At 38.9% G+C, this 124531-nt stretch overlaps 9 protein-coding genes and 1 long non-coding RNA gene across 14 annotated transcripts; 6 read left to right on the top strand and 4 right to left on the bottom strand.

Annotated features, from left to right (window-relative positions):
- Nucleotides 1-15416: 15416 nt before the first annotated feature.
- On the bottom strand, nucleotides 15417-17392 carry LOC103507516. The gene is made up of 2 exons (XM_008471989.3): nucleotides 15970-17392; nucleotides 15417-15830 (listed from the first exon to the last, which is right to left on the bottom strand). The coding sequence occupies exons 1-2, from the start codon at nucleotides 16885-16887 to the stop codon at nucleotides 15417-15419; spliced, it is 1332 nt and encodes a 443-aa protein (XP_008470211.1). The 5' UTR covers nucleotides 16888-17392.
- Nucleotides 17393-18102: 710 nt separating this feature from the next.
- LOC103507515 (ATP-binding cassette sub-family F member 3-like) lies at nucleotides 18103-20022 on the top strand. The gene is made up of 4 exons (XM_026822346.1): nucleotides 18103-18401; nucleotides 18765-18873; nucleotides 19002-19179; nucleotides 19798-20022. The coding sequence occupies exons 1-4, from the start codon at nucleotides 18329-18331 to the stop codon at nucleotides 20020-20022; spliced, it is 585 nt and encodes a 194-aa protein (XP_026678147.1). The 5' UTR covers nucleotides 18103-18328.
- A 2734-nt stretch (nucleotides 20023-22756) lies between these two features.
- LOC103507514 (transient receptor potential cation channel subfamily V member 5) lies at nucleotides 22757-25816 on the top strand. The gene is made up of 2 exons (XM_017443357.2): nucleotides 22757-24062; nucleotides 24546-25816. The coding sequence occupies exons 1-2, from the start codon at nucleotides 22757-22759 to the stop codon at nucleotides 25679-25681; spliced, it is 2442 nt and encodes an 813-aa protein (XP_017298846.1). The 3' UTR covers nucleotides 25682-25816.
- A 20750-nt stretch (nucleotides 25817-46566) lies between these two features.
- On the top strand, nucleotides 46567-77837 carry LOC103507512 (thyrotropin-releasing hormone receptor-like). 2 transcript variants are annotated; one of them, XM_026822352.1, is made up of 7 exons: nucleotides 46567-47200; nucleotides 47438-47583; nucleotides 52681-52959; nucleotides 54886-55068; nucleotides 72354-72501; nucleotides 75034-75139; nucleotides 77121-77837. In XM_026822352.1, the coding sequence occupies exons 1-7, from the start codon at nucleotides 46921-46923 to the stop codon at nucleotides 77329-77331; spliced, it is 1353 nt and encodes a 450-aa protein (XP_026678153.1). In that variant the 5' UTR covers nucleotides 46567-46920; the 3' UTR covers nucleotides 77332-77837. The 2 variants fall into 2 exon arrangements, with proteins under 2 accessions (XP_026678153.1, XP_008470206.1); XM_008471984.3 differs by having other exon boundaries at nucleotides 72354-72534.
- Nucleotides 47210-57037, bottom strand: LOC113466717. The gene is made up of 3 exons (XR_003391035.1): nucleotides 56847-57037; nucleotides 47476-47577; nucleotides 47210-47331 (listed from the first exon to the last, which is right to left on the bottom strand). It is a non-coding gene; the product is annotated as an uncharacterized LOC113466717 (long non-coding RNA).
- A 3886-nt stretch (nucleotides 77838-81723) lies between the features above and the next one.
- On the top strand, nucleotides 81724-95146 carry LOC103507513 (threonine aspartase 1). 4 transcript variants are annotated; one of them, XM_026822350.1, is made up of 10 exons: nucleotides 81724-81858; nucleotides 87315-87390; nucleotides 87706-87773; nucleotides 87999-88176; nucleotides 88631-88823; nucleotides 89052-89248; nucleotides 89620-90107; nucleotides 90569-90779; nucleotides 91057-91214; nucleotides 94549-95146. In XM_026822350.1, the coding sequence occupies exons 2-10, from the start codon at nucleotides 87336-87338 to the stop codon at nucleotides 94618-94620; spliced, it is 1620 nt and encodes a 539-aa protein (XP_026678151.1). In that variant the 5' UTR covers nucleotides 81724-81858; nucleotides 87315-87335; the 3' UTR covers nucleotides 94621-95146. The 4 variants fall into 4 exon arrangements, with proteins under 4 accessions (XP_026678151.1, XP_026678149.1, XP_026678152.1 ...); XM_026822348.1 differs by having other exon boundaries at nucleotides 90569-90800; XM_026822349.1 differs by lacking the exon at nucleotides 81724-81858 and adding an exon at nucleotides 86478-86631 and having other exon boundaries at nucleotides 90569-90800.
- On the top strand, nucleotides 81958-85587 carry LOC103507511 (V-type proton ATPase catalytic subunit A). The gene has a single exon (XM_008471983.3). It carries the CDS (start codon nucleotides 82167-82169, stop codon nucleotides 84012-84014), a length of 1848 nt encoding a protein of 615 aa, XP_008470205.1. The 5' UTR covers nucleotides 81958-82166; the 3' UTR covers nucleotides 84015-85587.
- A 142-nt stretch (nucleotides 95147-95288) lies between the features above and the next one.
- LOC103507510 (putative protein FAM10A4) lies at nucleotides 95289-111395 on the top strand. The gene is made up of 6 exons (XM_008471981.3): nucleotides 95289-95441; nucleotides 96091-96356; nucleotides 96626-96793; nucleotides 97080-97324; nucleotides 110099-110326; nucleotides 111051-111395. The coding sequence occupies exons 2-6, from the start codon at nucleotides 96092-96094 to the stop codon at nucleotides 111294-111296; spliced, it is 1152 nt and encodes a 383-aa protein (XP_008470203.1). The 5' UTR covers nucleotides 95289-95441; nucleotide 96091; the 3' UTR covers nucleotides 111297-111395.
- On the bottom strand, nucleotides 97558-108399 carry LOC103507509 (sarcalumenin). Its single transcript, XM_008471980.3, has 10 exons — nucleotides 108210-108399; nucleotides 104846-104962; nucleotides 104169-104218; nucleotides 102937-103695; nucleotides 101677-101881; nucleotides 101351-101467; nucleotides 100467-100639; nucleotides 99912-100103; nucleotides 99287-99550; nucleotides 97558-98885 (listed from the first exon to the last, which is right to left on the bottom strand). The coding sequence occupies exons 1-10, from the start codon at nucleotides 108271-108273 to the stop codon at nucleotides 98490-98492; spliced, it is 2337 nt and encodes a 778-aa protein (XP_008470202.1). The 5' UTR covers nucleotides 108274-108399; the 3' UTR covers nucleotides 97558-98489.
- A 114-nt stretch (nucleotides 111396-111509) lies between the features above and the next one.
- On the bottom strand, nucleotides 111510-113014 carry LOC103507508 (cyclin-dependent kinase 2-interacting protein-like). Its single transcript, XM_008471979.3, has 2 exons — nucleotides 112796-113014; nucleotides 111510-112587 (listed from the first exon to the last, which is right to left on the bottom strand). Exon 2 carries the CDS (start codon nucleotides 112540-112542, stop codon nucleotides 111919-111921), a length of 624 nt encoding a protein of 207 aa, XP_008470201.1. The 5' UTR covers nucleotides 112543-112587; nucleotides 112796-113014; the 3' UTR covers nucleotides 111510-111918.
- Between the last annotated feature and the right edge of the window lie 11517 nt (nucleotides 113015-124531).

Raw genomic sequence — 124531 nt, 5'->3', positions numbered from 1 at the left:
TAGATCCCGAGATAAATCGATTAAAAAAATGCCGGTAAATCGTGAACTTTGACGTCACGGCATACGCTCCCGTAGGCGATGACGTCACATCAAATGTCCCGAACAAAGCTCCCTTGCAGGCAACGCATTAATGTGTTTGTGCGCATACGTTTCTGCGCGGTTCTTTCTGCTCCTCCGCTAGCGCGCTTGCATAGTGGCGCTACCATATAGAGAGGACTAGAGGTAAGGCTGGAGGAGACTGGAGAAAACTTGATGTAAACCTATATCCGAGGAAATAAATAGTCTGACGCGTGGGTTTATGGTAGTTCCGTATAGTTTCTCTCTATTTTATGACGGGGGAGCAAAATCATATTACGAGATGGAAAATTATTAATGACCCCAGGCGTTTGGACACCATCTGGCCTTTCCATACAAATATATAATAAGTGAAAATTATTTGTCAAAGCGAGAGAGAGGGAGAAATAGAAAGAGAAGGAGAAGGGAGAAAACCCTGTGAGTGAAATGGATGGCATTGACTACAGGGACTTTGCTTTCTCAGACAAATAAAAAGTCAAGGAAGCTACGGCAAAAAAAAAAAAAAAAAATGCCATATAGGTAGGTCACCTTACTCGAATGCTTTCTCCTTTATACGTTTTTTCTTGGAGGTCTGACGGCTCGGCTAAGTCTTGAACTGTCAAGTTAGTCAACACACTGCCGCGCCGAAGGGAAAACCAAACTTTATTGGACCAAGGACAATCAAAAAGGGACCTATTTATCGGCCGTAACTCTAAAGGTGTGTCCACATATATAGTCGACGCCGGCCGTCGATCGACGAGGCGAAGAAGTGAATCTATATAATATATATTGTCAAGACAGTGCACGGTTTCAGTACTTTCAGTCGACTATGTGTGGACACAGCTTCAGACTACTAGAGAGCTTTTGTAGCTTCCTAAAACGATAAACAAAAATACCTACCTACAAAATATTCAATAATGAAACGGGAACTGCAAAATCCCTCCATAATCTCATTGCAATATTGTAGCTCAGACCACTTGGTAAGTTATTCAAGATAATCATATACCCACATGATATAAAACTCCCATAATAATTAACACTGACCCCTAGAATCAATTCAAAACCAATCAACCCAATGTGTTTATGCAGATTAGATTGGTTTCTGGTTAAACAGATAGATTGCATTTAAAATAGATTGTTACATAAAAGCTACCGATAACATGCATTGAATTCGAAGAGGTGATTCTCCTTTATACGTTTTTTCTTGGAGGTCTGACGGCTCGGCTAAGTCTTGAACTGTCAAGTTAGTCAACACACTGCCGCGCCGAAGGAGAAACCAAACTTGATAGGACCAAGGACAATCAAAAAGGGACCTATTTATCGGCCGTAACTCTAAAGGTGTGTCCACATATAGTCGACGCCGACCGTCGATCGACGAGGCGAAGAAGTGAATCTATATATATATTGTCAAGACAGAGCACGGTTTCAGTACTTTCAGTCGACTATGTGTGGACACAGCTTCAGACTACTAGAGAGCTTTTGTTACTTTTGTAGCTTCCTAAAACGATAAACAGAAATACCTACCTACATAATATTCAATAATGAAACGGGAACTGCAAAATCCCTCCATAATCTAATTGCAATATTGTAGCTCAGACCACTTGGTAAGTTATCCAAGATAATCATGTACCCACATGATATAAAACTCCCATAATAATTAACACTGACCCCTAGAATCAATTCAAAACCAATCAACCCAATGTGTTTATGCAGATTAGATTGGTTTCTGGTTAAACAGATAGATTGCATTTAAAATAGATTGTTACATAAAAGCTACCGATAACATGCATTGAATTCGAAGAGGTGAAAATATGACCTCTGTAATGTTTTATTGCTTAACCGTTACATAAACGGGTAAGTAAAATAAATAAATTTATTGTGGATGGTGCCAATATGATGTGACTTTGTGACAAGCCATAGGCGCAAATTCACAGGACTTGCTAAAACAAAAGGGGTGAGTGTTATAGCCACTGGCGTATTTTCTACCCTGCAGGTACATATTTCGGGGTCAATCTTGTGGGGCCCCAAAAAAGTATAGCTACGCCAATAGTGTTAGTAGCAAGTAGCATCATTCACCAAATGATGGAACACCTGTTATCCCTAAGTAAGTACTTAGCTATTTAGCTAATATGTCTGGGTGTTTGGAGACATTGAAAACTAAAGAAGATATAGGTGGACACCCTATAGATAAATAGATATAACTAACAAATCAGCAAATACTATGTATCTGTCATCCAGCCATTAGCCATTGGTATTTGCTCCATTTTATTGACAACTCTTCTGTATGAAATGGTCATAAATCATTTAAAAAATAAATAAAACATAATATGAAAAAAAGTAATGTCGAAGGACATAATATTGCCAATAGTGTTAGTAGCAAGTAGCATCATTCACCAAATGATGGAACACCTGTTATCCCTAAGTAAGTACTTAGCTATTTAGCTAATACGTCTGGGTGTTTGGAGACATTGAAAACTAAAGAAGATATAGGTAGAGGTTGAAAGACCATCAAAATCGATCTGTATTATCGAGCTAGAAAGCTTCATAATCTATGTAAATACATCTTAGATCTTAGAACAGATGGTTGAAAGACCATCAAAATCGATCTGTATTATCGAGCTAGAAAGCTTCATAATCTATGTAAATACATCTTAGATCTTAGAACAGATAGAGATAGGTGATTATCTGATAATGCTAATGAAAGATCTTCAAAAGCACCAAGTCTATACTAAACAACAGTCGATAACAGATCCAGATTCCAAAGACTGATCTCTATCTGAGATCACCTGTATCATCTCTGGCCTTAAGAATACAAGTAGATAAGTTAATTAATTATTTCATACTTAGAGCTAAAATTACTAATGTAGTAGGTACTGGTAACTATAACATTATGGAAAACTTGTTTGCGGTGCCAAATAAAACTTTTGGGACGAGTTTCAGTCGTAGTTCTGCTCAACATTATAACTATTATCCTGTGACGGGTTATTATAAACAAACATCTCAGTCACGAGAATGCTTTTTAATTTACCACTTCTAATTTCATTAGCAGAGCTACTGTGTGAGCTATTCAGTCTTTGGCGGCATGGAGATAACGTTTAGCCGTCACTTGTCTGCAACATATTTATTTTCAAAAGCCAGGTACGTGTCAAATGGAAGCACTTTTCAAGTCATAAAGACATTCTAATTTAAAGAGTGCGCGAGTTCCAATAATTATCCACCGTAAGGGCATGGAGATAACGTTTAGCCGTCACTTGTCTGCAACATATTTATTTTCAAAAGCCAGGTACGTGTCAAATGGAAGCACTTTTCAAGCCATAAAGACATTCTAATTTAAAGAGTGCGCGAGTTCCAATAATTATCTACCGTAAGTAATTAATGATGCCGTTTATTTCATTCCTTAATTCCCAGCCGTTTCTGAGATATAAGCGTGGTTCGCAAATCACGAACCACCCTGTATAAGTACATAGATGGGTAATTGGGTACACATAAAGTATCTACTTTTCTACAAACTGACTATTAGTAGTTATTTATAGTTCTGAGGAGTGCCAAAGTTTTGAAGATCTTTCTGAAGAGCTCATCTTTCCTGGATTTGATAACGACTTTTTTTTCGGTAGTCATGAAACATCTTCTACTATAACTTTCGTTGGCTCTTGTAGGACTCCATCTTTCAGGGGAACATTGATTTGTAGGATTCAATCACCATATCTTTTTAGTGGAATATCTTTAGAGAACACGATCGCGAAGCAGGGGCTTTTGGAAATATTTGTTTATGAAGTTATAGTTTCTTTTAACTTGTATTTATATAGCCTATACTATTATCAATCAGATGCATTTGGTGAATGACCTTCAGCCCAATCGATACGAAAGGTTACGGAAAAAGAGATCGAGTTATTGGCCTGATTAAAAGCCTTCCAACCTTCAATCACCCACGATCATCTATTATATATTACAAGAAATACAGTTCCAAATGGATATATCTCTGACTTCTTGATAAACTGACCTGTGTCAGTGAAGTCTATGTCCTGTAGCATATGAGTATTAAACCAGTTGCGAAAAAATTGGCAAGATAAGCAGATATGCAAATTGCACTTATCTTGTCGCCTGAGTGATAGGATATACATTTCTATTTTATGCACCTAAAATATTTTGTAGTCGAATTTAATGCGAATAGAACGGCATAAAAAGTACAGGAATTAAAAGTTAGCAGGTAAATTGAAAAAATAAAATAATAATGATGCCGTTTTTACTCGTATAGTACCTACCATCACCTTAATTAATAATCATAATCAGCCTTGTTATTTATGTTGTAAAGAAACGAATTTATATGTTTTGGCCTGAGATAGATTTATTACGGGTACAAGCTTTTGACCTGGCAATTTACCTGGGTACAGTTTGGAGTAAGTCATCTAATACTACTTGTCATTACCTACTTAGCACACGCACATAATGTTCCTCCTAAAGCACTGCCTTCCTACATTCACCAGGTGCCAAAGAAGAAGACTAAGAAGATTATAAGAGAAAGAACCTGTTGTCTTTTGTTCCAATTCAAAATCGCAAGTAAGCTTTGTGCAGTTAGTTGACCTCATTTTCTATTTATTTTCAACCCGGATTTCTCCACTCCGTACTTCCTCTCGTGTTTTGTAAAAAGAAGAAGAAACTCACCCAAACAAAAACACACTGCATAGACTGCAACTTACTAGTAAATATACAGGAATATCCATAATCCATATACTGTACAGGGTTCTTGTAAGTCACATTCTACGAGTATGTTTGTATAGGTATCACATTCTAGTGACCCTTATTTCAAGGTCAATTTTCAGGTTCTCATCCTGAGATTTCCTGCCTCGTTTGAGTCCTTTGATGAGTAAACTACAGGATACAAGATGTACATAGATATCGAGATCCCAGCACAATTGGCGCCCCGAAGTGCATGATTGGTGTCCAGAAATTGAATTTGGCAGAAGTGATGGCAAGAGACCTGACGGAGCTACGGCATCGACATCCCATGGAGCATAGGACAAAGTTTAGGTTGGGGTTTTACCTACACAGACACCATGGCAAAGCAGCTGAAGATTTCTTTCCCACCTATTTTTAGTCGACCAAATAACGGTACCTTTCCTCTCAACGTTATATCTATAAATCCCTGAAGATATTATTAGAGAGGTAAAGGTAAGGCTATGGCAAGGCGGAGCGATGGAGCTTATAATAGGTGAAGTTATGATCCCGAAAGAAAAAAAACGTGAGATCAGCGGATTTGCAGGGCCGGATACTCAAGCTACTCCGGTCCAAAGTAGCCTACAAACTTACAATATTATACAGTGAAACCTTCCTGAAAAACCTCTGGGACCGGGAGTGTCCGCTATATTCAGAGGTTTCACTGTATACGTAAAGATTAAAAGTAACAATTTCAACAACAATCAACAACAACAAACAAATTTATAAAAGCTGTTCAAAATGAGATCCATTTGTTTGCACACAGTAAGGCATCCTTCGCTCTAACTCAGGACCAACTGCGTTGTTTATCATGTCTGGGGTCACTGACGCACACAAAATCGCGATTTGTGCAAATTTTCTTAGAGCAAATTTTTTCGAGTGAATACATTTTTTCAATTAAAATTTTATGCTGATTTGTTGGATTCTGCTCTCTATTTCCCTTTTGCATCTGCCATCTTGAGTAATCTTTCCACCCAAGTAAGTGAACTCTTTTATTTACCTAACGGACGAAAAAAACAACTGCGTAAAGTCTGACGTCACACATATTTGAACTCTTTCATTAGAACGGAAAATAACAATTGAATTTTAGTTGTTGTTGTTGTTGTTGTTGTTGTTGTTGTTGTTGTTGTTGCTAACGTTGTCGTTCCCAATGGACAACGATGTTAAGCAACGTTGCGAGTGGTTGATCACTGTAGGTACTGCTAAGATTTTTAGTGACGGGGGATTTACCCTTCATTTGACGAAAAGCTACCCTCCCCCCTCCCCCTTACATTGACTTCATCCGGCCTGAGTGGGTACGGGAAAACCCAGCAATACGGTGTTTAGCCAAACAGCCACCTATCCGAATAGAAACCCAACCCAACGTTTCTTAACTTCAGTGATCCGTAGGGAAATGGGCATTCAACAAGCTTTCACCTCGCCGATGGCTGATTTACTTTGAAAGCATCATGGAAGCATGAATCTAGCAGGTTTTTGAAAATCACAGCCCTAATGATTCCTCTTTGTCTGCTAAAATCATTTCGTGGTACCAAAGATGATACGCAGGATTTCAAGTCAGGTGGATTTGTGTTGGAAATTAGAGGGTTGTTAAGGTACGATCAAGATGGTCTCTTTTTTTCTCCCAACCTTTTTTTTTATCCGACATAATATTATAGAAATAAAATATGTAATAATTATACGTACAGGAGTAGGACAAAAGTTTTAAGTTGTTGTTGTTGTTGTTGTTGTTTTTGTTGTTGTTAATCTGATTCACAAAAGCTTCTCGAGTCTTGATTGGATGGCTAGATCTGGTTTACAGTGTTATGCCTACCTGACCGTCAACCTCAACCATAATTATATCGGAATTATCTTGGAGGCCTTCAGATTTTTTTATTTATTATTTTTACTTTATTTTTATTATTTATTGAAACATAGCTGGTGGATATCTAGATGGATTTTTTTTTGGTCACGATTTTGTCTAAATTTCTCGAGATCATTGCCAAGGGATCTAAATATTTCAAAGATAACCTGAAAGCCATTCCAAGCTGTTGCGCCATTTATAATTTATACACTTTGACCTTTGCACCAATTTTCGCGTATAAATTGATCTAATGCCAAAATTCGAAATAAGATCGTGTGCCAAAGTGCAATATTTAGTAGAATCCTGGATCAAGACAAGATATTTTCCTGGATCAAAATCCTTATCTGAGCACATTACAAAAATTACTCATTGCTTTTGGAGTTTTGGCACATCCGCTAAAATTATCATTGAATCATCCATGACTGTTTTTAGGACCTAGGACAAACATCTACCAAAACACTGAAATACAGCTGAAACTCTTATTTATACAGCTGGAACTTTCTATTTATTTTTTTATTATTTTTTCTATATTTATTAGGTATCATTTAGGTATTAGATATTATTAGAAGAAAAGAAGGCATGCGTAATTGGATCAAGATTACAACCATCAGTTCCTGACTTGAGCTATTTCTCGAGATTAGATCACACAAGCTGTACTTGAATAGTGTTGAAATTGCCTCATAAAGTGCGATCTCAATTACATCTTGAATTCCTGGATCATAGCTCGAATTCCCAGAATACAGTCATAATACCTACGTACCTCATTATCCAGAGGAATTTTTTTAGTGGCTTCGACCAGGTACGGGCTTCCTAGAAAATAGACCATTACCTATCACTCCTATCAGACATACCGACTACTAGTAACATAACAGGAACAAACTACTAGTAACATAACTACTAGTAACAAGTGGCTTCGACCAGGTACGGGCTTCCTAGAAAATAGACCATTACCTATCACTCCTATCAGACATACCGACTACTAGTAACATAACAGACCTTGTCACGTGTGACTGTCATAGGACGCTACAATTAAAAATATCATAGGTATGCTTACTCTTCATTCGGTTTTGTACGCGTAGTCATGTTTGGTACACTTTTTTTTTTCTCATTCTTTATTAGGTATAGGTAGGAAGGACGAGTAAACCCGAGTGTAAGAAAGTAATGCTATCGGTCGAAACGTTTGTTCGAGGACAAGTAGCCAAAAGAGCTCAAAGTAATTATGTACCTACTCATTTTCTGCCTTGTTCGAGTATAATTAGGGCTTTTCAGGAGCATATCCATTATACAATAAAATCGCCCTACATACTAATGCTAAGGAATCTCGGGATCTTCTTCTTCCTCTTCATTTCTTATTTGTCATATGCAGCAATTCAACAGGCAATTTCGTATTTTTTGCAACAATAAATATTGGCTTAATGCTGATGCTGTTTACTATTGGCGATTGCCGTAATGACTTATTTCAGAGGATCCTGTAGTGACAGAGATTTGTTCCCGTCTTAAAGCTGTATTTCCTTACTCGTATGACAGAGGTCTTCGTTTATTTACGCATAACCAGTAACCAAGTCCTTGTTTAGAGGTGTGGATGTCATCCTTTACTTATTCAAAGGACAAGCAAGTACATTAATAACTACATTAATTGCTGACAAAACTGTCCAAGTAGCAACTAATAAAATCCAGGTAAACAGGTAAAAGGATTTATGAGGAGCGAGTAATCGAGTATTGTTCATTCAATAGGTGTTTGTCTCCGTAAGGTTTGACGTTCTTCAGGAAAGAGCAAGAATTTGGATGTCTATTCTGGAGACCTAGGAGGTTGATGGACGTTTAACGTCACTGTTTAAGAAGTATAGGTACCTTAGGTATAACAAGCTGGGTCCGTCCCTCCGGGAATTTTTAGTCCGTAGTTTATTCGATCGTGCTTAAATCAGTACCTATGTACCTACCTAATTTGTTTAATATTCAGTTTATTATTGATTTGATTTTTAATTTTACTTTCATGTAATGATTTAAAATCAAGACTAGAGCCAGTTCTCCCTTTATTCCTTTTAATGTTTCCTAATAACTGCCAATATAATATTTAAGTTTGGATAAGTCCTTCTATGGGGACAGACAGAGTGACAGACAGACGACACCGAAGCGAATACAATAGCCCGTCCACTATAGGTACCTTTTCTTATTACTATCGTAATAATGAAGGAAGGACGGGCTAAAAAAGTAATAGGAAGTAAGGTATGTGCACTACATAGGTAATGTAGGTAGAAGAAAGGTACCTTCTTTAAGAAACTTTTTAATTGTATAGGTACCTAGTACCAGTTTGGATAAGTCCTTCTATGGGGACAGACAGAGTGACAGACAGACGACACCGAAGCGAATACAATAGCCCGTCCACTATACCTTTTCTTATTACTATCGTAATAATAAAGGAAGGACGGGCTAAAAAAGTAATAGGAAGTAGGTGTACTACATAGGTAATGTAGATAGTAGAAAGGTACCTTCTTTAAGAAACTTTTTAATTGTATAGTTACATAGGTAGTTATCTTAAATCAGAGCAAAATCTCCCACGCGACCAAGTCTGCAACAGAATCCAGTGTTCCTTCCTGAGGACGGAAAGGGAAGAGAAGTCCGGGGGTTAAAAACTTTATTTTATCCCATGGCATAAGTTTTTAAACCCCCGTATGGATTTTCCCGTGTCTCTTTCTCTTTTTCTATGAGCAAACTAGGTCCTGAGGACGGAAAGGGAAGAGAAGTCCGGGGGTTAAAAACTTTATTTTATCCCATGGCATAAGTTTTTAAACCCCCGTATGGATTTGCCCGTGTCTCGTTCTCTTTTTCTATGAGCAAACTACAGGATGAGAGAGAGACAGGAAGACACACCGATTTCCTTATAATCGAAGAAGATTCAAAGTTTCAACTCGACTTGCATTTCAACTTTACTCAACTTGCATTATTCAGTTTGTCTATCTACTAATTTATTTTTCAATTTTCCCTCTGTTTGTCTCACCGTAACTCTTGAGCGGTTTGTCAGATTTTAATGAAATTTGGCAGAAATGTTCAATACATAAAGTAAATTTTCTCATCAGGTTTTGGGCCCGATTGGACCTTAGGATTCCCCCTAACGTCCATTTTTCTGAGTGAGTCCTACAATTCACTGAACCACTATTTTGCTAAAAGTTCTGCAGAAACATAGGTAATTATAGAGAGGACTAGAGGTAAGGCTGGAGGAGACTGGAGAAAACTTGATGTAAACCTATATCCGAGGAAATAAATAGTCTGACGCGTGAGTTTATGGTAGTTCCGTATAGTTTCTCCGAAGAGGTGAAAATATGACCTCTGTAATGTTTTATTGCTTAACCGTTACATAAACGGGTAAGTAAAATAAATAAATTTATTGTGGATGATGCCAATATGTTGTGACAAGTCATAGGCGCAAATTCACAGGACTTGCTAAAACAAAAGGGGTGAGTGTTACAGCCACTGGCGTATTTTCTACCCTGCAGGTACATATTTCGGGGTCAATCTTGTGGGGCTGTGAAAGTAAAATCAAAAAATCAAATCAAGAATGATAATAAACTGAATATTAAACAAATTAGGTAGGTACATAGGTATTTTTTAACCACGATCGAATAAACTACGGCCTAAAAAATTCCCGGAGGGACGGACCCAGCTTGTTCTTATAGGTTTCATCTTCAAGGTATCTGAACTCAGGACACCCTATAGATACCACCTCAGATTTGGATTATTCCCAACTTTTTACATAGGAATCGACCATTTATTTATAATTTTTACCCATTTGCAACTGCTCCATTATAGTACATACGTATTTCATACGGGTAGGGATATCTAAGAATAGCTTTTTCTTACAGGTTTCATCTTCAAGGTATCTGAACTCAGGACACCCTACGTCTTGCACTGATGTTATTTATTACTTGCCTTCTTTCTTTTATTCGTTCTAGTACTTCTTCATTTGTTACACGGTCAGACCATACTACGTGAAACCTTCCTGAAAAACCTCTGGGACCGGGAGTGTCCGCTATATTCAGAGGTTTCACTGTATACGTAAAGATTAAAAGAGAAGAAGAACAAGAAGAAGACTTCTGCGGCACCCCCGAAGGTAGTTACGAAGTACTTTGCTTCATTGTAAGCGCCCTCCTTCGCTCTTCTTTTCGGGACAGTAAAACCTTCGTTCGTTGTTACGTTGCCGATGCCGATAAAATTAATAGGGTACTCTTACTTTTACGTGGGAAAAATTCTTCTGGTCCTCAAGCATAGATTCGGCCCTGTAGCTCGTATAATACCTCAGAATACATAACACCCCCTGAAATGAAACTTTTCACGAAGTTGAATAGATTCGGCCCTGTAGCTCGTATAATACCTCAGAATACATAACACCCCCTGAAATGAAACTTTTCACGAAGTTGAAAAAAAAAAAACTAAGATAAGTGGAAAGGAGATTGGATTGGGAGTGACTAAAAAAACTAGAGAATATCAAACAGGAAAGGAAGGAAAGGGCGAAGTAAGTATAAAGTAATTCATATTATTGAAAAGAAAGAAAGGGAGGTAAGATAGCAAGAGAAAAGAAGTGGGAATGAAAATGGGGAAAATCCAACAAGAATGTGAAAATGTTGGAAATTACTAAAAAACGAGCAAAAGAAAGGAAAGCTCAGAGATAGATACGTAACTACGTATACCTATCCACCATGGTTTTTATCTTTTTTTTATCATTAATTATTATTGTAAGAAAATTGTTCCTTTGTGTTACCTGCCGGAGAGTTGGAGTTGGAGAGGTCTGGTAGAGAACTTTTACTTTCTCGAAAATTTAGAAAGTTTTAGGAAATTTTGTCGCACTGGTACTTCACCCCACTCCCTCACATGTCATGTTCTCAAAGGGCTTTTTTAAAATTTCCAACGACGCGATAGCGACGGGCGAAGCGACGTAGCATAGATAGCTATGTATATATGTAAATAACTAAAATTTTATGAGAGGGTGTAGAAACATACTTTCTTTTATTGCAGGAACTTACAATTTACGAGTCCCTGTTTTTTTTTTTTTTATTGTCACTATTCACGGATGAGGGTTCAATTGCCCCAACAATACTTACCATTTCTCCGTTGCTTTCGGAATTTGAGTGTGGTCTATTACCAATCATGCCTATATTGGATACTGGGTGTCTCATAATATGAGGAACTTGAAAGAACGAGGGAAAAGTTCCTTACAAGTTATAAGATTAATTTTGCAGAAATATGAAAGCAATCAGCACATCACCTACAATCTAGAATCTTTATAAATTCTTTCTTTCAAAGGGGGTGTATCATAATAGGTACGACGCGACGAGAAGAAAGTGGTCTCTACCTATCTATCACAGAAGAACTTTCCAAAATGTCTGTATATCTACAATTTTGAATTTTCTGGTAGAGAAAGATTTGGGTAACGTCGAAAATGAAAATCTGAATAGATCCGCCTGTATTGAAAATTGGACCTCCTGAAAATTGGACGCACGACTAATGTTCATTGTTCAGGTAGCCCTTAAAGTCCTCCCTCAACCCTGAATCAATGCGATGTACACTAGTTTGCTGAACACCCTGTATACGTGGGGAAAAAACTCCAATTCATTAGAAAACTAATCATCCTAATGGGTTCCCAGATGCCCCTTGATAAGTGTAGGCAGTACACGCGTGCATGTTGCATACCCAAAATAATGGAGATCAGGAAGAATGTTCGCTTTCCGTGACAAAAAGGAACACACCCACACCTCACACCCAACAGCCGGAGAGCTTACAATGTGTTGCTTTTTTTTTCTTTTTTTTTTTCAAATAAATATGTCTGGAAGAGCAAATTTCAGGACATCGACCTACGGGAAAGAAGTTAATGTTGCGCCATTAGAGCCGAGAATAAATTGGGATTTATGTGTTTTCGATGTTCTCGTAAAATTGAGATGAGATTGGGTGTGAGGGAGAGGAAAAAAATGGAAAATGAAAGGGACTTTTGGCAGATCGATTTTGTCTGAAGAAGTTCCTTCAGCTAAAGCCGCGGTTATATTTGATCAGATGTCTGGATTTTCTGGTAATCTTACGACTTCACATGACGGGACGACGAGTCACTATCAAATTCAAACGAAGTAGTCTCTATGTATGTGTGACTATTGATTCAAAATGTACCCTCTCAAGGCTTTTGTTTGGTAGTTTGGCCAGTGAATATGAAGAATAAAGATTTCAGTTGCTATCATGTAGCCGCACAGTTTCCTTAGTTCCCAAAATGGCGCAGTCGGTTAGGTCCATAGCCATCCGTACGTATACAAAGAGCTCTGAAGCCTAAAGATAGGGAATTAGGGTTGAGGTTCTAAGGGTAGGAATACCTGTGTCAGGGTGAGAGTCTAAGGGAGGTACACAAGAAGGTACAAGGGTTATACTCCCCCCCATTACTCCCTATTTTGATTTTACTCGTATAGTTAGGGATAGGGTGTCGGATTGTTAGGACGAGGGGATGATGACATATTAAAGCAGCATCATATATCACGGGTCTTGGCAATCCCGGGGATATGCAGGGATCAGGCATCAGGCTAAACTATTAATAACTTTGACCTGTCAATAGAATATGATGGAAATATCACACAGCCATCCCCTTTCCGACCAACCCCTCTTCTTCTTCTTCTTCTTCTTCTTCTTCTTCTTCTTCTTCTTCTTCTTCTTCTTCTTCTTCTTCTTCTTCTTCATTTCCTCCTCCTCCCACCTTCCCACTCTCTTCGTCCTTCAATCCTGTTTTCATCATTCAAACATCTTCCCTCCCTATATGTCCCCATCATCCTGAAGTAATAGGATTTTCATTACGACACATAAACACCCTCGGCCTTTCTTTCCTCCTCCTCTTATTCTTCTCCCCCTTCTTGTTGTTCTTCCTTTACTTCCTCCTTCCTAATTATTCCTTCTCCTCATTGTCTTCTTCTCCCATTCTTCTATGGTACAGTGATCTGCCAGACTATCACAATGCCTGATGTAATCAAAGTCGTATTGATGTTATGTCACTATAGTTATGGTAGTAATACACTGGTAAGTCTCGTGCTCTCTTGGCGATTCGTGGGTGACTGATTGTACTCTATGGACATTGGAATTCATAAAACCCATATGTAAATGTGATCTTGACCTTGTACGATGGCGTCACTGCAACTGTCTACCGTGCGTCAAGATGACATTTAGAACTTCTGTTATAATTTGTCTCGTGTGGATTCGAATGTTACCAGTTGGAGTGAGTCTTGAGCAAACACATATAGTTGCATGAGTCTAGGAACACACCTTACTTAAATATTCTTAAGAGTCTCTATATCTATTATAGTAATCTCGAATTCTATTGTAAGCTCTCAGTTTAGCCAGCAGTAGATCATGACTAATTGTCCCAAAAGCTCGCGAAATGTCACAAAGGTGAGCGCAGGCAAAAAGACCATCTTCAAAGACAAAATTAACAAAGTCTACAAGTTTTACAATAGCAACAGTAGTGGACAGTTTCGTTCTAAACCCGAACCTTCTTGACCCTTATCTTTTCGCATTCTTTATTTCGTTATCACCCCGAGACCTATGATGCGTCGGCCTTTCTAAGGCCGCCGGCCGTGGAGGGGAAAAAAGGCCATGAATTAGAAATGAGAATGAACTCTTCCCCTATTGTCCCTGTTGCAATCAGAATGGCCTGTTCCCCATACTGCCTCTCTTCCACTGTTATCTTATCAGGCCAAGACTTTTGGTAGCATTGAACTTGGAAGTCCCAATCACCAGGCGGGTTTTTCCATAACCCAAGTAAAACTCTCACTATTCTTACTAAGTAAAAGTTCCATGTATTACCAGAGACATGAAGTTCATCTCTCATTTGTGACGCTAGTGTAGGAGTTCCACATGTAATACTCGTACAGGTAAACTTTCAGGAGGCAGCAGCGTATAAAGAACGGCGAACGAAACTTTCAAATTGTGATGATTCGAAATAGGAGTAAAAATAGAACTTTTTCCAGTCTTGTTAAAATTCTCCTCCGAATCAGAAAGACTCGTGTATCTAAAATTATCTTTATTTTGAACCTTCTCGTCACTTCTCTATGGTAAAAACATCAAGGATAATTGGTGAATTAAAGGGTACCTTTCAAATCTGTAGGGGCAAAGAGCCCCAGAAGATGGGTTAAGCCTCTACTTACCTATGTATGTACCTTCCTAACCATTAATAATATTATATTTCACTAAATTTCAAATCAATCTACCTGGATTAGAACAACTTCCATGTGTAGGTCCGAGCTTATGAATTAAAATCAAAGGTCAAAACTCAAAAGCGATGATTCCAATAATGTCTGTTTTGATAAACAGAAAACTGTTATTCACATCGACACAACACGTAATTCCTACGTCTAGAACTTCAATTGAGTAAGCAAAGCAATAACCACTGAAATTGTCAGTGTTGGACATTGTTTCAATTGTATCAGATAATAAGTTTCAGTGGTTATAATTAAATCAAATTGTGAAACAGTTAGTTGTGAATACAATAAAATTTTTAGTACGAGTATCCTATCCGGACATCCTAAAGAAGTAAGTGTGAATGTTGTAATGATAATTAGCACGCATTATGAACAATTATTTCTTAGTCCTTAGAGTGAATATTATTTCCACCGGTATGGGTCGCAGAAAAGTAACTATTAGAATTCTATCAATAGTACCTAATTACTCCATACTCCATAGATACTTTCAACAACAGATATCTAATAGGTGACTGTAAACTTTTTGATCCAACTACTCACACATTACCGACTTCGTTTTGAGAACCTTTCATTTGTGATTTACTCGACATTCACGTGTTCTTTCTAGACAGGGTTACAAAGTTGACAAAGTTCACCGCATACTTCAGCACGTTGATGAAGTAGGTGTGTCCGATACAAAACGTCTTGTAGAACTTCACGTGGTTTCTTTTCTGCGCTCGGAGAATCATGAGCGTGAGGTCACGGCGTGTGGACAGGTCTCGGTTCTTGTACCAGAAGCTGTGAATGATGGCGGTCCGCAGATTGATGTTACAATTGTCTAGGAGCTCGGAGCAGTGACACAGGTAGAAGTATTGCATGGAGAATGCGAGAAACTCGAAGAATAACTTGTAGAGCCGCTCCTTGGAGATGGCTTCCGGTGATGTGAGTTGATATAAGCAGAGGGCGACCAGCATGTTGTTGGCAATCACCTTGACGACCATCATGCCTTTGAAGAATTGGAATACCTGTCAAAGATGTGAGAATCTAATTAGACAAGTAGAATATTTTGAACGCAACAAAATATACCTACGACATAATTTCATATTTCGGTGTTTCCCCTCCTAACACAACCAAGTACCCAACATAGAGAAAGTAAACTCTCACCCTTTCTTCAAAGTGAATGATTCTCTGATGGAATCTGATGATCTGTCGAACGTACAACTTTTCATATAATACTTGTCTTTTCAACTTCACAACATTACTTTTGATCGTCTCCTGGGGTGAATTGTTGTGAGGGATATTCTTGGATTTTTTGCTGACGTCAGCGTATATGAACTCTCCTCGTTCAATATTGGTGAAATACTTCCGCAGTCCATTATCATCGAGATCAGCTCCAATGTTCCTAATATACAAGTTGAGGATTTTGTACTGCCCTGTGATCTGTGTGATCAACACTGGCAGGAAAGCCACACACAGGCTCATCACTAGTATACGCAGGATGAGAAATATAATAAAGTAGAACAAAATATGGTAATATTTCGGATCACTGTCATCAAAAGGGACCCAGAAGTTGGTTTCCAGTCGATTCTCCGGGTATTTCCGCCGATAAACACGTTCAAGAATAGCCAACTCTTCGTTTGAAATGGGAAGATAGGTTTCAATGATGGAACCTAATAGTGCAAGTCCTAGTAGAGAGCTGAAAGACAGGTAGATGTTTATTTCTGTCCGGTGACAGTTCTTAACAATTGTTTTGTCTACAGAGGAGAACGTATTTTCCATCCTAGTAACGATTTCTAGGAACTCATCCATTCTGTACTTACAATTCAAGTATTCGAATGAGTATGAAATGAAGCAAGTGTCTTCTAACATTCTCTGTAAGAACTCTGGTAGAAATCGTCTTGAGCGGGTGGTAGTGCTGAGAATATGAGATATCAGAGACAGAATACCAATCACCTGACAGATAACACAGAACACCCGATGTAACACTTGTTTCCAACGTGCCTCGTAAAGAACCAAATGATTCATAATGCCAGTGTAGTTCAGAATTCGGAGAACTTTTCTCATGGAGTGAGGATATGCCATTGTTCCAACAGGATTCGTTCTCAGAATAACTCGAAGAAATAGTACGAATATTTGCACCTGATTTCTCTCCCTCTGTATAGGACGGATTTTTTTCTCAACAAAGAGAGAAAGTTCAGCATCAGAGTCTTATTTGAATAGAAGAAGTCTGAAATAGAAGAGCAAAAGAAGGTAAGAAAGACAAAAACATCGTCGGAAAATTATTCGAAAGAATAGGTAATATCAAGTCAAATTTGTCTATGGTTGACTTAAAGTCTGACCTGGATTACGAAGAAAAAACTAAGTTTTGTGTTCAACTGTTCAAGAATACCCAAAATCTAATACCTACTCCCTTTTCTATAGAGAAAGAAAGAGGGAAGGAAAAAACTCGAATTATTTGACTGCTATGAAAATCTTCTCGGTAGATTCAACAACAAAAAATCCAATGTTGTTTGGATGAAAGAACAAATGGGATCAAGAGAGAGAGAAGGAAGTGGAGTACTTCTGGAATGAAGGAAAAAAGAAGGGAAGAAATAATTATGAATATTTTCATAAATGTAAATAGTACCCACATAAGAGAGTGAAAAATATCCAAGAACTTTGTGTGAATAAATTTTAAATACCTACCCTTTTTTAAAAAAAAAAAAAAAAAAAAAAAAAAAAAAAAAAAACAGACGAACTAATCGCAACATCGCATCGTCAAGTGAAAAAACTCAGTTCGTTCAATAATTAGAGTCTTGAGTGGAAGATAACCAATTAGCGAGGTCCAAGTCTCATTATCTATCATCTTGACAATCGTTTTATTATTAATATTATTATATTAGTTGCGTAGTACATATACTAGTATTACAGGTAGGTACTTTGCTATTTACATACCTACTGGTATAATCCTTTATAGTATTTATACGTGAGAGTGTCACTTGTGAATAAAAATAGTACTGAGACTTACTTACTTGTTGGAAAAAATCATACAAACCACAAGCATCATATTATGAAAAACTACCTAATGCCTGGTTTCACAGTAAAACGAACGTTTATCCGTGCCATTTGACACTGCCCAAGGCATTCGCTATGCGAGATTAATGCCTGAGGTATTTTCCATCACCTAGCGGTCAAAGGTCTTTTACTGGTGGTTCAGTGAAGGTCTGATTGGGCCCGAATGAGTTGAACATGTCCACCAAATGTTTTTTTTTTTATGTGGCAAGAAGCTCTTCCACCTAAGCATAAAAAAACTACCTCATTTAATTCAATTCAAATTAAATTATTAATTAGGTTCTTACCATTTTGTCCAATAAAACATTAATTAGGGACTTCTGCAGTTCTTTATTGGACACTCTGAAGTTTTTCATACTATACTAGTGTTCCAATTCTTAGAGCAAGATCACTCATTCCAGTCTGTACCTTGAGGGCATGAATAGTGAGTGACCAATATTGATAGATTTGACAAAAGAAGGAAAGATTTGTCATGGCAGATTGTGGAGAGCTGATCAAGGAGGAGTTTCCACACATAGATGATGAGCTCTACCAATATATTGATGGTAAGTTGAGAGAAAGGGAGAAAATACAGACTTCTCAGTCTGAATTTAACTTTTGCTTAAGCAAAAATCTGGACAGAAAATGTATCTAAATAAGTGGGAGATTCCAAGCTCTGTTGTGGACATTCCAAGCTCCGTTGCAAAGGTCTTGGCAGGGGTTGATATATGATGGTCTTTAAAGGGTCTGTGGTCACTGCTGCGTACACATACATCAGTAGTCAAGATTAAATTCGAAAAATGAAATTTCCACTCAAATACAAATTGAACTTTATTCAAATTTGTGATACTTGTAAGAAATTTTAGATAGGTAGGTAAATATTATGATCAGAAATAGTTAATGATGTCAATTTTATTAATTTTTCTCAGGGGTATTAACAAATGGATGTGACGACTTTGAAAACATAGATGATCTATACGAAGCTGTTGGAGAAGTTCTACAGGAAGTTGCTGAAAATAAGACTGATGATGATATCAGGTATGTAATCTGTAATAAGAATAATAGAATACCTAGTTTAATACAAATAATTTCATTTTTCACAAATATCCTGCCCTTTACCCCCACAGTCTAAACATTATCCTATATGTACATATTTTTGTCTACAGGGACATATGCTCAAAACTATTTAGGTTACTCAAGTCTGATGAAGATGCTTCTACTATCAAGAATGGTCCTACCAAAGTTCTGAATGCACCAATTCACCTGGGATCTATTGCTGCTAATCTGGATAACAATGTGGATGAAATCAAAAGTATATGGGTCAATCACAGGGAGGATGGCTTTGTAAGTTCATAGGGTACCAGACACTTGCCTAGATATCCAGTTTTGAAATAATAATTAAATCATAAATTACTTATTTGTAGTACCTGCCTCGGTGGTGTAGTGGTCAAGGCACTCGCCTGGTAAACAGGAGGGCATGGGTTCAATCCCAGCCGAGGAATGGAATTTCATCCTCAATATAATTTGAGAATTTGACCACAATAATAGTAGTAGCCTACTGCTGGAGTACTTAAAGGGACTTTTCAGTCCTATGCGAGCAGTATAAATAAGCACTATTATTGTTATTATTATTAAAGCAGAGCCTTTTCAGAACTTTTGTCACAGCATTACATACCTCTTTTGCAATCAATATTCATAATGCAATTTGCAATATTCATAATCTTTTTACACTTTTAATGCAACCTCTAGTCACTATTCAATCAGTTGTCCTCATGAGGCTGAGTGCATCCTGAACTCCAATCATAGGGCCAAAAAAACTTGGACCCAGCCAGGAATCAAACCCGGGACTTGTTGCATGCAAGCCTAGTGTGATACCCACTAGGTCACCAAAATGAAGCTATTTTGGAATACCAAATCCTCCATACTTTTACATTATAATCTTATCAAAAATTTGCTCCGCAGAAAGTAGACCAAAGGAAATTGGAGAAAGCAGAAGCCAAGCTACAGCAAAAGCAAGGGAAAAGGAATGACCAATCTTCAAAACCCGTCACAAACACGTTTAAACCAGAAACTGCCACTGCATCTCAAGTGACGAGCAAAAAGGATGCTAAGCTTGAAGCCAAAGGATCCAACAGGACAGCAGATATTAGGATAGAAAACTTTGACATTGCCTATGGGGAAAGGTAAGTTAGGAAATCACGTTAGTGGGAGTGTGTTGATGGTCCCTTCATTTAGATAAAATGATTTCAGGGCTTGCAAGATGTCCATGATGATTTCATACCCTGTATCATGATCCGAAGGCCAGCCACTCACCATCAGGTAGACCTGAAGACAGGTACACCCAAGCAGATCTACCTGATGGTGTGTGCTCATCAGGTATCAGGTGGACCTGATAGTGAGTGGCTGGCCTAACAGGGTTTTTTTTTTTTTTTTTTTTTTTTTTTTTCTTCAATTTTGTGGAGGAAGGTGGCGCGGCGGATTGAAACTTTTTCCTAGAGGTTTTCACCATTATGAACAACAGAAGCTCTTCTGGCCCGTCTTTTAGGAAGGCCATCCTGAGTGAGGGAGATAGATTTCCACTATAGGGGTTTGTTTTTATCTGTATTCGAGTATACTCATTTTATCCAAACAAGTTTGCTAAAGAGTACGTACTTAAGTAGTTAGGAACCAGAGTAGGTAATGAGATCAAAAATTTCAAAGTAAAAATAGGTACCTATGTATGTATGTAGGTATGCCTGAACTAAAGCTCAAATGTGCTAATAACTAAGTACCAATAAATAATAATATGTTTGAAAGTATAACATAATGTTGTAACAAGTCTTCATGAGATTTAAAATTCACCAAGTCACCGAAATCGACCTTGATTTTCCTTTGTCTGAGAGCAGTCTTCAGAGTGAAATCTACTCCTCTAAAGTCCTCAAGGGTTCTTCCCACAATTAAGTTATTTCTAAGTTCATACTAAGATTTTTTCGATCTAATTCAGCAAAACAAGTTGATGAAAAGTCGATCCTGCCTTGTAAGCGCTAGGCCGCGGGTTCGATTCCCGCCCGGGGCGGATTTTATCCTGATGGGATAATGTTCGTTCTCGGAACGGCTGCTGGCCTATCCTGTCTTCCCCGCCCGGGGCGGATTTTATTCTGATGGGATAATATTCGTTCTCGGAACGGCTGGCTTTCTCCTATCCTGTCTTCCTCCTCTCTTCGATTTCGAGACGATAAGATCATAGCAGTTACAGTTCCCTCTGTCAAACCTCTTAAAAAAAAAAAAAAATATTTTTTTAAATTTTTTGCTTCATAGGAATGGATTTTCAAATGGCATCACACGACTAATACTCTTCCACTGTGCGGCCTCAAGAAGTGCTCAAAAGAATTGGGTTTCATATTAATGGTCCACCACTTCGCAAACGTTAGGAACCTCTGCTCCACAGGTTCGGTTCTGAGCCATCCAGATCCGAGATCGGTTTGAAGCCACCTCTTGACCTAGATCTGGTATCAGGTTCTCTCTTCGGACCGATTTCAAATCGATTAACCTCTCAGTGATCAGCTTTGGAAGTGTTTTCTAAAGCGATCTGGTTTCGCCAGACTGGGATTTCGTTCCGGAGTTTAGTTCTGTGATAGGAGCTTGTACAGCGGCCACAAGTGCCTTTTTGTGTCCTTTTTTGTGGGGTTTTCGGTTTGCTTTTGGATCTCTTTTTGTTTGTTTATTTACTCCTTTTTTGTGTTTTTTATTATTCTTGGGGTCTGAATAATTTTGTTTTGGTGTTTTAGGACATCTTGGAATTTAGATATATGTACTTACATCAGTAACCATGATTCTGTGTTGAAGTATGTTGTCCCAGTTAGTACAGTGTTGGATATTTTAACTTGTTGTTTCATTTCAAATTGTTATTGCTGTTATTAGTAAATGGTTTCTTCAAATTAAATTGATCCCAAGGGCTCGATTCCCGGGGCGGATTTTATCCTGATGGGATAATGTTCGTTCTCGGAACGGCTGGCTTTCCTCCTATCCTGTCTTCCTTCTCTCTCTTCGATTTCGGGACGATAAGACCCTAGCAGTTACAGTTCCCTCTGTCAAACCTCTTAAAAAAAAACCTCTACTATTGAAAGAAGAGCCCTGTAAGATTATAGCAGGGCGAGAGAAAGAGAGACGTAATAGGGAACTTCAGTTTGAAAGATTGTAGCAGAGAGAGAGAGAACGAGAGGAACTTCAATTGAAAGGAGAAATACAAAATGGCCGCCCGTTAGAAATAGAAAGATAAAAACTGAAAGGCAAGCAGCAAGCAATACACAAAGCCAGGCTCTTCTCTCTCCTCTCTATTCTTCTAAGCTTGGGAACACTGAAACATTATCATCGGTTAGCTCTACCGACAGCTGTTCTCAACCTTTCTTAGCCAACCTCAGTGGTATACTCGTAATAGTAGTAGTGCTTATTTATACTGCTCGCATAGGACTGAAAAGTCCCTTTACTCCAGCAGTAGGCTACTACTAGCCTACTAATATATATCCTGTCTTCCTTCTCTCTTCGATTTCGGGACGATAAGACCATAGCAGTTACAGTTCCCTCTGTCAAACCTCTTTAAAAAAAAGTACCTAGGTACTTAACTACTTAATAAAGTAGATGCCTACCTCAAGTAAAATAAAAATTATTGCAAGAAACATTTTGAATGGTAAAATGCTCATTTGAACTTGGATGGAAAAAAAAACACCTTTTCATTTACTACTTTTCATGCTCATTTTCAGAGTCATCTTTTTCAGCACTGTAACAAATTTTCCCCTTTATAAAAAATTGAACTTTTTTCTTTGGAACATTTTCTAAAAGAATTTATCTCTAGAGATGCTTTAGTAACTTAATAAAAGAAAGACGTTTAAAAGTTAATAATAATTAGAACTTTTGTTCAGTGGACTAATTTCATCTATTCATCATGGGAAACACAGAGAGCAATGTTACAAGTGGAGTCAAAAAGCAAGCTGATACATCTTCTATTCAGATGTACAATTTAGTGGATTTGAAAGGTGGGGGACTCCTAGTGGAATTAATGAAAAAAGCAGCCCAAACGAAGAACTATGCTGAACTAGATGAGGCTATCAAAACCAAAGTAGAACCATTCTTATACAATAAAGGAGAAGGAAAATTGATACCTGTGTCCCAATTAGTTCTGATGAGAAATAAAGAAAGACCGAGACATAAATTACTGGGGCCTTTGAGAAATATGGATAATCCAGATGATTTTGACATAGAAAAAGATATTCCTCCACAAGAAGAAGTCATGAAGTGGGACCCTAGCAAATATAGAGATGTGTGCTGGAATTTGACTGATAGAGGAGCTGTAGGAGAGACGGTATTGCACTTGTGTTTGCTCAATGCAACTTCAATCCATGCTGACTTGGCTAAACGTTTACTTAGATTCTACCCTAAATTAGTCAATGACATCTACATGTGTGATGAGTATTATGGGGAAAGTGTTTTGCATCTAGCTATTGTCAATGAAGATCCTGCCATGGTAAAGTTTTTCCTTGACAATGGGGCTAATTATCATGAGAGATGCTTTGGTAACTTCATGTGTCCTGAAGATCAAAAAGCATCAAGAACAGACTCACTAGATCATGAATGGGTTAATTTAAGTGTTGAAACAAATTACGAAGGTTATGTATATTGGGGAGAATATCCTTTGACTTTTGCAGCTTGTCTGAATCAAGAAGAATGTTATAGACTAATGTTAGCCAGAGGTGCAAATCCAGACAGTCAAGATACTAATGGGAATACTGTACTCCATTTGCTAACTATCTATGAAAAGATTCAAACCTTTGACATGGCATATGAGCTTGGAGCTGATTTAAGTGTGCGAAATATACAGAACTTAACACCCCTAACATTAGCTGCTAAGTTAGCAAGGATTGAAATGTTTTTCCATATTTTGAATATTGAGCGGGAAATTTATTGGCAAATTGGAAGCATTACTTGTGCCGCATACCCGTTATCTCAAATCGATACAATTGATATTGAAACTGGTAACATAAGTAAAACTTCTGCTTTGAATTTGGTGGTGTTTGGTGACAAGGATGAGCATCTAGAACTGATGGATGGAGTTCTAGTAGACTTACTCAATGCCAAGTGGAATGCATTCGTAAAATTTAGGTTCTATCGACAGTTTTTTCAATTTTTCATATATTTCCTCATATCTCTTGTATGTTTCACTCTAAGGCCTGGACCGATTGCCACACACAAAGGTCCTATGCCAGTTGCCACAACACCTTTTTACTATACACAGACAGCAGATTATGATTTCAGCACCGCACTTCCTGAAAAAAGTGACATGGGAAAAGTTGTGGACTTATTTACTACTGTTACACATCGAAGTGCAACCACAAAACATACAACAAAAGGAAAGAGGGTTGAGAACCTCATAGAGTTGACAACGAAACCAAACTCAAATATTAGAGAGCACACTAAGAAAAATGAAAGCTCAGAGGTTAAAGTTTCAAATCTTTCAGAAATTCACATAATAAAGAAAAGGAATATTTTTTTCATACCTTATGTTGAAGACTTGAGAGCGTTCCGCGGGAAAAGTAAAAAGAAAAAGTTACCTAAAACAGGAGTTGAAAAATCGACGGAAGCCACTGTGAATTTGAACAACCTTGGCAACAATAATGACCCCGGGACACCTGATGTATCGGTCAGTAGCAATGAGGAAACAGAGATGGAGGAGGAAGAGGAAGAAGCTTCTAACAACACAAGCAATGCCAATTCCAATGAAGAAAGTTTTGAAAATACCTCATCTGTTATGCAAACAACTTTCACAACACCAGTATCTGTGATTGAGAAAACAAAAACGTCTTGGTGGCAAGAACAGTCGGGCAAATGTCGGTTACTAAAGATGAATGACTACAAAGATATAGTTCGATTATTGATTGAATTTATACTGGAAATAGGAGCTTTTTTGTATTTGTTTGCTGCCATGAGAGAGGCAGGATTTCTCGGCTACAATATGTTCGTAGAGAATTTGATGACGGCACCTTCTCGAGTTATGTTTCTGTTTTCTTGTTGTTTAATGATGGTGATGCCTGTATTGAGATTTACTTGTCAAGATGAAGTAGAGGACATAGCTGCTGTTATCATCATGTTGACCACTTCACCCTACTTCTTATTCTTCTGCAGAGGCTTCAAAACAGTAGGACCATTCGTAGTCATGATCTACAGAATGATCATGGGAGATCTACTCCGGTTTGTTTCTATTTATCTCGTGTTTGTCATGGGGTTCTCTCAATCTTATTATATTATTCACCTCTCCTTTGATAATCCTCTTACCCCAGGAGGTGTCGATGATACCGTAAGTAATCCAATGCCAAATCCTACAGAAAGTATAATGGCAATGTTTCTAATGTCACTGACAACATTCGGTGATTATTATACAGCATTTGAAACTACGGAACATGCCTGGGAAGCAAAGTTATGTTTTGTAATATTTATGGCAATTGTAGCTATTCTCCTAGTGAACATGTTGATTGCTATGATGGGTAATACTTATCAAAAAATTGCCGAGACTAGAAATGAGTGGCAAAGACAGTGGGCCAGAATTGTATTGGTTGTTGAGAGAGGAGTTCCACCCAAAGAAAGACTAACGAAACTTATGTGGTATTCACAACCAATGTCTGATGGCAGGAGAGCTCTTGTCCTTCGACTCAACCAAACTGAAGAAGACAAAGAGGAAATGAAGGAGATGTTAGAAATGAAGAGAATTCATAATAAAATGGTAGAAAAAAGAGCCAGAGGAAAGAGAATGCTCTCAGCATCCCCTAGCCCGAAGAAACTCGTCAACTTAGCAAAAGCTTCACCCCTTCTCAAATGATGATAATACTTGAACTATAGTTTACATGAGAGGATTTGATTTTCAAGTTGAAAAGAGAATTTCAACAAAAGAAAAGACTTTATCCTCCGTGCGACGACATTCAAGATAAAGTGGAATTTCAAGTTTCTGTTTGTTTCGAAAATGAGGAAAGAGGAAACATTCTTTCTTGTCAGAAGAAATCCCTGTCACTTGTAACTTTCGATGGACATTGTTCTAAAGAAAATGAAGGAACAAGGTAAGCGTATAGCTACAAATGGATATAATTATGTAAATATTGTAAAACACTTTATAAACGTGCTTACTATTTGCACTTCTGGGTAATTGTCATATTGGCAACACTGTTAATGTTGACAACAACATTGTGAGGTTAGGTTTTGAAAAGTCATAAATTTGTACACGCTAGCAGAAGCTGCTGAAAGTTGAAAATAAATGTCTTAAATGTTTCAAAGTTAAGTGTTACTAATTTTATCCGTGTTTTCGTTTGCAATGAATAGGACCTCGAATACGACAGTAATTACCTTTAATTTCCAAAAATAAAGTAATTCCCTAACTTGTTCTTTTTATGAAATCTCAGATGGAAATACTAGGCAACTACATGTGCGACTTGTGTAGTCAGCAATTAGAAAAATATGTTGTGTAAACGTTCCCTACATACTCAGCCTCAATAAAATTCCAGGATCCAATTAAATGGAATTTCATTCGTTGCAGATGTTCGCAAGTACAAGGTTCTACGTTAGACACAGACTTGATAAGGAAGCAAATGGAATCCAGATTAGAACCTCCAGTTGATGATGTACCTACCTACATATAATATGAAAAACATTACTTTCAATTGGATAAATGAGATTGTAATTTATCAGGCCAAACAAGTAAGTATACCCTCTCTCCCTCCCTCCCTCCCTCCCTCCCTCCCTCTCTCTCTCTCTCTCTCTCTCTCTCCCTCCCTCCCTCCCTTTCTCTGTCTCTCTCTTTTGCGTCTATACTAGCGTCTAGCGTGAGTTTCAAGTCGCTCGGGGAACCTAAAATTCCTGACGAAATACTTATAAGAAATATGTACATTGTGCACACACCTGCGCACGTAAGGTACATGGGTTCGAGAATGTGCTTAAAAAACTGGTGTGAACATCACACGACTTTCCTTATCCTATTGAATGAAGCTTATTTGGGTGTTCTTCTTCCGTGACTTTTGCAATATCTCTAACCGTTTAATCAGTATGTACAGCTGAAAACCGCAGAAAGAATCGTCAGACACAAAATACGGGAAGAAATGGCAAAGGATTAAGAGAGGAGGGGAACAAATAAAAAACACAAAGGTGAAAAAAAAACACCGATGGAAAGCAGCACGGAAAATAAAAGACGAGAACAAATATTTGAGAAATTTTCGAGAGGAAAATGTGATAAGAACGAAGGAAGGAAAACGTGAGAATAAAACGGAAAGGAAGCTATTTTTCAAGTCTGAAATAGTCGTCTGGATAGAGGAACAAGAGATAGGTGGAAGGGAAAAGGAGGAAGGAGCTGCTAAGTAAGAGATTTTGGGAAGCGACTTTCGGATATAAAGGTGTTAGGGAAGAAAAGATAAAGGAGGTGGAGGTGACGAAGGGACGAGGGTAGGAGTAGACGAGGAGAAAGAGAAGGTAAAACAGAAGGGACAAAAAATCGTGAAGAAAGGTTTTTGAAATAAGTGCTTGTAGATAGGTTATCTACCAGAGATCAGCCCGCTGTAGGTACTGGAAGCGAAGCATATTAATTTTGTATTACACATTGCATACCTAATCAAGTTATCAGGCGTTCATACAAATGGGTTCACCGTTTGTTTTCTATTCCCCGAAAATGGAAATTGTAAATACGTAGGAAATGTAGGAATCTATGGGGTTCACGGACTGAAATTCGATTCCCCCCTGGGCGGATTTTATCCTAAGCAGATAATGTTCGTTCTCGGAACGGCTGGCTTTCTCCTCTCTGGTCTTTCTTCGCTTTCGGGGCGATATGAAGGGGTTTTTTTTTTTTTTTTTTTTTTTTTCTTCTTCTAATACTCCCACAGAAGGTGGTGCATAAGACCAAGAAGTTGACAAGCACCACTTAAATGTAATAGATGATAGATAGACTCCCACAGAAAAAAATAAATAGATAGGAACCTATTCAACAAGACTCGAGATACCTACTCATTATGTTTTTTTTTCCCTACTGTTAATATGCAGTAATTTCCAACGCACTTAAATGAAAAAGTAAGTTGGTATCTTTCATTAAGAGACAGAGACCTTACGGAAGAGAGGGAGATGGAGGAAAGAAGGAGATAGGGAGAGTTGAGGGAGACAGAGGAAATACGAGATACACAAGATATTTTTAGCCCGTCCTTCCTTTATTATTACGATAGTAATAAAAAAAAAAGGTATAGTGGACGGGCTATTGTATTCGCTTCGGTGTCGTCAGTCTGTCTGTCTGACCCCATAGAAGGACTTATCCAAACCTGGTCGACCTATATATCAAATTAAAGGTCTTTTTGCCAGGAACACGAAAATGGTGGTGCAAATTTTGTCCAGAAAACCATAAAGCAAAAAAAAAAAACTGGTTTTTAGGGGATTTTTTCACTATAAATGGATGGGTGATTTAAACATTATATTGGGAATAAAGGGAGAATGGGCTCTAGTCTTGATTTTAAATCATTACATGAAAGTAAAATCAAAAAATCAAATTAAGAATAATAATAAACTGAATATTAAACAAATTAGGTAGGTAGGTACTGATTTTCTCTAATCACTACGGGCTAAAAAAATTCCCGGAGGGACGGGCCCTGCTTGTTATTATTAAAATTTCAAATAACCCTGTCAGAATGTCTGATCCTTTGACCTACACTGAATTGGTATTACAATTTATTACTTTCTATTTGTTATTATGATTAGTTTATTTTTGTTTTTTTTTTTTTTCAAATTAATTAAAAATAAAATAACGCAATAACCTCATTCTAACTTCTCAAAGGAAGAGAAAGAAAGAAATGACGGGAAAATATAGATTAAAAAAAAAAGATGAAGAAGGATTCCTGACGAAATACTTATAAGAAATATGTACATTGTGCACACACCTGCGCACGTAAGGTACATGGGTTCGAGAATGTGCTTAAAAAACTGGTGTGAACATCACACGACTTTCCTTATCCTATTGAATGAAGCTTATTTGGGTGTTCTTCTTCCGTGACTTTTGCAATATCTCTAACCGTTTAATCAGTATGTACAGCTGAAAACCGCAGAAAGAATCGTCAGACACAAAATACGGGAAGAAATGGCAAAGGATTAAGAGAGGAGGGGAACAAATAAAAAACACAAAGGTGAAAAAAAAACACCGATGGAAAGCAGCACGGAAAATAAAAGACGAGAACAAATATTTGAGAAATTTTCGAGAGGAAAATGTGATAAGAACGAAGGAAGGAAAACGTGAGAATAAAACGGAAAGGAAGCTATTTTTCAAGTCTGAAATAGTCGTCTGGATAGAGGAACAAGAGATAGGTGGAAGGGAAAAGGAGGAAGGAGCTGCTAAGTAAGAGATTTTGGGAAGCGACTTTCGGATATAAAGGTGTTAGGGAAGAAAAGATAAAGGAGGTGGAGGTGACGAAGGGACGAGGGTAGGAGTAGACGAGGAGAAAGAGAAGGTAAAACAGAAGGGACAAAAAATCGTGAAGAAAGGTTTTTGAAATAAGTGCTTGTAGATAGGTTATCTACCAGAGATCAGCCCGCTGTAGGTACTGGAAGCGAAGCATATTAATTTTGTATTACACATTGCATACCTAATCAAGTTATCAGGCGTTCATACAAATGGGTTCACCGTTTGTTTTCTATTCCCCGAAAATGGAAATTGTAAATACGTAGGAAATGTAGGAATCTATGGGGTTCACGGACTGAAATTCGATTCCCCCCTGGGCGGATTTTATCCTAAGCAGATAATGTTCGTTCTCGGAACGGCTGGCTTTCTCCTCTCTGGTCTTTCTTCGCTTTCGGGGCGATAGGACCTTAGCAGTTACAGTTCCCTCCATCAAACCTCTCGAGAAAAAAAAAAAAAAAAAAAAAAAAAAAAAAAAAAAGAAGAAGAAGAAGGAACCTATTCACAAGATCTAAAATTCTAAACGCTCCATTATTATAGGTAGGTAGTCAGGCTAGGTAGGTACCTATTGTTATTTTCTTAGCAAATTTTCTCCAGTCATGCGATCTCGTGTGCGTTCAAACATTTCCTTCTAAAATCCCGTTCTTTCAACATTTTCTCGAGTATTATTTTTCTCCAATTTAGTTTCTTTTCTCTTCTCTTTCTCTTCACCTGCCTCTATCTACCTCGTTCTTCATTAAGTCTTTATGTGCTCGATTTTCGCACGGCTCAGAAAATTTGAAATACTGCAGAATAAAAAATATAAGTATCTACTACCTATATAGAGGTATTCTAATGAGTACCTATAGGAAGAATAGACATTTCTCTCTCTCTCTCTCTCTTTTGTTTTGTTCGTTTGTTTGTTTTTTTTTTTTGTTTTTGAGCAAGACTGCCTGGAAAAATAAACACACGGTGGCAAAACTTTCTGAATAGGTAGGTGGTAGGTACCTACTCTGAAATTTAGACTTGGAATTTGGAAATCTTGAAATTACTTTCTCCAATGAATGGGTGTTTTTTTTTTTTTTTTTTTTTTTTTTTTTTGCTAAAATCCCCTTTAGTGATGAGTGATGAGCTATTTTAAAATATAAATTGTCTATCATTTAAGCAGATCTACCTATGTTGACACTTTTTAGCATAGTTAGCTTGGAGTGCATCTGCCTTGTAAGAGCTAGGCGCTAGGTCGCGGGATTGTTTTCCGCCCGGGACGGCTAAATAGGTAAGGTTCGTTCTCGGAACGGCTGACTTTCTCCTATCCTGTCTTTCTTCTCTCTACAGTTTTGGTACGATAAGACCTTAGCAGTTGCAGTTCCCTCTATCAAACATCTTTAGGGGAGATGTTTAGAGGGGGGAGGTATGCACTACAAACGCAATTTCAATTAATTTTTGCATCTAACTATAGACAAGGTGACAAATTTAATACTGTTTTCAAATTCAATAAAAATCAGATGGAGCGGGAAACCCCGGTCCTCTTTTACAATGACTCTTCAATCCTCAACAGTTTCATCTCTCTTTCCCTCCCTCCCTCTTTATTCCCAATAAATAATTAATGTAGATAGATAAATGCAGTAGCTAGGTACATATTTTTCCATTTTCTAATTTGTATCTTTTGTTTTCGTTCGTTTGTTTGTTTTCCTCCTCCAATAAAATAGTCAAGAGAAGAGAAATTAAAGCTCGTGGAAATTAAAGCACGAAATTTAATACTACATCGAAACGAAAGTCACAAACAATACCCTACTCTTCTACCTTCTTACCTGCCCATCTACCCACTTACTTATCTACCTCTACCTATCGCAACTTTGCCACCCATCTACCTATGTACTTACCTACCTACCTACCTACCTATAACCATCTTAACACATTGATTAACGTAACTACACAAGTGGGGTCGAGTGGATTGGAACTCATCACATGCATTCAGGCACACTCCATTTGTCAAGGGTCTAGGTTTACCTTGTCCTTGAGAACAATAATTGTTGTAACTTATTTACATAATTTGAATAAACCATTTACTGATGAAAATTTGTAATGAAACAATAAGTTGTAGTTGCCAAGGTTTTTAGTGACGGTGGTTTTTTCCACCATTCGGTGACAAAGTACCCACCTACTCACAGCCTAACCAGGCCTGAGTGTGATACCGACGGACCGACCGCGAGTAACGTTTCTGTCTGTACTGACTCATCCTAACACATTGAACATAATAGACATTTCAGCGATATTTCCCCGTGGTCACAGGTGTCCGGACATGGCTGCTGAGTAGAAAAGTATCGGGCATAAATGCAAAACTCGGCACTCAATGTGTTAAGAAAAATACCTTGAGAAATGAGCATCAACTTGAGTAATGTACATAGCTTTTAAGGAACATAAATTAAAATCAACCATTGACAACAAACCTTCCAAGTTTTCAACTTTTGACATTTGTCACCACAAATGAGACGTTCAAACAGTTTCCCTGTTTTCCTAGCCCTGTTGAAATGTCTGCCTCAATATACAGTATACACCCATTGTGCACTGAAAAAAGTCCGAAATTAAGAAGGAAAAATTTGACCCGATTGCATTACTTTCCTTCCTATAGGAAAAGGAAAGTAAAAAGGAATGATCATTGTGTTTACTTGTTTAGCATTAATGATTGTATGTCAAATACAATTAGGTATGCCAAATTTCATTAAACCATCACGAAGTTTAGTTCGTTTTGAGGGGGGAAATAAAAAACTACCTAATCCGGGATTATTTTTGTACTGGGTTGAATCTTATCCACATCCCAGTACAATTTTCAATTTCAAATCACTACAGCTGTTCCTCCTTTGTGTCAGCAACAGAATCATAGCACCAAATCTCATTATATTACGAGGAACCTACTTCTCTACCCTTCTAGTTTCCTCATGGATAGAGATTAAAGATCATTCCATCCTTCCGCTTTTCAGTCTTCTATCTTTTCAGTAAATTGAAAAATTCAGATTTGACCTTTCCGTATAATTTGCTTGGCAAACTTTAATTAAAACCGCATGGGCAGAGGAAATTATCTTTAGAACGAGACTTCAGCTCTTGTTTACATTCCTCCACCATATTTTCCCCTAGTATGTATCTTGACGTTTACTGCGGCCGTAGATTAAGTTTTACGGCCTGAAACAATAAACTAATTTGAATTTGAACTATTCAATAAAAAGAGAAGACCCTATAGAACCAGCTGATAGTCATGAGTTCATCACCCTCAACCAGCTGATAGTCATGAGTTCATCACCCTCAACCAGCTGATAGTCATGAGTTCAGAACCCTCAACCAGCTGATAGTTATGAGTTCATTACCCTCAACCAGCTGATAGTTATGAGTTCATTACCCTCAACCAGCTGATAGTAATGAGCTACCTTTTTTTCCCCCCTCAATTTTTTCCTTCTAACCCCCTATAGGGGCATCAAGTATAAGGTCCATATCCCACCTGAAAGAGAAACCCCCGCCCAATCCTGTAAATAGGTAGTGTACTTTAGCGTTATGAGAACTCCCCTCATACGAGCAACATTAGGTATATTTACCCTACCATACCGAAAATAGTGTCACTAATGTTGACCATGTGAGGGGACTTATAACATTAAGCACTTATTCTACCTATTCCCCACCCAATGCTCACAGTGTTTGAGCCTCACACTATCTGATCTCTTTTCTCACCATTTTAATCATATTGGGTTTACTCGCATGTAGAACACAAAACACATAATTTACCAGTATTCCAAATGCTGTCAGTTTGAAAGCAAAAGGAATACCAAAAAAAAAACCTGAAAAAGAAAATGGATTAGTAACATCCTACAAAATCCTACAAAGCCCGAACGAGTCCCTACAAGCCCTACAGAACCTGAAAGAGAAAACGGATTAGTTCAACACACAAAAGAGAAGATCTATGAAATAAGACAAATGCCGTCAATTTGAAAAATTGAAAGCAAAAGGAATACCAAAAAAACCTGAAAAAGAAAACGGATTAGTGACATCCTAACAAAGCCCTAACAAGTCCCTACAGGCCCTAACGTGTCCCTACAAGCCCTAACGTGTCCCTACAAGCCCTACCGAACCTGAAAGAGAAAATGGATTAGTTCAACACACAAAAGAAGCTCTATGAAAGAAAGGCCATTTAGCAAAACAGCCATTTTCTCATAGATCTCCTCACACACATACGAGTAAACCCAACAGCTTAAAAAAAGTCCCACCACCAACCATTTATCCTACCGTGATTCCTGATGCGGTGATCCTGAAGGACTGGGGCAGAGTCCAGTGTATAGAAGTGCCTGTACTGAATATGCTGCAGATGGTTTGGTAGTCTGAAGATGGTTTGGAAGTCTGCAGACAGCTTGGCATTCCGGAATTGTCATCCTGGGGGTAAAGATGGATTCAGACAGGCACCTCAGACTTATCCACCTTTAAAGAAGGAGAGAAGGGAACAATTAGTGTTTATGGACGATTACACTCCCCCACCCATTAAAAAAAGTTCTGACACCACTGTCTTTTTACAGTTTTTGCAAAAGACAGAGTATTGTGTCCCTTCCCACTCATGCTTTAGCATAACACATAGTAGTATTATGTCCCCTCCCTACCCATGCTTTAGCATAACACAGTGTTGTGTCCCCTCCTCACCCATGCTTTAGCATAACACACTGAAAAGAAGAATAACTGAATATTAGGCATAAAATTAACCCTGAGGTTTGGCAAAACAATAGTGTGTCCCCTCCCAACGGTACTTACCATAATACGCATTTATAACGCCAGAGTTTGCCAAGATTATGAGGTGAAATTCAGGGTCAGGATTATGAGGTGAACAGCTTGCCAACGCAACTTTGTCACAAATGGACCAAGCTATAGCTTTCTTTGCCTTTAGAATTAGACTACTCCGCCCTGGTTATCCAGAGTTCCTCAGGAGTATCACTCGTTACTACTGCTGTAATAACTGAGCTCTTGAGGCAAAGATCTGGAAAAAAATAACACTTATAACACTATTATTAGTTACATAGGTACGTCTGCTTTCGCCCTCCCAGTTGGCACAATGTATTATTCCTATGCCCCATTTTTTTTTTTTTTTATTCCATCACTCTCAACCAGCTGATAGTCATGAGTTCATAACCCTCAACCAGCTGATAGTCATTAGTTCATTACCCTCAACCAGCTGATAGTCATGAATTCATTACCCTCAACCAGCTGATAGTCATGAGTTCATTACCTTCAACCAGCTGATAGTCGTGAGCTCATTACCTTCAACCAGCTGATAGTCATAAGTTCATCACCCTCAACCAGCTGATAGTCATGAGTTCATCACCCTCAACCAGCTGATAGTAACGAGTCCATTACCCTCAACCAGCTGATAGTCATGAGTTCATTACCCTCAACCAGCTGATAGTCATGAGTTCATCACCCTCAACCAGCTGATAGTCATGAGTTCATCACCCTCAACCAGCTGATAGTAACGAGTTCATTACCCTCAACCAGCTGATGTACCTGCTTACATGCCATTATGGGGTATGAGCCCAAGATTTCCCTCAACCTACTACCATCATAGAATGCTCTACCTGTATTTTTTTACTTGCCACATTGGGATTTGAACCCACCCTACCCTAAAATATTAAACCTATTAGGAAACTCAGGGCAAAATTGAAACTGTTTGGAAAAAAACCATCACCCACGACCAACGTAATTCTTACTAAACCAACTTTCACCATTTCTCTACACAATTCCTGGGGTTTGAACCCAGTAGGTATATTCCTAATAAAAAACCAACTTTCACTATGTCTCTACACGATGCCTGGGAACACCGAGCAAGGCCAATAAATGGATGGATGACTTAAACCTTATATTGGGAATAAAGGGAAAACGGGATCTAGTCTTGATTTTAAATCATTACATGAAAGTAAAATCAAAAAATCAAATCAAGAATAATAATAAACTGAATATTAAACAAATCAGGTAGGTACCTACATAGGTACTGATTTTCTTTAATCGCGATCGAATAAATTACGGGCTGAAAAATTCCCGGAGGGACGGACCCAGCTTGTTCCTCGTTCCTTTTATCTGTTTGTTTTGATGAAAAATCTATAGAAATAGGATGGACTGACCATTGCGGAACTGAAAAATGTCTTTGCAAATTATTGGTTGAATTTCTGGCCATGTGAATCAGAATAGTGATGAATTGAAAGTTATTCCCCCACCCCAAGAGAAGCGAGGAAGATAATTTCTATTCTCGTTCCTAAACATGAGAGTAAGTGTAGATAAGTTGATAAGTAAGTTGTTGTATTCGTATCTAGCAAAGTACCTATTCCTCCTCTTTCCTCGACCTAAACAGGTATTGTACGAGAGGGCAATTTACGTCTCAAATTACTGGGGAAGAAAGATTTGATGAGAAAGAAGAGGACACGGAAAGTAAGTAAGTAAGTAAGTGTATAGAATTGTAGATAGGTACTAACAATTTTATTATGTTTGTAAATAGAGGATTCAAATGAACATAAATATGAACAATAGGTAGTTCCCTTCATTTTTTTCTAGTCTCTCTCCCTCGCTTACAAGTAGTCACACGTGGATTTCATTTCTCAACGTTTAACGTTCGTCTCGATTTTTCTTTTTTTTTTTTCAATTAAAAGAAACCTCACGTTGATTTTGAACATTGTACTAAGAAGAAAAAAGAAGGAGGAGAAGAAGAGGAAGGGGAAGAAGAAGGAGGAGGAAGAAGAAGGAGAAGAAGATTAAGAAGAGGAAGAAAAAAGATTAAGAAGGAGGAAAAGAAGAAGGAGGAGGAGGAAGGAAAAGAAAAAGGAGAAAAAGAAGGAGAGGAGGAAGTGGAAAAATGGGAGATAATGAAGTGGAAAACACAATGAAGAAAATTGATGAAACCCTGAAACAGGATCCTTGTCTCCCATGAGAGATAGAGAGAGAGAGAGAGAGAGAGAGAGAGAGAGAGAGAGAGAGAGAACTCTAAAGGAAGAAGAAAAAAAGTTATTGTTCTATAGCTAAAACTATTGAATCTTCTATGTACCTAAACCTATATCTAGGTACCATCAAGTAGGTAGGTACATACTTAGTAAAGACCACTGTATACTCTCTCCCTGTCTCTCTCTCTCTCTCTCTCTCTCTCTCTCTCTCTCTCTCTCTCTCTCTCTCTCTCTCTCTCTCTGACTCACTCACTCTCTCTATTCCCCTCTCTTCCTTTCTTGAATTCGACTTGAAATCAACGAAATATTCTATTTGTGAACAGGTGTGTCCAAACATAGTCGGCTGTGTGAATCAGTATGTTGTCGAGGCAGTGTGGACGGTTCAGTCGACATCCCATCTTGTGTGTTTTTTTTTTTCCTAATAAAAAAAAAAAAAAAAAAAAAAAAAAAAAGCAGGTTTAATATCGTCAAAATGTGCTAAAGGTACTTCATATTACATTTTGAACTTATATTAAAGCCCGTTTTATTAAATTTTATTTATTTATATGAAAATACATGCCACATTGTTGGGGTGTGAGCCCATGTTGTAAAGACCACGTGTTACTTAGGTACTAGGTATCTAATATTACATGCCACACTGATGGGGTACTAGCCCATCTAGTAAAAACCACTTACTATTTAATTACTGAAATAATTAAGGAAATCTACTTAAAATTACTTAATTTGATCAATAATTACCTACTTAACTCAATTTTACATGCCACGTGGCGGACCACGCCCATTTTATTAAGACCACGTGCCAATTTTCTATTTTCCCCATAACTAATTTCCTAATTTCCCATTTTCCCCATTACTATTGTTACCCTTTAGATCTCTACTCCTACAAGCCATCCCTGGACGAAGGCATTTCATGCCTCCAATCCGTTTGAGGTACGTACCATCCACCCCTGGTACTGTACCCCGGGTGTGTCCCCTACGGGTAACCCACCCTTTGTCAGTAGACACCTTGATTTACTTACGTTATGAAAGCACCACACTAACGAAAACGAACGAACCGAAAAAATGTTAAAAGAAATTGATTTTAAGTTGATTTATCATTATTGCGTTTTAAAAATTAAAAGTTGAAAAAAAAAATTCTAAATATCACAACTTTGACTGACTCGATCAACCGCTGCCCGAGAACTGATCTTGCTAGCCGATTCCAAATGCGTAGAAAGCTAAAGTTTGTCACGTAGACATTTTCCTCGATTCTGATTGGTCCACGTGAATCACGTGATTCCCTTCGAGTATCGTATGATTCAAGCCGACTCCAGACTTTTTCCGAAATTTGGTCAAATGAAATTTCACTTTCTATTTTCTAAAGATTGATTTATTATTATGGGTTTATTTTTAGTCCGTCCTTCCTTTATTATTACAATAGTAATAAAAAGGTATAAGGGAGGGACTATTGTATTCGCTTCGGTGTCGTCTGTCTGTCTGTTGGTCGGTCTGTGCCCATAGAAAGACTTATCCAAACCTGGTCGACCTATATATCAAATTAAAGGTCTTTTTACCAGGAACAGAAAAGTGGTGGTGCCATAAAGCCAAAAAACCGAAAAAAAAACAGGTTTTTGGGGGATTTATTTCACATTTTCTCACACAAATGAGCTCTGATCTTGAAATTTGTCGCGACGACCTATGAACTCAAAGAGAGAAAGTTTTAGATAACACTTCAGTCGTTATTTTAAGACCGGTTTAGCGTCACCTATGTTAAGCTACACCGAGCAAGGCCAATAAATGGATGGATGACTTAAACCTTATATTGGGAATAAAGGGAAAACGGGATCTAGTCTTGATTTTAAATCATTACATGAAAGTAAAATCAAAAAATCAAATCAAGAATGATAATAAACTGAATATTAAACAAATTAGGTAGGTACATAGGTACTGATTTTCTCTAATCACGATCGAATAAACTACGGGCTAAAAAATTCCCGGAGGGACGGGCCCAGCTTGTTATTTATTTGGTCGAGTAGGATTTTCACGAGTAATGTAGGATTTCCACCTATAACGGATTTCTACCAATAATGTTTTTTTTTTTTGTATTTCGCAGAGCACTGAACCCAACATGGAAGTTGCATCAAGATCATCATCATCATCAAATAAAATAAATGGACAAAATGAAAAATTACCTTTAAAAAAATGTATACATACATAAGTAACAGAAAGTAAAAAAAGGTTGATATTGTGTCACGCTCCACATTGCACAATTAAGCACCCTAATGTTCCAACCTCATCCCTTGCTAGGAAATTGGAATGGGGGCATCAAGTATAAGGTCCATATCCCACCTGAAAGAGAAACCCCCGCCCAATCCTGTAAATAGGTAGTGTACTTTAGCGTTATGGGTACTCCCCTCATACGAGCAACATTAGGTATTTACCCTACCATACCGAAATTAGTGTCACTAATATTGACCATGTGAGGGGACTTATAACATTAAGCACTTATTCTACCTGTTCCCCACCCAATGCTCACAGTGTTTGAGCCTCACACTATCTGATCTCTTTTCTCACCATTTTAATCATATTGGGTTTACTCGCATGTAGAACACAAAACACATAATTTACCAGTATTCCAAATGCTGTCAGTTTGAAAGCAAAAGGAATACCAAAAAACCTGAAAAAGAAAATGGATTAGTAACATCCTACAAAATCCTACAAAGCCCTAACGAGTCCCTACAAGCCCTACAGAACCTGAAAGAGAAAACGGATTAGTTCAACACACAAAAGAGAAGATCTATGAAATAAGAACCAGTTTCTGTGGAGTTTTCCCCAAAATTGGCCCTTTGTTCATAGACCTTCTCAAATAGACATACGAGTAAACCCAACTACAAACTCGCTTTCACACACAAATTCTCCTCGAAAAAAAAAAAAGCATTTAACTTGGCTGAAGATCCAAGTTAAATGAAGGCCATACACACACCCGCCACCAAACATTTATCCTACTGTTAATCCAGTCCGATGATTCCATGGTAATCCAATCCTCAATCCAGGATCCAATCCTTAATCCAGGATACTTGGTTGTCATCACTATCACTGCACTTTTAGCGAAAAAAAAGATCACTGCACTTTTAGCGAAAAAAAAAGAAAAAAAAATAAAAAAAAAATCAAAATTTAGGACGAAAAAGATAAAATTAAAAATGAACAAGATTTAGGTATTTAAAATTGAAAATGGAAAAGATTAAACTGGCAAAAATAGATGATTAATGTGTCAAAATGTGCTAAAGGGATTTTATATTACATTACGACAATATTAAAAACGTAGAATATTCCTCAACTCAGAGTGACTACCAAAGTAAATTCTAGTGGTTCAGTGAACTGTTTTGAGAAAAAGGGCCCCTGTGGCTCCCCATAGGTCTCACCCTATTAGGGAGCAAACAGGTTGGTAAGTAGCCAGTATCTATGTTATATGCATGTATTTTAGTCTAGGGGTTGCCTCCCATGTTTATTCTTTGCTCCTCAGACTACTATTATGTTGTTCTTACCATGGGGGATGGTCTAGATTTCCAGAAATCATTGTCCTTTCAGCAATAAACCCAACGCAATACAATAGACTCTGATGTCTTCTTTGTAATACTTGGTAACGGTCCTCTTTGTCTTAAATCGTCCTTTTCAAAAGTTCAATTATTTCCCTTTGTGTACGAAATGGCTAAATTGTCCTTTGCCCTCACAACATTAAGTACAATGGATATTTGACGGTTTATTATTCTTGGCCTTAGGGATTTCAATTGTGTGAGAGATTTTACGAGGGAATGTGAAACCCATCATGGAAATCCATGAGGAAAATGAAGGGTTTCCAGATTTTAAGATTTGCATTCCTGATTAATTTTCTCATCTTGGTCTAATCATTTTCAGGAAAGGATAATGTTCACTAGATTGCCTACAAGTAGGTACCTTGGTCCCCATAATATGTCAAAATTTCCAAGATCTAACCAAGACTGTGGGGGTAAAGGGACTTTTCAATCCTATCCTATCCCAGCAGGACAAACAAGGTATATTCTATTCTACCTACCTATACTTAGATATTTAATGATTTTTCTACAATCCCCCAAGTAGGTAGGTATGTTGTGCTTATTCGTCGTGTAAAGTAAAACACCATTCTACTGAGAAGTGATCTCCTAGAAGAGGCCTAAGCCTTTCCGGAAAACGCTTCGAGAACGTCCACATAGCTTACAGGTAGGTACAATATCAGACTAAACAAAAATCCTCATAATGATGTAGGTAGAAGAATAAATTACTATAAAAATTACTATTTTGACTCTCTTGTCAAATGCATGTCGCACATCAATCAACAGAGTCATTTTGTTTGCTTCCGACTGTAGGATCTGTTTGGAAGGAAACGAAAAGAATGAAGAGTAGGAGAAGGAGGAAGAAGAAGAGGAAGAAGGAGATGAATAAGAAAAAGGGAGGAAGAAGAATAAGGAGAAGGAGGAAAAGGAGGAGGAGAAGAAATCTATTGAGTTTTCCTGGAACAGTCGAGTTTCTTCTTCCCCGTTCTTCTACACATTGTCACTAACTGCCTTTTTTTTGACAGCCTTCATAAATCATAAAACAAATACTTCATAATTCCATTCTTTTTATTCTTCTTTCTCCCTATACCTACGTATTAGCTACAGACTTACAAAGGAAGGAAGGTAGGAAGTTTGCGAAACGCCATTTTTGAGAAGGAACTGGAAACTTTTTTCTTACGTTCTTCTTGAACTAAAGCTAATCTTCATTTTAAGGTAGGTTTTTTTTTTGCTACTTGGCAAAGATATTGATACAGACCACGTTTTTTAGGTGCGATTCGAAAAGTTTTAACTGTCAAATTCGTCATTCGCAGTAATTTCATTACTTTGTTTTAGCCGGAAGAAAGTTGACATTGATATGTCGTCTTTTTTTTATGTAGGTAGGTAGATTTTTTATTTGTTGGCGTCTTTGTTACCTATACCTATTTATGAGGGAGGAAGGGAAGGGGAAAGAGAAAGAAAGATGGAAAAATAATAGAGAAAAATAACTACCTGGGTACCTCTACCTACAACAGTAAAAGTATAGAGAGTACAGACACTGAGAGGAAAATTATGAATTGTGTCCTGCACATTGCATATCTAAAGGAGTTACCCGGCGACCATAAGAAAAGCTAACAATTTTGTGCAACCATTAGGTCTTTTGCTATTACAAGAGCCATTTTACCCAAAAAGGGCAGCCTAGTTAGCTTGGTTTTTAGCGCGTCTGCCTCGTAAGCCCTAGGCCGCGGGTTCGATTCCCACTCGGGGCGGATTTTATTCTGAAGGGGTATGGTTCGTTCTCGGAATAGCTGGCTTTCTCCTATCCTGTCTTTCTTCTCTCTTCGATTTCGGGACGATAAGACCCTGGTAGTTACAGTTCCCTCTATTAAACCTCTTGAAAAAAAAAAAGCTCAAACAGGGCTTTTTGCATAAAATCGTTCAATTGTTCCCAATGTGGTGTTCCCCTCTCAAATGCAGCTCAATTTGATTGCATTCAAAACACTATATTAGTTGTTTCAGTGCACGTTAGTTGTTGTAGGCAGATGCCCTTTTATCAATCGACAAAGGTAAAATTAAGCAAAGTAAAAAGGTTGGGTCACGGTAACGCTCTTGCTTGTCATGGAAAAGGTCTCGGGTTCGAATCCCACCATCGCATCTACAAAAAAAGAAAAAAAAAATGCACTCGTATTTCGATTGCAAATATTTCAATGGGTTACTTTCTGGTGTGTGTGTTTTTTCCTCTTCTTCTTCATTTCTTTCAAGTTCTTTTCCCATGCCTGGTTATCATCTGCCTCTTTCTTTCCATGTCGCTAGGGGGGGGGGTTGGATTTCAGTTTTCCTTGTATGTTCCTACTACCTACTGATTTGTAACAATACGAGGATTTCATGTCTGTTTTGTTAACAATACAGAAAGTTTTACAGGAGCACGTAGGTACCTCAATAGATCAGTTGCGCTTACTTGGGTGATGTTTCAAAATCATAGAGCAGGAAAAATGAGGACAAAACTTTTTCTTTTTCTTCTACGACTTCTAGATACCGGTAAATCGTGAAGTTTGACGTCACGGCATACGCTCCCGTAGGCGATGACGTCATAATTCATGACTCCCGCATCGTTTGTTTGTGCGCAAGCGCTTCTGCGCATTTTTACAAATTTTTGTCGATGGTGGGATTCGAACCCGGGACCTTCTGCATGGCAAGCAAGCGCGTTACCACTGGACCAACCGTGCCCCCCGGGAAATATACCTACTTGTAGGTAGGTGCATAATTATGTAGGTGGAAATATCCATCCATGTTCCTATTTCTTACAAATTTGACAAAATGTGTGTTTCGTTTTCTAGGTATGGTAGGTAGGTACCTACCTACAAAGAAAGTTTAGTTTTCTAAGAAATTTGACGACTGTGCAGCTGATTTTCCTAGATCAGAAATGCAATATCATTAGCCATAAATGTTACTGGAAACTTATTATCTAATATTGACATTTTGACAGACTTCGGGGGAGGATGCTCTCCCACCTAAGTACATTACTTATGCTTATGAATAAGTAGGAGGAGTATGGTGGTTGGTATACACATGTCTAATAATACCATTAATAAAGACGTCAGAATATAAGATGCTAGTCCTGAGAGTATGGGAAATTTTTCATACAGAGAAAACGTCTAAAGCTCTGAAAAAGCTCATCAAATATTGGCGTATCTATGAAGTATTGTGTTACATCTCGAAAACTCACCCCAATCCGTTTATCATTTTAGATATGGACATAAAGCTTCGCCATATTTTCTTTTCAGTCCCCAAAAATACCCCCGGGCTACGTTATTGAATTTGGACAGGACTGCCATGGACCCCTTTGTAAATCATGTAATCCTCCGATTTAAAAACAAAATGTTTTAAGATTTGTGTCTAACAAATGTACCTGCCTACCTAGTACCTAGGTATGTTTTGGTGTAGGATAAACATACATGTTAGGTACGATGTACGTAGGTTGTAACTTGGATGGATTTACTTGGAACTCACAAGTTTATAAATGTTTAATGAGACTACTGCATGAATAAATAAATAAACAAACTCCGACCCCATCTGAACATGGGAAAAGGCGAAGAAGAAGAAGAAGAAGAAGAAGAAGAAGAAGAAGAAGAAGAAGAAGAAGAAGAAGAAATTCTGGTTACTAGGTCGAGGGAAAAATTCCCTGAGGGAGATACAGAGAGAAATAGGAGGTAAAGTGGAAACAAAGGGATAGTCCGAGTTTCAAAATATGTTAGGTTCATAAGTGCTTGTATAAGGGATAAAAATAATAAATGAAACACATAGATGGATCAGAGGAGAGACAGAGAAAAAAAGGGAATTGATAAAATGAAAAAGGTAGAAGGAAGAGAAGGAGATAGATAGAGATCAGCAGTCTTTTATTTGACAATAACGTTGACAGATAGTATCTATTTGTCAGAACAAGGAAATTCTTTGCTGACACCACATTCAAGATGGGTAGGTACCTAAGTTATATTTGGAACATGAATTTATTAATAAGGAAATAAGGAACAAGAAGAAGCAAGAAAGGGTAAAAGGAGTGTTTGCACATGTTACCTAGCCTATTGTTTGTCTTGAGAGACATTCATCAGTGCTTGTCAAATATTAATCCACGAGCTTTCCTTCGTGAAGAATTTACTCGAGGATACAATGATGAGCTGCTCTTTCTAACAATGAATCTTTGGGAAAGAGCAGTGAAGATGGAGAAGGAATTGATAAGGAGCAAAATTAAGTGTTAAGTGAAGCTTTTGCTTGCTGAGATGGATAGCAGAATTACTCCCGAGTTCCGTTATAGGTAATGTAGGTAGCACCCAACAAAATCCAAACTCTGATGATCGCCAATATTCCAAACGTATAGGCACTTGAAGATTATTATTATTTTTTTTTTTCCTTTGGGCGCTTTAACTATGTGTTAAAACATGTCCGTTCCGGTTGAAGAATTGAAAAGTGAATTACTCGTATTTTACAAACTGGTTTGAAGTTGTTTGAGACAATAAAGATTTGTTAGAAAGAATGCTGGTAGGGCGTTTGAAAATTGGTCAAAAAGTTCACAAGACGGAATGCACTCTTCGGCACTTAAGAGGTAGAAGAGTAAAGATTGCAGATTTACAGCAAGTGACATAAGTAGTAGTAGGTATAAACCAAAAGTACCTTGGGAAACTAATATGGCATGTATTGCAAGATTGGAAATGAAAGAAAAGTAAAAGTTTAAAGTTCAAAATTAGTGATGTTCAAGTTTCATAATAATAGGTTTATGAGGTGTTAGGTTTCACAATTCACATCTTATTATTTGGAACGAGACTACGAAGCTTATATGTGGGAAAGTCATGGAACTTTTCGCAGACCTAAAACTGCTGAAAGTTCTTTATAGGGCGGAACGAGGATGAGAAGAAAAGTTTTTTTAAAGCTCTTTTGTTGAACAGTGGAAAATACGGGCTTTCTATTGCATTGTGTGTGTATAATAATTATTAGGTACCCTACTTAATACCTAACTTTTTCAATAAAGGTGTAGATATACTCTTGTCCGGAAGACTGCCGGAAGCCAGATTTGAAGTCTTAGGGATTTATTGGGGGGATTGGAGGGAAACAAAAGCAATTTCCTTTGCTTTTTTTAAAAATATCTAGTTATCTAGGTACTTTTTTTCGTCCATAGTGCAGAGATAATAATGGAAAATGTGGAGGGTTTGGAATCAGTCCAAATTTTCCGAATTGATTTTGATATTTTCCGTTCTAATGAAAGAGTTCAAATATGTGTGACGTCAGACTTTACGCAGTTGTTTTTTTCGTCCGTTAGGTAGCGCCACTTTTCAAGCGCGCTAGTGGAGGAGCAGAAAGAACTGCGCAGAAACGTATACGCCCAAACACATTAATGCGTTGCCTGCAAGGGTGCTTTGCTCGAGACATTTGATGTGACGTCATCGCCTACGAGAGCGTATGCCGTGACGTCAAAGTTCACGATTTACCGGTATTTTTTAAATCGATTTATCTCGGGATCTAGAAGTCATAGAAGAAAAAAAATCCGTTGGTCCTCATTTTTATTCAGCAGTTCAGCCCGAGGTTTTTCCTAAAAGCTCTGGCAAATGCTGAATATAAAAGGCAAACATAGGTATACCTTTAAACCTACTGTAACTAAGTAATAAATATAGGGAACACAATCACCTCCTTGGGGAAATTAAATTTTGACCCGAATTTTATCTTCACACACAAAAAACATGTACTCATCTAGCTTGGTGCTAGCCAAAGGATAAAATTTATCGGTGGATTATTCCTGAACTCTTTTCTTTATAAATAAGGGAAGTGGGGGTTACATGATCCACATTAAATTTCAAAAATTAATTTATTTATTTATTTATTCAAAATCCCAGATGGGATAGGTAGTTTACAATACAATTAAGTAAATTTGAAAGATTTAAATTTATAAAAAAATTCACCCGATTACATTACTTTCCTTCCTACAGAATAAGGAAAGTAACAAGGAAAAGCATCAGGTCTCACAATGGGGTGTCTAGAAAAAGCTCCATTAAAACACCGAAGGTTTATAATCTCCGAGTTCCTCTTTATAAATGGTGTACATTTAGGTCTGATAATAAATTCTGGTTACTTACAGTCTGGCTGACTCTCTCTCTCTCTCTCTCTCTCTCTCTCTCTCTCTCTCTCTCTCTCTCTCTCTCTCTCTCTCTCTCTCTCTCATACCGTTGCCAACTGTTTTATTTCTCAAAACACTTTCTCAGATGGAAAAATTGTTTATATTTACGAGGAAAGAAGGAGAGAAAGCAAAATTCCGAGAGTTGTTCAAAAGCTATTGACCTGGCTGAACTTTCGAGTCAGGCTGTTTATTAGGTAGGTGGGTACCTACTCTCTACCCACTCAACAACTCGACATACTCATAAGTAGGTAAACATTAGCTGCTCATAGCTTGTAGGAAGTTGTTAGCCGTAGGTGCTTCAGACGTAATCAAAAGACTCAAAAGAGGTAGGTAACTATGAATGCGAGAGTTGAAAAGGGCCAGGAGAAGGAAAGAGCTTGGGAGAGATTATTATAGATAGGTAGGTATTTGTTAGGCTGTACCTACATATGTACCTACACATTGAACACCCATTACCTAGGTATACATATAAGTAGGTATTTTATCAATTATCATCAATCAATTAACAGGTAGGTATGTCTGGGTCAACAGATTCCAATGTTGATAGGTATATCTACCCATACTTGTTTAATTCATTCTCTGTGATGAATATAGGTCATTAACACAAATTCTAAATTGTTCAATGATCATGTTACCTTACAATTTGTTTATCTTATTTTCACAGACGAAATTTAACCCTTTTGATCACTCTGTACATAATGTTAACAAGAACACTGAATAATAAAATATCAGCAAAAATGTGTGATATCAGGAGTAAAATGACTCAATAAAGTAATAAAAAGTCCAAACACATCAGTAAAACGGTACATTGTAAAATTAAGTTTAGACTCTGAACAACCATGGATTACCCGGCAAAAATGTGTGATATTAGGAGTGAAATGACTTAATAAAATAATAGAAATTGAAAAGACTAAAAAGCTATCGTTCTAATTCTCTGAACAAACCATGGATTGCCCAGGTATGACTCAATAAAATAATAGAAAGTCCAAACACTTCAGTAAAACGCTACTAAAACTCTGAATCATGGATTACCCGGGCTTCGACGATGAAATGTACCATCGGAAAATCGAGCGACTGATGCACATGAGATCCAACCTATCCCAAGGTTCCAACTTCAGCAACATCATTCTGATCGAACTCCGCAAGATAGTGAGTCAGCAGCTGCAGGATTACTACGAGCGAACCAAGGACTCGAATGAATCGATCAGCGATGAGTTTTTCGATCAGTGTGATCCCCTGCTGTCCATTATCGATTTGTTCTCCGTCTACTACATACCGGTCATCGTTCTCGTGGGACTTGTGGGTAAGTGTTTTGTGATTTACCAATTTTCAAAGGGCCCCGGGTCTACAAAGTGAGAACTCTCCTGTCTAGCTTCTCTCTTCGATTTCGGGACGATAAAGACCATAGCAGTCAGAGTTCCCTCTGTCAAAACTCTGAAAAAAAAAAAAAGGAAAACACTTACAGAATTTCTGAGACATTTGTAGGTAGGTATTGTATTAGGTGATATTGAGTGTTTCCCCGTGTTGTTTCGACTTGCAGGCAACGCTCTCAGCTGCATCGTATTCCTCAACACTCACCTCAAGATGCGGAGCTCAAGTTACTATTTGGCGGCCCTGGCGATGGCGGACTTCAGCTATTTGTCGGTCCTCATGTTCGGCTGGTCCGACAACAATATGAACCTGGAGGTACGTATTAGGTAGTCAGATAGAACCTCCTACATAAGTAGGCTTGCCAAACGTCCCGAATTGGCCGGGACAGTCCCGAATTTCAGGTGGTGTCCCGGCGTCCCGTTCAGTGCGATTATGTTCGCGGATTTTGCGATTATGTTCGCGGATTTCGCGATTATGTTCGCGGATTTCGCAATTATGTTCGCGTGATTTTATGTTCGCGGATTTCGCGATTATGTTCGCGGATTTCGCGATTATGTTCGCGGATTTGGCGATTTTGTACGCGGATTTCGTGATATGTTCGCGGGTTTTATGTTCGCGGATTTCGCGATTATGTTCGCGGATTTCGCGATTATGTTCGCGGATTTGGCGATTTTGTACGCGGATTTCGTGACTATGTTCGCGTATTTTGTTTATCTGTTTTTAATAATAGGTATTTACCTATCACCTATCGTACCTATGTACATATCGTACCTATGTGATTTTGCGATTATGTTCGCGGATTTGGCGATTATGTTCGCGGATTTGCGATTATGTTCGCGGATTTGGCGATTATGTTCGCGGATTTCGCGATTTTGTTCGCGGATTTGGCGATTATGTTCGCGGATTTCTCGATTATGTTCGCGGATTTGGCGATTATGTTCGCGGATTTCGCGATTTTGTTCGCGGATTTGGCGATTATGTTCGCGGATTTCTATGTTTCGCGATTTTGTTCGCGGATTTCGCGATTATGTTCGCGGATTTCGCGATTATGTTCGCGGATTTCGCGATTATGTTCACGGATTTTATGTTCGCGGATTTCGCGATTATGTTCGCGGATTTCGCGATTATGTTCGCGGATTTGGCGATTTTGTACGCGGATTTCGTGACTACGGTCGCGGATTTGGCGATTATGTTCGCGGATTTGGCGATTATGTTCGCGGATTTGGATTATGTTCGCGGATTTGGCAATTATGTTCGCGGATTCGCGTCCCGAATCGACATTTTGGATATTTGGCAAGCCTATACATAAGGAACTTAGTATTAGGTAGAACCTAAAGAACTTAGTATTAGGTAGTTAGGTAGAACCCCCTAAAGAATTTAGTATTTATTAGGTAGAACCCTCTATAAAGAACCTTAGTATTAGGAAGCTAGGTAGACCCTTTAAAAAGGAGATTGTTACAGTTCCCTCTATAGAACCCTCTAAAAAGGAGGTTCGATAGAGGGAACTGTAACAACGGAGGTCTTATCGTCCCTAAATCGAAGCGAGATGGACAGGATAGGAGAAAGGCAGCCGCTCCGAGAACGAACCTTATCTGTTTAGGGTAAAGTTTGCCTCGGGCAATGATCAAACCCGCGACCTAGTGCGTACAAGGCAGGAGTGCCCTTCGAAGCTAACTATTCTCGGAGAATTCCGAATTTTACATTGTTTAATTTCCTCTCTCTCTCTCCCTCTCCCTCTCTCTCTCTCTCCCTCTCTCTCCGTCTCTCACATTCTCTCCCTCCCTCTTTTCTCTCTATATCACAGATACACACATACTCTCTCTATAACATTATGAAATTCAGCCTTTAGGGTCCATCGATCTCAGCTTCAATTTCGTACAAAGTAGCACAGACCCTGTGGCACTAATTACGAGTAGTTACATATGTGTATGTATATTATCATGTATATTGTTTAATATTTTTTATGAAATTCCATACATCCAATTAATTACTTTACGCGCACTATATGGAAATAGCAGGGCCGTATTTAAGGGGGGGGGGCTCAGGCTTCATTTTTCTTCTCTATTATACGTTAGACTCCGAAAAATTGGTTTCGAAGGGGCTCAGCCACCCCACTCCTTCCCTTCGAACCTAATTTTAAAACCCCCAAAAAAAAAAAAAAAAAAAAAAAAAAAAAAAAAATCCTCCGTCCTCCCTGCTTTCTATTTTTACATTTTTTTTTGCTTTCTATTTTTACCATCTTTTTGTGAAGGTTACAGCAGATCTCTGTGGCAATAAGTAGAGTTGTTGAACGTAAATGAAAGGACGTTTTAGGGCCAAAGCCGCAAGAAAAGACCCTTGCTTGATAAAAGCGTTCAATTTTGTCATCTGGAAAATTTGCCTGGTCAGGAAAATCCCACATTGAATTTCTATCCTTCTATCCTTGGGCTTGATTGAAAAATAACTCAACTTGACTTAATACCTAATACATATACACATACTTAGATAGTCATACAATATGTAGGTACATATGTATTTCATATACCTATATATATGTAGGTGGGTATATGGGTAGATATTTATCCCGTGGTTAAGTATGTTTAAGGCCTAACTAGATAAGGTTTAAGCCTCAGTAATCCCAATCATCCCTTCATATGAAATTTTAATCAATTTTAATCTCAGTAGGTCTTAGTAGGTAGGTACATTATCTCACCCTCACACTATAAGGGGTTGAGAGAGAGACAGAGGGAGAGAGAGAAAGGTAAAGGGGGAGGGAAAGGGATAGAGAGAGGAAAAGGGAGAGGGAAGGAGGGATAGAGAGAGTTAAGGGAAGAGAAAGAGGTAAATGGAAAGAGAGAGAAGAAAAGGGAGAAGGAGATCGAGAAAGTAAGAGAATAGAGTGGGGAGAGGAGCATCCACCCCCCCCCCCCCCGGTACATCACTGTTTGGACCCTCGGCCTCCCCTCCCTCGACAAAATCCTGGATACGACCCTGGACGAAGGTGTACATATTTATGTATGTACTCATATTATACTAAATAGAGTAAATGGGTATCTAGTGCTCGTGCAGCTCGTGCTCGTATTACATACATAGCTACTGGGTACACGGTACATAATGTTTCAACTTTCTATGTAAATAATTATGTAGGTATCTATATGTACTTATAAGGTAGGCATGTAGGTACCTCTACACTCATGTGTATATCTCCCTTTCTGGTTCCTTTATCAGCCTTTGCGTCACTATGGTCAGCTTTAGTAGACGTCCACAACGGAGAACCGACCATGGACCCTCGCTTAGTACAGACCCAAGAGAAAACAAACCATGCTAATGAATAGAAGCATCCTCAACGGAGCATTGACCATGGTACCGACCCTCGCTGAAAATCAAGAAATCGAGCTCAGTTTTCTGCGATGGTCGATGGTCTTGGCGAGGGTCCATGGTGACCCATGGTCTAGGGTCGCCATTGACCTCGCACTTAGAGTGTGTTATACGGGCCTAGTGAGGTAGTTACCTACATACGCATATCTACCATCAGGCAGGTACCTATTATTTTACACCATACAAAGATCGAGAGGGCGAGCCTCACACCAGAATAAAATTTGTTTACAAGGGAAATGTTTTTCCTTTCATTTTTAAATAAGGGGGGAAAAAAGGCCGAAGGAAAAAGGCAGGAGGGAGATTTTTCCATTTAAAATTCATAGCGTCTTCTCTGCCGTTATTGGAAAGCTTGAAAAGTTGCCTACAAAAGCAGCAAAAAAGCTTTAGTAAATATCAGAGTAACAAGGTTAATAAACAAAAGTATCCTCTTTGTGGTGGTTTTGGTCGTGTCTCCCTTCTCATTATCACCATTTCCTTTGTGCAGAAGACTTTTTTTACCTTTGCTTAGACTGCTTAGAGAATATGTAGGTTTGCTATTTCCCTATCGTACCTTCTCTTCTCTTTCCTTCCTTCTCTTTCCTTACCTCTCTTTCCTCTTTCCCTTCATATCTCCATCCTTCACCACTGTCTGGAAAGTTTCAATCTGGGTTCTGAGTTCTTGGAAATAACAATCTGGGTTGAAAATAACGTAGGTAGGTCTACCTTTCTAGATCAGGAGCTGTTATCGGGGGAGAGAAAACATGTTGATTCTTAATTCAGTAGCTTCATGGGAGATAAGGTCATACATAGGAGATCATTGAAATTTGGAGTCCCAGATTAGGTCCGACCCAAGGGAAAATAAACAAACCATTACTTACATTGCATATGCTGTCTGGCTAGGGGACGTTAAACAGAGAGAAGACTAGCGTCTGGCTGTGGGACTATAAACAGGGAGGAGAACAGCTAACCCTAACCAGCCTAGCAAGCTGGCAGTTCCTCAAAGGGTTCTCTCTGCTTTTAAAGACCAAGCACAAGTCCTCAAGATGGTTGACTGCGGTTCAGGACGAGCCAGCCAATTTAACATGGCTAGAGCTAGAGACCATCACCCCGGTGTATAGCAGATACAAAAAGACGTCTCTTCTTTATTCTGCTATCGCCATTCGGCGAAAGCTAAAGCCGCTACAACAACAACAACAACAACAACAACAACAACAACAACAACAACACATTACATATGAATAGAACGGCCTCAAAGCAACAAAGCTTATACTCGTATTTACGAGAGCTTCGACCATAGTCCCGACCCTCGCTGAAAATGAAGAACTTAAGCTGAGTATTATTTACAGCAAGGGTCGATAGGATTTTGTAATTTTATACATTTCTGAAAAATCTGATAAGATTCTGACCTTATATTTTCAAGTGTATCTGAAAAAAGCAGAAGGTTCCAGGCTTCGTTATGAACACACTAATGCAAGGGTCGATAGTCTCGGCGGGGGTTGATGGTCTGGGGTCTAGGCTAGTGTCTATGGTCACTATGGTCCTCTTTGTAGACGAGCACTAAGGTATTTTCGTCCTCCTTACCACTTTTTCATCCCTGTTTAGTTTTAATTTCGCTTGAGTGTAGGCTGTTTAACTGGTAGGTTTTCTACAAACACAACTCCTTTTGCCTATTCCACGAAAAACTCTGCTCTGAACTGTCATAGAGTAAAAAGTGATTAGTGGGGAATGCAGAGTCTTTCCTGGAATAGAATAAAATATAATATGTAACCTTTGTAAGCTTGTTTATTGTTCTGGGATAGGAATGAAAAATCCTTTTACCCCCGCACTCTAACCAAGGTCTCATATGTGTTGTCACAATTGTATGGGGAATACATAAGTATTACAAATTGTGAAATGAAATAACTTGTACTCTTCGATTGGGTAGGTAGGGTTTTTTATTTGCAGATACCTAACGGACATATTTCGCCCACTGCAACAGACAGACATATTACAATCAGAGTAGGTAAATAAACACCCTGATTTCCTGATTAGTTAGAAAAAAAAAAATAGGCGAGTCATTTCTATTTTATCCCACAGGTTTTCAACAGGGAAGGCTGGTGTCAGGCGCTCGTCTACCTCAGCTCAGTGTTCAGCTTTCTGTCCGTCTGGCTTATCGTGGCGTTCACAGTTGAACGCTTCATAGCGGTCCAATACCCCTTGCATCGGCCGCACATTTGTACAGTGGCCCGGGCCAAGACCGTCATTCTGTGCTTGACGGGGACCTCATTCGTCCTTCATGTGTATTGCTTCCTCACGGCCGGCATTGTCACTAAAGAGGAGGGAGTGATATGCGATCTCCGCGAAGGATATGAAGAGGTAAGTGGAAAAGTGGAGTCCACACGTAACAGTTTTGTGTTCCTGTGACTTCCAAAAGCCTCATCAGTATAAACTTTTCTTTTCATTCCCTTTAAAGAACTCTATATACCTAGCCAGCCTAGTTAGCTTAGTTGGTAGTGCGTCTGCCTTGTAAACGCTAGGCCACGGGTTCGATTCCCGCCCGGGGCGGATTTTATCCTGATGGGATAATGTTCGTTCTCGGAACGCCTGGCTTTCTCCTATCCTGTCTTCCTTCTCTCTTCGAACTCGGGACGATAAGACCATAGCAGTTACAATTCCCTCTGTCAAACCTCTTTTAAAAAAAAAAAAAAAAAAAAAAACAGCTTCTCTCTCTCTCTCTCTCTTCTCTCTCTCTCTCTCCTCTCCTCTCTCTCTCTCTCTCTCTCTCTCTCTCTCTCTCTCTCTCTCTCTCTCTCTCTCTCTCTCTCTCTCTCTCTCTCTCTCTCTCTCTCTTTCTTCTCCACTTAAAATTACAACCATGAAATGAAGGATGAGTTGTGCTCCTAGGCTTAGAGAATGGCCACACGAGGTGAATACACTTTCAAAGGGAAATAAATCAAATACCTACTGAATTCAACGAGCTCCAAGAAGAAATGAAAACAAGCACAGAAAAAAAGAAAGGGCAAAAACAACAAAAACAAACGAAATAGGTCTTTCAATTCCTTAATACTCGTAATTCAATCTCATTTCCCCGCCAGTATTACTTCAAACAAACCGTCTTGTTTGTAGATGTCTTAAAAAAAGGCAAAAAATGTGAGAAAAGAAAACTTGGATCATGATAATGGAATTTTCATCACAGGAGCAATCTACGCAGTCAGCATGAGATGGTGAAATTATGAAAGAAAAAGGGGGAGTTACATCTGCCAACAGCAGGCATTGTAGCATAAAAGATAACACGAAGTCCTTGTTAAGTCAACACTTCTCTCCTTAAGTCCTTTTTTCCTTCTTCGCTGTATTTTATATTAGAGTAAAGCATCTTAGTATTCTGCTCATTTGGGCTTACTTATCCTCTGATGTGACTTACTTATCTTAGATGTGGTGTATTTATGTATTTTATGATATAATTCATATATTTTTATTACGTGCTTAAGAGTCAGTTCTTTTGAAAGGGCGGAATTTTCTTTTTTATTTTCTCTCGGGTTTCCCAACCCTCCCTTTCCGGGGACTTTTCAATCTCATCCTAACCGTATAAATGAGGTATATTCTAGGTAGGTATAGGTATGTACTTGTACATAATCTAGGTATCTAGATTCACTATATTCTATGTACATACCGGGTGAACACGAAAAACGTTACCAAGCTTAGGGTAGATTTCAAAGGTCATTTCCAACAAAAAACATACAATAACTTTTTTTTCTTATCTCGCTTAGTTTCCGAGATATTCACCATTTTGTTTTTTCTTTGAAATACACGACCTTCCTTTGATTAACCGGTCAGAACTTTTTTTCAGTTAAACATAGAAAAAAATGTTTTTCACCAATGAAATCTGCAGAAAATTTCCATTAAAATAAGTGAAATTTAAAGTACTGAGATTATCTTTTAAGTACCTTTTGGTGTTGTTATTTCGAAATTTCCCTGATCAGCATTTTCTTTTAAAATTTCAAAAGGAAATTCGACCTACAAAGAAAGGCGCAACACGAAAAATATCCCTGAAGTCTCAGCTTTTCAACAGGACCCATATTGTCCCAATATGTCAATTTTTCACGGAGCTACAAACAATTTTCTTCTGAGAAACACGTACCTAAAGTTGGTGGGTGGCGGACAAACAAAGTGGCAAATATCTCGGAAATTAAGCGAGATAGGGAAAAAAGTTATAGAATGTTTTTTGTTTGAAATGACCTCAGGAATCTACCCTGAGCTTTTGGTAACATTTTTCGTGTTCACCCTGTATACTGGATGTTACAGGTGATGAGGTACATCAACATTCTGGACACCATAGTCACCCTGATTCTTCCCATTGTATCCATAGTCGTCATGAACACTATGATCACACGGAATCTGCTCATTTTCGGGCGGAGATTTCGGCAGGAGAAAATGAGTCTGGCCATATTATCCTGTTCTCATCTTGAGCATAACCATCTTCATCATGTAAGTCACATTTTATTTTATTTTTCAATTTATTTTATTTAATTTTCAGGGCTTTTCAAGGTTGTGCAATATTTTTTTTTCATTTAATTTAATTATTTTACAGGTATTATTTTACATTTTTGTAATAAATTGTCGATAATATACATAATTATGTACCTAGGTCGATAATATATATTATATACCTTTCGGGTAGGATAAAAAAGCCATCGTCCAGTTTATCTACATCTACCTACAGATGTTTACCTTTTATTTAGAGATAAATTATAGATAAAAATATATCTACGTAGGTATGATTAAGTAGAAATTTTATTAAAACTCGGAAACTTTATAAAGCTCCATATCAACGGTGTAGGAAAACTATCTACTTTACTTCTTTGCAAGTGAAGTAGATAAAGTTCCTAAAGATACACATACCTATATGTGTAACAATTTCACCTTCTATTGAATTCTGTTTTTGCTTCACCTACGTTCAATATGTTTCGTAGCATCCCTCTGTAAAAGTTTTACCTTTTTGTCATGATCACATTTTGTTATTTATTTATTTTCCTTATTAATTCGTGCATTTGAAAGCAAAACTTTCAAAGCAATAAAATATTACGTAGGTAGATACCTCATAATATTATTAATAGTATGTAGGTATTATGTAAATAGATTTTATTGTGTTAGTTGTATCCAAATCTAAACTAGGTTTGTAGGTACACCTATTCATATACTTGTAAATCTGAGTATGTATAGGTATCTACCTAACGATCACCGAAAGGTGGGTACCTAACAAGAACTTTACAAATGCAGTAATAGCTTCAGATTTCTTTATCAATCCGATAATCCTGATTAAAATCTGATTCTATCTTTTTTTCTGAACTATGCGAAATGGGTTTTAGATTTAATTTTTTCAGAACCGCTCCCTTGCAGAAATCCGATCTAATCTCAGGATGAAAATGAAAAGAAAATCCTCCGACCTATAGATTTAGAAGAAAATCCTCCGACGTATAAACAGCTATAAGACTATAAACCCGCCCGTCAGGTGTTCGCTTCACGTTATTTATCCAGCTATAAATAGATAGATAGTAGATACCTACACATTTCAATTTTCCCGACACATCTGGGCAATCGCATGCTGGCTTTTCCCGGTTTCGCACTCAGGCTGACTGAGCTTAATGTGAGAGGTGTACCTTTACGTCAATTGTTGGGATAATGTGAGGAGACGTGTACCTTTACGAGACCTAAGTACCTTAGCAGTTAGTGTACATCAGTGACATTAAACCCTTGGGGAGAAGAGAGAAAGAAAATCTTGAAAATCTCAAATATCCCCTCAAGAACGAGTAGGTAGGTATACTAAGAGACGGATGGTAACTGACACTGAGACAAAAAAAATCTGGTGTGAACATCACACGACTTTTCTTATCCTATTGAATGATACTTATTTGGGTGTTGTTCTATTGTAACTTTTAAAATATCTCTAACCGTTTACTCAGTATCGTTGAAAACCGCCAAAAAACGGTCGAAACCCGCATAAAAAGCGGTTAATATATCGCCAAACGCAGCACCTATCTTAACTAAACGTTTTGTGTTGCATCCTGGTCACATTTGAGGAATACATACCAAATTTCAAGTCTCTAGCTCATACCGTTCCCAAGATATTGTTGAATTTCACCGAAAACCGCCAAAAAGCGGCCGAAATCCCGCCAAGAGTTGCACCGATCTTAACCAAAAGTTTCGTGTCGCATCCTTGTCACATTTGACAACTGCATGCAAAATTTCAAGTCTCTAGCTCTTACCGTTCTCGAGATATTTTGTTGACAGACAGACAGGAGGACACACACACGGACTAATGGCTGAAACTTTGTATTTAGGCTCTAGGGACCTCAAAACGTATTTTGGCACAAAAAACTGACCACCGAAAATCTGACCCGATTACATTACTTTCCTTCCTATAGGATAAGGAAAGTAAAAAACGTAAAATATAGGTACGTAGGTACCTAGTTACAATTTGTATTTCTGCCTATGACAAGAAGATATCTTCTTACATCATTTATCCTCGTCACAAAATAACGAGGTTGAAGTACACTAGGTACCTTGTTAACCCTTTGAGGGCGCTAATATCACAGTTTAAGTACCTAAACCTAATTCAGATAGACGAGGTGCCAGAAAAAAGCAACTCTCGGGCGTGTATTTCAGTCATGCAACCCGCGCCGTGCGACTGACCCCGCAAGGACACATTCAGGGGCCCTAAAGGTCTATAATTTGGATCATCCCACCCCCGTCAATCTATTGATCCAGGGGCCCCCAGGCGAAACTTTGGCGAAGAAGTATATACTCTACAGACTCGTCTGATAGGATAATTTAATGAAAGGAAAACTAATTAAAAGAGCACTGATGAAAAAATGGAGAGGAGAAAGGAAAAGGCAGAAAAAAGCTCTCTACAAGTCCAAAGAGCACCCACTAATTAATGAAAATAAAATAGAAGAAAAAGTGCACAAGAGGGAAAGGCAGAAAAAAGCTCTCTACAATGCCAAAGAACACCCACTAATTAACGAAAATAAAATAGAAGAAAAAGTGCACAAGAGGGAAAGGCAGAAAAAAGCTCTCTACAGTTCCAAAGAATAACCACTAATTAACGAAAATAAAATAGAAGAAAAAGTGCACAATAGGGAAAGGCAGAGAAAAGGGAGACCCTAAAAGTGTTTTGGATTTCTTGTGGCAAATTGCCTTCTGGTACAATACAAATTAAAAGTTGTAAATATCAAATTCCTAAATAAGACCTTGATAAAAACAAGCTGGGCCCGTCCCTACGGGAATTTTTCAGTCCGTAATTTGTTCGATCGTGGTTAAAGAATACCTATGTACCGGTCTAGTTCCTGGTAAAAAGACCTTTAATTTGATATATAGGTCGACCAGGTTTGGATAAGTCCTTCTATGGGGACAGACAGAGTGACAGACGATAGCCCGTCCCTTATACCTTTTTATTACTATCGTAATAATAAAGGACGGACGGGCTAATGAAAAAGAGAAAGACCTTAAAGGGCGTTATAGGTCCCTAAATAGCATCCCTATTCAAGGGCCGGTTTAGTAAACTCGTAGCTTTTAGAACTTTTGCTTACGTAAGCTAATGCCCTACCAGATTTCATTTTTCAAAATGGAGAAGGTCATGAGAAAGTTGATACGAGTATCTTATGTATGTCTCGTTATAACATTTTATATAAAAATAAGTTGGATCAGCTAGATATATATATTCTTTTTCTTATTTTAATAATAATACTAATAATACCTACACTGAGAATAATAATAATAATAATGACATTAGGTAGAAATAATACTTGGATTACTGAAAAACGACCCTTGTTAAGCTCTTAACCCGGGAAGATTGCAAATTGCAAACTGAGTTATTTTGTTGGGTTCATAAATTTTGACACTGACATCAGTGATCTGATCTCTCTCTCTCTATCTCTCTCCCTCTCCTTCCCTAAAGGTGGATTTCCACCAACGCGACCTCTGTCGTGCGACAAAATCGCGCGACATTGTCGCGCGACGTCACCTGTTTTCACTTGCAACATTTGTCGCGCGACGTGACCTGTTAAAAATTAAAGCACTCCCCGTGTCGCGCGACGTGACCTGTTTTCACTTGCAATTAAAAAATATTTTAATTTATTATTTTTTTTAAGCTGTGTATTCAACGTGATATAGGGTGATGAAAATTATAAAAAAAATTAAAATTTTATTAAAATTAAAGCACTCCCACTCATAATAAGGAACAAACTAAAATGAAGAGTCGCGCGACACGTTTCCACTGGCATTGCTACGCGACATTCCTTTGATCCGGACCGACTTTCATCGGATAGAAGTCGCATGGTCGCACGACTTTTTTTCGTGTCGCGCGACACGTTTCCACTGTGCGATTTTTGTCGCGCGACTCTGTCGCGCGGCAAAAATCGCGTTGGTGGAAATCCACCTTTAGAATGATAATTTTATCCCTGTCACAATAAAATAATTAATAAGTAAATCCAGTTATCTAACTAAGTCTGACAAAATTATCTAGAATAATCTAGCTCGTAAATCTATTACCAGCAAAAAAGCCCTAAAGCAACGTGGGCATAGAGCATTTTGCTCTCAGCTCTATCCGGAGGAAAAATTTCAACCATACCTATCCATCTCCAAAGAGGAAAAATTGGGAAGGGAAAATATAGCTCCTGCTTCGATTTATTTTGACCTTTATACCTTCAATAAGGTCAGTATGATAATGTTATCTCTTTGGAACACTATCTAACATTCTAACACCTGTCAGTCTTCTTCCTTGTGGGCACTTCTCCCTGCCAACCTATGTATATCTCGTCCTATTAATAACTTCCCAATATCAGTCTTATCTATATTTATTCTAACACCTGTCAGTCTTCTTCCTTGTGGGCACTTCTCCCTGCCAACCTATGTATATCTCGTCCTATTAATAACTTCCCAATATCAGTCTTATCTATATCTCTCTCTCTCTCTCTCTCTCTCTCTCTCTCTCTCTCTCTCTCTCTTTCTCTCTCTCTCTCTCTCTCTCTCTTTCTCTTTCTCTTCCTCTTTCTCTTTCTTTCTCTCTCTCCCTTCCTTCTACGTACATAACTCTCTTTCATAATAGATCAGTTGCGCTTACTTGGGTGATGTTTCAAAGTCATAGAGCAGGAAAAATGAGGAACAACGGAATTTTTCTTTTTCTTCTACGACTTCTAGGTATATCCCGAGATAAATCGATTTAAAAAATACCGGTAAATCGTGAACTTTGACGTCACGGCATACGCTCCTGTAGGCGATGACGTCACATCAAATGTCCCGAGCAAAGCTCCCTCGCAGGCAACACATTAATGTGTTTGTGCGCATACGTTTCTGCGCAGTTCTTTCTGCTCCTCCACTAGCGCGCTTGCATAGTGGCGCTACCTAACGGACGGAAAAAACAACTGCGTAAAGTCTGACGTCACACATGTTTGAACTCTTTCATTAGAACGGAAAATAAAAATTGAATTTTCGACCTTTCACAGTTTTGATTTCAGATTTGGATTTTTCCCAACTTTTTACATGAGAATCGACCATATATTTATAATTTTTACCCATTTGCAACTGCTCCATTATTTCTTTCATTCCTATCGTAATCTCACTCCTTCCTCATTATCAAGGCCGGGGAATAGCAGCTTAGCTCCTTAAAAAGCCCACTCAGAGGTTAAGGTGCAAAGTGCAAACAGTTCCTAAAGGATGATTTAGGTTTCTTCGAATCTACCTACGAATCTTAATAGCCCACTCGGAGACTTACACTCGTATTTATGAACAAGAATGATCGTTCTTAGATCAGTCTCAAGTCTAAATTGACCAATCAAATGCCTTGAGACTATGCTTAGCACGAACTTAAGAGCCAGCATTTTGTTCATATGTAAATATGGGTGTTAGGTGTAGGGGCAAACAGCTATAAAGGAAAAGTTAAGCTTCTACGAATATTTATCTATCTCTTTCTCTCTCTCCTCCTCGCTCCCTCTCTCTCTCTCTCTCTCTCTCTCCCTCTCCTTCTCCTATTTCTTCACTTCTGAGTCCGTTTGAAATGTTTAGATCACAGTTTATTAGTGGAGATGCCGAAACTCCCCGTGTATCGTAGCGACTTATTGGAGATGTCAAAACTCCCACTCCATGAACTAACCAGTGGAGAAAGGTTTAATTCGCCGGTAAAAACGCCCACTGTTCTTTTAACACTCACCTAATACCCACTGTATCAATTTCTATATTTAAACAGGAATTTCACTAATGCCCTCATCAGGTGATGTGACGTAGCTCGTTCCCTAAAAAAGGTGCTTCAATTTAAAACGTGATATTGAATATTGAAACAAAGCAAAAGTTTCAAATTCAAATAAGTAACATAATACCTTGCTCTGCATAATTTCTGCTGAAAACCCAGGAGTCGAAAGCTCGAAAGTTTAGTACCTAATGTTTGTTCATCATTTTTCCGAACGTCACGCGTGTGCCTGTAGGATATTGTATTCCTAATTTCCTACCTATGTACATATGTTTCCATATAATGTTTGGGCTATGTATGTAGACATCATCATTCCAATACACATGTATACAATATCCTACAGGCACACATGATATTTAATATTAGGGTCATTGAAAGCTTGTGCAATGCACAAGCTATCTGTTATGTAATAAAATTATGTACGTAATTAGACTAATTAGGTATGTAGCTTGGGTTCAACGCCAACCAGGGTATGGAAATCTTTTCAACGGTTCAACCCCAACCAGGGAACCAGGGTATCTTTATCCTGGAGGTTGAGTTAGTTATAAGTACAAGTAGAAATTCTGACCACATTCCCATAGGAGTCCAAAGAGTTAGATGGTAGACAATACCACGTCCCAATAGGTCTCAAGAAAAAATACTGTAGGTATATAATAAAGTTACTTATCATGAACTTTTGATCGAGCAGGTGGCCTAAAACTATATGATTCTTGAGCCTTCAGTTACACCTACATATAGGTAGGTAAAGCCTAACAAAGACACATAACAAACAAACAATTTTAAAGAGACATCTTTTTAGCCCAACAAATCGCTGTTCCTAAAACCTAATACGAGTATATGTAGGTAGTAATTCTTTTCTTGCGGCAAAACACAGTCGCGTGAAGTCTAAGGAATATAACACAAATATTCCGCATTCTTGTATTTCCTGTTCTTCTGAGATTACAGTTTTATCCTGCTTGTTTTTCCACATTTCTGTATTTTCATACAAAAAGAGATTCCTTTTTTTTCCTCCAGATAATAAACCCCTCCGTTTTACAGTGCTGTAGCTTGTTGATAACTTTGTCGACTCCTCAGTCTCTGAGCCCAGGAGCTGCGCCACCTCTACAGGATTAGTCCACAAGGCTGTTGGGTCCAGGATGGCTCTACCCAGTGCTGTAGGTCCAATGCGATGGTATATTTTGAGTGATTCCTCTAAATCTAAAATATATTAGCCATTTCTTCAATGGAAGAGTTGCAATTGGAAAAATATTATTAATAAAAGATCGATTCCTACGTAAAAAGTTGTGAAAAATCCAAATATGAGGTCAAAACTCGAAAAACGTAACTTTAACTCTCTCTCTCTCTCTCTCTCTCTCTCTCTCTCTCTCTCTCTCTCTCTCTCTCTCTCTCTCTCTCTATCTCTCTTTCTACCTATTAGAGCTTGTTCAAATTGAAAATTGGAAATATGAGTTTTCAATGCATACAGAATATTACAGAATTACGGAGAGAGTTCTATTTATCTGACAATCTTGCTGTTCTTAATTATAAAGCTTAGAGATAATATTAAATGCCCTAACCCTAATTGCTCAGTGCAGGGATAAAGGCTCTATGAAATATTTTCCTCTTTTTCAATTTGGCTCTTTGAAGACATAATTAGGACATGTCTAGGTATTAAGTACTTACCTAAGTTTCATTTATTTAGGTACCTATCTACCTATTTGAAATGAGATATCAATGTTTACAAGAAGGTACTTACTTGTTACTTGGGTTTTTCCCTTGCAATTTTCTTCAAGTTTTCTCTTTTACGCCTGGGATTTTTTACGTTGCACTTTCATTCCGCTCTGGTGTTTTTCTACTGGATTCTGTAGCCTTTAGAATTGTTCATTCCGCTCGAACTCATTTTGTACACAGTTTTGTAAAGTTTTCAAGGATATTTTCTACGACCTCTGATGGAACGGTGCAATTTAAAACGGAATATAAAAATACGAACCTACCTGAACGTCATAGAAATGCATTCATTCGAGAGAAAAAAGACGTGATCTGTGGCGAGTTGGAATTTTATTTGAGAGAGAGAGAGATGAAATGGAAGGAGGGACCCAGGAGAAGAGGAAAGACCCCAAAAAGGAAGAAAAGAAAATGAGACGGAATCTCATTTTTTAACAATTTTCAACTCATTACAAATTTTCATCAGTAAATTCTGTATTCAGGTTCAAACACTGATACACAAAGTAAAATTTTCTACATTATAATCATACTAAGGTAAAATTTTCAAGAGAGACCCTCGACCCACCTGCGGGTGCGGTGATACCCTAACCGTGGACCACATTTTCAATTGCCCCACTCACCTCCAATCACGCTCCTCCCTCCCCTCACCACCAGCCCTTGACAACAACCCTGCCAATATTGATTCGACACTAATGTACATGAAGGCCATTGGCATCTACACTAAGATCTAGTCACAAACAGGGGTCGGCGCGAACGACACAATAGTGTTAAAGCGCCTAACGGAGAAAAAAAAAAAAAGGTAAAATTGTCTGCCGATGCCGGTCCAACATGTACTTGTCCTACCTAGTCTACATTCTTCTCTACGAAAAGATTAAAGTTACCTCTACATCTACGTCACCTACACAAAGCCTTTGAATATTTTGCCTACCTTTAAGAGTCAGGAATTTTCCTGTTGATCCTTGTCCCTTCTTTTCCGGATAATAATTACCTATTAGGGAAAATACTCGTATTTACCAGGAAAAACAATGTTATCAGAGAAAATTGGTCCTCTTGTGTGTAGCTAGTTCAGGGAAGCTTCCCACACATCACACGTTCTTGAAAGAAAAAGCATTAAACCTTATACTTGCCTAATTATAACTATTGGACATAATAATATGTACATATATGTATAGAGGTAGGTACTTTCAAAATCTTGGTCAAAGTTTTCTTTTCCTAATGATAGTGACATTCCCGCAAAATGTTTTCAAAAAGACTTTTCTAAATATATCCCTCTAGAACCCAAATCGCTTTGGGATGCAATTAAATTCTAAATTGAATAAAAACAGTTTATTTTCATTGAAGAAATTCAAATCAGTCTATCAATTTGTTTCTCTCTTTCCTTCTCCTTTTATGTTTTATCTTTCTTTATTTCTCCTTTCTCTCTCTCTATCTCTTCCCTTCTTTTCTCTCTTTTTTTAGCTAAATTTTTCACTTTTCCCCCAGGGTTTCAGAGTAAGAGAATGGCAAAACCTAATGACTTGAAACTGGAATAAATCGCGCTCGCTCTCTCTCTCTTTCTCTCTCTTTCTCTTTCTCTCTCTCTTTCTCTTTCTCTCTCTCTCTCTTTCTCTTTCTCTCTCTCTATCTCTCTCTTTCTATCTATTGAAAATAATGATACATTTGAGCCTTATAGGCAAAGGGATGGAAATATGAGGAGAGGCAAAGGCAGTGAAAAATACATATACATAAAAATAGAAAGAAAAAAAAAAAATCTGGTGTGAACATCACACGACTTTCCTTATCCTATTGAATGATGCTTATTTGAGTGTTCTTATACCCTAACTTTTACAATACCTCTAACCGTTTAGTCGATAATATATAGCTGAAAACCGCCAAAAAAAACGGTAGAAACCCGCCAGAAAGCGGTCAAAATAACGCCAACCGCAGCACCTATATCTCAACCAAGTTTCATTTCGCATCCTTGTCACATTTGTGAACTATATACAAAATTTAAAGTCTCTAGCTTATACCGTTCCCGAGATATTGTTAAATTACAGCGAAAACCGCCAAAAAGCGGTAAAATGCCGCCAAGCGTTGCACGGGTCTTAACCAAAAGTTTCGTGTTGCATCCGTGTCACATTTCACAGCTACATACCAAATTTCAAGTCTCTAGCTCTTACCCTTCTCGAGAGATTTTGTTTACAGACAGACAGACAGACAGACAGACACACACGGACCAATGGCTGAAACTTTGGATTTAGGCTCTAGGGACCTCATAACGTGTTTTGGCACAAAAAAACTGACCATCGAAAGTTTGACCCGATTACATGACTTTCCTTCCTATAGGATGAGGAAAGTAAAACTACGTACGAATACATAGGTACTCTAAATAATTTTAGTAAGCATGTGAATAGTTGATCCCATGGGATTTTTCACGCCGAATCGAATGGTGCAACTTTTAGAACTGTCCGACTTACAGTTGAGAAGTTGTGGGTTCGATACTCCCCTGTGTCAACAAATTTCCCTTTTATTTGTGAACCATTGAGAATTAATCATGTGAATAGTTAATCCCATGTGATTTTTCACGTGGAATCGAATGGTGCTACTTTTAGCACTCTCTGACTTACAGTTGAAAAGTTGCGGGTTCGATACTCCCCGGTGTCAACGAATTTCCCTTTTATTTGTGAACCATTAACAAGTAAGCATTTGAATAGTTGATCCCATGGGATTTTTCACGCCGAATCGAATGGTGCAACTTTTAGAACTGTCCGACTTACAGTTGAGAAGTTGTGGGTTCGATACTCCCCTGTGTCAACAAATTTCTCTTTTATTTGTGAACCGTTACCAAATAAGCATGTGAATAGTTGATCCCATGTGATTTTTCACGTGGAATCGAATGGTGCTACTTTTAGCACTCTCTGACTTACAGTTGAGAAGTTTCGGGTTCGATACTCCCCTGTGTCAACAAATTTCCCTTTTATTTGTGAACCATTAACAAGTAAGCATGTGAATAGTTGATCCCATGGGATTTTTCACGCCGAATCGAATGGTGAAACTTTTAGAACTGTCCGACTTACAGTTGAGAAGTTTAATGTAATAGAAAGTCGTGTGATGTTCACACCAGATTTTTTTTCTTGTACGTGTTTGAATAAGCAAGTGAATAGTTAATCCCATGTGATTTTTCACGCGGAATCGAATGGTGAAACTTTTAGAACTGGTTTGCTCTCTCTCTCTCTCTCTCTCTCTCTCTCTCTCTCTCTCTCTCTCTCTCTCCCTTTCTCTCTCTCTCTCTTTCACTCTCCCTTTCTCTCTCTCTCTCTCTCTTTCTTTCTTTCTCTCTCTCTCTCTCTCTCTCTCTATCTGTTTCTCTCTCTCTTTTCAATCTATTTCCTCCTCCCTCCCTCCCTCTTTCCCTCCCAAGCCCATTGTACAAAAGTAAGGCTTAACTTTTGAAACCCTTCCAGCCTACCAAAAGAAATTTTCCGTGCGACCTGTTTAGGTCGGCTTACCATAAATTCTTTGTGGAAGGCCCCGAAATTTTCTCGAATTTTTCATCTCATAGACAGGATTCTAATTCCCCCATTAGAATGCTTGTTCGACTGGAAAATCGTTTATCTTTTGCCAGAGCCATTATAGGGAATATGTTAAAGGATTCATGATTTAGCACGACAGTGAATGATTGTCTCATCTTTTTTTCTTCTTCTTTTTTATTGGACAAACAAGATTGAAGATAATTCCAGATGTCTTTTTATTTTCCTCTTGAAAATCCAAGTACCTTGAAGTTCCTTGGAATTCCTTAAAGAAAAAAAAAAAAAAACTCGAGGCTTGGTACATTTCAGTTTCAGATCAGCCTGTGAAGGTCACGAGTATATTCAAATAGTATCCATGCTTGACAGTGCTTCATTTCAATAAAATCTGATTTATTATTTAATTTAAACGCTTTTCTTTTATTGTTTGTTTTATCATTTCATTTTTCACCCGTTTCATTTTTCATTTTTCCCCCTATCCATTTGTAAACTCGATATAGTTTTTCTTTTGTCATGGGCGACAGACGTTATTAGGGGCCAAACGGCCAAGACCGACTGAGTGTGTGGGTGTACGTCTTATATTAAGGTACATTATATTATTATGTATTGTGGTACATTATGTTTTATGGTACATTGGACCCATGTGGATTCTTATCGAGCACACCCACTCACATGGGAAAGAATAATTAAAGTGTTTAGAATTAACCCCTAGCTCCTGCTCCTAGGTAGGAGACTACATTCATGTTGCTATGAAGAGTAATAAGTTTTTTTTTTCCTATGAAGTGTGGGCTGTGCAATCTTCCTATCCATTTACGTGAAAAATGGCGCTTTTTAAATTATTTGCATTGTAGCAAAAATTATTTTTTATAAAATTGTGTAATCCTGACTGTCCCGGGTCGAGGTATGGAATTTTATCCTCGAAGTTGTTTGAGAATTTGACTACAATACCGCCTAGTACCAGCTTACTGCTTTGGGATCAGCACCACACTTTGGATTTTATTTCAAAGTATGCCCCAGCCAGCCTAGTTAGTTAGCTTGTAATATAGCCCGCTAGATTTGTAAGCGCTAGGTCACGGCTACGATTCCCGCCCTGGTCGAAATTTATGCTAGGTAATAATCCTAAACAGATAAGGTTCGTTAACAGAAAGGCTGGCTTTCTTCTATCCTGCCCTCCTTCTCTCTTCGATTGCGGGACAATAAGAGAGCTCTCTCGTTACAATTCCCTCGATCAAACATACTAAAAACTGGTCTCCTGGCATTAGAGGGTTAACAACTCTGAAGTTTACAAATGATGTGTTTCGACTTTACATCAGACGAGGAAACCAATAAAAATCTTTGCACATTTTTCAACACTTCCACAAACTTGATTTGCAAATGTTTCTTGTCCACATGTCGTCGCCTAGCTAATAGAATAATATATATGTACCTACCTATGTTTATACTATGTACAATATATACCTATGTTTATATTATGTACAATTGTACATATAGGATCGAACGCATTTACAAGTATACTGATTGATTGACCTACCGGATAAAATGCAAGTCCGGATTCCGAAAACCAGCGCCGGCAAAATTGTCCCATATTTATGCACTGATAACGAATTTGTAGTACCTACCTAGGTATCTATCCCTATCTACCAGTACCTATTTACCTATCCATTAATAATTATGTATTGAAATATTGATAGGTACACGTACACATCTAAGTAAAAAATGTAATACTATAGGAAGGATTTCTTCATACCTCGTCTTCCTTGCGTGAAGTGACATCATCACAAAGTACATAAAACACCATGGACGAATTCAAGATAATTTTGAAGATACATAATTATGAAGTTTGCAGATCTAATGATAGTATGCGCTGGAAATCAGACATCTCCACTAATCTTTGAACTACGTTAGTGGAAATGACAAAATCCCTCTTTTCTAACTTATCATTTATTTCATGATATTTTTCATTTTTGCATTCTCCAAGTTTGATCTAGATATTACCCATAGGGTCTGCGTTATTTTTTTCTGTTGGATATGAAAAGTGACTGCTTACTGTATGACCTTGGGTTGTATCCCACTCGAAAGCACACAGATAGGTACAAAATAATAATAAAATACGAATAATGCTGGAATGTTTTACCTTTCCAAAAATTTCTTTTGAAAATTTTTAGCTTACCAGCTTACACTGGTTACATATTAAAAGAATAATTTTTATGACAGTTACAGCTTTTGACCAACTTTTATGACAGTTACATCAATCGTAAACAATAAAATAGGTAAGGAAAGTCGTGTGATGTTCACATCAGATTTTTTTTTTCTCTCTCTCTCTCTCTCTTTTCCATTTATTGCAAGTACTCGTACGTAAGAGTAATTGCACTTGCTCTATTTTCCAGACTCTTCATAATGTAACTCTCAAAGTAATCTTAGTATTAATATATGTAATTTCATCTAAGAGTATGCAATTTACTTTTCCTTAATACAATGAAGAACGTGAGATGCGTACTTTATGAGAAAACGTGAAATAAACGATTAAATCCCAAGATTTTCTGAGTGGAATTGTCAGAATGATGTCTTCCAATTTGGCAGGAGTTTGGTGGTTCGATTCCAAGTCAAGTTATAAAATTCAACATTCTAATTCATAGAGCAACAACATTTTTAACAAGCATTAATGCTTACATTGCTTACACAATGTACAATTAAATTTATTTATTTTTATGTTTGATGTTGAGTAGGTAACTATGTTTTTTTTTTGCACTGTTCTTATTGCTTGAACTAATTACCTACTCTGTATACCTACCTACCTCTATAGGTAAGTAACAAGTATACCAAGGTGTTAATTCCTCCTACCCGTATGTGTGTTACTTATTCTTTTGTGTAAGCTACGGCGAGATTAATAGATGTTGACACTACAAACAAAGCCATAACATTGCTTGCCAAAAAAACACAAAGTTCTAGCAAATTTGCTAACTTCGTCTGGTCAAGTGAATTAGCGATGGTTCTCTCTGCGAAACAACTTTTCTGGAAAAATAGATTCCCGCTGTGAAGACAAAAATATTAGGAAGGGAAGAGAAAACAGAAGGGAGAAAAGGGAAAAATTTAAGGGAGGGAAGAAAAAAGAAGAAGGGACTATTTGTAGTGGGAAAAACAAGGGAGAGATTTAGGATGAAGGGGACGGGACCAATTCATATGGAAAACAAATGTAAAGGGGCTGAAAACAAAGCAGAAATGTGTTTTGGCGCCCCGCCAATTTGAACATTTCACTTCGTTTCTTTTCTCCCGCCCTCCTTCTCCTCTTCTTCTTCTTCTCTCTTTCTCTTCTCCTCCTCCTCCCCCTCTTTCTTCTTTTTCATTTTGTTTGTCTTCTTGTTCCAATTATTAGAAGAGTAATGTTTATTGGGGTCAAGGGCTATCTTTGGTGATGGGGGATTACTTGGGTTCACAAGAACTTGAACGTTTGGATTAGGAGACTTGGATGCGGGTGTTTGGATTTGTTTACGACCAGGATACGTACCTATCTTTGGGGACACTTACCCTTGGAAATAAAAATTCATGAGCATGCAAAGTGTCGGAAAATTATGGAAATATTATGTGCCTCCCTAACAAATTAAATTCAAATAACATACATGCATAATTTTATCATAATGAGGAGTAGAAGTTTTTTTTCTTCTTCTTCTTCTTCTTCTTCTTCTCCTCCTCCTCCTCCTCCTCCTCCTCCTTTTCCTTTTCTTTTTTAATTTTTTGTTCTTTTTTTACTCTGAAGACTTTCTGCCTTAAAGGTCAAGAACATGCATTCACCTTATAGTTGCAAAGAATCAAGGCAATATTTTACAAAACATAAAACATATAAAATACTAGGTAAATACCTAATAATGATAAAAGAAAAAAAAATGTGTATTGCATTACACGTGCATTGCATTTTAGATACCTATTTCGCTTTTCCTTTTGTATTTTCATGATACGTATTGAGATTATGTAGCCTACCTAGGTTTCTATTCAATGGAGGAGTTGCAATTGGGAAAATATTGTTAATGAAAGGTCGATTCCTACGTAAAAAGTAGTGAAAAATCCAGAAGTCGTAGAAGAAAAAGAAAAATTTTGTTGGTCCTCATTTTTCCTGCTCTATATATGACTTTGAAACATCACTCAAGTAAGCGCAACTGATCTATTGGAATAAAAACCTAGTATTTGATAGGATTGTAGATAGTACCTAGATAGAAGCAATAATTATCAAGCAGAGAGGAAATATGGATAGATTAGATAGCTAGTTAATAGGTAATAATATTGTAACAAATAATACTAGCATTTAGGTACCTACATAGGTACCTGAATGCTTGTACATATTTTCTCGTCCAATGCAGCATGAAACACCAATAAAATCCCATACGAATCGTCGAATCATACAGACAATAACATGATTTGTGCAGACATTCCTCGCCATTGGATTTAGATTTTCAATTATTTTATGTTATATTTTCATTTTCAATTATGTGATGGTACAATGATTCACACTGTTTGCTCATACATTGCATTTTCCTAGGATATCCCAAAGCCCAGATTTTTATACCTAGCAAACAATTCAACCATTACTGCTCCGTTGAGCATTGGAAATCTTGCAAAATCAGAAAAATAGCATGCTATTTTTTATATACCTTTTAAAAGGTATAGTTATAAAGGTGTATTTTATAAGGAGCTCCATCGTTCACACTATCGTCCCCTTTATTATTACGATAGTAATAAAAAAAGGTATAGTGGACGGGCTATTGTATTCGCTTCGGTGTCTGTCAGTCGGTCTGTCTGTCTGTCTGTCCCCATAGAAGGACTTATCCAAACCTGGTCGACTCTCAAATTAAAGGTCTTTTTACCAGGATCACGAAAGTGGTGGTGCAAATTTTGTCCAGAAAACCATAAAGCCAGAAAAAATGGTTTTCGGTGGATTTTTTCACATTTTCTCACACAAATGAGCTCTGATCTTGAAATTTGTCGACCTATGAACTCAAAGCGGTGTGTGTGTGTGTGTGTGTGTGTGTGTGTGTGTGTGTGTGTGTGTGTGTGTGTGTGTGTGTGTGTGTGTGTGTGTGTGTGTGTGTGTGTGTGTGTGTGTGTGTGTGTGTGTGTGTGTGTGTGTGTGTGTGTGTGTGTGTGTGTGTGTGTGTGTGTGTGTGTGTGTGTGTGTGTGTGTGTGTGTGTGTGTGTGTGTGTGTGTGTGTGTGTGTGTGTGTGTGTGTGTGTGTGTGTGTGTGTGTGTGTGTGTGTGTGTGTGTGTGTGTGTGTGTGTGTGTGTGTGTGTGTGTGTGTGTGTGTGTGTGTGTGTGTGTGTGTGTGTGTGTGTGTGTGTGTGTGTGTGTGTGTGTGTGTGTGTGTGTGTGTGTGTGTGTGTGTGTGTGTGTGTGTGTGTGTGTGTGTGTGTGTGTGTGTGTGTGTGTGTGTGTGTGTGTGTGTGTGTGTGTGTGTGTGTGTGTGTGTGTGTGTGTGTGTGTGTGTGTGTGTGTGTGTGTGTGTGTGTGTGTGTGTGTGTGTGTGTGTGTGTGTGTGTGTGTGTGTGTGTGTGTGTGTGTGTGTGTGTGTGTGTGTGTGTGTGTGTGTGTGTGTGTGTGTGTGTGTGTGTGTGTGTGTGTGTGTGTGTGTGTGTGTGTGTGTGTGTGTGTGTGTGTGTGTGTGTGTGTGTGTGTGTGTGTGTGTGTGTGTGTGTGTGTGTGTGTGTGTGTGTGTGTGTGTGTGTGTGTGTGTGTGTGTGTGTGTGTGTGTGTGTGTGTGTGTGTGTGTGTGTGTGTGTGTGTGTGTGTGTGTGTGTGTGTGTGTGTGTGTGTGTGTGTGTGTGTGTGTGTGTGTGTGTGTGTGTGTGTGTGTGTGTGTGTGTGTGTGTGTGTGTGTGTGTGTGTGTGTGTGTGTGTGTGTGTGTGTGTGTGTGTGTGTGTGTGTGTGTGTGTGTGTGTGTGAGCATAGGAGAGATAGAGAACCGTCTTCAGGTCAGGGAGAACTCCTGGATGCTGTACGGACAGGAATTCAACAGGACGTCCTTCAGTGCAGGTTTGAATCTTTCGTTACTTAGAGATTTTAATAAAGATGGAAGGTTGTTGTAAATAGAAATACCTGCACTGAGGAATGATTTGCCGAACATTCTTTCCCGACTTCATTTTTATATATTAGATTAATTAATTAATTTTAAAAGGGGTACTTACTCTGATTTTCATTAGTTCTCGAACCTGTTTTGTTGAATCTATTCAATTTACTCGGCAGGTGAGAGCTCTTTGAAGCGGGACAGAGAAAGAAATGGTTATATCCTACTCTACATCAGTAACATTTCGTTATATTCTACTCTGTTTCAGTCACACAGTAGTTCGACGAGCGGCAAGTCCATGAAGAACGCAGACAGTTTTCACTTGTCCAGGATAGGATCACGTCATTCATCCTGTAACTCGGGCCGGATCCTGGGCTACTCTACTCAACCCACCGTACTCACCATACCCACCATCCGTATGTCAACTTTAAACCACGACATTATGCAAAGTAAGCTGAGATATGGCTAGAAGCCCTAAAAAAATAAAATAATAATAATAAAAAATAAATAAATAAATAAAAAAACAGGAATATACATAACTATTTATTTTCCTTCCGGGAAAATGACCATTGAAAAATTGACCACTGCTCCAATGGAAAGTAAATGGAGCCAGCCTAGTTAGCTTGGTTGGTAGCGCGTCTACCTTTTAAGTGCCAGGCCGCGGATTCGATTCCCGTCCGGGGCGGATTTCATCCTGATGGGATAATGTTCGTTCTCGGAACGGCTGGTTTTCTCCAATCCTGTCCTCCTTCTCTCTTCGATTTCGGGACGATAAGACCTTAGCAGTTACAGTTCCCTCTGTCAAACCTCTTGAAAAAAAGCGAGATGTATGTATCTATTTTCCTTACGGAAAAATAACCTTTGGAAAATTGACCACTGCTCCAATGGAAAGTTGGAAAGTAAATGGAGCCGAGGGCATTTTTCCAGGGGTCAGTTTCTCGAAAGGAAAATACACCTCCGGTTATTCACCAAAAACTTTGGCGCTCTTAGCAGTTGTACAGTAGCTAGCCTAGAGCTTGTATTGGTAGCGCGTCTGCCTTGTAAGCGCTATGTAGCAAGTGACCTAATATTCAATTCCTTTGCATTAGCAAACAACAGCAACAACAACAACAACAACAAAATGAATTAATGATATATTATTCAAACCGAGGTTTTCATACCTTCCTACTCACCAATTTGTTAACAACTTAACAAGATGTTCTTTTATGTTCTTTCAAACAAGAAAATTTCAACAATTTTTCTTAGAATTACCTACCTGCCTACCTACATTATTTTTCCTTTCACAATGATGATAAGGAAAAAGAAGGTGGAGGCATTTGCAGGTACCCAACGACATATTGATTTTTTTATATTTTTCACCCTTTTTAGTCCGTCCTTCCTTTATTAAATTACAATAGTAATAATAAAAGGTATAGGGACGGACTATTGTATTCGCTTCGGTCAGTCGATAATTTAAGACCGGTTTTAGCGTCACCTATGTTAAGCTACGCCGAGCAAGGCCAATAAATGGATGGGTGACTTGAACATTCTAAAAGGAAAAGGGAGAACGGGCTCTAGTCTTGATTTTAAATCATTACCTACATGAAAGATGAAAGTAAAATCAAATCAATAATAATAATAATAAACTGAATATTAAACAAATTAGGTAGGTACATAGAAACATTGATACTGATTTTCTTTAAACGCTACAGGCTAAAAAATTCCCGGAGGGACGGGCCCTGCTTGTTTTCTCTTTCTCTCTACCTTCCTCCCTCTTTTTTGCTCCCCCTCTATATTTTCATTTTTGTTTAGAGAGCATACCTTAAATTTCTTGTTTCCATTCATTATCAAGGCCAAACATAAACCACACTCAAAGTGAAAGTTCCTGGAAAAAAATTTGTTCGGGATTGCTATAACTTCGTATTTCACTGGAATTCAAATCCCTCGTGAGGATATTAAATTTATCCCCACAAGGCCATTTTTTTTTTTTTTTTTAATAAAAAGAGGCCCACCATTTTCACTATTGTCCCTGGGGAACATTTTAAAAAAAAAAAAAAAAAAAAAAAAAAAAAACAGTGTTGAAAGAAGTTTGATAGAGGGAACTGTAACTGCTGGGGTCTTGTCCGGAATCAAAGACATAACGATGACCACTCAACAATTACATGAAACTGAAAACAGCAACACTATACACGAACTTCTTGCGGTCCCAAAATTTTCTATGTGCATTGGCTTTGTATTTCGTTCCTCGCTTCCAAACCTTTATTGCAACACATTTTGAATGGAAAATTTTCACAAATACACGTGTCACTCGGATGATTCATAACATATTGATAACACGTGATCCATTAGGGACTAATAAACAACTAAACATTCCAATTACACATTTTCAATTAGAGTGAGGAATTTATTAATGTTTTTGACAAAGTGCAATAATGCTTTTTTGCCAGATTTGTTGTGGAAATATTTTGTAGAAAAATTTTCTGACACCCCCCGCCATTATCCCTCGAGCTTTTTTTTTATTATTAACTAGCCGAAATCCGTCGCTTCGCTCCGGATTTCTGCTAGTTAATCCTCAAGGCATGGCCGTACTTATCTAATATATAATGGTCTTGCTCCGCGTATAGTTTAACAAAAACGAACCGGAAAATAGCCTATAACCTTCACGGGAGTGCAAGCAATAAGTTGACAAAGTTTCATAGCAATCGGATGAGCGGTTTGGCCAGGCATAAAGTTCGAACAAACACAAACAAACAATATTACCATTATTATAATATTATTATTATTAATAATAATAATAATAATAATAATAATAATAATAATTATAATAATGGTAATATGATAGTTAAATTTATCCCCACAAGGCCATTTTTTTTTTTTTTTTTAATAAAACAATCCATATCCAATCTACAAGTAGTATAGTGGTATCCATGTTCCATGTGCCTACAACCTCAGTCTACAATCTGTTTCAGATGCCAAATATTCAGGCAGTAATTTGGTGTCAACCAGAACTCAACAGAGTATCACCAAAATGTTACTTCTCATCAGTACGGTGTTTATTATACTCAACTTACCAAGGTAAGTGTAATAATTACCTATAGTGTAGGATTGGCTACTTTTTACTTTCCTTATCCTATACTTCCTATAGGAAGTAATTTTGTAGCAGGAAGAGTACCTAATGATAAAAAAAATAATAGAAAATCTCTGAAGTTTGAAAAAGAGACTGAAGTTCACTAGAAAAGATGAGTTGGTAGGTACATACCTAGAATGGAAAGTCTATTGACTTTCCATTCCAAAATAAAAACAAAGGGAAAAATTTTGCACAAATTTAATAATTGGAAATGTTTCTTACCTAATACAATATAAATTTATTATTAAACTCCTTTTCTTTTCCAATTTCACAAAGATGAAACAAACGTAAAAAAAAAAAAAAAAAAAATAAGGAAAGTAAAAAAAAGGAAGAAAAGAAACATAGGGTTTCAACCGAGGCGAAGGTTTCAATAAGTACCGACTACCGAGTCAAATGTAAAGATAAATAAAGGGAAAGGAGGAGAAAAGAGAGAGGATGAGGTTAAAGAAGAAGGAATGAAAAGTGTAAAGAAATAAAAAAAGTAAACAAGTCAAATGTAAAAATAAAAGAAAGTAAAAAGGAGACATGAACAAGGAATAGGTCTCACGAAATTTAATTTACAATGATGGCGTTGTGTGTGTGTGTATGTGTGTGTGTGTGTGTGTGTGTGTGTGTGTGTGTGTGTGTGTGTGTGCGTGTGAGAGAGAGAGAGCATAGGAGAGATAGAGAACCGTCTTCAGGTCAGGGAGATTTATCGTAGGTAATTTGAAAATTGTCGTATTTTATTTAACACTTAACCGGGAATCGAAGCTCGGTTTATTCAAGAATTCAAGCTCACTATCTCCCCTCACATGGAAGTGTGTTTATGACGTGAGGGGCGTTAACCATTTTTTAGGTTTACGCTTCCCCTCTTGCCATACCAAACCGAGCTTTGGACTTCGGTTAACGATAGAGTCGCCATTTTTTCTCGGTTAATGCGAACAGCTGATTTTTTTTATCAGCTGATTATCCCCAGCACTACAAGATTTTTACCACCACTCTCAAATTTACGGTTCTCGGTCGATTGTTAAATAAAATACGACAATTGTAGGCTGTAAAGTTGCTTTTCGGCACTCGGTCCTCAAGGACACTGGAATGGCGACATTGGAGAAGTTCTCTTCTAAAATAAGTAGGTACCTATTGAATCCGAAATAAATAAAAATAAATACGCGTAAAACCTAAGTGGGTCAGTGCCTCTACTCATGGTGAAAAAAGAGAACAAATTCGTGGCTTTCTCCTATCCTGTCTTCCTTCTCTCTTCGATTTCGGGACGATAAGACCATAGCAGTTACAGTTCCCTCTGTCAAACCTGTTTAAAAAAATGATGGCGTGCTGTAGCAAAATAACATCATTGAGAAGAGAAGGAGGAATTTCACAACAATATATAAAATAATAAAATGTGAAGAAGAAGAAAAAAGTAGATACTTATCTACCTATGTTACCTACTTTCCTAAACCTATGTAGGTACAATACTGTCGTAAAATTGTTACACCACTTGTTCTATCTGTAACAAGTCAGAGACAAGATGAGGTAACGGACAAAGAAAGAGAGGGAGAGAGAGATAAGAAGCTTTTCCATAGAGTCTTTAAAAGGGAATTAAAAGAAAAGATTACACTGATGAGGCCGTTGGAAGTAACAGGAACACAAAACACTGCCCCCTCCCCTTTCGAACATTATCCGTTCAGGATAAAATCCGCCCGGGGCGTGAATCCCGCGACCTAGCACTCACAAGATGCGCTACCAACCAAGCTAACTAGGGCTGTATTCGAATAGTCACATAGTTCTTTTCAGTCATCATACGAAATTTCTCTTTGAACTAGTTTGGACTGGCAGCGGGTGTGATAGGGGGGCATTGTCCAAACTAGGTATGTAGTCCAAAGAGAAATTTTGTATGATGACTCGTAAAAAAGTCACGTAATAAAATACCTACGGCTTTGCTCTCTGTTTCAGCTACCTCATTCGACTGTACGTGTTCATCAAGCACTCCATCTACCGTCAGGCTACGCCTCCCCTCATGTGGTGTCTACAGCAGTTCTTCATGCATCTCTACTACACCAACTTCAGCATCAACTTTCTCCTCTACTCCATGTGCGGGATTACATTCCGCAAGTGTTTGTATCAGCTCATGCGGAGCGTATTCAAGCGAATTATCAAACTGTAATGCGTCAGCGCCAGCGGTGAGACGAATTACAGTTTGATGATGCGACGTATTACTGTTTGATGATGCGACGTATTATGGATTTCTGTCACTTGACGACGGATTGCAGACGCGACGTCGCGTGTTCTTCTCTTCTTGAAAAGAACAAGTAAAAGCACAAGTCCTCACAATGGCTGACTGCGGTTCAGGACGTTATTTTATGTCCTCTTTTGTCCCCTTTTGATTTTTGAATCGGATTACCTTTTCGGATTGTCTTAGTACTTAAATACAAATGCACTTACCGAAGTACTTCCAACTCTGTGATGAAGTCAGAGGGAACAGACGAAAGCATGCATTTTTTTCTGCAAAGAGTAGAAAGAATTTTCGGCAGGTACCCTACACGGTATTTCAAATTAGATATCCGTATCCATGATTTATTATTAAACAACATAAAACTTTTGTATGAATAACCTAAAATTTCATAATATTTTTCAATAAAAGTACCTCTACCCATACCAAACTAATTTGGATTCCATTGTTTTTATTTTGAAATAAAACTCAAAAGTTGTTTTTCCTTTTCGAAAACTCACTAATTCAATTTTTCGAAAAACGTACTTGTAAATTTTTAGGCACCTCTTTCTATATTCATAATTTTATCTCTCTGTGTCTCTCTCTCTCTCTCTCTCTCTCTCTCTTCTCTCTCTCTCTCTCTCTCTCTCTCTCTCTCTCTCTCTCTCTCTCTCTCTCTCTTTCTCTACATTTCTCTCTCCCTCCCTCCTCTAATTTAGGTTAGGTATTCAGGTGTCCTTTACAGCCAACAGAAAAAATAATATCAATAAATCTCATCAATTCATGAAGCCATTCAGTAAAATAAGTATCTAAATAGGTACCTCTAAAGGTAATGGTAAGGTACCTAATATACTGAGTTACAACGTGAGTATCTAAGTACCTAGGTAAGCACATATGATGTGAGAAGGTATAGTACCTATTTTTAGGTAGCTAGCTCCTAAATAAGCTTAAAAGTAAAGTAAAACCTAACAATAAAAGACGTTTTATAACCCAATAACGAGAAAAGAGGGACTTTTCATTTTTATAGAGTTTTGACTTGGGTATTTTTAGCATTTCAACTCCTCAAGTTCGGTTCATAACGTAGGTAATACTTGTATGAATGAAGAGATATTAAAAAAAAAATTGATACAGGGAGCTGCTGGTTCTTTCATATTTAATTAAGAGGGCTTTTCTATGAGGTATCTTTTGATATCAAAACAGGTAGGCACATGGTTCACGTATAGAGATAGGCGTTCGGGTATGGTAGGATGGGGTAAGTAGGTACCTAAACATAAAAGCTGTTTCATCTCGAAATGTGTGTTGACTGTCCTTTTATTGTTACTTACTCAATGACAGAATGATTGAGAAAAGAAACGGGGAGGATGAAAGAAAGGAGAATGAGGATGAGAAAGGAAGAGAAGGGAAGAGTCAAAAAAGGTTTTATTAAACTGGGAGGGAGAAGCAGAATGAACAGGAGGGGGGGAGGAGGAGGACAAACAAATAGAGAGGAGGAGGAGGAGGAGGGGGAGGAGGAGGATGATAAGAAAGAGAATATTGACATTGAGGAAAGGAAGAGGAGAAAAAAGGCTAAAAAAATATACTTAAGACAAGAAAAAATTGGAAGTAACAACAGTGAGGCTCGGAGATAAAAAAAAAAATATCTGGTGTGAACATCACACGACTTTCCTTATCCTATTAAATTATGCTTATTTGAGTGTTCTTTTACCTTAATTTTTACAATATCTCTAACCGATTAGTCGGTATACCTGAAAACCGCCAAAAAAAAAAAACGGTCGACAACCGCCAAAAAGCGACCCAAATGCCGCCAACCGCAGCACCTATCTTTTGTACTGCATCCTTGTCACATATGTGGACTACATACCAAATTTCAACTCTCTAGCTCATACCGTTCCCGAGATATTATTGAATTACACCAAAACCGCCAAAAAACGGCCAAAATGCCGCCAAGCATTGCACCGATCTTAACCAAAAGTTTCGTGTCGTATCCTTGTCACATTTGACACCTACATGCCAAATTTAAAGTCTCTAGCTCTTACCGTTCTCGAGATATTTTGTTTACAGTCAAACAGAAAGACAGACAGACACACACGTGACACACACGGACCAATGGCTGAAATTTTGGATTTAAGCTTTAGGGACTTCAAAACTTGTTTTGGCACTAAAACCTGACCATCGAAAATTTGACCGGATTACATTACTTTCCTTCCTAATAGGATAAGGAAAGAAAAAAGAGAACATTTAAAAAGAAAAAGAGAAGATTAAGGACTTTAAGAAGGGAAGAAAAACAGGAGAAAAGGTAAAAGGAGAAGATATGGAAAGAAAAGGGATGAGAAGAGTGAAACGACCTTTAAAGGTCTCCGAAATAAACGAGAAAAAAAGTTCAACTTTAAATCCAACAGTGGTAGGATTTTACATTTCTCATTTTGTTACCCAAGTTTTAATTAGGGAGTTAGATAAGCAAAAGCTATTAGATAATTATAATCTTTTGACAACATAATTCCCTGTGCTTAGCCCGTATGGTTTCCATTTAATTCCTATTTGAATGAACGAAGGGAGATTTAAATTTTAGTTTCTGTGATTTTGCCTTTCACTCTCATCTGTATGTTTGTTTCGCCATAACTGTGGAGCGGAAATCCGACTTTGAGGAAACTTGGCAAACATGTTTTATGTTTGTTCAACATAATATTGTGACAGAATGGGATAGAATAGGTAGGTATTATATTCTGATGTTTATACTGCCAGTCTATAAAGGAAATTTGTCTAGAAAGGAAATGAAGTCTATAAAGGAGAATTTCGTTCACTACATTTTTCGCCCGATTCAGCCTTTGGGGACTTTATGAGGACCCCTCTGTTATCAGCCCGTTCAAAAGTTCAATGAACTACTAGTACCTGCGTCACTGCCAAGGTAAGGTCCAAGGCGGTCACTCAGGCTGCGACTGTCCTAGGTCTGTCAGACTGCCGCGCCGCACGCCGGAACGTAATGTGTGGAGGAAAAAGTTTCCCAAAAGCTAGCTAATAGGTACCTACCTACAATAATTTTCCTTACTTTTTTGTCTACCTACTTTTTTGTCAAAATATGTAGGACTGTAGGTAGTTACAATAAGACAAATTGTTTGAGATAAACAAACAGACAGACAGCTTAAGGGAAAAAAAAAATAAAAAAAAATATGCAATTTGAAATTAGGTATAACTCAGAATTTCAGAAACTCAAAACAATGGAGGTTGATGCCCCTACAGTTGACAAAAAAAAAAAAAAAAAAAAAAAAAAAAAATTTTTTTAAAAGGGGGGTTGATCCCCCCAAATTAAAAAAAAAAAAAAAAAAAAAAAAAAAAAAAAACATTATTTTAATGGAAAAACACCCAAAAAGTGGAAAAAACTGATGTTTTACGTATTTTTCCTGTGGCAATCATTTTGAAAAAATACAAATGTTAATGTAGGTATACCTACCTAGGTACCTATTAATTTATTTTCATTTTCAGCTAATTTTTTTTTAGTAGTTATCGATTACTTACCTATCTACTTATGAAGATCTCGAAGGGTTAAGAGTTAAAGTTAGCTTCACAAAAGCAAACGTGTGTTACCTTTCTTTCCTAACAAGTTGTAGGTCCTTAGCTCCTTAGTTCCTTATGTTTTATGTTGACAATAAAACACAAATAAATTGGTAGTGTGCGCACTTTGAGTAGGTTTTGAATTTGGGAAAACATAAAACTTGGGTAATAAAATGTCCTTTATCTTTTCTTTTTTATTAAGGGTTTCCTTTAATATTGCACTTGCTTATGGTTTTTATTGCCTTTCAGGAAAAATTAAATTAGAGTACCTACGTAGGTAGGTATGGTAGGTAGGTAGGTACCTTCTTACAAGTGAATTTCGTATTTCGTAAGTCTGTCAGCCCAAAGGTACCTATCTAGGTAGGTACCTATATGCCTCGTTTTTTTTTTACTCTTGTAAAGCAGATAGGTAGATGTCTGATGTATGTTTCCTTTTACAAATAGGTACAGGCGAAATTATCCTGGCATGGACATAGCAATGGATTTTTTTCTGAAGCTATGAATCCATCGAATCCAGATTCATTTTGACGACAGTCGACAGTAGTAATAAAAAATAAAGTAAAAACATTATCTACTAGTATAGCTCGCTATACTGTAGTAATAGAAAGTAAAAAGCCCTAGTGAGGAGTTAGGTATTACCTGCTCAGGGTCCATATTATTTTCAAAACGATTGTACATAAAACGCCTGACAATAAAATTCACATATGCAATGTGCTATACATTTTAAAGTTACGGTAGCTCATACTGACTTCCGTAGTTTTCAAGGATTCACGACTTCTACCGAAAGTGCATTGATCACAAAATTCGCCACATGCAAAAAAAGTACGCCATTTACTTCAATTTATTTGCTTTGAATTAATTTTCTTGTTAAAAGACCTCAAAAATTAACTTTTTCCTTCAGGAATATTAATTTATCACTCTTAATTACTTAAGGTAAGTACTTTCACCGTAATTTGAATTGTTTTTAGTTGTATAAATTGATGACGTAACGCAAATAATTGCCACCCGCGACTCAATTTTATCAGCTGATATTTGGGAGGGGTTGGGAGGTTCCTCAATACTTTTCTATTTATTTGGGAGTATTGATAAGATAAATCCTGAAGCTGAGGCTCGTCTGGTTTCGTTCAATTATTGTGTTTAAATTTTAAATAAAGTGTATCTTTTTAACCCAGAAACTATCTTTTAAATCCTACAGAAGAAGAACCATCAGAATTCCATCCAGGTAACCACACAAAATCAACATGTCAACTGCATTAGGAAAAATGGCTGATGAAGATAGGGAAGGAAGGTTTGGGTTTGTGTATGCAGTCTCAGGTCCTGTGGTAACTGCAGAAAAAATGTCAGGATCTGCTATGTACGAACTGGTACGAGTGGGATACTTTGAACTGGTGGGAGAAATCATCAGATTAGAGGGTGACATGGCTACTATTCAAGTGTACGAAGAAACATCGGGTGTGACTGTCGGTGACCCTGTGCTAAGGACAGGCAAACCCTTATCTGTTGAGCTTGGTCCTGGTATCCTGGGAAGTATATTTGATGGTATTCAGCGTCCATTGAAAGACATCAATGAGTTATCTCAGAGCATTTACATCCCCAAGGGTGTCAACATTCCTGCATTGAACAGAGATGTTAGTTGGGAGTTCAACCCAATGAATCTGAAGATTGGAAGTCATATCACTGGTGGAGATCAGTATGGTCTTGTTCATGAGAATACACTTGTCAAGCACAAGATGATCATGCCCCCTAAAGCTAAGGGTACTGTCACTTACATTGCACCTGCTGGTAACTATAAAGTTGATGAAGTTGTTCTTGAAACTGAATTTGATGGAGAGAAGAGTAAATACACCATGGTTCAAGTATGGCCTGTCCGTCAGCCCCGCCCTGTCACAGAAAAGCTACCTGCTAACTATCCACTATTGACAGGTCAAAGAGTTCTTGATTCCCTCTTCCCCTGTGTTCTTGGAGGAACCACTGCCATTCCAGGTGCCTTTGGTTGTGGTAAAACTGTGATTTCCCAGGCTTTGTCCAAATATTCCAACTCAGATGTTATTGTGTATGTAGGATGTGGAGAGCGAGGTAATGAAATGGCAGAGGTACTGAGAGATTTCCCTGAGCTTACCATTGAAGTTGATGGAGTTACCGAATCAATCATGAAGCGTACTACACTTGTAGCCAACACATCTAACATGCCTGTAGCTGCCCGAGAGGCTTCTATCTACACTGGTATCACACTGTCTGAGTACTTCAGAGACATGGGTTACAATGTGTCCATGATGGCTGACTCTACATCCCGTTGGGCTGAGGCTTTGAGAGAAATTTCAGGACGTCTTGCTGAGATGCCTGCTGACAGTGGTTATCCTGCCTACCTAGGAGCCAGACTGGCCTCATTCTATGAACGTGCTGGCAGAGTCAAATGCTTGGGTAACCCAGACAGAGAAGGTTCTGTGAGTATTGTGGGTGCTGTATCTCCCCCTGGTGGAGATTTCTCCGACCCTGTCACTTCTGCTACTCTTGGTATTGTCCAAGTGTTCTGGGGTCTTGACAAGAAACTTGCACAGAGGAAACATTTCCCCTCTATCAACTGGCTCATCTCTTACAGTAAATACATGAGAGCCTTGGATGACTTCTATGATAAAAATCATCCGGAGTTTGTACCTCTGAGAACCAAGGTAAAGGAAATCCTTCAAGAAGAAGAAGATTTATCAGAAATTGTGCAACTGGTTGGTAAAGCCTCCTTGGCAGAATCTGATAAAATCACCTTGGAAGTTGCCAAGTTGCTGAAAGATGATTTCCTTCAGCAAAACAGTTACTCACCCTATGACAGGTTCTGTCCCTTCTACAAAACTGTGGGAATGCTGCGTAACATGATTGCTTTCTATGATATGTCCCGCCATGCTGTTGAGTCTACTGCTCAGTCAGAAAACAAAATCACATGGTCTGTCATCAGAGACAGCATGAGCAACATTCTGTACCAACTTTCCTCCATGAAATTCAAAGACCCTGTCAAGGATGGAGAAGCTAAAACCAGAGCAGACTTTGATCAACTGTATGAAGACATTCAGCAAGCATTCCGTAACTTAGAAGACTAATGTCTTTGTGTGTAGCCTCTGTTTATATTTTGTTCTGTTATATCTTCTTGTTATCACTATTGTTTTGTTTTTATCATTATTCTCTCGTAATTGTAGAATTGATATGTCAGTGACAATAATATCCTGAACTCCCATGTCCTGTGTTAGATCCAGGAGGACATGTGTTGTATAGTTACAGTTACCATCATCATTTTTTATTCATTATCATAACATACTACCATGATAGCCTAATGAACTTACTACCTACTGGAGAGTAGACCACTGACATGGTGACAAAACTCACTCTTTTAGTAAGGTACTAAGTAGGTACCCTCTGGAACCATATCTATCAAATATTTATCATATTTTACTTACTTTGGGTGAGTATTGAACCCTTCCAAAATTATATTATGTAAGCATTCTTGCTTGTTAAGATCTTATTTGCCAGTTCTTAAAAGTATGAGTTCTGTTCCCCTGTTAGTCAAAACAAATATTCATTGTATGTACTTACAGACCACCTTAAAATTTTCATGTTTGTCATCTTCACTCATAACTGTTTCGTAATTTGAAAGAGTATTAAGCATTCATGTTTACAAGTTGAAACTTAAAAATCTAATACCTATACCTTTAGTTCCTGATTCTCTAATGAGAATGTCAGTTCCAACTTCAGTGATCTTTTTGCTAGAATACCCTTGTAATAATATTTCTAATTTCTAGGTAGGAGAAAGAAAAGTGAAAATCTTGTAGAAATCAAACAAATTGCCATTTATTAATTATTTTTATTCAATATTTTAGTACCTACATATTCTAATCTTCGGCATTGACCTATACTTAAACATTATATTTTTGGCATTTCTAGCTGAACTTCCAGGGCTAATCAAGTGTGTTGACATATTATTAAGATAAAGTAATACCTACCAATCTTGTTTTATATCTAAATCAAAACTATTTGGGATACCTATTTTTAAAATTAATATTAAAGTTGTTACTTTTCCAAGTTTTATTTTGTAAACAGTTTTTTGTGCATTTATCTTTTGAGTCTTTAATACAGAATAGGTTAAATCAGCATAGGTCTAATAATATAGTACTTAGGTATAATCCTTAGCTCTTTTGATTTGTTTAAGTAACTTCGAAATTTAGAAACGTTTTAACTATTTGCTTTTTCAAACGGATTTTTGTGTCTATTAATAAGTTGCTAAACTATCCTTTTGTTTGTTCCAACAAGACCTGCTTATCCTGTAACGCTGATTATTTTGATAAAAATTTCCTATTGAAATTTGATTGATAATTTGTCTTGGGTTTCGGTCCAAGCAAAGCAGAGTATTTATTACCTATTACTTCCTAAAACTTTCTTTCTTTCAAAAAGTTAATATTCAGCCCATCTTTTTGTTTTAATAGGCAAATTGGTAGCACAATTTTTTTGGTACATTTCCTGGTACAGCTGTTTTGTCCTAGCCACTCCCAAGGGTGTGGGCTTTTATTTTTCTGAAGCAAATGGTCTTGTAAGTAAGTGAAGATATGAGCATTAGAGTAAAATTTATTGAGACAAATAGTAATAAATAAATAAAAATTCCATGCATTCCTCTGTACATAATAATTTATTTTTAATTCTTTTATTTTTTGAAATATTTAAGAAATTATTTCGTAGCTATCGAATATTTAGAAAAATAAAACAAACAATATTATTTTAGATTCAGAATAAACACATTATTTCAGTGTCATGTTTTAAACTGGAGAGAGTTTATTTATTTAACGGTTACAGGAGTTACAGTATAACCATCTTGTAGGTATTGTGTCGGTAATTAGTTTTAAGTGTTGAACTTTCTCAGAGAAATTCACACGATTAGTAGACAAACTACCTGAGAATTCTGAGTTCTTACACTTCTTTCTACAATTGCTTTCATGAAGTGATCAAGTTCACACCATGTAGCCAATAAAACAAGTAACGTCTACACCCAAGAAGTTACCTATCTCCTTTACCACCTACATGCAATCATTTAAACCAATTCACTAAGTTCCATAACGTTGCATAAAAGTCTGTCTCCATTAGCAGAAATTTAACTAATTCTTATCAGACATGGTATTTGGAACTGCAAGCCAAATCTCAATAAGTATCTCTTGGAGCACTCCCAAGTGTTTCAAGTACCTACAGCCAGTAATGAACACAGCCGTATTAGTTACTAACTCATGTTAATCTGTCTGGACCACGTGACCTGTTTTGTCAGTCAATAGTGATAAGAGAATTAAGCAGGCATGTAAGTGAGTCTAACGTAGAGAAGACAGAGGAGTGTTTAGAGTCGCACGTTAATGTCAGTCCTGTTAACACTCGAGATTCTTGATGGAGGAATCAGTAATTCTGTTATTCTTCATTGGAGAGTAGCCTCTTATCCATATTAATTTTAATAATTTTAATAAGACTCGAGATTCATAATGGAGGAATCAGTAATTTTGTTATTCTTCATTGGAGAGTAGCCTCTTGTCCATATTAACTGTATGGAACTTGGCCTGGCGCACTGCCGTACGCTCAGATCTGTAGAAAAATAATTTTCTACCGTCTAAATCACGATGAGCCAGCGGCGATAGCACGTTGAATGCACCAGTTACCTATGTTCACTGAAGTTAAGCAACGTTGCGCGTGGTTAGTAGATGGGTGACCATTTGGGTAATCACGTGCTGGCTTTTTCCGGCCTCACTCATGCTGTGTGAAGTTCATGTGAGTTAGTAGGCGGGTAGCTTGTCACCGAATGGAAGACATAAAGGTGTGTCCACACATAGTCGCCGGGCCATCGATCGGCGGCCGTCGACTTTGCGGACACACCTTAATCCTCGTCACTGAAAAATAGTTGTGACGTTCACTGCGCCCTCCCGCAAATCAGGCGAGCGCCCCAGTTTGCTACCCTGGCAGGTAGACTACTCTTTTGAAACGAGTATGGGGGTTAAACACATGGGGGCGTGGTTGTCATTTTAGGACAATCTGCATGAACCACTAAAGATGATAGGAATAAGAACAGCTTATTGACTCCGGTATCTATTTTAACGTTAAGCTGTGTCCACACCCCGTCGATCGACGAGGTGAATCTATGTTGTCGAGGCAGTGTACGGTTTCAGTCGACGTCGATTGACGCGTTCGATTTTGTGTGGACAGCTTTATATCAAGCGTACCGGGAGCCGGGATAAGCGCGAACGTGAGTTCAAATTTCTTCTAACATCGTAGATACCTACCAAAGGTTGCCTAAGGTTGTTGATGTAGTCGGTAGATATCGACCTGATTTCTGTTGAAGGTGCGATTTCAAGTCAAGTCCACTGAAATTATCTTTATAGGATTCGATGTCATCCTGAAGAATGGACCCAACCTCGGGAAGAAAACCCATGAAGGGTTTCATCGGGCTTCATATAGGTAAGTTATCCCGTGTTACTTTGGCTGAGGGGACAGGGTACATAACACTTGGTCCCCCCATGGGAAAAATGATTGATTCCGTGACTGGCTGTTACGGGGCCCACTCAGCCTCGTGAAGAAAATGTATGTCTATGTATCATATAAATGCGCATAGCGACCGCTGCCAGCATGGTAGGTAAACATTGGGTGTTGGGATTATCGAGATATTCGGAAAATCCTACAATGCTGCAGTGAGCACCAAAGTTGTGATATAACAACACAAAGAAACGGCATTTATTTCAGATCTTCACCTGTCGAATTTCTTCTCTATTTCAGGGGCTGGTAAATATAGCAACGCGAAATATTCTGTGTACAAAAGCGTTATGGACTTGGCATGTAGCGAAGTAAGTTATACTTAAGCCTTATACTCAAAGAGTTCACTTTCCGAAGGTCGTGGTTTCAAACCCAGTTTTTTTTCGTATTTTGGTGCCTGCCTAAATTCGTAGAAGCTTAACCCATCCTTTAGGGCTGTTTGCCCCTACACCTAAGACTCTGAATGGGCTTTTTGTCTGATTCTGATTGGTGCCTGCCTACCTATGTACCATAAACCCCATTTCTTTTCTATCCAGGGAATCAAAGTTCTGCGCACTGGAGGCTCTGCCCTAAAGGCGGTGACAGTGGCCACCTCAATTCTGGAGGACTCAAAGGTTACCAATGCAGGCTCTGGGTCAAATCTAACCTGGGATGGCCAGGTTGAGTGTGATGCAGGGCTGATGGAAGGAAAGACCGGCCATTTCGGGGCCGTAGGTACGTGACACTGATATTATACCGCTAAAAGTAGCTGCTCTTTTTTCCTCTCGAGGCTTATCGTCCCGAAATCGAAGAGAGAAGGAGGACAGGATAGGAGAAAGCCAGCCGTTCCGAGAACGAACATTATCCGTTCAGGATAAAATCCGCCTCGGGCGGGAATCAAACCAGTGGCCTAGCGCTCACAAGACAGACGCACTACCAACCAAGCTAACTAGGCTGGCTGATGGTCAGTTTTTAGTTTAGTGCCAAAAAATTTAAGAAGAAGAAGAAGAAGAGGAAAAAAAAGGTTTTGAGGTCCTCTGAGCCATCTCTTTTTTACGACTAGAACATGATGTTCGTAGAAGCTTAAGTCTTAACCCATCCTTTAGGGCTGTTTGCCCCTACACCTAAGCTTTTCAGGCGGGCTTTTCGTGTATGAGAACCCGATATTAATTCCACGTTTCCCCCCCAGGTGCTCTGCAGCAAGTCCGTAATCCAATCCAAGTCGCCTATCGTCTGTGCAAGGACCAATCACGTCTCGAGTGTGGTGGCCTCATAAGGCCGTGTATTATGGTGGGCCCCGGGGCCCTAGCCTATGCCCGGGAGAAAAAAGCGGCCCAAATTTTAGACACGGCTGATTTGATTTGCCCCGCAGCTCGGCGCAGGTAATAATAATTTAATGTTTATTGTTTTCTATATCCCTGCCCCACAGCCCAAAACAATCACCCTAGACCCTAGTTTTAGGACTGATTGAGAGGCTGACGAAAAACGTCGACCCCACCTGTACACGGGAAAAGGCGAAGAAAAATTGTTCCTTTTTAAGTATAGTTAGTACTTTTCAGGAACTCCTGTTGTTAGATTGGTAGTTTATTAATTTTTGTCTTTCTTGTTAGGTATGCGCGAAGTAAAGCACGCGTGCTAGAGATGAAACCAAATAGCCGGGCTGTCTGTGATAATGATTGTAAATGTGCTGATGATAGCGTTCTTCCCTCCACTCATGCAGATACTTCTGTAGTGCAATCTGTTGACAATAGTCCTGGAGTATCAAGGGTCGTTGCGACTAGTAAACGACCAGCTGAATCTTTTAAGGGTAGGTAAGTTTTTTTTTTTTTTTTTTTTTTTTCAAAAAGTCAAAAGTGTGTCCACACATAGTCGACCGGCCGTCGATCGTTGTCGACTGAACCGTTCACACTACCTCGATAACACAGTTTCATCTCGTCGATCGACGGCCGTTCGGCTATGTTTGGGCACACCTTTAGGTAGCAACCTCAGTAGGTAGCTCACTTGTTAATGGTTGGAAAAGTCTGCAGTCTGCACCTGGGAACCGTTTTTGCTTCGGGCACATTCTTTTACAACCTTTCCTCATGGCCGGGATCCGAACCTCCGCGTTAAGTCAGTGCTCTTACTTTTCAGTTTAAATGCATGTAGGTAATTATTCAAATTTCGCTTTGCTCTTTTCAGGTGCTGAGATTGAGGTGGTCAAAAGGAAAAAAGTTTCCCCGGAAACGTGTTGTGAAATGCCTTCTACAGTAGATACCGTACTAGTCAATACGTCCATTATTAAAATATGTGATAGTGAAAAATCTCTAGAAGCATTAGATAGAAATCAAGTTAATATTGAAAATGTTACAAATCTAAAATCCAACAAGGACCGCGAAAATGAAGACAGAGAAGGAGGAGGAGAAGAAATAGGAGGAGGAGGAGGAGGAGGAGGAGGAGGAGGAAGAAAAGAAGAAACAGGAGGAGGAGATAACGACAGAGGAGAAGAAAAAGGATGTGAACGAATAAAGGGAGAGGAAGATAAAGGAGGAGAAGGAAAATTACGTGAAGAAGAGGAAGAAATACATTTGGATACTGTGGGTGTGGTTTGCGTGGATTTAGAGGGCAACCTTGCTTCTTCTTGCTCAAGTGGAGGCATTATTCTCAAACGCTCCGGTCGTCTAGGACAGGTAAGATTTTTACTTTTTTAGCTAAATCCCCTTTAGGGGTGAGCTACTTTTTTTTATTATTATTTTTATTTTTATTTATTTTTTTTTTTTTTAAGAAGGAAAAAAGAGTTTTGACAGAGGGAACTGTAACAACAGAGTTGTTATCGTCCCGTAATCGAAAAGAGGGGGAATGCAAGATAGGAGAAAGCCAGCCGTCAGCCGTTCCGAGAACAAACCTTATCTGTTTAGGATAAAGTTCTCGAACCCGCGATCTAGTGCACGGCAGACGCCCTACCTTCCAAGCAAACTAGGCTGGCTTAAATACGTTTACATAATAATTAGCCTACCTGCATTTTCAAATCCCTTCTTTTTACTTTCTTTATCCTATTGGAAGTAATTATTTTTATTTGTATTTATTAAAGTGTGTAAAAAGGAAAGTAGTGTAATCGGGTAAAATTTTTAAATCCCTTCTTTCCCAACAGGCATGTATTCGGGGTAGCGGCTGTTGGGCCCAGAACGCGGACCCTGGGGCCTACAAATACGGACCTGCCGTGTCCACGTCCGGCCCTGGTGAATATCTTATCCGAACCTGCCTAGCCCAGGAAGTGGCCCGAGTTTTTAGAGGCAAAGTTTTGGCCAGCCCTGGAATCGAAGAAGATGTGGGCTCGTGCAATTCTGTCCTACTGGAGAAGGGTATGAGGGAAGAATTTTTGGGTAAGGTTTTCGACCTATTAGAGTAAGGTTTTCGACATTACTTTCCTTATTATAGGATAAGGAAAGTAAAAAAAAAGCTAGGTAGTTATAGGTAGTAGGTAGGTACCTATTGCCTTGGAAGAAGGGAAAATAGGAAAAGGGTAAGAGACGTTTGATAAAGCAAAAAAAGTGCAGAAAGTGCTTGGTTCGTCAATGTAGAATGCTCATAAAAAAAAAAAAAAACTCCCTAATAAATTTTGTCCTTTTTTCTCTCCAGAGTCCCCATTTCTTCAAGGCGTTGAATTTCCCAAGCTGGCAGGTGTCATTGTACTTCTCACTTCACCTGACAATAATAGCCCTGAAGAGTTCCTGTGGGCACACAGTAGTCATTCGTTTGGAGTTGCCTACATGAGTACAAACGACAAACGGCCACATGTGAGTACTTGAGTACTAATTTTTTAAAGCAGTTCAAGTACCTACCAGAGCACCAGCCTAGTTGAGGCCCGTTCTCACTAATCGTGAGTTTCATCCGATTTTTTTCCGAATGTCCCTGAAGGCAATGTAATTTAAATGAAAGTGTTCCCACCACGCACGACACGATTTTTTACCCGAACAAGTAGGAATGGGCTTTTAGTTAGTTCGGAGGGTTCGATTCCCACCTGAGGCTAACTTTATACTCAGCAGGTAAGGTTCGTTCTCCTCTGTTTTTTCCTATCCTTTTTTCCTTCTCTTTACTTTTTCGTCATTTTTAGTTAGATACCTAATACCTAGGTTAAAACATAAAAGAAAAGTCCTCTTAATTAATTATAGAAGAGTCAGCCTTCTTAGCTTGAAGGTAGTGCGTCTGCCTTGTAAGCGCTAGGTCGCGGGTTCGCATCTCGCCCGGGGCGAACTTTATCCTCAGCAGGTAAGGATCGTTCCCAGTACGGCTGGCTTTCTACTGTCCTGTCTTCCTTCTCTGTTCGCTTCGAGACGATAAGACCTTAAGCAGTTACAGTTCCCTCTATCAAGGTTCGATCTCAGAGCGTGCGACTATCCCATCCTGTCCTCTCTTCAATTACAGAACAATAGGTACCTATTTTTTTTAAAAGAGGTTTGACAGAGGGAACTGTAACTGCTATGGTCTTATCGTCCCGAAATCGAAGAGAGAAGGAAGACAGGATAGGAGAAAGGCGGCCGTTCCGAGAACGAACAATATCCCATCAGAATAAAATCCGCTACGGGGGGAATCGAACCCGCGGCCTAGCGCTTACAAGGCAGACGCACTACCAACAAAGCTAACTAGGCTGGCCATAAACTTTTAGTTACATACATTTGTAGTCAAATCAAACCTCCCAAATGTCTGCTAAATGATAATAAATTACACACATGGCCTTGCTGCTTAGCGTGTAAATAAATAAAATAAAGATAATAAATTACTATTTCTACTTTTTATATGTACAACTTGAAGTACCTAGCTAAGGCCCTACTTTGGGGACCTAAATGATCCAGCAAAAGCTGCTTTATCTACCGTCCCGAAATCGAAGAGAGAAGGAAGACAGGATAGGAGAAAGCCAGCCGTTCCGAGAACGAACATTATCCCATCAGGATAAAATTTCATTTTTGGACACCCTGTAGATTTACTCTGAAGCATTTTTCCCTCCATTTTTGTGGACACCCTGTATTTACATGTGTATAGGTAGGTAGAGGTAGGTTTCGTCGGGAGCAATTTTGCTGTAATTTTCACCGGAAGGCAATCTGATGGAAAATGGACGTAGACTAATAGAGGAAATAGGAAAAGCGTTAGGACAAATATATCCAACTGGGGGGGAGAGAATATGAAACATGGAATATGTGTGGACGATAAACAGGAATATGTGCAGTGGATGATAAACAGGGAGACGAGGAGAAGGAGGAGGAGAAGAGAGAGAGAGGAGAGATGGAGGAAGAAGATACGAGGGAAGAGGTAGAGAGGAAGAAGGAGGAATAGAATGGAGCAGTTGCAAATGGGTAAAAATTATTAATAAATGATCGATTCCTATGTAAAAAGTTGGCAAAAATCTAAATCTGAAGTCAAAACTCCGAAAAAAAAAAAAAAAAAAAAAAAAAAAAAAAAAGCTGTAAAAGGTCGAAAAATTCAATTTTCAGTTTTCCGATCTAGAACATGAAAGAGTTCAAATATGTGGTGACGTCGAGGAGACTCTTAAGAGCAGTTGTTTTTTGTCGTGCTAGGTGACGCCACTATGAAAGCCGCGCTAGTGGACGGAGCAAGAAAGGAACTGCGCAGAGAAGTATGCAGGGGCTCAATGCGCAGCAGTACATACACATATAATGCGTTTGCCTGAGAGAGGAGCTTAGCTTACCGTGGCATTTGATGTGACGTCATCGGCACCTACGAGACGTAGCCGTGGACGTCATAAGTTTACGATCCACTTTACCGGTATTATGTAACTCTGATTGCGTATCTCGGGATCATAGAAGTCGTAGTAGAAAAAGAAAATTTCCGATCGTCCAGTCATATATGCTGCCCAGGAATAATGAATAATACAAGTTATAGCATGTCCTTGTCTCATTCAGCACGTGTATGTGTTTGGGGGGGGGGGGGGGGGGGGGTGAGAGCCCAAATAAGTAGTGATGTTCCGGTGCATGGAGTGGGGTTTGGTGGGTGCTCCAAATTTTCGAAGTCTGGCCTAGAGTAAAAGAGAAAAATGAAGCTGGAGTTGGATGCCCAGGGACCCTTAGTCCCTCTGCCTGAATACGACCCTGATGCCAGCAGAATAATAATAATGATAATCTCGCATTGATTTTCAAACCAAAGACATGATGTCCGAAGTTTTGCTGTCCCTGTTTTTGATAAGCGGTGCAGTGAGTAGGAGAGAGACAGAGACAGGGAGGTAGAGAAAGAGGGCGAAATAGAGAGAGAGAGAGAGAGAGAGAGATAGAAAGAGGGAGAGAGAGACAGACACCTCTGCTTTCGTAATTTTTCGACGTCACGTCAGTCTCAGTATATGAGTAGGTATTGAGATTGAGTATACCTATACTGTGTCCATTAGGTTAATAGTTACCTATGTACCTCTAATGCCAGGTTTTTAAAGGTCTGGCGTCCAGTCTAGTTAGCTTGGAGGGTAGCGAGTTCGATTCCCGCCCGGGGCGGTTCTATCCTACACAGGCAATTTTCTTTCTCGGAACGGCTAGCCTTCTCCTATCCATTTTTCGTCCTCTTTTCGTCTCCGGGACGATAAGATCTTAGCAGTGAGAGGAAACTTATCAGTCCTCTTTAAAAAAAGTACAATGTCTGAGGTACCTACCTACCTTTTGCGAAATACAAAATGAGAATCTTATTCTGGCACAAGTTTCAATTTCACGAACAGGGTAGGTACGTACTTAAACAAAAACCAACAGAAATCGGCAGCAGAAATGGAATAAGTTGTGGGTAGGTAATAAGTATTATAAGTCAGTAGTTCCTAAAATGTGGATCTCATTTTGGCCCCTTTAAAGGTTTACGCACACTTATCCGTCATGGAGACCTTACGGTACCTATTTGACCTCTGTTTAAATGAATGAAATGGGCTCAAAATAACTAACTAACTAAATAACCTATAGTTTTTAGGGATAAAATCCGCCCCGGACGGGAATCGAACCCGCGGCCTAGCGCTTACAAGGCAGACGCACTACCAACTAAGCTAACTAGGCTGGCTCGGAACTATATGACCTCTGTGTTGTTACATTTCGACAGTTCTCTTCGATTTCGGGACGACTCTGTTACAGTTCCCTCTGTTTTACTTTTCAGACACGAATGAGTGCTCTTGCAGATACGTGTACGCCCGGAACATCAATCAATGTGGAATCAGTACACTGCTAAACCTATGTCCATCTACCTACTATACACCTATAAATATAGGCCGGGCACCCCTGCGAACTATTGACGTTCGTGCGCCTCCCGGCACGTTTGATTCAGTTCCTCATTGTCCATCTACCTACATTACAGTACACCTGCCCCTATATGTACCTATATTCAATTCCTCATACACAAAAAGCCCACCCCGAAGTTTAGGTGTAGGGGCGAACTGCCCTCTGCCCTAAAGGATGGGTTAAGCTTCTGTGATTCTGCCTGTGGTTAACCTAGGCGTCCTGGTAGTCAACACGCTCGCCCGATAAATTAGAGGACGAGGGTTCGATTCCGGCAGAACCATGAGCTGACCATATTATTTTACTGACCTATTTCATATTTTATCTTATGTGTACACTGTACAAATGAAGAATTATTTAACTATGTACACTACCTATGTAGGTACCTACTTGTTATTGTATTCACTTGTTTGTCACAATATTGATGTACCTACCGCAAAAAAAGAACAAACCCATCTACCCATCAAATGACCTTTGCAGTTGACCATGTTGTGATCTTTATTCGAATTATTCGTGGAAGGGGCCCCATTTCAGAGCACGAATCGTGGATCATGTGAACGGATCCTACTGCAGGATTTTGTAAACATAACCTCAAAAGTGGAATTTTTTTATCACAAAAAATTTCGCCAGTTCAAAATTTTAATTTTATTTGCAACCGATTTACCGAAAAGTTCAATAGCTTTTAGCTTTGGAAGTTCATTTGATTCGACTACCAAAATCAGAAGGTTCGCCTGTAATACTCGAGTTTCTGTAGCTTCCCACCTCTTCACAAACGTAAGTACACCTACCTACATTCTTGCTTACTCATTCGACGATAATGTCGATAATCGATTCCATAGTTTTCCAAGACGAACTTCCTGAGAGCTAAATTTTCTCGTACTTAATTGGACAATGATTATGCAATTACAGTAGGGTACCTCGGTTGTATTACTCTATTCTCATGTTGGGAATCTAGTTAGATTGTCAGATGATTATGAGAAAATTATTTCAGTGACAGTCAAAGTACACTGGTCAAGAGGCACATACTTATCTTATCACGGATTGGATTAAGTGGAAGGCCAATAATGACATTTGGACTTAAATAGGTTCTTGATAAAGGACACCCAGAATAGGTTGCCAACAACCAGAGGATTTGAAAATACGCAGAATAGAACTAGGTACTTGTCTGCCTCTGGTTTTCTATCTAGCTTCAGGCCATTTAGGAAAGTATTATGCTCATCTTATGTCTGTTAGCAAAATGGGACAAATTATTATGAGCTAAAAGTGTAACTAAAGAATTATTTGTACTTGTATGTGTTGGGTTGATTTTCAGTATTCTACCAATGCCTACAATACCAGTCAGATTGGCACCTACAAGATAAAGTTCATCGTCTAGTTTTACAACCCTTTTACATATATTATAAAACCCCTAAATTATTTTCAGGATGTCTGGGCTGACTCCAGATGCCATCAACAAGCTCCAACTCTTTCTTGGGGCTGTCAAAAAGAATCCCGCCATTTTCTACCTACCAGAGTTGAAATTCTTCAAGGACTTTGTGGAGAGCTATGGAGGTACCATTCCACCCCCCAGCAAAGCACAGAGTGATGCACCAAAACCCGAGAAGCCTTTTACAACTCCAGAACCCTCGGCACCCGAGGAAGAGTCAGAGGAAAGTGATCCTGAGCTAGACAACACAGGTGTCATTTCAGGTGAGTTTATGATGAAAGCAAAGAGGTAGGTATGGAATTAACAGAATATGTATACCTTGTTTATCCTGCTTGAGTGAGACTAAAAAGTGCCTTTACCCCAGTAGTATAAAGAACTAAACAAGGAAGATATCAGCTAAGAACACAAGATTATTAAAATCTTGTCTAGGAGAACAAGGAAGATTAAAAAAGGGAGGATAAGAAAAAGATGCTTTCGGTATAAATTAAATGTTTTTTTTTTTTCCAAAATGTATGTGTGTTTCCCCCCTCAGAGCCTGATGAAGAAGAACCCATCCCTGATGTTGCCACAGACATAGAAGTGTCAGAAGAAGATATTGATAAGTCTAATGAGAAGAAACGAGAAGCTATCCATGCCTACAATGATGGAAAGTTTGAGGATGCAGTCAATGCATACTCTGAAGCTATCAAGTTAAACCCAAGTAAGTAAACAGGCTATTTAAGTTTATTGTCAAAAATAAAATACCCAACATTGCATACCTAGACCATTTGGGATTCAAATGCTGTTTGTTGTAGTCTAGGTGGGGCCATACTTCCAATGGAACTCATCTCTTATATTCACCTACGTCCTCTAAATATTTAATTTTTGTATGACAAAAAAATTGAAAGCTTTCTGATCACATAAGTTTAGATATCCTAAACAGAAATTACATTAATAAGAATCACTGTCCAAGAATTTCACACATTTCCACCACTCTCCCCTCACAGGTTCAGCCCTTCTCTATGCCAAGCGAGGCCAGTCCTATCTGCAACTATCTAAACCCAATGCCTGTATCCGTGACTGTTCTGTTGCTCTCAAAATCAATCCAGACAGTGCCGCAGCTTACAAGTTCAGAGGCCGAGCTTACCGTCTGCTGGGCAAGTGGGAAGAAGCTGCTGTTGATCTGAGGAATGCATGCAAGATTGACTTTGATGAACAAGCAGATGAGTGGTTGAAGGAAGTTACACCAAACGTAAGTACTCCTCTAACCTGTTTGTATTGTGTGTTTGTCACCATAAAAATATCATAGCAACTAACCCTAAGAACCTCAATTTGAGATGAAATTTAACTTGATTGCTTAGTTGATTTTGTTAACTAGGTATAATCTTGAAGTTACCTACTTTTTTTTTTAATTTTAAATCTTCAATTTCACTTTAGAAATTGAACCTCAAATAAACAATTAAGACGAAAAGAAAGTTTTTACACTTTTAGAAAACTTCAAAATAAATGAAGAAAATTTTATTTTACACATATAATTTATTTTAGAAATAAATAATTACCTACTTATTATAATAGAAATAATTTCAAGTCCGTGCCCAAACTGCCAACTCTTGTCAAGTCATACTTTTTAATTCTGATGTTTGAAACGCACAAACTGATAATGTAGCTTGTACAACTTAAATTGTACTATGAGCTAAAATTGCCCTTGGCATTTCAAAAAATGCCTCAGTCCTTATATTTCTTTCTGTAAGAAATTTTATTGTTTTCTAAATTTCTTCCGCTTTACACTGGCATTACTTTTATAAGATAGTGACAAGATTCGAACACATGGTTGCCTTAAAAATGAGTTATGCGTCCTATAATATTTTAATGAATAGCTGTAAGCCCTCGCCCTTGGGTATAAAATGAAATGGAAACACTACTTTCCTATACTAAAAGGAAAAGTAATAAATGTATCGTCCTACTTTAATGTAGAAGTTCTGCTGATTTTACAAGGATGTGACTTTGGAAAAAGTAGTAGGTACCTATCAGAAATCTTTTCCCTCGTACCTACTCCATTGGTTTATGATGTATGTAGACTGTAGAAGTACACATAGTTTACTACACTACATCATGTATTCTTGTATGTATGAACAAAAAATTGACCAAAATTCACGTATCATTTTTGTTCGGCAAATACAAGTAAAAGGTGGAATCTTGAGGTCAATTTTTCGCTTGACACTGTTGATAAATATTTTTCTCTGTGTCGCATCAGTAGGATATTTGTCTCTGTGTCCTATCAGTAGGGTATTTGTCTCTGTGTCCTATCAGTAGGATATTTGTCACAGTGTCTTATCAGTATTTCTCTGTGTCGTATCATTAGGACGAGGCTTGTTTGGTCGGTCCGGGGAGAGCTTTTCAGTACGATATCCGGCTTCTCAACTGGCCGGGACCGCTTTTTCTTTCGCCTCTTTGTGTGCCTTGAGCAGGGTCTCGGCGGACTTCTTGTATTTGCCGACCAGCTCGGGTAAATCGTAAGCAATAGCGACGTCCAGCCTGTTGATAGGACAGCCCCGGAAGTAGGTGCACGTATCGGAGAGCTTTTTGAACTCAAACACGGGGTTGAGGCGGAAAAAGTCTCGGTAGACTTCCGGGTCAGGAAGGTCGTAGCGGGAGATGTTGGTCAAGGTGGACAGGCCGGCGTAGATGTGATAGTCTTGCGGGTGCTCTATGATGTCGTCGGCGACCTTCTTGCGATTGCCGAAGAAGGTCTTGTGATTGTAGTAGGTCGTCAGATAGCAGTCGACCATTTTGGCGTGGTTCCGGACGCGGACCTGGGAAAAACGGAGCGAAAACCAATTATTTATTGATTATATTTTTATTAAGTACAATTTATTATTATATCCCAAATTATGATCTTGGGCCATTTATGGAAATGGGAGAAATGATTATTATTTGATGTACGTAAAATTGGATCGGAAAGGGTGAAACTGTTGCCTTGAACTGTCTTTGCCATTCAACCCTTGGCATTAAATTTATTTATTTATTTACACGCGTGGTATTAAATATTTAAGTAAAAAGATAATATTATACTATATATAACGAATGGACATTGAACGAAATTGTTGAAAAAAAAAGTACTGTTTAGTCTTCCGTTTGCAGTCTTAATTATTAATGTTCAGTAATGTACTCCGATCAAATGGTCGCGCACTTAGTAGTGTATTTAGATACTCACGGCAAATCGTCGCGCACTCGCGATTTTGTTTTCCACGCGCTTGTCGATGGCGTTTCGTAGGTCGCGGAGGAAGGCATGCTCTTGCGCCTGAAGCAGACGAATGGGGGCGCCCACTTCGTACGGGTTGGACCACAGTGAGGTCGAATACATGACGGGAGGCTCGGAGCTGGACATGAGGGGACTGATGTTCCAGATGAGGGTGCCTTGGACCCGCATTAGCTCTTCGGGCTTCACCTGGTCTGCCTTGTTCAGAATGATGCGTGTCTAGCGGGAAAATAAAAGATAGGTTTGTCAAGGTTTTGGGGTCGAGTGAATTAGAACACATGACGTGCCTTCAGGCATACTCGATTTGTCAAGGGTCTAGGTTTTCCTTGCCCTTGGGATCAATTTAATTTGAAGGAACTATTCACTATATGGCCGAAGGAACTGTTTACTATAGTCCACCGGCCGTCGATCGATAGACAGACACACCTTTATGATTAAGACCAACCCTTTATGATTAAGAAGCCTTTCATTATTGGAATGTAACCAACAACCATTGGTCAGAGAAAGTTCTCGACATGAAAATGTTGACATAAAAGAGCAAGATCCTTAGATTCCTCAGAATTTCCCGTGGGTTACTCACCTGGTACTCTCGGCCTTTGAGCTGATCGAGAATGGCCTCGGTTTCCGGGCCGACATCCAGCTTGGACGGGTCGTACACGAGAAAGATAATGTCGGCCCGATCTATGAACCATTGACACGCGTCGTTGAACGGGAATTGGCGCTCCACTTGTTTGCGGATCTCCAGAATCCCCGGAATCTCCACGATGTTGATCTGTGGAATAAGACGCGAAAACGAATTACGATATGGGGCTTGTTTTAACAGTTGATCTCCAGGCAACATAATCTCCATGACCTCTGTCATTGATGGAACCCAAAATCCTCTTAACAATTGACCTCCAGTTAACATAACCTTCCTGAATATCCGTCTTTAATGGGACCCAAAATACTCTTAATTGATCTCCAGTTAACATAACCTCCGTCTGTAGCCAACCCTAACCAGCCTAGCTAGCTGATACTTTCAAAGGGTTCTTCTCTTCTTGAAAAGAACAAGTAAGAGCACAAGTCCTCACAATGGCTGACTGTGGTTCAGGACGTTATTTTATGTCCTCTTTTGTCCCCTTTTGAATCGGATTACCTTTTCGAGTAAAGGATGGGGCAGTTGCAGACCACGAAGTCTATCGAGTAGACCTTGGCCGAACTTTTGCAGTCCAGAGAACGTCCAGTCGGCAGCCAATTGTGTACCATCAAGAATAGTGGGACTTTCGCCCCAACTCAGTATGTTGAAATAGGCTGGAGATGGTTCGGCCCCTGGAATACATAAATGCACACTTTAGAAACGAGTTGGGCTTATCTTTGACGGAAATTTTCAACTTCTAATCCTAAAGAGATCAGAAAAATCAAATTGAAGTCCTGAGCGTTGAACTGTTCCAAGTCAGAAATTTTTTTTATGGTGAACCTTCATTGACTGAAAATATTACTGACCTGAGCTAATCTATTGTCAGTTATAGGTAGAAATTTGTCGATCACTGACTCAGTGAGTACCTACTCGTATATTTGGTGTTATAGGACTCTACGATTAGAAATATAGAAATACATATTTATGTACCTTTACGTATCTAATATCTACCATATCAATGTTTAATGCCATTAAAATCATGTTTTTAATTTATGTTCAATGTGGATGGATTTTTAAATACATAACAATGGCCCATTTAGACACACCCCGTTCTTTTTTTCTATTTGGGTTAAATTTGAACATCAAAATTTCGAAAAATAATGTCAAGTTTATTTTTATAGAAAATTTTCTTCTTCCCACTTCAAGGTCATTTCATTTTCAAATCCCACGCTTTTGTGTCTATTGGTCAGGGCCGGTGGCGAGCAAAAGGGAAAAGAGGAGAGGCTTCATCTCGTTCATATTTCATTTTTTTCTGTGTATATTTATCAGGCTCGTGTTAAGGCAAGGCCCTTGGGATTTCTCTGTGAGATGATCGGACATGACCTGAATGCTGACTGTCTTACCTGTTCTGAGAGAATTTTGGCTGTACTCGTTGTCGAGGAGATAGTTGATAATGGAGGATTTTCCGCCGCTCCATGGCCCCATGAATAAAACTAGAGGCTTGGAAAATATTTCTGGGTCTGAAAACGAGAAGGACGGAATTGTAATTCTGTAGTTGCCGAGAATTCGTGTCTACGTATTTTTCAACTCGATGAACCCCAATTACTGTTGATGAATAAATAATCATCACTTTGTGACAATTTTCGCCATTAACACCTCCGAAAAGACTGCTGCTGACATTATGTAACGTATGTATGTGTGTCTTTTGCCAGTCCTAAGTTCTTTTTACCTGCAAAATGTCTGTTGCTGAGATCTCGATATTTGTACGTAATTTCCAGGGGTTTGATGGCATTGTCGTAGAGTCTCTTCAGCTCTTTCAGCGTTGTCTCAATGGTTTTCGCAAGGAGCTCTTCCTCTTCTTTGAACTCTTCGTCGAGTTTGAGAATACCGTGAACGTGACGTTTGTCTCGCAGGTTATCTGGAATTTCAATATCCTGAAGGAAGGAAAGGAAAATTATTGTTAGAAATAAATGGGTTTTCAGCTTATATCCGCTCAGAACATCTTCAGATACGTTGTTTGACAATCTGAACACATTGATTATTTTAATACAATATTGTAAGTTGTTAGAGTCGTTGAATTAAGTAGCGATTTCAGATATGACCACCTGATTAAGACAAAACTTTACCCGTTATTGTGCAGTAGAAGAACTTTGACAGCCCTAATCACCATATTCGAGCTAACCCTATACCTTGTCCAATTTTCACTCTTCTTTTTCTATCTGTATACCTAAGAGAGGTAACAGAACAATCATATACGTACGAGAAAACATTCTTGTGGTCTTAGACAATCTCATTACTTTGGCGTTTTGACAAAAAAACGCTCCTATGATGTGTGTCGGTACTATAAATTAAATTGAAGTTGATGCTCTTCTTTTGAAATGTTTTGTCAAATTGTATGATATTTAATTTATTTGGATGAATTGAAAATGGGTCCCCGGCCTGATGTTGTATTTATTGTTTTTCACAGCATGATGAGATCAGCTGACGAGACTTGTTTATCAGAGTTGTTATGAATTGTCAGAGTTGAAGTTTCAAACATTAATAAACGCGCTATCATTTAAGGTTAACCTTATGACTTGTCCCAGCAAATTACCTTTTAAGTGAGATGATAAACTATTAATATGTACTAGTAAAGCGTCTTTAGCAATTTTACTATCGACTGTTGACAATGTTTATACTGTTACTTAGTACAAGGAAAAAGGGAGAAATTATGAGTCATTAGATGAAAATAATTCCCAATTAACTGTTTGTTACCTACAGAAATCGAGTTATGAAATGATATTCACACGTGTGTAAATGGTCACTATAGGTAGATATTTCATACTTTCGTATATTACAGGTGTGGGTGTGTGTAAATCAAATGCAAATGGGTGTCAATTTCTTTAATGTGTTTTGTGGAAAGTGAATTTTATGAAACCATTTAGAGATTTAGAACTCCGTTTAGAGTCGAGCAATAAGTAAAGTGTAAAGTGTCAGCTCATTTACTTACCAGAGTCAGTTCTTCTTCAGGTAATGATTCGTCTTCAGTCGATGTATCATTCTCAGTTTTGTTTTGACTGTCAACTTCTGCAGAAGTTTGTGAGTCTGAATTTGCTGGAGGATCAGCTTTTGTGTCTGACGCTTCTTTCTTTACTTCTTGTTCATTCACATCTTTTTTCTCTGCGCTTTCTTCTTTAGAGTCATCGGTTTCCTTCGTTTCCTCACTTTTGCCTGGATTCTCCTTTGTGTCTTCAACACTTTCTGCGGATTTGTTATCCTGCTCACCTCCTGTTTTTGAGTCTGTAACCTCTGCGCTATCTTTTTCCTCTCCTCCCTGATCTTCATCAGATTTAACGTCTTCTACTGATTTAGCATCGTCGTCTTTCGTATCTTCTACACTTTCCTCTCCGCCTTTATTTTCTACGGAGGCTGAATCATCTTTAACAGCTTCTTCAACAGAATCCTTCTTGTCATCTGTTGTATCTTCTACTGACTTATTTTCTACTTCTGCTGATTCTTTTTCGTCTTCAACAGATTTGTTATCATCTTTCTCTTCCGCACTCTTGTTGTCTTCTACACTTGCTTGGTCAGCTTGTTCGATAGATTCTTTACTATCTTCTTCGGGTTTGGTTTCAGTTTGGTTTGAGGGTTCGGCTTCAATTTCTTGAGATTCTTTGGAGTCGTCTGCGTTTCCTGCGAGATCATCAGTTTTGGCTTCTTCAGTTTCAGTAGTTAATGATTCGGTGTCTTCATTACTCCCACCGCCTTCCTAGAACAAATTGAAATCAGTGCTGTACTTGATCACTCTACTTGATATCGCTGGGTTAGTGTTGTTCCGAGTATAACCACGTGAAATTTCAATTGAATCTGGCTCAGGTTCAAAAATAATGAAAAGGTAGTATTGGAAATTGGTAATAAATTTTCATTTCATAGTTCAAATTTAAATATCCGCTGTCCCCCGGTGGCATACAAATATTTTTATTGTTTTCAATCTATAGTGTTGGACAATCGTGTGTGCTCCCATACTCCTATCGGTCTGTGCTATTTATGTACTCGGAATCCCTGTTTAAGGAGCACATGTTTTCAGAATAATAAATCAAAATTTATTACCAAACGTCAACAATATGTACAAGCCTTTTGCAATGCAAGGTGCCGAAAGGATAACTGAAAAAAATTGCGGTTTCTCAGTTAGGGACATAACAAAAACACCAAAAGAAGTTCTGAAAAGTTACTTTATCTCACCGTTGCCGCTTCGTCTTCAGCACTGGCTGTCTCATCCGGTGTTGCTTCATCTGAAACAAATGAAACACGGTGTCAAACTATGCAACATTTCATGCAACAATTTATGCTTGGCCAGAAACGTTAGGCAACATTCCATGTTTGACCAGAAACTTTGGGCAACATTTTATGCTTGACCAGAAACATTGGGCAAAAATTTATGCTTGACCATAAACAATGGGCAACATTTCATGTTTGACCAGAAACATTGGGCACCATTTCATGTTAGACCAGATCGATCCTATTGACTTTGAAAGCTGACAACATTTCGCCCTGCTAAATAGGCCTATATTTCAACGCTCTCAAGACCTATTTTACATATTTCAAAACGTTTTGCCCTGTTAAATAGGCCTAAATTTCAACGCTCTTAAGACCCATTTTACATATTTCAAAACATTTTGCCCTTCTAAATAGGTCTAAATTTTAACGCTCTCAAGACCTATTTTACATATTTTAAAACGTTTTGTCCTGCTAAATAGGCCTAAATTTCAGCGCTCTCAAGACCTATTTTACATATTTCAAAACATTTCGCCCTGTTAAATATGCCAAAATTTCAACGCTCTTAAGAGCTATTTAACATATTTCACAAGAGATATTGATGGGGAATTGTCCCTAGTATCCTCTCTATCATGTTGATTTACCTGTTTGGGGTTCGGTGGGAGGGGCAGGATGGTCTTTCTCTTTGAGTGCTTTCTCTATGTAGGGTCGACATTCAGATTCGGATGGAACAGGGGCCTCAGCATCCGCTGCTCCTAATGCTGCCAAACACAAGAACACATTAAATTTGTATGTGGTATTGAACTTATAAGTAAAAGGTTAACCAAAGACATTACCTAAAACAAACATGAGACTTTATGGAAGTTAATAAGGGACGAATGTTTCAAGTGATGGTTTCTTGATTTGTAATCCTTATTAAAAAGGCAGGTATAACTAGGCCTAGGTAATCCTAGGCAGCTGTCTCATGATCGGACATAACAAGATAACAACCTATGTAAAAACGCAGAGTATTACTTGTCTTTTAGATTAGCAGTTTGTCACAGAACCACAGTTTTTTGCAACTCTGGAAGAAAGATTATTTTGACCCTTCGACCCCTTTGTGTGAAGAAAAAGGAAAAGAGAAGAACGGGAGGTGATAGTAAAATATCTCTAGTAAAAAGAACTCCCAAATAATGTGTTATTTTTTTTTAATGTAAAAGTATTAAAAATGGCGACCCAGTTACTATTAATACATCCTAATCATATATTATCACAGCAAATCACTTTTCTAAAAATAAATCTTCTAATATCTTCCTCTCGCTCTTTCGCCCCTCTGTCTTTTTTATCTCTTTTTCTCGTTTAAAAAAAAAAAAAAAAATGAAATGAGAAATGTTTAATCTCAGGTTTTTGTCTTATTCTTTATCAATTATCTGCTTCTTCCATCCTTGATTTCGTTTGAGTACATTCTCTTCAGCTATTCATGCGTTAAGATGAACGTATTTTAACCTACTAAATAGTGTGCCGGAAATTTAAATAGCTACCAAATAAATCCTTTGAATGCATCAGTTCCTAATAATAGATCACTGAAGTCAAGCGTGTGAGTGTTTGGTACACATTTGAATGGCTGACCGCCCAGACCTAGGACATAGGGTGCTTCTGACTCTTGATGCACACAGCCTTGTAAAGATAACTTGGGAGCCTTTAGTTCCACCGGAAAAGACAAGCTTGACAGAAAATCTGATGGGACCTGCTCTGTTGAAAGAATCCCCCTTAAAATGTTTGTTTGGAAAAAATGTATGACTGAAGCAGGGATAACTTTAAAGGAAATAGTTAGTTCTATGGAAATTAGAAAAAAAAGACAATCCTACAATTCTAGTTGATTAACCGAAGAGATTACGGTTTGGATCCGAGAAGCAACAGAAATGTCATAGAAAGTAAAAATTCAATTGAAGGAAGGCTATTTGTAAAATTAAGATCAAAAGAATTATCAATTAAAGTAAATTTGCAAAGTGTTTGCTCAACCAATGATGATATTGTAATTGTAAATATAAATATGTAAATAACAATGTTTCTATTCCCGATTGAATAAACTAATGTTTATCTAAGTAAATGTTTGCTTGATCTCTTTTGGTGTTTATTTGACTGAAGATGCCGTTTCTAATGTTCCCAGATAAAGATTATAAAGAGTACAATATCGTTCTGCTTGATCATTACAGGGAACATTATCTGGATATGCTTTTGTCACTTCTAATAAGGTGTACTATTTCCATATTTAACTGTTTAAATCGGATATTATGATTGATATTTTACAAATAAATGAAGAACTTAAGAAGACCTGGAATTTGGAATAAGTGATCTCGTTCATAATAGGGTTTCTTGAAAAGAAGTTTAATCAAAGCAAGAATTTCCTATGACTCCGTTATGTAGGTATTCAAAAACCTTCTGGGTATATCCCCTTAGTGGTGTTTTGAGGGAGGAAAAAGACCTTTCCATTTTTTACTAATGAGTGTTCTTTTGTTCTTTATTTTACAATTTACATAGCATAGCACCAATTTGACCTCATAACAATGGGGGAAAAAGAAGACATGTTTTATTTTTGAACGCACAATAAAGAAAACATGCTTTTTATTTTATGATATTGATTGTGCAATCAATTGAATTTGACCTATCTAAATGGAAAACAGATATTGTGTGTGTTTGTACAGCAGAGGGAAAAAAACAAGAGAACGACTTGGCAAATTTGTTAGGAAAAAATTATTTCTTGAAATAAAATTTGAACAACGTTTTTAGAGAAAATGTACCTTCAGAATCCAACGTTGTGCCAAAAAATACGACACCTAGGTACCCTACTCGTTTTAACAGTGGTGCACTTTGGGCCCACTTTCTTTTGTGTGTTGATGGGTTCCAACGAAAAATTCTCCGTCGATTGATGGACTTTGGTTTGGTTCAGAATGTTCAAGATATTGGTTGTTTGGTTCAGAATTTAACATATTTGAATTGTCCTCTATGGTTAACAATCCTGGTAAAAGCAAGGACGCTGTTCGAGTTATGGTCCATGTTTATTTATTTCGTGAAAAATAAAATAAAAATACCTTCTACATGCCTATGTACTTGTACCTGTAGGTCTTCATACCTTGATTTACATTGAAAGATCAGTCATTATCATTAGTCCAAACAAGAGAGTAAAGTTACTCGCTAGGAAAACACCAAGGAAAATTGCTGTCAAAATCATGTCTTTTTAGTCTAAAGTACTTTGAAATTTCTAGCTAAAATGGTCTTGGGATCATTCATTAATTAAGGACCAATTATGTTGCAGAATGTTCCTACCACAGAAATTAATGAACACAACACACTAAAAAAAAAAAAAAAATCAATTGTTTTTATATGAATTTCAAGATTGGCTCCTTTAAAACTTTCGCAAGTAAAAGAAAATGTCTGAAATCAGGGACCACATTAACTTGAGATCGTAGCTATCTAATTTTTGTGGAACACTTTTTCAATTTGCATCCTTGCATCCCCTAATCCTATACTGATGCGGTTACGCAAATTATGATTCATCATAATCTATTGAAACATAACCAATTCCAATTTATGTAACTTCTATTATGTGGTAAACAATCTGCCTCCAGTGGGGCCTAAACTTACACTGGAAAAAATCTGCCTTGAAATAAATCAAGAAAGATTCCTTCTGTCCTAAAGCGTTGCACCATTGACTCTAATCCAAAGAGTATGCTTTTTGTTTTTACTTTTCTTTTTAAAGCTCACTCCTTGAATACTAAGGACTAAGAATTTGTACAAAACGAGGTACAGTAGAGGGTATTGCAGGCGATTTTCCCCCGTGTATCCAGAGCCGTCCTTCTAAATTACAGGTGAACCAAAAATAAATCTATCTCAACTATCCCAGAATAATATACTCGTAGTCCTACATACTTTACTTACTCCGAACACAGGAATTTCGTCAGAAAAGACCCCCATTTCAATGTAATGTAATGGAATCCCAGAAACAAGAAGTAGGAAAAACCACTTTACCTGCTTGTGTTGCAACAAGTAAACCAACCAGTAAAATAGTCACCACCGCTGGCATCGACCCCATGACTATTCCAGTAGGGGGAGGGTGACAGTCACACTCACACGCTCACACTCACGAACAAGACATGAACAACGCGAAATCTTTAACTCGCGACCCCGGAATGTTGAAGCGCTACTGAAGAGTATAGAGTAGGCTTCAATCTCTCTCTCTCCGTCCACACATGTGTGACGTCATTACCAAGTTTCGACCTAGACATCTGAACAGAGAGAGGAAAACGTCGCTTTGGGCTATGCGTCGCTAAGCGAGCAGAATTTCTGTCACTCTGGAAAATCAGCAATGGTTTAAGCTCGATTGATCTGGATGCCGGTTTAACGAGAGTGGAGGTTTAATCTGGAAGACCAAAATAAAGAGGAAAGACTCAAGAACTAGAAATTCCTTTTGTTGTCTGTAAAGTCTGTATTTTAAAAAGAGAACTCTGAAATTTCCTCTTTTTCCTATCAAAGTAACAGGCCCATCGCTGAATTTCTCGAGAAATTCCGCTTCTCTCGAGAGATCATATTCGATATTATTTATTTTCGATTCCCCTACGGGCCGCGCTTGTGCCTTCTTTCAAAATTGCCTCCCCAGGTAACTACTTCTCTTTTGACCCAAACAAGGTCTATTTGAACAATTGACATTTTCTTCTTGGCTATTGATTGAAAGAATGAAATCACCAACTCAACTAGGTAGGTACAGTAGGTACCTATACAAATGATGAAGGTTGATTTATTGAAAGTCTGTCAGAAGAATGGACGTTTGCTCTTAAATGAAGAGCTTGAGGTTGGTTTGAATTTTTATATTCATGGTAGGTACTTAACCGCTCGTCATTTTCTTTTATCACATATCACAAGGTCGAACATACTTCGAAAAAGTTGGTTCAGTACTAGATTTTCATAGAGGATAAAGGGAAAATTTGGTTTAAAAAAACTTCAAAAATTTTTTTTTTTTTTTTTTTTTTTTTTTTAATTCTTTGAGAATTAGTTAGTTAAAAATAAATCGCTTTTCTTTCTCGATACATTTGTAAAGAAAATATTCTCTGTACGATCTCATTCATGTAATTATGTTTGGAGCAAGGTGTGTAATGCGCTAGATACCCGTGCGACGAGTGTCTGTGTGTTTGCCTGTGTCGTGCCGTAAGGTATATTTAGATGCTAGCCAACCCCTTATATGGAGGCCAAATTTCCCCTCCCGTTCTTCGCGCGGCGATATTTCGCGTATTTTTTCACTTGAAAGTCTCCCGGAATCAGGCACGAACTGTGTCAATTGAACAAAAAAGACACGCGGAATGTAATTGAAATATTGTACATACACAGAGAAATAAGGCCTCCATATAGGTACCTATTGTGTTACGAGTATTCTTTAGAAAATTATTAAATAATGATTTACCTACAGAGCTACAGACTGAGTTTTTTTTTCAAGAGGTTTGATAGAGGAAACTGTAACTGCTAAGCTCCTATCGTCCCGAAAGAGAGAAGGCAGACAGGATAGGAGAAAACCCGTTTCGAGAACGAAAGACTGAGAGGAGTATTTTCCCCTGTATTTCTGGGTACCATCTCGAAAAAAAAAAAAAAAAAAAAAAAAAAAAAAAATATTGTAAAGATGCGAAGCTTTGCGTGTATAATGCCTCACATTGCTGCAGATTCAATGTGCCCTATATGTGCATGCCACAGGTTTCTACAGCAAAGCTTTCTCTGGGAACAAATTATTTACTAGTGTAAAATTCGTGATCTTCAAAATGTTCTCAAAAGATGTTTCAAATGAGCAAAATATTCACAAACATGTTTTTGGAGTATTTTTTTCATCAAATTTAAATCTTGGGTCCTCAACCTTCATCTCCTCTGTGTTTCAGGCCCGTAAATTAGAGGAGCACCAAAGAAAGTACGAGAGAAAACGAGCCGAGAAAGAACTGAGAGAAAAGCAGGAGCGAATCAAGAAGGCGCGCGAGGAGCATGCTAAGGCGGCCCAAAATTCTGGCCCTCAGCCTGAAGCTGAGTTTGATTTCGGGGCCGGCGCCCCGGGAGGTGCCGCCGATTTCATGGACATGTTCAATGATCCTGAGCTAGCGGCCGCCTTCAAGGTAACTGGATAAAAGTCATAAAGGCACTCACTCGTCTGGTTTTGAAGTAGGGTTCAAATCTCAGCATGCAATTGGGTGCCCATTTTTCGCAAGTCTACCATTTGGGCAATGTATTGCCTTTATTCTTACTGTTTATATTATTTTTGGATACTTGTGTTTTCTTCACCGACTCGAGTTTCGCCTAGTTTTTAGTGACTATTGGGTTGTTGTTGTTGTTGTTGTTGTCTAGGGACCTCAACAACAACAACAACCCAATAGTCAATTTCCCATGAAGAAGCCTAAAAACTAGGCGAAACTCGAGTCGTAAAGAGAACACATGTAGGTATCCAAAAATAATATAAACGGTAAAAATAATGTTAATACATAGGATGTCTAATATAAACCTAACAAAAAATGTATTGCCTTGTTCATCAAGTCAAGAAAGTTTTACAATACTGAGAAGACAACCGTTTAAAGTCCAACCATTTTATAAAATTTTCTCCTTAGTTTTTAAGAATTTTAGCACAATGAGGACTACAATAAAAGGCTAACAGGAATCGTTGGCCTCTTTTTTTTTTTACAAAAAGGGGGACAAAAAAAAAAGGTTAAAGGATTTTTTGCCTTTTTTTTTTTTTTTTTTTTTTTTTTTTTTTATTATTAGATGCTTTAACACTTGCGTGTGGTTCGTGCCGGGCCTTATTTGAAAAGTATAGTCCAGCTCATGACGTTTTAATTTTGATTGCAGGACCCAGAAATGATTGCTGCCTTCTCCGATATCACGTCAAATCCTTCCAACATCATCAAATATCAAAACAATCCCAAAGTGATGGCGCTCATCAACAAAATGTCGAGTAAATTCGGTGGAATGGGTGGTGGTATGGGCGGTATGCCAGGGATGGGAGGTATGGGAGGATTCCCTGGTATGGGGGGCGGGTTCCCAGGAGCTCCACCAAGTGCCCCCGGAGGCCCTGATGATATTGGTCTAGACTGAAAACCTCTTCCCACCACCGTCTTTGTGTAAAGAGGAATATTTTTGTACTGTTTGAAATTGTTGGACTGTTAGGAATAATGTATTTATTGGTGTGAGCACTTTATTATATGTTCAATTGTTTTGTACTTTCCTTTTAGCTATCTATTATTAAGGTAGGTAAGCAATTTATTTTAGTAATTTGTACAAAAATTGAGCAAAACTGTTGAGATTGTGAAAGAGGAAAGTAGGTTTTTTTTTTTTTTTTTTTTTTTTTTCATCTCTTGTTTTTTTTCTGTACAGCAATTCTTTAGATAACGGTCCACTGTTTACTTGAACAAGGAAGGTGGATGAACATGAACTGGCTTACATAGCTATTAAGAATAGTAAATCTCTATCAAAATAGCTTTCTTTTCATTTTTCATGAGATGCCTTTTTCTTGTCCTCTTTTATCATTCTTGCTTTTAGTTTGATAGCAAATTTTCATCGAAAAAGCAGCTTTTATTTATTTATTTATTTTTTTCATTTAGGTCTCATATTTTTATTTATAACAAGTACGTTTAATTCAACCCCCTGTAACGGATAATGGTGAGCAGAGAAATAAAAAAGATTACATATTAATTAACTACAAATAATTATTTTATTATCATCTATGTCCTGTTTCTACTAGCATAGCTTCCATTTGAACACTCAAGTCTTCACTTATGAAGGCTTCATTCACCCAGGTTATGAAATAGAAAGCAACACTGTTTTTATCTTTTACATGAGCAACATGTTCTTTGATGTAAGTTTTTAGTTGAAATTCTTTTTCATATGAACTCAGAACTAGTTGTGTAACTTGTACAAATGTACTAAACCTCCATGTACTGAACAGTATTTCATTGCTACTTGGAAGTAACTTCCCGACACCTATCATTGTATTTAAATATGTACCTAGGAGATCAATAATGCTGGACATGGAGCCTAAAACCTCCTCTAAACTTAGACAACTTTGTTGTAAACTATCCCTATATATTTCATTACTATCAATAGCATCAAATTTTACAGTTTTTATTTCACTTAAAATGTCAACACCTCTGAGAAAATGTTTGTTCCATTGCTGAATAGCATTGTAGATGTCAGCCACACAATCCCGTACTATTCTGTGATTTCCTGTTAGGTTTCCCAAGACTTTGGGTATGTGTGTGGAAGGGACAGAAATTATTTTGAAATCTTCTGATGTTGAATCAGCAACAAATGATGGTCGACTACTTTTAGGTGTTTCACACATGGTTTCAGACGAACCAACTGGTCACAAGAAAATAAACTGCAAAATCTGGAATAGAAGAGCCAAAAAAGAATAATTAGAAAATTAGAAGATGAAGCTTGTTTTCTTGATATTTGAATCTTTCCATCTAGGGTTGAGGCTCATCAAGATGCAAGATAGAGCTATTGGTTCAGTCCCATAGAAGTTAAACTCGAGTAACTCAACTTGGTGAATATTGAAATGTAACACTTTGGTAGTAGATAGTCACTCCACTTACCTTCTGTCTGAATGTTCAATCAAGCTGGAATTTTCTTATTTCATCAGCTTTCATGTATCATCCTTCTTATCTAGTATTTATGACAGCACCACAGTCAATGTCCTTTCCCTTATCAGTAGATAGATAAGGCAGATAAAGCTATTTGAGGTAGGAATCCAAATCCAAATGGCACTTGCTCTTGAATTTTCTCTGAGTGAATTTTCAAAATTACCAACATCCAAAATTTGAATTTTCGCGCTAAAAAAAAATCGTTCCCTGTTAGTGGATGATGTAAACGGACCTTGTTATGTAAACAAAAAAAAAATTAAAAAAATCCAACCTAATAGTTTCTACCAACGTTGGTGATTCGAAGAAATTTTGAAATTGACAGGGTTATACTCGCGTCATCTTGTATTCTGCGCGTGACTCAAAAGTGGTGGGAGAGACTGATTAAGAAGTGGGAATTTTTCTAGAAGGGAAAAAGGGAAATTTTAACAATTCATAAATTTAATAGTTTATATAGTCTATTTTCACCCAGTCTCTCAACTGGCGATGTGGAGCAAGTGGTAAGAGAAAGGTAACAGTGGTTTAATGCTAATTCTCGTTTTGCTTCTGTCGGACTTAGGGATGGATCGATTATTTTTTTTTACCTACTTTTTTTTTAATTATTATTTTTTTAATGGCCTTTGAGAAGTAATGATGAATCATTGCGAGTAATGCATGTATATAGGGAAGGTTTTTTTCATTCGCGGTGAAAAAACCTCCTCCCACTCTTTCGCCTGTAGCTCCCTTACAACTCAAAAGTACCCCCAAGGACCACACTCATTGGATGCGAAATTAAATTTGCCATCTTTCGAACCCACTTTCGTCGATCTAGATACCCGCAAACGGACTGTAGAGCAAACGTTGGTAGAATTTTTTTCCCGATTTTTTTCCACCCCTTGAACTTCTCCAAGAAACGAGCGCTGACGCTTTTCTCGTACAAAAGTACCCCCCACGGACCACACTCATTCGATGTGAAATTAAATTTGCCATCTTTTGAGATATGAACCAAGGACCTAGGTACCCGCAAACGCCGGCCAGGCCCGAAAGTTGGTACCTCACTTTGCGAAAAAATTCAGACAGTGCTCCAAGAAACGAGCGCTGACGCTTTTCTCGTACAAAAGTACCGACCAAGGACCACACTCATTCGATGCAAAATTAAATTTGCCATCTTTTGAGATATGAACCAAGGACCTAGGTACCCGCAAACGCCGGCTAGGCCCGAAAGTTGGTACCTCAGTTTGCGAAAAAATTCAGACAGTGCTCCAAGAAACGAGCGCTGACGCTTTTCTCGTACAAAAGTACCGACCAAGGACAACACTCATTCGATGCGAAATTAAATTTGCCATCTTCTGAGATATAAACCAAGGACCTAGGTACCCGCAAACGCCGGCCAGGCCCGAAAGCGTGTCGCAGGTTTTTTCCATTCGCGGTGAAAAAACCTCCTCCCACTCTTTCGCCTGTAGCTCCCTTAGGACTCAAAATTACCCCCAAAACAACCAACTCATTGGATGCGAAATTAAATTTGCCATCTTTCGAACCCACTTTCGTCGATCTAGATACCCGCAAACGGACTGTAGAGCAAACGTTGGTAGAATTTTTTTCCCGATTTTTTTCCACACCTTGAACTTCTCCAAGAAACGAGCGCTGACCCTTTTCTCGTACAAAAATACCGACCAAGGACCACACTCATTCGATTCGAAATTAAATTTGCCATCTTTTGAGATATGAACCAAGGACCTAGGTACCCGCAAACGCCGGCCAGGCCCGAAAGTTGGTACCTCACTTTGCGAAAAAATTCAGACAGTGCTCCAAGAAACGAGCGCTGACGCTTTTCTCGTACAAAAGTACCGACCAAGGACCACACTCATTCGATGCAAAATTAAATTTGCCATCTTTTGAGATATGAACCAAGGACCTAGGTACCCGCAAACGCCGGCCAGGCCCGAAAGTTAGTACCTCACTTTGCGAAAAAATTCAGACAGTGCTCCAAAAAACGAGCGCTGACGCTTTTCTCGTACAAAAGTACCGACCAAGGACCACACTCATTCGATGCAAAATTAAATTTGCCATCTTTTGAGATATGAACCAAGGACCTAGGTACCCGCAAACGCCGGCCAGGCCCGAAAGTTAGTACCTCACTTTGCGAAAAAATTCAGACAGTGCTCCAAAAAACGAGCGCTGACGCTTTTCTCGTACAAAAGTACCGACCAAGGACCACACTCATTCGATGCAAAATTAAATTTGCCATCTTTTGAGATATGAACCAAGGACCTAGGTACCCGCAAACGCCGGCCAGGCCCGAAAGTTAGTACCTCACTTTGCGAAAAAATTCAGACAGTGCTCCAAAAAACGAGCGCTGACGCTTTTCTCGTACAAAAGTACCGACCAAGGACCACACTCATTCGATGCAAAATTAAATTTGCCATCTTTTGAGATATGAACCAAGGACCTAGGTACCCGCAAACGCCGGCCAGGCCCGAAAGTTAGTACCTCACTTTGCGAAAAAATTCAGACAGTGCTCCAAAAAACGAGCGCTGACGCTTTTCTCGTACAAAAGTACCGACCAAGGACCACACTCATTCGATGCAAAATTAAATTTGCCATCTTTTGAGATATGAACCAAGGACCTAGGTACCCGCAAACGCCGGCCAGGCCCGAAAGTTAGTACCTCACTTTGCGAAAAAATTCAGACAGTGCTCCAAAAAACGAGCGCTGACGCTTTTCTCGTACAAAAGTACCGACCAAGGACCACACTCATTCGATGCAAAATTAAATTTGCCATCTTTTGAGATATGAACCAAGGACCTAGGTACCCGCAAACGCCGGCCAGGCCCGAAAGTTAGTACCTCACTTTGCGAAAAAATTCAGACAGTGCTCCAAAAAACGAGCGCTGACGCTTTTCTCGTACAAAAGTACCGACCAAGGACCACACTCATTCGATGCAAAATTAAATTTGCCATCTTTTGAGATATGAACCAAGGACCTAGGTACCCGCAAACGCCGGCCAGGCCCGAAAGTTAGTACCTCACTTTGCGAAAAAATTCAGACAGTGCTCCAAAAAACGAGCGCTGACGCTTTTCTCGTACAAAAGTACCGACCAAGGACCACACTCATTCGATGCAAAATTAAATTTGCCATCTTTTGAGATATGAACCAAGGACCTAGGTACCCGCAAACGCCGGCCAGGCCCGAAAGTTAGTACCTCACTTTGCGAAAAAATTCAGACAGTGCTCCAAAAAACGAGCGCTGACGCTTTTCTCGTACAAAAGTACCGACCAAGGACCACACTCATTCGATGCAAAATTAAATTTGCCATCTTTTGAGATATGAACCAAGGACCTAGGTACCCGCAAACGCCGGCCAGGCCCGAAAGTTAGTACCTCACTTTGCGAAAAAATTCAGACAGTGCTCCAAAAAACGAGCGCTGACGCTTTTCTCGTACAAAAGTACCGACCAAGGACCACACTCATTCGATGCAAAATTAAATTTGCCATCTTTTGAGATATGAACCAAGGACCTAGGTACCCGCAAACGCCGGCCAGGCCCGAAAGTTAGTACCTCACTTTGCGAAAAAATTCAGACAGTGCTCCAAAAAACGAGCGCTGACGCTTTTCTCGTACAAAAGTACCGACCAAGGACCACACTCATTCGATGCAAAATTAAATTTGCCATCTTTTGAGATATGAACCAAGGACCTAGGTACCCGCAAACGCCGGCCAGGCCCGAAAGTTAGTACCTCACTTTGCGAAAAAATTCAGACAGTGCTCCAAAAAACGAGCGCTGACGCTTTTCTCGTACAAAAGTACCGACCAAGGACCACACTCATTCGATGCAAAATTAAATTTGCCATCTTTTGAGATATGAACCAAGGACCTAGGTACCCGCAAACGCCGGCCAGGCCCGAAAGTTAGTACCTCACTTTGCGAAAAAATTCAGACAGTGCTCCAAAAAACGAGCGCTGACGCTTTTCTCGTACAAAAGTACCGACCAAGGACCACACTCATTCGATGCAAAATTAAATTTGCCATCTTTTGAGATATGAACCAAGGACCTAGGTACCCGCAAACGCCGGCCAGGCCCGAAAGTTAGTACCTCACTTTGCGAAAAAATTCAGACAGTGCTCCAAAAAACGAGCGCTGACGCTTTTCTCGTACAAAAGTACCGACCAAGGACCACACTCATTCGATGCAAAATTAAATTTGCCATCTTTTGAGATATGAACCAAGGACCTAGGTACCCGCAAACGCCGGCCAGGCCCGAAAGTTAGTACCTCACTTTGCGAAAAAATTCAGACAGTGCTCCAAAAAACGAGCGCTGACGCTTTTCTCGTACAAAAGTACCGACCAAGGACCACACTCATTCGATGCAAAATTAAATTTGCCATCTTTTGAGATATGAACCAAGGACCTAGGTACCCGCAAACGCCGGCCAGGCCCGAAAGTTAGTACCTCACTTTGCGAAAAAATTCAGACAGTGCTCCAAAAAACGAGCGCTGACGCTTTTCTCGTACAAAAGTACCGACCAAGGACCACACTCATTCGATGCAAAATTAAATTTGCCATCTTTTGAGATATGAACCAAGGACCTAGGTACCCGCAAACGCCGGCCAGGCCCGAAAGTTAGTACCTCACTTTGCGAAAAAATTCAGACAGTGCTCCAAAAAACGAGCGCTGACGCTTTTCTCGTACAAAAGTACCGACCAAGGACCACACTCATTCGATGCAAAATTAAATTTGCCATCTTTTGAGATATGAACCAAGGACCTAGGTACCCGCAAACGCCGGCCAGGCCCGAAAGTTAGTACCTCACTTTGCGAAAAAATTCAGACAGTGCTCCAAAAAACGAGCGCTGACGCTTTTCTCGTACAAAAGTACCGACCAAGGACCACACTCATTCGATGCAAAATTAAATTTGCCATCTTTTGAGATATGAACCAAGGACCTAGGTACCCGCAAACGCCGGCCAGGCCCGAAAGTTAGTACCTCACTTTGCGAAAAAATTCAGACAGTGCTCCAAAAAACGAGCGCTGACGCTTTTCTCGTACAAAAGTACCGACCAAGGACCACACTCATTCGATGCAAAATTAAATTTGCCATCTTTTGAGATATGAACCAAGGACCTAGGTACCCGCAAACGCCGGCCAGGCCCGAAAGTTAGTACCTCACTTTGCGAAAAAATTCAGACAGTGCTCCAAAAAACGAGCGCTGACGCTTTTCTCGTACAAAAGTACCGACCAAGGACCACACTCATTCGATGCAAAATTAAATTTGCCATCTTTTGAGATATGAACCAAGGACCTAGGTACCCGCAAACGCCGGCCAGGCCCGAAAGTTAGTACCTCACTTTGCGAAAAAATTCAGACAGTGCTCCAAAAAACGAGCGCTGACGCTTTTCTCGTACAAAAGTACCGACCAAGGACCACACTCATTCGATGCAAAATTAAATTTGCCATCTTTTGAGATATGAACCAAGGACCTAGGTACCCGCAAACGCCGGCCAGGCCCGAAAGTTAGTACCTCACTTTGCGAAAAAATTCAGACAGTGCTCCAAAAAACGAGCGCTGACGCTTTTCTCGTACAAAAGTACCGACCAAGGACCACACTCATTCGATGCAAAATTAAATTTGCCATCTTTTGAGATATGAACCAAGGACCTAGGTACCCGCAAACGCCGGCCAGGCCCGAAAGTTAGTACCTCACTTTGCGAAAAAATTCAGACAGTGCTCCAAAAAACGAGCGCTGACGCTTTTCTCGTACAAAAGTACCGACCAAGGACCACACTCATTCGATGCAAAATTAAATTTGCCATCTTTTGAGATATGAACCAAGGACCTAGGTACCCGCAAACGCCGGCCAGGCCCGAAAGTTAGTACCTCACTTTGCGAAAAAATTCAGACAGTGCTCCAAAAAACGAGCGCTGACGCTTTTCTCGTACAAAAGTACCGACCAAGGACCACACTCATTCGATGCAAAATTAAATTTGCCATCTTTTGAGATATGAACCAAGGACCTAGGTACCCGCAAACGCCGGCCAGGCCCGAAAGTTAGTACCTCACTTTGCGAAAAAATTCAGACAGTGCTCCAAAAAACGAGCGCTGACGCTTTTCTCGTACAAAAGTACCGACCAAGGACCACACTCATTCGATGCAAAATTAAATTTGCCATCTTTTGAGATATGAACCAAGGACCTAGGTACCCGCAAACGCCGGCCAGGCCCGAAAGTTAGTACCTCACTTTGCGAAAAAATTCAGACAGTGCTCCAAAAAACGAGCGCTGACGCTTTTCTCGTACAAAAGTACCGACCAAGGACCACACTCATTCGATGCAAAATTAAATTTGCCATCTTTTGAGATATGAACCAAGGACCTAGGTACCCGCAAACGCCGGCCAGGCCCGAAAGTTAGTACCTCACTTTGCGAAAAAATTCAGACAGTGCTCCAAAAAACGAGCGCTGACGCTTTTCTCGTACAAAAGTACCGACCAAGGACCACACTCATTCGATGCAAAATTAAATTTGCCATCTTTTGAGATATGAACCAAGGACCTAGGTACCCGCAAACGCCGGCCAGGCCCGAAAGTTAGTACCTCACTTTGCGAAAAAATTCAGACAGTGCTCCAAAAAACGAGCGCTGACGCTTTTCTCGTACAAAAGTACCGACCAAGGACCACACTCATTCGATGCAAAATTAAATTTGCCATCTTTTGAGATATGAACCAAGGACCTAGGTACCCGCAAACGCCGGCCAGGCCCGAAAGTTAGTACCTCACTTTGCGAAAAAATTCAGACAGTGCTCCAAAAAACGAGCGCTGACGCTTTTCTCGTACAAAAGTACCGACCAAGGACCACACTCATTCGATGCAAAATTAAATTTGCCATCTTTTGAGATATGAACCAAGGACCTAGGTACCCGCAAACGCCGGCCAGGCCCGAAAGTTAGTACCTCACTTTGCGAAAAAATTCAGACAGTGCTCCAAAAAACGAGCGCTGACGCTTTTCTCGTACAAAAGTACCGACCAAGGACCACACTCATTCGATGCAAAATTAAATTTGCCATCTTTTGAGATATGAACCAAGGACCTAGGTACCCGCAAACGCCGGCCAGGCCCGAAAGTTAGTACCTCACTTTGCGAAAAAATTCAGACAGTGCTCCAAAAAACGAGCGCTGACGCTTTTCTCGTACAAAAGTACCGACCAAGGACCACACTCATTCGATGCAAAATTAAATTTGCCATCTTTTGAGATATGAACCAAGGACCTAGGTACCCGCAAACGCCGGCCAGGCCCGAAAGTTAGTACCTCACTTTGCGAAAAAATTCAGACAGTGCTCCAAAAAACGAGCGCTGACGCTTTTCTCGTACAAAAGTACCGACCAAGGACCACACTCATTCGATGCAAAATTAAATTTGCCATCTTTTGAGATATGAACCAAGGACCTAGGTACCCGCAAACGCCGGCCAGGCCCGAAAGTTAGTACCTCACTTTGCGAAAAAATTCAGACAGTGCTCCAAAAAACGAGCGCTGACGCTTTTCTCGTACAAAAGTACCGACCAAGGACCACACTCATTCGATGCAAAATTAAATTTGCCATCTTTTGAGATATGAACCAAGGACCTAGGTACCCGCAAACGCCGGCCAGGCCCGAAAGTTAGTACCTCACTTTGCGAAAAAATTCAGACAGTGCTCCAAAAAACGAGCGCTGACGCTTTTCTCGTACAAAAGTACCGACCAAGGACCACACTCATTCGATGCAAAATTAAATTTGCCATCTTTTGAGATATGAACCAAGGACCTAGGTACCCGCAAACGCCGGCCAGGCCCGAAAGTTAGTACCTCACTTTGCGAAAAAATTCAGACAGTGCTCCAAAAAACGAGCGCTGACGCTTTTCTCGTACAAAAGTACCGACCAAGGACCACACTCATTCGATGCAAAATTAAATTTGCCATCTTTTGAGATATGAACCAAGGACCTAGGTACCCGCAAACGCCGGCCAGGCCCGAAAGTTAGTACCTCACTTTGCGAAAAAATTCAGACAGTGCTCCAAAAAACGAGCGCTGACGCTTTTCTCGTACAAAAGTACCGACCAAGGACCACACTCATTCGATGCAAAATTAAATTTGCCATCTTTTGAGATATGAACCAAGGACCTAGGTACCCGCAAACGCCGGCCAGGCCCGAAAGTTAGTACCTCACTTTGCGAAAAAATTCAGACAGTGCTCCAAAAAACGAGCGCTGACGCTTTTCTCGTACAAAAGTACCGACCAAGGACCACACTCATTCGATGCAAAATTAAATTTGCCATCTTTTGAGATATGAACCAAGGACCTAGGTACCCGCAAACGCCGGCCAGGCCCGAAAGTTAGTACCTCACTTTGCGAAAAAATTCAGACAGTGCTCCAAAAAACGAGCGCTGACGCTTTTCTCGTACAAAAGTACCGACCAAGGACCACACTCATTCGATGCAAAATTAAATTTGCCATCTTTTGAGATATGAACCAAGGACCTAGGTACCCGCAAACGCCGGCCAGGCCCGAAAGTTAGTACCTCACTTTGCGAAAAAATTCAGACAGTGCTCCAAAAAACGAGCGCTGACGCTTTTCTCGTACAAAAGTACCGACCAAGGACCACACTCATTCGATGCAAAATTAAATTTGCCATCTTTTGAGATATGAACCAAGGACCTAGGTACCCGCAAACGCCGGCCAGGCCCGAAAGTTAGTACCTCACTTTGCGAAAAAATTCAGACAGTGCTCCAAAAAACGAGCGCTGACGCTTTTCTCGTACAAAAGTACCGACCAAGGACCACACTCATTCGATGCAAAATTAAATTTGCCATCTTTTGAGATATGAACCAAGGACCTAGGTACCCGCAAACGCCGGCCAGGCCCGAAAGTTAGTACCTCACTTTGCGAAAAAATTCAGACAGTGCTCCAAAAAACGAGCGCTGACGCTTTTCTCGTACAAAAGTACCGACCAAGGACCACACTCATCCCGATTTTTTTCCCCCCCTTGACCTTCCCCAAGAACCGAGCGCTGACGCTTTTCTCGTACAAAAGTCCCGACCAAGGACCACACTCATTCGATGCGAAATTAAATTTGCCGTCTTTTGAGATATGAACCAAGGACCTAGGTACCCGCAAACGCCGGCTAGGCCCGAAAGCGTGTCGCAGTTTTTTTTCATTCGCGGTGAAAAAACCTCCTCCCACTCTTTCGCCTGTAGCTCCCTTAGGACTCAAAATTACCCCCAAAACAACCATACTCATTGGATGCGAAATTAAATTTGCCATCTTTTGAGATATGAATCAAGGACCTAGGTACCCGCAAACGCCGGCCAGGCTCGAAAGTTGGTACCTCACTTTGCGAAAAAATTCAGACGGTGCTCCAAGAAACGAGCGCTGACGCTTTTCTCGTACAAAAGTACCGACCACGGACCACACTCATTCGATGCAAAATTAAATTTGCCATCTTTTGAAATATGAACCAAGGACCTAGGTACCCGCAAACGCCGGCTAGGCCCGAAAGCGTGTCGCAGGTTTTTTTTCATTCGCGATGAAAAAACCTCCTCCCACTCTTTCGCCTGTAGCTCCCTTACAACTCAAAAGTACCCCACAAGGACCACACTCATTGGATGCGAAATTAAATTTGCCATCTTTTGAACCCACTTTCGTTGACCTAGGTACCCGCAAACGGACTGTAGAGCAAACGTTGGTAGAATTTTTTTCCCGATTTTTTTCCACCCCTTGAACTTCTCCAAGAAACGAGCGCTGACGCTTTTCTCGTACAAAAGTACCGACCAAGGACCACACTCATTCGATGCGAAATTAAATTTGCCATCTTTTGAAATATGAACCAAGGACCTAGGTACCCGCAAACGCCGGCCAGGCCCGAAAGTTGGTACCTCACTTTGCGAAAAAATTCAGACAGTGCTCCAAAAACCGAGCGCTGCCGCTTTTCTCGTACAAAAGTACCGACCAAGGACCACACTCATTCGATGCGAAATTAAATTTGCCATCTTTTGAAATATGAACCAAGGACCTAGGTACCCGCAAACGCCGGCCATGCCCGAAAGCGTGTCGCAGGTTTTTTTCATTCGCGGTGAAAAAACCTCCTCCCACTCTTTCGCCTGTAGCTCCCTTACAACTCAAAAGTACCCCCCAAGGACCACACTCATTGGATGCGAAATTAAATTTGCCATCTTTTGAACCCACTTTCGTTGACCTAGGTACCAGCAAACGGACTGTAGAGCAAACGTTGGTAGAATTTTTTTCCCGATTTTTTTCCACCCCTTGAACTTCTCCAAGAAACGAGCGCTGACGCTTTTCTCGTACAAAAGTACCGACCAAGGACCACACTCATTCGATGCGAAATTAAATTTGCCATCTTTTGAGATATGAACCAAGGACCTAGGTACCCGCAAACGCCAGCTAGGCCCGGAAGTTGGTACCTCACTTTGCGAAAAAATTCAGACAGTGCTCCAAAAAACGAGCGCTGACGCTTTTCTCGTACAAAAGTACCGACCAAGGACCACACTCATTCGATGCAAAATTAAATTTGCCATCTTTTGAGATATGAACCAAGGACCTAGGTACCCGCAAACGCCAGCTAGGCCCGGAAGTTGGTACCTCACTTTGCGAAAAAATTCAGACAGTGCTCCAAAAAACGAGCGCTGACGCTTTTCTCGTACAAAAGTACCGACCAAGGACCACACTCATTCGATGCAAAATTAAATTTGCCATCTTTTGAGATATGAACCAAGGACCTAGGTACCCGCAAACGCCGGCCAGGCCCGAAAGCGTGTCGCAGGTTTTTTCGATAAAACCTGCGACATAATCTAGATTAATGAGCGCACCTGCATGTTCTAATGCCTTGACCTATGGCACCCGCAACACGGGGCTGTAGAGCAAACGTTGGTAGAATTTTTTTCCCACGATTTTTTTCCACCCCTTGAACTTCTCAGTAACGTAGCGCTGGCGCTTTTCCTCGTACAAATTACCCCCACCGCGGACCAAACTCATTCGAATGCGAAATTAAATTTCGCCATCTTTTTGAGATATAAACAAAGACCTAGGGTAACCCGCAAACGCCGGAACAGGCCCGAAAGCCGCTGTCGCAGGGTTTTTTTCATCCCGCGCTGAAAAAACCTCCTCCCACTATTCGGCCTGTAGCTCCCTTAAGGACTCAAAATTTACCCCCCAGGACCACCTCTTGGATGCGAAATTAAAATTTTCCCAATCTTTTAACCCCACTTTCGTTGACGCTAGATACCCGCACAACGGGCTTTAGAGCAAACGTTGGTAGAATTTTTTTCCACGATTTTTTTTTCTCACCCTTGAATTCTCCTAGTAAACGAGCGCTGAACGCTTTTCTCGTACAAAATTACCCGCCACCGGACCACACTCATTCGATGGCGAAATTAAATTTTCCATCTTTTGAGATATGAAACCAAGGACCCTAGGTACCCGCAATACGCCGGCCAGGCCCGAAAGCGTGGTCCAGAGTTTTTTTCATCCGCGCTGAAAAACCTCCTCCACTATTACTCGCCTCGTAGCTCCCTTAGGAACTCAAAATTACCCCCAGGACCACACTCATTGGATGCGAAATTAAAATTGCCATTTTTGAACCCACCTTTCGTTGACCTAGATACCCGCAAACAACTTAGAGCCCAAACGTTGGTAGATTTTTTTCCCGATTTTTTCCACCCTTGAACTCCTCCA

The sequence above is a fragment of the Diaphorina citri genome, unplaced genomic scaffold (genome assembly GCF_000475195.1).
Source record: "Diaphorina citri unplaced genomic scaffold, Diaci psyllid genome assembly version 1.1 scaffold319, whole genome shotgun sequence".
In the NCBI taxonomy this organism is placed as follows: domain Eukaryota; kingdom Metazoa; phylum Arthropoda; class Insecta; order Hemiptera; family Psyllidae; genus Diaphorina; species Diaphorina citri.
Note: the sequence above shows the minus strand (reverse complement) of the source record. Positions and strands in the feature narration are given on the sequence as shown.

Bases quoted from the DNA above. Each gene is read 5' to 3' on its own strand.
- LOC103507516 (XM_008471989.3), bottom strand. From the start codon at position 16,887: ATGGCATATCCTCACTCCATGAGAAAAGTTCTCCGAATTCTGAACTAC. The intron at 15,831-15,969 runs GTGAGAGTTTAC...CATCTTTGACAG, and splicing joins TCATTCACTTTGAAGAAAGG to GTATTCCAATTCTTCAAAGG.
- LOC103507515 (XM_026822346.1), top strand. From the start codon at position 18,329: ATGGCAGATTGTGGAGAGCTGATCAAGGAGGAGTTTCCACACATAGAT. The intron at 18,402-18,764 runs GTAAGTTGAGAG...AATTTTTCTCAG, and splicing joins GCTCTACCAATATATTGATG to GGGTATTAACAAATGGATGT. The intron at 19,180-19,797 runs GTAAGTTCATAG...TTTGCTCCGCAG, and splicing joins ATCACAGGGAGGATGGCTTT to AAAGTAGACCAAAGGAAATT.
- LOC103507514 (XM_017443357.2), top strand. From the start codon at position 22,757: ATGGGAAACACAGAGAGCAATGTTACAAGTGGAGTCAAAAAGCAAGCT. The intron at 24,063-24,545 runs GTCCTATGCCAG...TGGAGGAGGAAG, and splicing joins ACCGATTGCCACACACAAAG to AGGAAGAAGCTTCTAACAAC.
- LOC103507512 (XM_008471984.3), top strand. From the start codon at position 46,921: ATGGATTACCCGGGCTTCGACGATGAAATGTACCATCGGAAAATCGAG. The intron at 47,201-47,437 runs GTAAGTGTTTTG...TTCGACTTGCAG, and splicing joins CGTTCTCGTGGGACTTGTGG to GCAACGCTCTCAGCTGCATC. The intron at 55,069-72,353 runs GTAAGTCACATT...ACTCTGTTTCAG, and splicing joins AGCATAACCATCTTCATCAT to TCACACAGTAGTTCGACGAG.
- LOC103507511 (XM_008471983.3), top strand. From the start codon at position 82,167: ATGTCAACTGCATTAGGAAAAATGGCTGATGAAGATAGGGAAGGAAGG.
- LOC103507513 (XM_026822348.1), top strand. From the start codon at position 87,336: ATGGACCCAACCTCGGGAAGAAAACCCATGAAGGGTTTCATCGGGCTT. The intron at 87,391-87,705 runs GTAAGTTATCCC...TCTCTATTTCAG, and splicing joins TTTCATCGGGCTTCATATAG to GGGCTGGTAAATATAGCAAC. The intron at 88,177-88,630 runs GTACGTGACACT...TTTCCCCCCCAG, and splicing joins CGGCCATTTCGGGGCCGTAG to GTGCTCTGCAGCAAGTCCGT.
- LOC103507510 (XM_008471981.3), top strand. From the start codon at position 96,092: ATGTCTGGGCTGACTCCAGATGCCATCAACAAGCTCCAACTCTTTCTT. The intron at 96,357-96,625 runs GTGAGTTTATGA...TTCCCCCCTCAG, and splicing joins CAACACAGGTGTCATTTCAG to AGCCTGATGAAGAAGAACCC. The intron at 96,794-97,079 runs GTAAGTAAACAG...CTCCCCTCACAG, and splicing joins AGCTATCAAGTTAAACCCAA to GTTCAGCCCTTCTCTATGCC.
- LOC103507509 (XM_008471980.3), bottom strand. From the start codon at position 108,273: ATGGGGTCGATGCCAGCGGTGGTGACTATTTTACTGGTTGGTTTACTT. The intron at 104,219-104,845 runs GTAAATCAACAT...CATTTGTTTCAG, and splicing joins TCCCACCGAACCCCAAACAG to ATGAAGCAACACCGGATGAG. The intron at 101,468-101,676 runs GTAAAAAGAACT...TCTCGTTTTCAG, and splicing joins CAGCAACAGACATTTTGCAG to ACCCAGAAATATTTTCCAAG.
- LOC103507508 (XM_008471979.3), bottom strand. From the start codon at position 112,542: ATGTGTGAAACACCTAAAAGTAGTCGACCATCATTTGTTGCTGATTCA.